Here is a 144,179-nt window from a genome sequence, read left to right on the forward strand (position 1 = left end):
TTGAAGCTCACATATTTGAGAAGGGGCTGCTGCTTGGCTGGTGCTAGGGTCTTGAGCTTAGAGGAGGGCAAGGATGCCACCCCTGAGGCATGGGTGTTGCTGGATAACACAGATGATCCTGAGGGGAGTGTGATGAGGTGAGCTCCTCTAAGGTTGGAACACAGCTGCTGCCCTGAAAAGAAACCAATGTTGCTGAGTGTGGTTGGGTGATGCTCACAGGCATGGGGAACAGAAAAGAAGCCCCCAGGCAGCAAACAGGAGGGAGCAAGGATATCCTTTTTTCCTCTTCCAGCCTTGCAGCCTCCCTTGGTGCCCCCAACTGCAGAGCTGGCAAGATAGAAGTGAATGCAGAGCCTCAGCTGCTGCATCCTAACAGAGCATAGAAAGAGAGTTTAGAGCTGAAAGATAATAGTTTATATAGCATATGCCACTACTTAGAAAATTATTAGAATTCAGTTAGGGAGGGTCTCACGGTTTTTTTATTTTAAGGTAAATCACTTCATAGAAGTTCCCTGTTTTAGAAAGTTTCAGTTACTGGAAAATGAGTTAATTATCTCAAGACCCTACAGGGACTACATGGGAGATATAAATCCAGAATTTAGGTTGCCAAGTCCCGGGTCCTCTGCTGCCTTGTCACTTTAGGTCTTGTTTCCTCAGGGAATAAGTGTCATGTCTCTTTTGGACTGCTCAGTTGTCACTGACCTGTTAACCAAGGCCAGTATATTATTCACCTTGTATTTTGAGTGTCTGTTTGTCCAATAGCAGTGCTTCAGCAAATGTTCATGAATGATTTTCACTTACTACATCCATTCAATACTTTTTTCAAAAAGATTTTACTTATTTATTTATGAGAAACAGAGAGAGAGAGAGGTGGACACAGGCAAAGGGAGAAGCAGGCTCCATGCAGGTAGCCCAATGCGGGACTTGATCCTGGACCCCAGGATCACTCCCTGAGCTGAAGGCAGATGCTCTACCACTGAGCCACCCAGGTGCCCCAACACTTCTCTGATCTTTTGTTTCATTTAAATAGAGCTTTCATTTTGGACAATTTTAGATTTATCAAGAAGTTGCATACACACACACACTCACACACACATACAGTGGACGAGTGCCTACCATTTATATTGACGTGGATGGAACTGGAAGGTAATATGCTAAGTGAAAAAAGTCAATCAGAGAAGGACAATCATCATATGGTTTCACTTATACATGGAATATAAGAAATAGTGCAGAGGACCATAGGGAAGATTGTGGAAACTAAATGGGAAGAAATCAGAGAGGGAGACAAACCATGAGAGACTCTTAACTCTGGGAAACAAACGGAGGGTTGCTGAGGGGAGGTGGGTAGGAAGATGGGGTAACTGGGCACTTGACGTGATGAGCACTGGGTGTTATATGCAACTAATGAACTACCAAAAACCATGTCTGAGACTAATGATGTACTATATCTTGGCTAATTGAATTTAAATAAATTAAAAAAAAAGAAGTTGCAGAGGTATTCCAGGGAATTCCTATATAGCTCTTGCCCAGTTTCAGTTTCTTCTCATCATCTTACTTTTCTGTAGTCTGTTTATGGTACATGGAGAGATCAACACTGGTACATTCTTATTAACTAAATGGTGGCCTGTAATTAGATTTAACCAATTTTTCCATTAATGTCCTTTAATTTGCCAGAGTTCAATGTAGGAAAGCACACAACATTTAGTCATCATGACTCTAAGCATACTCTGGTTTGAGAGTTTCTCAGTCTCACCTTGCTTATAATGGCGGTCATAGCTTTCAGGGATATAATGTAGTTTGTTGAATGTCCCAAATTTGAGTTTGTTTGAATTTCCCCCTCATAATTAGACTAGGATTTTGGGTTTTTGTGAAGAATACTATAGAGAAGAAGTAGCTTTTTAATTAAATAATATCAGGGGTAGTACATAATATATACATGTCATCCCTTGTGATGTTAAACTTGCTCAGTTTATTTATTTGTGATCTAATGAAAGACAATTGACTCATGAGATGTTACTTCTGCAAGATTTTTTTAATAATAAATTTATTTTTTATTGGTGTTCGATTTGTCAACATACAGAATAACACCCAGTGCTCATTCCCTCAAGTACCCCCTCAGTGCCCGTCACCCATTTACCCCCACCCCCTGCCCTCCTCCCCTTCTACCACCCCTAGTCCATTTCACAGAGTTAGGAGTCTTTATGTTCTGTCTCCCTTTCTGATACTTCCCGTACATTTCTTCTCCCTTCCCTTATATTCCCTTTCACTATTATTTATATTCCCCAAACGAATGAGAACATATGTTTGTCCTTCTCCGATTGACTTATTTCACTCAGCATAATACCCTCCAGTTCCATCCACGTCGAAGCAAATGGTGGGTATTTGTCGTTTCTAATAGCTGAGTAATATTCCATTGTATACATAAACCACATCTTCTTTATCCATTCATCTTTCGATGGACACCGAGGCTCCTTCCACAGTTTGGCTATTGGGGACATTGCTGCTAGAAACATTGGGGTGCAGGTGTCCCAGCATTTCATTGCATCTGAATCTTTGGGGTAAATCCCCAACAGTGCAATTGCTGGGTCGTAGGGCGGGTCTATTTTTTAACTCTTTGAGGAACCTCCACAAAGTTTTCCAGAGTGGCTGCACCAGTTCACATTCCCACCAACAGTGTAAGAGGGTTCCCTTTTCTCCACATCCTCTCCAACATTTGTGGTTTCCTGCCTTGTTAATGTTCCCATTCTGACTGGTGTGAGGTGGTATCTCATTGCGGTTTTGATTTGTATTTCCCTGATGGCAAGTGATGCAGAGCATTTTCTCATGTGTGTGTTGGCCACGTCTATGTCTTCCTCTGTGAGATTTCTCTTCATGTCTTTTGCCCATTTCATGATTGGATTGTTTGTTAATTTGGTGTTGAGTTTAATAAGTTCTTTATAGATCTTGGAAACTAGCCCTTTATCTGATACGTCATTTGCAAGTATCTTCTCCCATTCTGTAGGTTGTCTTTGAGTTTTGTTGACTGTATCCTTTGCTGTGCAAAAGCTTCTTATCTTGATGAAGTCCCAATAGTTTATTTTTGCTTTTGTTTCTTTTGCCTTCGTGGATGTATCTTGCAAGAAGTTACTGTGGCTGAGTTCAAAAAGGGTGTTGCCTGTGTTCTCCTCTAGGATTTTGATGGAATCTTGTCTCACATTTAGATCTTTCATCCATTTTGGGTTTAACTTTGTGTATGATGAAAGGGAGTGGTCTACTTTCATTCTTCTGCATGTGGATGTCCAAAAGTCCCAGCACCAATTATTGAAGAGACTGTCTTTCTTCCAATGGATAGTCTTTCCTCCTTTATCGAATATTAGTTGACCATAAAGTTCAGGGTCTACTTCTGGGTTCTCTATTCTGTTCCATGGATCTATGTGTCTGTTTTTGTGCCAGTACCACACTGTCTTGATGACCACAGCTTTGTAGTACAACCTGAAATCTGGCATTGTGGTGCCCCCAGATATGGTTTTCTTTTTTAAAATTCCCCTGGCTATTCGGGGTCTTTCTGATTCCACACAAATCTTAAAATAATTTGTTCTAACTCTCTAAAGAAAGTCCATGGTATTTTGATAGGGATTGCATTAAACGTGTAAATTGCCCTGGATAATATTGACATTTTCACAATATTAATTCTGCCAATCCATGAGCATGGAATATTTCCATCTCTTTGTGTCTTCCTCAACTTCTTTCAGAAGTGTTCTATAGTTTTTAGGGTATAGATCCTTTACCTCTTTGGTGAGGTTTATTCCTAGGTATCTTATGCTTTTGGGTGCAATTGTAAATGGGATTGACTCCTTAATTTCTCTTTCTTCAGTCTCATTGTTAGTGTATAGAAATGCCATTGATTTCTGGGCATTGATTTTGTATCCTGCCACACTGCCAAATTGCTGTATGAGTTCTAGCAATCTTGGGGTGGAGACTTTTGGGTTTTCTATGTAGAGTATCATCTCATTGGCAAAGAGGGAGAGTTTGACTTCTTCTTTGCCAATTTGAATGCCTTTATTGCTTTTTGTTGTCTGATTGCTGAGGCTAGGACTTCCAGTATTATGTTGAATAGCAGTGGTGAGAGTGGACATCCCTGTCATGTTCCTGATCTTAGGGGAAAGGCTCCCAGTGCATCCCCATTGAGAATGATATTTGCTGTGGGCTTTTCGTAGATGGCTTTCAAGATTTTGCGGAATATTCCCTCTATCCCTACACTCTGAAGAGTTTTGATCAGGAATGGATGCTGTATTTTGTCAAATGCTTTCTCTGCGTCTAATGAGAGGATCATATGGTTCTTGGTTTTCCTCTTGCTGATATGAGGAATCACATTGGTTGTTTTACGAGTGTTGAACCAGCCTTGTGTCCCGGGAATAAATCCTACTTGGTCATGGTGAATAATTTTCTTAATGTACTATTAGATCCTATTGGCCAGTATCTTGATGAGAATTTTTGCATCCATGTTCATCAGGGATATTGGTCTGTAATTCTCCTTTTTGGTGGGGTCTTTGTCTGGTTTTGGAATTAAGGTGATGCTAGCCTCATAGAACGAGTTTGGAAGTACTCCATCTCTTTTCTATCTTTCCAAACAGCTTTAGTAGAATAGGTATGGTTTCTTCTTTAAACGTTTGATAGAATTCCCCTGGGAAGCCATCTGGCCCTGGACTTTTGTGTCTTTGGAGGTTTTTGATGACTGCTTCAATTTCCTCCCTGGTTATTGGCTTGCTCAGGTTTTCTATTTCTTCCTGTTCCAGTTTTGTGGCTTTCCAGGAATGCGTCCTTTTCTTCTAGATTGCCTAATTTATTGGCATATAGCTGTTCATAATATGTTTTTAAAATCATTTGTATTTCCTTGGTGTTGGTAGTGATCTCTCCTTTCTCATTCATGATTTTATTAATTTGAGTCTTCTCCCTCTTCTTTTTACTAAGCTTGGCTAATGGTTTATCTATCTTATTAATTCTGTCAAAGAACCAACTCCTGGTTTTGTTGATCTGTTCCAAGTTCTTCTGGTCTCGATTTCGTTGAGTTCTGCTCGAACCTTAATTAACTCTCTTCTTCTGCTGGGTGTAAAATCTGTCTGCTGTTTTTTCTCTAGCTCCTTTATGTGTAAGGTTAGCTTTTGTATTTGAGTTCTTTCCAGTTTCTGAATGGATGCTTGTATTGCGATGTATTTCCCCCTTAGGACTGCTTTTGCTGTGTCCCAAGGATTTTGAATGCTTGTATCTTCATTCTCATTAGTTTCCATGAATCTTTTTTAATTCTTCCTTAATTTCCTGATTGATCCTTTCATCTTTTAGCAGGATGGTCCTTAACCTCCACGTGTTTGAAGTCCTTCCAAACTTCTTGTTGTGATTTAGTTCTAATTTCAAGGCAGTATGGTCTGAGAATATGCAGGGGACGATCCCAATCTTTTGGTATCAGTTCAGACCCGATTTGTGACCAGTATGTGGTCTATTTTGGAGAAAATTCCATGTGCACTTGAGAAGAATGTGTATTCATTTGAGTTTGGATGAAAAGTTCTGTAGATATCTGTGAAATCCATCTGGTCCAGTGTATCATTTAAAGCTCTCGTTTCTTTGGAGATGTTGTGCTTAGAAGACCTATCGAGTATAGAAAGAGCTAGATTGAAGTCACCAAGCATAAGTGTATTATTATCTAAGTATTTCTTCACTTTGGTTATTAATTGGTTTAAATATTTGGCAGCTCCCACATTCGGGGCATATATATTGAGGATTGTTAAGTCCTCTAGTTGAATAGATACTTTAAGTATGATATAGTGTCCCTCTTCATCTCTCACTACAGTCTTTGGGGTAAATTTTAGTTTATCTGATATAAGGATGGCTACCCCTGCTTTCTTTTGAGGACCATTTGAATGGTAAATGGTTCTCCATCCTTTTATTTTCAGGTTGTAGGTGTCCTTCTGTCTAAAATGAGTCTCTTGTAGACAGCAAATAGATGGGTCCTGCTTTTTTATCCAGTCTGAATCCCTGCGCCTTTTGATGGGGTCATTAAGCCCGTTCACGTTCAGAGTTACTATTGACAGATATGAGTTTTGCGTCATCATGATATCTATTCAGTCCTTGTTTTTGTGGATTGTTCCACTGAACTTCTTCTTAAAGGGAATTTTAAGAGTCCCCATTAAAATTTCTTGCAGAGCTGGTTTGGAGGTCACATATTCTTTCAGTTCCTGCCTGTCTTGAAAGCTCTTTACCTGTCCTTCCACTTTGAATGAGAGCCTTGCTGGATAAAGTATTCTTGGTTGCATGTTCTTCTCATTCAGGACCCTGAATATATCCTGCCAGCCCTTTCTGGCCTGCCAGGTCTCTGTGTAGAGGTCTGCTGTTACCCTAATACTCCTCCCCATAAAAGTCAGGGATTTCTTGTCTCTTGCTGCTCTAAGGATCTCTTTATCTTTGGAATTTGGAAGCTTAACTATTAGATGTTGAGGTGTTGAACGGTTTTTATTGATTTTAGGGGGGGATCTCTCTATTTCCTGGATCTGAATGCCTGTTTCCCTTCCCAGATTAGGAAAGTTTTCAGCTATGATTTGTTCAAATACATATTCTGGTCCTCTGGCCCTTTCGGCGCCCTCGGGAACTCCAATTAAACTTAGGTTTTTCTTCCTCAGGCTGTCGTTTATTTCCTTTAATCTAACTTCATGGTCTTTTAATTGTCCGTCTCTTTTTTCCTCCGTTTCCCTCTTTGCCATCAACTTGTCTTCTATGTCACTCACCCGTTCTTCCACCTCGTTAACCCTCATCGTTAGGACTTCTAGTTTGGATTGCATCTCATTCAATTGATTTTTAATTTCTGCCTGATTGGATCTAAATTCTGCAGTCATGAAGTCTCTTGAGTCCTTTATGCTTTTTTCTAGAGCCACCAGTAGCTGTATAATAGTGCTTCTGAATTGGCTTTCTGACATTGAATTGTAATCCAGATTTTGTAACTCTGTGGGAGAGAGGACTGTTTCTGATTCTTTCTTTTGAGGTAAGGTTTTCCTTCTAGTCATTTTTCTCAGTGCAGAATGGCCAAAAACAAGTTGTTTTGGGAAAAGGAGAAAAAGAGAGGAGAGAAAGAAGGAAAGAAAAGAGAAAAAGAAAAAAAGAAAAATGGAAGAAAAAAGAAAAAAGAGAAAGAAAGAGAAAGAAAGAGAAAGAAAGGGAAAAAAGGGTGGGGGAAGCAAACGGAAATCAAAAAGCAAAACAAACAAACAAAACAAAAAAACACGTGGGAGTATCTTCTGTTTCTGTATACTTTAAGTCCCTTGACTTCCCCTGGAACTGGTCCGTGTACCTGGTCTTCTGGGGGAGGGGCCCTTTATGCTGATTTTCAGGTGTTAGCACTTGGGGGAGCTGCTCTGCCCCTGCCTGGTGCAGGGCTCAGTGGGGGGTTGTTTACTCCATGAGGCCCCAGGAGGAACAACCGCAGTGGCCGGGCCAGCTCTGCAGCCCTGGAGTCAGCTCCCGCAGTAACTCCGGAGCTCTCCGTCTGCAGGGCCTGGAGGCTCCGGGCGGGGCCGCTGATCTGCTCAGCTCGGGGCAGGAGCGTCCTTGCTGTCCTGGGCCCTCCCGGCCTCTGCCTGTCCCGGGGGAGGCCAGATCCTGGGCTGTGTCCCGGCGCCCTGTGCTCCGGGGCCTGCGCTGTTGGATTCGCACTCCCGCCCCACAGCCCCCTCCGCGAAGCCGCCGCCCGAGCCCCTCTGAGCTTCTCCCGGAGCCGCGCACCCCCCTCCGTGGAGCCTTTTCCTCCGCCCGAGCCCCTCTGAGCTGCTTCCCCCCCCACAGCCCCCTCCGCGGATCCGCCACCGGAGCCCTCCCGAGCTGCTCCCGCCCCGCAGCCCCCTCCGCAGAGCCGCCTCCGAGCCCCCCGAGCTGCTCCGGGTCCCGCCGTGCGTGCTGCAGCCCTTAGGGAGCTCGGTGCACTCTCCCGGGGCGCAGGTGTCTGTTAGTGTCCCCGGGAGCCCGAGGGCATCCCCTCCCTCCTGGGTCCTGCTCCACCTCCCTGCGAGCCCCTTTCCCCCCCAGGAAGGTTGGTGCAGCTCTTGCTTCTCCAGGTCGGGGCTCTCCTGTCCTGGGGACACTCACCCCGGCCTCAGCCCGGCTCCTCGCAGGGCCCCTCCCCCTTGGATGCCTTTTGTTTTTTTATTTCTTTTTCCCCCGTCTTCCTACTTTGATAGAAGCGGGAACTCTTCTCACTGTAGCATTCCAGCTGGTCTGTGTTTAAATCTCAGGCCGAATTCATAGATTTTCAGGATGAGTTGAAGGTTATCTAGGTAATTTGGTGGGGACAGGTGATTTGGAGACCGTACTCTTCCATGGTCTGCCTCTCCCTCCAAGATTTTTTTTTAAGTAAAAAATTTTTAGCATTTTCCTTCAGTTTCCCAGTTCATATATATACAGAGGAAATTTTTATTTATCAGGCTGGTCCATAAAATGTCTATTAATTTTTCAGAAAGTTAGTATTATCAAATTACTTAAGAATGCTTTTATTATTCATCATAGTATTTAAAGTGGCAAAGAATATAACCGAGATGATCTTTTTAAAGAGTAGTGTCATTCCTCCCTCCTACAACTCATTTAGAACAATTCCCTTTGTTGCTGTGATCACAATGAATATATGTTTAGGAAACAATTTCCTTGACTAATTGACCTTAGTTGTGTAATCCTTGGTCATGATAACATTAGTGGGTCTTATCCTCCAGTTCAGGTAATTTTTTCTATTTTTAGAAACCTTTTATATACTTCTGTGCCTTTGAGATAATGGTCTTTGAATAGCTCCAAGGGAAGGATGGAGTGGAAACTGACAAGAGGAGGAAGATATTAAACTAGATAAACTTCAGTGACAAAGAGAACTCAGAGAATGGTTTGCTATTTGTCTATTTCCATTATGTTTTGGCCCAGAGGCAGGAAAAAACAGGTGGTGGTGGAGAGATGATGAGCAGAGCAGAAGAATAAACACAAGCAGTTGTGAACATAAAGAAGTGAACTAACTTGAAGTAGGTACAAGTGATATGAGAAATTAGGAAAAAAAGAAAAGAAAACCTAATTTTGTAGAAGTGGGATGGAGAAAAGATCATTGAAACCCTGCTTAGAAGAAAAATATCTAGGGATTTAACTCACCCTAATCTAATGTAGTGTAGGTTAAAATTAAGTGTTGGAAGGATGGAGAAAAAAGTAGGAAACTAAATATGTAATGTTTAACAACCAGTAGTCAATCTTCCTGATTTTGTTTATGTTCTTTAAACGTTTGTTAGAATTGTTTGTCACAATTCTAGAGATGTTTGGTGGTGAAATGGGGGTATTTAGGCAGAGTGCCACAGATGAAGGGATAGAAGATGGTCCCATGAGGGAAGGCTAAAGGAATCCAAGTGGTAAAACTGGAGGGCACTGTGGGACCCAGGAAATTTAACAAAAATCCCCTACCTCTGGACAAGCAAAGCAGGACTAACTCCATTTTGTGCTGCACCCCACCTCCTGTATCACCCCCACATGACCTGCTAATTGCTTAAGGCGCTGCCCCACCCTAGTCAAACCGCTGGGCACACCCTTACTGAAAATCGTTTGGTAACAATGTAACCCTGCCTTGTGCCTGCCAAAACTGCACACCAATTCCAACCGAGTGATAGGCCAGTTCAAATGGATACTATAGGGTAAAATGTAATTCAATCGGCCACCTGCGTGTGGACCTACATGACTGTGCAACTTTCTGGGTATGTTACAATCCCATTGGCCACTGGCCCCTATACAGCTGCTTTGCCTCTTAGCCTGGAGGTTCAAGTTCCTGCTCTGCTGTGTCGGGTATACTTGGACCCAAGCTCGAACTTGTAATAAACCCTTGTGTGTTTGCATCGGTGTCGGGTCCTTGGTGGTTTCTCGGATTCATGATCTTGGGCACAACAGGTACCAATGAGTGATCTTTATTTGCCTTTACCAGGTCCAAGGATATCAAACATTTATCTGAGAGAGTTGCTGACAATGTCATTATGTTCACAGAGAAAGAATCAAGTGGACATCAGCTTACTTGAAAGGATGAGAGTTTTTTTTTTTTATGTAAGGATGAACCTTTGGACTATTATGTTAAGAAAAAGCAAGATGCCAAGGAAGAAAATGAATTTTCAAACCATGTAAACTAGAGAGAAATGGACATGTCTTGAATGGAGAAATGGAGAAAGGAACTGTGTCAGAACACATTTTTAGACCTCTTCCAACTGAATGATGTTATTATTTTTTTAATTTTAAAATTTAAAAAAGCACTTTATTTATTTATCCATGAGAGACACCAGAGAGAGGCAGGGACATAGGCAGAGGGAAAAGCAGGTTCGCTGTGAGAAGCCTGATGCAGGACTGATTCTAGGACCCCAGGATCACAACCTGAGCCAAAGGCAGATGCTCAAACACTGAGCCACCCAGGGGTCCCCTGAGTGATTTTATTAATTGGGAATAATGAGTATATTTCTCCTTGTCCCCCCAGAATATTTTAAAATGTAAAATTCCCATGAATATATTCTAAGGATTTCCCCAATTCTAATTCTATATACATCAAGACACTTAAATGATGATTCCATAAGAAGGGCACTTGATGTAATGAGCACTGGGGTGTTATATGCAACTGATGAATCACTAACTTCTACCCTTGAGACTAATAATACACTATATGTTAACTAACTTGAATTTAAAATAGAAAAAGTAGGGATCCCTGGGTGGCGCAGCGGTTTGGCGCCTGCCTTTGGCCCAGGGCGCGGTCCTGGAGACCCGGGATCGAATCCCACATTGGGCTCCCGGTGCATGGAGCCTGCTTCTTCCTCTGCCTGTGTCTCTGTGCCTCTCTCTCTCTCTCTGTGACTATCATAAATAAATAAAAATTTAAAATAAAATAAAATAGAAAAAGTAAAATAAATGATGATTCCATTAAATGCTGCAGAATTTGGATTTTCATTTACCCAGCCTAAATAAATAATGGCTGTGATTCATGTGGTAATTCTTGAGTGTAATAGCTAGACCAGAACTAGAGAGCTCAAAGTGGAATATCTTCTAATGTCAATGACCTTACAGGGGCAACGCTGCTTCCATGGAAAGTCTGCAATGTTTCAAGGTGATTGAGCCTCCAGAACCCAGTGTCTCCTTCCAGAAGCTGTTGAGATTATATCTCAGAAGCACTGGAGGGACACTCAAGAAATTTGAATAGTTGAAGACAGGAGCTGGGTAAGTTTCCAGATCTTCTATTTGTTAGTTGTTTTATTATCATTTTTTGTTCTTTTAGGGATATAAAGTAGGTACATTTTGTCTTTGGCCCATGAATCCTTCTATTCTCAGGCATAGCTCTTATTCTCAGAGTCTGGCTCTCTCTTCCTTCTTGGGTAATGAGTCAGGTTTAAAATGAATCAGTTGTTTCTTCATTGTGAAAATCATCATTTCTTGCACACATAAGATGTGTGAGGAGAGCCATATGGTGACTTGTTTGTCTACAATAGCTTAATGTGGCCCCTTTCCCTTAGCAATGTAAGTAAAACTAGAGGAGGCAGTGTGTTAGTCAAAAACAAAGCAACTCTAACGCTAGCTGCCAGTCCAGTAGGAAGCAATTCTGAGCATGAGGACTTTTGAGACTGCATATCTAAATAAGTTCCCAGTCTGCATTTCTTACTGTTTATCACAATTTTCCATCTAACCAACTATCTTGGATTCCTGCTGCATTCAAAAACCCAATTTCCTATTGTCTTACCTTTTGTCATCTTTCCACCAATTTCCTTTCTGATTTTTAAAATGTATTTAACTTTCTTTCCCCCCCAAATTGTCCTTTTGTCCTCTGGCTAGACTCTGTCTTTATGTAAGCTTTACACAGAATCATAAGTCTGTGTAAATTTTCCCTGAATGACTCAATAAATCCCTTTCTGATTTTGCTAACTCTATTCCTTACAAACTTATTAATGGTCAGGTTTGTCAGTATTTCTTCTACTTCTCACTTGTTTCTTTCTTTCTTTCTTTCTTTCTTTCTTTCTTTCTTTCTTTCTTCTTTTTTTAAGATTTTATTTATTTATTCATGAGAGACAGAGAGAGGCAGAGACACAGGATGAAGGAGAAGCAGGCTCCATGCAGGGAGCCCGACATGGGACTCAATCCTGGGTCTCCAGGATCAGGCCCTGGGCTGAAGGCAGCGCTAAACCACTGAGCCACCTGGGCTGCCCTCACTTGTTCTTTTCTTCTTCTTTTTTTTTTTTAGAGAGAGAGAGAGAGAGCCAGTGAGGGGTTTCCAGAACAGAGGGAAAGGGAGAGAAAGAATTTTAAGCTCTACACTGGGTGTGGAGCCTGATGCAGAGCTCCATCTCAAGACCCTAGGATCCTGACCTGAGCTGAAATCACGAATGGGACAGTTAACCGACTGAGCCACCCAGGTGCCCCACCATCACTTGTTTGTTTGTTTGTTTTTTTGCTCTTCACATTTCAATTTGGACGAAGCACTAGTTAGATTTTTATGTTATAGTATATTCTCATTGTTATTCCTACTTCATGGAAGACTTGGAAGAGTTTTGTCTAACACTTTTTTTCCTTCGTGATTAGAAGGAATGCTTTTGCCTTATTTTTCTGCCCATTCCTGGAAAAATTTTGATTAGTTAGTTCATAGTTCATTACATGGAGGCTTGGTTTTAAGTCATAAAATGGTTTAAACAACTTTACTTAAAATTGTCATGATAGCTGCTACAGAAATATTTGTTGAATGAATGAGTGAATTAGCCATGAAATCCAGTCAGCATCATATCTGAGCTACTTTTCAGCCAGAACAAACAACTATGGTACACAAAACCTGCCCCAAGTGTCTTGTAACATATTTGGGGAGATAAAACCCATGCATATTTATCAGAAAACCATTGAAAAATTACTGTAATAGAAATCATTGATGCAAAAATTCAGATTAAAAAATAAATCAGAATACTGAGAGGAGATTCTGTGAATATGGGAATTGAACTAGAAAGAAGCAGAGTGTTTGTGACTCCTCAGTATTTGATGGACTATAGCATTTCTTCAAGTGTTCTTATCCTTTCTAGAAAAGAGAATCTGTATGCAGCAGACTCAAATTGCATTTTCTGTTACAAATGTGGACTTCAAAAGGCAGGAATTCTTGTCTGTGCTGTATCCTCTGTGCCTGGAATGGTGCTTGGAATTCTGGGCCTTCAAAAATATTAACTGAACTAACAAACAAAAGTCATTTCAAAATCATTCAGAGAAGCACTGATGACTAAATCAAGTTGTCTAAGTACATATTGGTTGGCTGATTATCTTGAGGTCATCCCTTGATAGAGTCTCCATCGTTAGTGGATATTAATTGGTCAGACTTGGTCCTAGATATAGTAGGAGTCAGAAGGGTCTTACATGTAGTTTCAGGAAGAAGATCCAGATGCACTACCTGTTCTTCCTCTTTCAATATCTCTCCCATCTTCCTGACAGGCTCTCTGAAAGTTCCTCCATCCGAATCCTTGGTTAGTGATAAGATTTTCTTTTTTTCCCCCTAAAACATCTGTTCGATTATGATAATAATGGCCCCAAAGTATCCATGTCTTAATCCCTGAGCCTGAGAATAGGTTACTTTACATGGCACAAGGGACTTTGCCAATGTGATTAAGAATTTTGAGATGGGAATATTATCCTGGATTATGAGGACCAGCCTATGTAACCACATGATTCCTACTTTACAAAAGGGTGGGAGGACGGTTAGAGTCAGAAAGGAGATGTGACGAAAGTTGGCAGAGTTTGGACTGATGTACTTTGAAGAGGGATGAAAGGGTCATGAAGCCAAGAATGCAGGCAACCTTGGAAGAGGAAGGTAATGAGTTCTCTCCTAGATCCTGTAGAAGGGATGCAGCTCTGATGAGCTTCATGATTCCAAGATTCTATCTTGGAAGACCCATTTTGGTCTTCGCCTCTTCAGAGCTGCGAATCACACATTTGTGTTTTGGTAAACACTAAATTTACAGTAATTTGTTACTGCAGAAATAGATAATGGAATACATATAGAACTAATATGAAGTTCTATTTAGGACAAAGAACTTTCAGTGGGAGCCAGGGGTTCTTGATTGTCTGTAAACCCTCTCACCAATTACTTCTCTGGTAACAAGCAGGTCACCTTGTATATCTCTTTCTATATAAATTATTTCATTGGTATAAATGAAGACATAGAGTTGTACTAAGTCAGAAACCAGCAATGATCAGTGAACCTCTGATGATTTGTTTCTGGCAAGTTTTATTTATTTATTTTTTATCCTTAAAGAACAATAGTTGCATCCTAGCTGCCCCTGCTGTGGTTGGCTACTGTCCCTTAGTTCTTTTTCTGCCCATTATTCCTGTAACTCAATTGTAACCCTGTCTCAATTGCAGACACAGACACTGTCTGGCTGTTTTCACCCAGTTTTCTTTTTCCTGTTTCTCTTTTATCTATTACAAGTGTATTTTTTAAAAAAGATTTTATTTACTTACTCATGAGAGACAGAGGGAGAGAGAGGGAGAGAGAGAGAGAGAAAGAGAGAGAGAGAGAGAAAGAGAGAGAGAGGCAGAGATGCAGGCAGAAGGAGAAGCAGGCTCCATGCAGGGAACCCAACACAGGACTCAATCCCGGGACTCCAGGATCACACCCTGAGCCAAAGGCAGATGCTCAACCCCTGAGTCACCCAGGCATCCCAATAACAAATGTATTTTGAAAAAAAAAAAAAAAAAGAAGACTACTATGTGGCAGCATTCATATTGTTGGGGATCCAAAAGTATCCTTATCTGTATCTGTCTGTCTGTCTGTCTATTGGAGGAGGAGATTATTTGCCTCAGGTCAACACATGTGTTATGTTAGAAATTGTGCATTTTGGGGAAAGTAAGTATAATGAAAAGATAAAATATTTTTTTCCATTTGAAACATATAAAAGGCTTCCTATTGACTACTTTAAATTAATAGTTGAGACCCTATGTATATTTTTTTGATGACAGAGTTCTCTCATGAAATAATTATGTTGTGTAGTTAAACAATTGCAGGAATGAGGCTTGGGATCCTGTGGTAACTCCTGACTGGTACCACAAAATATATGATTAATGTGAACTTTGGTGGATTATGATAAACCATCTTCATTGCAGGAGACATTCTTCAGTCCCTTTAATTTCTTCCTTCATCTAACCAGTGTGAAGCACTCATTAAATAACTGGTAGTGTTAGTCACCACTGGTGATTGTGATGGAGGTAGGGAACACTCATGAACTAAGATGATACCTGTGCCCAAGAAACTACACATTTACTTTGAGAGATGGAAATTTATACAATCAAGAGAGGCAGACTGAAATCAATGCTAAAAGTACAGAGAGAGTAGAGGGACTGAAGCAGATACAGAGGATTTCACAAGGGACGGAGCATTTGGACTGGGATGTTGAAAATTGGGACATTAGAGAATAGGATGAGAAATTTTGAAAGCTGAAATAAGGAAAACCTTTAAAGTCTAATCAAGCACTAGGAATAACAGAACATACTTTGAAAGCTGTCTGCTGTGAATGAGGAATTACTAGGTAGCTCAGATGAGTGGCTGAAATCCTATCCATTTATAAGAAATCAGAGTCCGAAGTACTTGAGGTTGACCTTGCATGTTACTGAAGTGGAATGCAGGGCAGGAGGAAATAAGAAATAGCCATGTGATAGTAAAAGAAAGCAGAAGGGAAACAGGTCCAGAGATGGGATTCATTTAGTTGTAGCAGTTTAAAATCCATACTGGCATTGGGAACCAGCTGCCTCCTCTAAGTAGAAGTCCAAGGCACTTGTGATGAAGATTATTTGGCTGTGGGAGTTATTTTAATATGATAAGTGTTTTCATGGGCTAGAGGCTTCCTTTTGTGAACATCAGTACCTGCCAGACAATTGGTTTTCATTTTTTTCCTTCCTTCAGGTGACGTGAAAACTGATCCCAGTGTCTGAGGCAATGGATGGAATGAACCAGTTGATAGTATCAGAGTTTGTGTTCCTGGGACTCACTAATTCATGGGAGATCCAGCTTCTCCTTTTTGTTTTCTCCTTTTTGTTCTACTTGGCAAGCATGATGGGAAACCTTGTCATTGTGCTCACTGTAACCTTGGATGCTCATCTGCATTCACCTATGTATTTCCTCCTGGCTAATCTCTCAGTCATTGATATGTTGTTTTGCTCAATCACAGCCCCTAAAATGATCTGTGATATTTTTAAAAAACACAAAGCCATCTCTTTTTGTGGATGTATTATGCAGATCTTCTTTAGCCATGCTTTTGCGGACACTGAGATGGTGCTGCTCATTGCCACGGCCTTTGACAGATATGTGGCCATTTGTAAGCCTCTGCACTACTTGACCATCATGAGTCCAAAGATGTGTCTATACCTTTTAGTTACTTCTTGGGTCATTGGCCTCATCCACTCATTGTTATTTTTTTTTTTTTTGGTCCTTCCACTCATTGGTTTAATTAGTTTTGTGGTGTGCCTTTTTGTGGCCCTAATGTATTGGATAGTTTTTATTGTGACCTTCTCTGGCTCCTCAGACTTGCCTGTACAGACACCCAAGAATTAGAGTTCATGGTCACTATCAATATTGGGCTCATTTCTGTGGGCTCCTTTATCCTCTTGGTCATTTCATATGTCTTAATTCTGTTTACTGTTTGGAAACATTCCTCTGGTGGCTCATCTAAGGCTGTGTCCACTCTGTCTACTCACATCACTGTGGTGGTTTTGTTCTTTGGGCCGCTGATGTTTTTCTACACATGGCCTTCTCCCACATCACACATGGATAAATATCTTGCTATTTTTATTTATTTTTTTTAATTTATTTTTTATTGGTGTTCAATTTACTAACATACAGAATAACCTCCAGTGCCCGTCACCCATTCACTCCCACCCCCCGCCCTCCTCCCCTTCCACCACCCCTAGTTCGTTTCCCAGAGTTAGCAGTCTTTACGTTCTGTCTCCCTTTCTGATATTTCCCACACATTTCTTCTCCCTTCCCTTATATTCCCTTTCACTATTATTTATATTCCCCAAACGAATGAGAACATATAATGTTTGTCCTTCTCCGACTGACTTACTTCACTCAGCATAATACCCTCCAGTTCCATCCACGTTGAAGCAAATGGTGGGTATTTGTCGTTTCTAATGGCTGAGTAATATTCCATTGTATACATAAACCACATCTTCTTTATCCATTCATCTTTCGTTGGACACCGAGGCTCCTTCCACAGTTTGGCTATCGTGGCCATTGCTGCTATAAACATCGGGGTGCAGGTGTCCCGGCTTTTCATTGCATCTGTATCTTTGGGGTAAATCCCCAACAGTGCAATTGCTGGGTCGTAGGGCAGGTCTATTTTTAACTCTTTGAGGAACCTCCACACAGTTTTCCAGAGTGGCTGCACCAGTTCACATTCCCACCAACAGTCAACAAAACTCAAAGACAACCTACAGAATGGGAGAAGATATTTGCAAATGACATATCAGATAAAGGGCTAGTTTCCAAGATCTATAAAGAACTTATTAAACTCAACACCAAAGAAACAAACAATCCAATCATGAAATGGGCAAAAGACATGAATATCTTGCTATTTTTGATGCAGTTATCACTCCTTTTCTGAATCCAGTCATCTACACGTTCAGGAACAAAGAGATGAGAGTGGCAATGAGGAGACTGTGTGGTCGTCTCGTGTGTTACAGGAAGATTTCGTGAACGGATGGCTATGAAGACATGAAATCACAGATTCTGCCTCATGTTGGTTGTAGGAAAGACATTATGCAGTTTCAGAAAAATCCTCATCACTTAGGACATGTTATATGCCTACAAACCTACTATCTATGAAAGTACAGTATCTTTTTCAGTGTTAGTTTAGAAGTGATATTATTCTCCGGTACTCTGTACACCAAAGTGTTAAAAAGTGAATAATATATGCTTTGTAACCTACATGGTTAGGAGAATGCCATCATATAGTTGAGTAAATAATAAGTTTTATGTTTTTCTTGTATTGGACAGATTATTTGATAGACAAATTGTGCATTTATATTATTTTCCATCTGGTTGGATTTATGTTTTGATTTCAATTCTCTTTGTTGCTAGTCTGTTTGCTTTTTTTTTCTCCATTTTCTGCATTCTTTGCATCCTTATCAGTCTCCCCTATCTGGCAGTGTAGGAAATTGTTAATCCTATGTTACAATTATATATTTTAAAGCTAGATTGGATCACCTACATCATTGCCTCTAATTCCTTCTGTTGCACTAGCTATCACCCAGGAAATGAGGGGTGATGCAGTTAGTCCAGGGGTACAACAGATTTATCAGAGAGCCAGGTAGCAGAAACCTTGTCCCTGGTTAATGTTCATTCACCTTCAAATCAGTTTTGCATTTGAATTGCTGAACATATGCTACTCTTTCAGCTTTTTCTTATAGGTCTATCTTACATAAGAGGTTTACATCACTTATGTGTATTCCTTTTTTTTTCCTGGTAAATTGTCATTAGCATTGACTACTTCATTATCATTTCTAAATCTTGTATTAGTTTTTACCATGACCATACACTTCCTTGTTTAAGTCCTACCAAAGCTGAATTTTAATCCATCCCTCCAGATATTCCACAGCTTGTTATTTAACAAAATTACTAAAGAACAGAAAGGAATGCATTAACTGAAGTTTCCTTCATGAGGCAACGAAGTTACGATTGTTTGTCATCATTTGTATTCTAGCAGAGGTAATAAGTGAGGTGACTTATATGGTACTTTTTACAATCTAGGTATTGTTTTCAGGGCTTTACCTTGAATCTTATGGAGTGCATACTCTCACCATCCCCATTTTACAGAGAAGGGCTCTGATGTGTGAAGATGTTAAATATTCTCAAGTTGTATTAAGTAATATGACTGGGCACAGAATCTTGCAGTTTTCTTGCAGGATCTGTAATCTTAACTCCTGCACTCTAATGCATCCCTGGTAAAAAAAAAAATACCGAATAAGTTCTTTACTTGAAATCAATCTCTATTGTGGGCTTCCTTTGGTGATCTCATCACCGCCAAAACCCAGTATATATGAGGTTAGTAAATTTACAAGTGTTTATTATGTATGTAAAACCAACTAGGCATTGTCCAGGGCACTAATACTTAGAAAAAGGAGTTGAAACGCCAGATTTCCCATGATATACTGTAGATGAAGGAGTTTAAAGGCTCAAGAACATCTTTGAATGGATCTATAATGTGTAACTTACTTAGATAACCCCTGTGTCCTTGTGGGAGGGTCTGGGGGTATGGCATCACCAAGACTGCTTTAACAAAAATGCCAGGAGGAAGGGCTGTGCAATAGCTCAGTGAGTATACATGACAATTATTCTCTCAGTACTTTGCCCAAAGGTACTCTTGACCATTTACTTGCATAATCATACACTAGGAATAAAAGCTAGTCACAACATTTTGAGAACTGTTGGACACAGAGTCTGAGTTGAAATGTATACTCAAATCCCTAAAGGGTCATTGTGGCCCTTTATTTGAATGGAGGCAGGAGGGAATTAACTATATACAGAAGCCCAGTCTAGATCTGTTGCATAGTGGGGCCACCAAATGACACCCCTCGCACCCCATGATCATTACACTATTTCCTGAATGTATAATCTGAATGGATATACTTGGTAGCTGGTACAACTCCCACACTGTTTCCTTGCACTGTGGGTTATTCAGTTATGGTAGAGGGGAAGGCATAGAGACTGTCACATCCACACACTCAGTATTTTAGAAAGTACATTATACTCTGTAGGGATAGTGATGGCAATACGATATCCAAAAAATATAGGAATGGTGATCTCCATCTTCTGTTCATTTAATTCACCACTGTGGCTTCTACAAAAGTCAGACATATCTTTGAAAATGACAATGGACTATTGTAAATTCAATCAAGTAGTAGCCTTAATTGCAGTTGCTGGAAAAAGGTGGTATTGTTGCCAGAGCAGATTAACACAGCCTTGGGCATATGATATGTGGTCACTGATCTGGTAAATCTGCTTTTCAATCTGTCAGAAAGTAGAGTTGGAAACAGAATTTATATGGAATGAATATCCATATCTATAGTTCTACCCTTTTATAAGATAGTCTGAAGAGATCTGGATCATGTTTGTATGCATTTGTATGCTAGTTTGTATGTATTTAGGATTGTCTATAATATTCATGACACCATGCCATCAACTCAGATAAGGAAGAAATGCTAAGTACATTCATGCTTAGGTCATACATATGAGTTGTCAAGGGAGTGAATAAATTGCATAAAGAATGAGGAGATTGACATATGAAAATTTTAGGATTTCAAGATATGGATCAAAGACAACTGTAGGAGAAAACATGGGGCAATATATTGGTCCTTGACATTGGTCTTGGGAATGGTTTCTTGGGTAAGACACCAAATGCACAGGCAACAAAAGCTAAAATTAACAATTGAGAAAGTATCAATCTAAAGAGCTTCTACACAAGAGAAAAAGAATCACTAAATTGAAAAGGCAATTTACAGAATGGGAGAAAATGCTTGAAAATCCTATATCTGATAAAGGGTTATTATACAAAACAATAAAAAAGTCATATAAGTCATAGCAAAAACAAATTAATCTAATTAAAAATGGATAAAAGGGATCCCTGGGTGGCACAGCAGTTTAGCGCCTGCCTTTGGCCCAGGGCGCGATCCTGGAGACCCGGGATCGAATCCCATATCGGGCTCCTGGTGCATGGAGCCTGCTTCTCCCTCTGCCTATGTCTCTGCCTCTCTCTCTCTCTCTCTCTCTCTCTGTGTGTGTGACTATCATAAATAAATAAAAATTAAAAAAAATAAAAATGGATAAAAGACCAAATAGACATTTCCCCAAAAAAGACATACAGATGGACAACAGACACATGAAAAGTTGCTTGCCATCACTAGTCATGAGGGAATTGCAAATCAGAACCACAATGTGATATCACCTCACACCTGTCAGGATGGCTATTCTAAGAAACACAAGAAAAAATGGCTAGCATGGATGTGGAGAAAAGGGAACCCTTGTGTACTGTTGGTTGAAATGCAAATTGGTTCATCTGCTAATTAACCATAGACATTATGAAAGTTTACAACAAACAATATGATTCCTCAAAAAAATTGAATACAGAACTACCATATGATCTAGCAATTCTACTTCTGGGTATATATTGAAAGGAAATGAAATCAGGATCTTGAAGAGGTATCTGCACACTCATCTTCACTGCAGCATTATTCATAGTAGCCAAGATACAAAAACAATGTAAATGTGTTTCAATGGCCGAGTGAATAAGAAACTGTGGTATATATATGAAGTGGCATATTCAGCTATAAAAGGCAAATCCTACCATTTGTGATAACATGATGAACTTGGAAGCCATTATACTGACGTAAGTCAGGTAGAGAAAGACAAATAAAGTACAGTATCACTTAGATGTGGAGTAATATAAAAAAAGTTGATTTTATAGATATAGATAATAGAATGGTGGTTGCTAGGGCTTCAGGAGAGGCAGAAATGGGGAGATATAGAGATACAGGTCAAAGAATATAAACTTTCATTTATAGAAAGATAAGTTCAGCAGATCAGTGTGGAAAACTTAGTTAATAATATGGTATTGTGTACCTAAAAATTGCTAGACATAAATATAAAGTGTTTTTTATCACAAACAGACAGACAGACACAGACATAGGGACACACCCCCCCAAGAATTTACCATATGAGGTTATTTTCTTGATCTTGGCAATCATTTTTTTTTAATATTTTTTTAAATTTTTATTTATTTATGATAGTCACAGAGAGAGAGAGAGGCAGAGACACAGGCAGAGGGAGAAGCAGGCTCCATGCACCGGGAGCCTGATGTGGGATTCGATCCCGGGTCTTCAGGATCGCGACCTGGGTCAAAGGCAGGCTCCAAACCGCTGCGCCACCCAGGGATCCCGATCTTGGCAATCATTACACAGTATATGTATATATCAGGTCATGGCATTGTAAACTTTAAATATATACAATTTTGTTTGTCAATTAACCTGAATCAGGTTTATAAAAAAACCCTATAGGAGTTCAATGGTCTGGGGCATGTCAGGATATTCTCTCAAAGTAAAGGAAAATTACTGCACCTTGTATCTTCTATCACTAATAAGGAAGCACAATGTCTAGTAGATTTCCCCTGTTTCTGGAGGAAACCTATTCTATAACAGGAATAGCACTCAAACTCATGTACTAAAAGATGTGAAAGGCTCTCAGCTTCAAGCATGGTCGCAGATCTGGAAAAGATTTTTTGTAGCATTTCCAGATTTGACACAAATAACCTTTGTACTCAGACCATCTTACCTGGCATACCCTGTAGAATTAGAAAAATTGGTAGTGAAAAAAGAAAAGATATAAAGTTTATAGCAAGCATCAATTGAATAATCAGAACACTATTTTTTTTATAGTTCTGGACTATTGTGAACATTTCCCCCAAGGATTATAGTGTAATTGAAATACAGTAACATGGTAATACAAACTATCACATCCACGTTAAAGAAAACATCTCTGGATCCATGTTAAAGAAAAGAAGATGTTGGCACATGAACATTAGATCTATTGGTCCTATCACACTATACCAACCAGAATCTGCTGGTCTAACAGAGAGTGAAAAGGCTAGCTACAAGTGCAGCTGAAGCACCAGCTTGGACTTGTTAGTTTGAGATATATACATGTATGTACATACACAACAGATAATTAATATTTAGGGCTGTGTCCCTGTTAGGCAGCATACATGGGTCCAGGATCTAAAATACAACTAGGAAATTTGAGCTTATCATTCTTGGAACTCTTGGGTCTATGGGTTTACAGGTCCTGGTTTCTATAACAAGAGGAAACATTTCCACCAGAGAGACAACAAAAATGTTCCATTAAATTTTGGTCTGAGGCTATTGCTCAGGAAGTTCAGAGTTTTTGCATGTGAATTTTGCACCTGAAGAAGAGGAATAACCACCCTGGCAGGGGTAATTGATTTTTAGGAAGAAGTAAATCTGCTGTTACACATGATAGTAGGAAGGATACAATTTGGCACCAGTTGATCTACATGGTGACTTTAAAAACTCTCTTAACCAGTTTTGCCAGTAAGTGGGCAAACACAACAGCCACTGTGGCTGTTGGAGTGCCTATGCATCAGGCTAATAAGGTGATCCTCCTGGGCCAGCAGAGTTGCCAACCAAGAGATCTAGACTATGCAGTGGAAGGATATGAGTATAAGCTGTGGTCTCCCTGCTCACTTCAGGAAAAGGTGTTATATTTCATCCCATTAACTTTCCCTTTATAGGATGCCCACAGGATAAGAGGTTCAGTAAAGTCCTGAAGGAGCTACTCCAAGAACTCAAATAAATCAAGGAGATGCAAGTGACCTAGGGGTGGACGTCACATGTATTATGCTCTGCCACCCAGATTCCCTCCTTCAGGACTGAAAGATTTATTCCCCTAACTCTTAGGACAGAAAGATTTATTCAGGACAGAAATATTTGTTCCCCATTGTTGGAGAGTTATTATCTGACATCTCCCATCAATTTGCTCTTTTGGGAATGCCTTTGACTAACTAGAGCTGACATATCCAAGTCCATACTCACTTTCTGTGTTAGTTTCATCCAATGATTGGTTAACAGTCCACTGGAGACAGTTCTGGAATCTCATTCCAGGTGCAGAACTCCTGCAAGTTTGGCTGAGGCCTTGTTAGAACTGTCATCCAACTTCTGCCTCTGCCACCTCCTGCTTAATTCCTTACTTTCAAATGAACTAATTGATATTAATTGATCCTAATAGCACTCTCTAACAAGCTTCTTCTGTGTTGATTTTCATCTCAGAAATCTGTTCTCCTGGGGTTCTAAATTTTGACACAATTTTCCTGATCCTTCTCAGATGAATGTCATAGAAGGTACCTGATGGTTTTGGCATCACATGGAATATTATGTTTGTCCGTTACTCTTAATGACATCATGCTAATCAGATGTTGTGAACTAGGAGTAGTAAGTATTCTAGATGCTTTAATATGACACGTTTGTCATATGATGAGAAAAATGCACCAAAATTTTAGAGATATTCAACATCAATGACATCTCCAATTGGTTTGGAGTATACTGGAATTTCTTTACTAGAATTTCTTTTTTTTTTAGGATTTTATTTATTCATGAGAGACAGAGAGAGAGAGAGAGAGAGAGAGAGAGAGAGAAAGGCAGAGACACAGGCAGAGGGAGAAGCAGGCTCCATGTGGGGAGCCCGATGTGGGACTCGATCCCAGGACTCCAGGATTATGCCCTGAGCCGAAGGCAGATGCTAAATTGCGGAGCCACCCAGGCGTCCCTTTCCTAGAGTTTCTTCACTTTCTCATACCCACCAGAGAAAGAGGTCCAATCCTTGGTGAATTGCCTTGATTTTGGAGGCAATAATAATTTACTGGGTAAGTTATAAGCCTGTCAGATTCTAAGAAAAATATTTATTTATTTATTTGAGAGAGAAAGAGAGAGAGTGTGTAAGTAGGGTGAGAGACAAAGGGAGAGGGAGAGTGACAGGGAAAGGGAGAGAATCCCAAGCAGACTCCCTGCCCAGTGTGGAGGCCATTCAGGGGCTCTATTTCAAGACTCTGAGATCACAGCATGAGATGAAACCAAGAGTTGGACACTCAACTGACTGGGCCACCCAGATGCCCCTAAGGCCGCCAGTTTTGAAGTGGGTCTGGAGCAAGAAAAGGCTCTGTTGGCAATCTGCAAGGCAAAAGTAGTCTATATGAGCAGAAGGCTTAGATCCCAGGATCTCCTACTCTTACACCACATTTTTCTTTGCATATTCTCTATAACCAATTAATGATGGAGGAGAAAACACAACCTGACTTATGAATAGTTATACATATTATGTTGGCATCAGCTGTAAGTAAATGGCCATTGCATTAAACTACTCAGAGATTGCCCTGAAGGATGGTGGTGGAGGAAAATCATTCTACTGCAAAGAACTTTGGGGGATACATTTAATCGTATGCTTCTCTTGGAAGGAAAGAATAGTTGTGGTACCAATCTTACTAATTTGTGGGAGGCCTAATTGGTTTCTTCAGGGACTAAGAAAGAATGAGCTTATACAGTTGTTGGCATGGAGTTCTAGGGAGAGGTAGGTAGCTGGACTTCTCAGAAAAATGCAGAATGACAGTATACATGCCCATATAAGAGCCCAACCAAGGATATTCATTGTACATGAATAAGATGACCTGCCCCTGTGGTTGTCAGTCAGCCTTTTCCCCAGCTGTCCTAGAACTGCTTAATTAGCATTGAAAATTGCCACAGCAGCAGAGTTGATGTCTCTGCATAAAATCAGCTACATGAATTTTCCATCACTAAGGCTGGTTTGCTGACCCTTGTTGCTGGTGCCCAAGCTGCCAATATAAACATAAATGGTCAGCTCCCTGTCTGGTACCATATCTTACTTTACTCTGAGAGGACTGAGATTATTCACGCTTGTGGCACATTGATTTAAGTTAAATCCTTCTTCTATGGAACGAGGAGATGCTTATCTTCATAGGGATATTTACCTCTTTTCTATCTATGTCTTTCTCTAATCTCACTTCATAGGGAAAATATTACTTATATAAATATATCTTACATACTTTATATATAGATATAAATATTAAAATACTTATAAATTATATAAATTTATATAAATATATAAAATATATATTATATAAAATACTTATAAATTATATTTATGTAAACATATAATGTACATTGTAAAGAAATGAAACTATGAATATATTTGTAATATATGTCATAATATATGTTTACATAATATAAATGATCTATCATCTATTTGTTAATTCTGAGTACTTCTTTGCCTTTCTTACCCACGGTGGTGCTGCCAGAAATACCATTTATTGATTCATAGAATATCTTCCTTGCCTTATCTGTGGTTATAGTTTAATATATAATATTGTATTTGAGCATATTTTTATAGGAAGTGAAGTATGACCATGAGTTTATACCCATTGCATTCACTGGACTTACTTGTGCTCCAAACCCCAGAAACAACTGACTTGATAGAGTAGTGTAGTGGCATACAGAAGGCTCAGCTTTTGTATCACCTGAGAGGTGAACATCTTGCAATTTTAGGACACTATCTGATGCAGTTCATATCTTAAACCAGTGGCCAATATATGTATATTGCTATCTATTTTAAAGCTGGAATATATGCATCCAAGGTTGAAAAAGTCAGTCTATCAATAAAACCAAATAACATACTGGGAGAATTTTTGCTTTTTACTCATGTGAACTTTGATTTGATAGGTTCAGAAGTCATAGTGCCCCAGGGAAGAATGTTTCCAAAGAGAATTGGAAGCTAAATTCCTTAGCTTCTCATCTAACAATCTACTGTTCTGAAGTATTTATCAAAAAAAGTTTATTGTCTATTTGTTCAGATATGTAGGTCTATTTACATGCACAGCAACATACTATACATGCTCTTTTGCTACCTACAGCTTCATTCAACAGTGTTGTCTTTATATAAAGTTGTCTTTATATAAAGTTGTCTTTATATAAAGCTTGAACTTGCTTTTCAATGCCTTCAGAGAATTAGATTGTATGGATATATCATAATTTCTTTAATTAATCATCAGTTGATATATGTTTCAATTGTTTTACTTACTTTTAAACTCTATTCACTGGAATGAATAACTGTATAGTTAAATCTTTGTATAAATCTGTAATTACTCAATATAATGATTGCATAAAAATGAAGTTGTGTGTGGGCACCTGGGTGGCTCAGTTAACCTGAGCCTTTGGCTCAGGTTTTGATCTCAGGTCCCAGGGTTGAGCCCCACATTGGCTTCCTACTCAGTGGAGAGTCTGCTTTTCCCTTTCCCTCTGCCTCTTCCCCTTGCTGATGCTCTCTCTCTCTCTCTCAAATAAATAAATAAATAAATAAATAAAATATTTTTAAAAATTCTTAAAAAAATATTGCATGTGCATTTTTCTACTACTTAAATTACACTAAAAAATTAAGCACTGTGGCTTTTTTTGGAGATGGTCAAGATAATCATAGTTAATTTTTTGAGTTAATATTTATCTATTTCCAGAGATTAATTCTAAGAGTAATTGCCTATATTTATAAAATTTTCAACAAAATAGCATAAAGATATTAAAGAAAAATATTCCACTTTTATTTCCTCCTTCCTCTCTAGTATCTTATTACAAGTTTTAAATCATTGGTTGATCTGGTCAAACCAAATAGTTCTCTAGGGGTAAAGTCCCTTGATCTAGGAGCTCCTTCTAAACTATCATGTTTTTGCAGTATCACTTGGTTACTGTCTTCTGAAGCTGTAATTAGCTTCATTTCTTCTAATGGCAGGATTTTATATGGCACTTTGTGTTAGAAAACACAGGAAAATGTCAAACTTCCAGAAGATGCTATTCCTTTTATACAGGTAAAATAGAAGGATGGAAATAAACATAGCAATGCAAAAAGTGGCTTTAATCTTAGATGTGATTTTGTTGTTGGAATTGCTATGAATATGAGTCATATTGCCAAGTGCTTAAGTGTTATCCTAAAACAAAGTAAATAGTGTCCAGGATAAGGAATTGAATAGTATAGAATAATTGTGGGAAAGTTGATTGACATTTTGGAAAAGGTTAACTGACCTTGACTTTTAGCTAGAATCACACTGTACCTTGGGTAATGTGAAAGACCTTAGAAACAGTCAAATGGTTTTGTAATATTTTGTATTCAGCATTGGTTGCAATTAATCAGTCTGTTCCTATGCTGATTATATGAAAATTGATCAACACATGAGAAAGATTGATGACACAGAAAGATACAAAAAACTAGGGTAATTATATTTGTCTCCCCACTTGCTTTTCAAAAGAGATGGGAATAAAATGATCATCTCTGAAAAGGGAAGCAAATTTATTAGGAACGTGTCAAGTTTATAAGATGGAAAAGGATTTCCCAGAATTTCAATAAAAATAGAAGACATGGAGACCCAAAACTTCAAAGCTGAATAAATAATTTCCAATGTAACATCGTCTTAAAATACAATTTGAAGATTTAAAAAATCCTATAAAGCTATTAGGAGATTACACTAATTTTTCTGGTCCCTTAATTAGGTCTCATCCCTTTGGAATGAGAGTGTTTTATATGTTTCTATGTTGTAAGTAGAAAGAAGAGAGGTTTAAATAAGGCTTCTGAATGAGAATTTTGTTTTGAATGGAAAGGAGTGAGAAAAAGATTTTAAGAGGAAATGTGGAATCCAAGAGAATTAGAGCATTTCAAGTTTAACATTGGCACAAGTACAGCCATTGTAGCTTCGGTAGCCATCTCAGGCCACTGCGACCAGGCCACTGTGACCAGGTTCTGAACTCTACCTTACCCTGGCTACAGGAAAAAAAAAAAAAACAAAACACACACACACACACACACACAAAGCACGCCCTTATCGCAATAAGGAAGCAAGAGCTTGTGAGACCTCTTTACTGGAGATTCTCACACCCCCACCCTTACTGAAAACCCCCACCTTACCCCTAGACCAGCCCATAAAAACCAAGCTGTAACCCATCTCGGGATCCAAGTTCCTGCTCCGCTGTGTCGGGTATACTTGGACCCAAGCTCGAGCTTGCTAATAAACCCTCGTGTGCTTGCATCGGTGTCAGCTCCTTGGTGGTTTCTCAGATTCGCAATCTTGGGCACAACAGAAAAATAACAAAATACTGAGTTTGTTGAATCTTACAAACAGAAATCTCAGAGGTGACTTAATTTGTTCCATATGTGTACAGAAGTGGTTATTTGAAAAGTTCTTTTCAACATTTATCTTTCCCAGAGTGATAAAAAGTAAAAGGAGAGGAGGCAGATTTTACTTGAGTATATAGGAGGTTTTGTGACAAATTGAAAGATAAAAATGTAGAAAGTGTCTACTCTCTTTCACCATACACAAAGATAAACTCAAAATGGATGAAAGATCTAAATGTGAGATCTAAATGTGAACTAAATGTGAGACAAGATTCCATCAAAATCCTAGAGAAGAACACAGGCAACACCCTTTTTGAACTCAGCCACAGTAACTTCTTGCAAGATACATCCACGAAGGCAAAAGAAACAAAAGCAAAAATGAACTATTGGGACTTCATCAAGATAAGAAGCTTTTGCACAGCAAAGGATACAGTCAACAAAACTAAAAGACAACCTACAGAATGGGAGAAGATATTTGCAAATGAGGTATGAGATAAAGGGCTAATTTCCAAGATCTATAAAGAACTTATTAAACTCAACACCAAAGAAACAAACAATCCAATCATGAAATGGGCAAAAGACATGAAGAGAAATCTCACAGAGGAAGACATAGACATGGCCAACATGCACATGAGAAAATGCTCTGCATCACTTGCCATCAGGGAAATACAAACCAAAACCACAATGAGATACCACCTCACACCGGTGAGAATGGGGCAAATTAACAAGGCAGGAAACAACAAATGTTGGAGAGGATGCGGAGAAAAGGGAACCCTCTTACACTGTTGGTGGGAATGTGAACTGGTGCAGCTCTGGAAAACTGTGTGGAGGTTCCTCAAAGAGTTAAAAATAGACCTGCCCTACGACCCAGCAATTGCACTGTTGGGGATTTACCCCAAAGATACAGATGCAGTGAAACGCCCGGACACCTGCACCCCGATGTTTATAGCAGCAATGGCCTCGATAGCCAAACTGTGGAAGGAGCCTCGGTGTCCAACGAAAGACGAATGGATAAAGAAGATGTGGTTTATGTATACAATGGAATATTACTCAGCTATTAGAAATGACAAATACCCACCATTTGCTTCAACGTGGATGGAACTGGAGGGTATTATGCTGAGTGAAGTAAGTCAATCAGAGAAGGACAAACATTATATGTTCTCATTCATTTGGGGAATATAAATAATAGTGAAAGGGAATATAAGGGAAGGGAGAAGAAATGTGTGGGAAATATCAGAAAGGGAGACAGAACGTAAAGACTGCTAACTCTGGGAAACGAACTAGGGGTGGTGGAAGGGGAGGAGGGTGGGGGGTGGGAGTGAATGGGTGACAGGCACTGGGGGTTATTCTGTATGTTAGTAAATTGAACACCAATAAAAAATAAATTTAAAAAATGTAGAAAGTGTGTGCTGAGGGATATGTTAAACTCACAATATTTTTATATTCAGAAAATTTAGATTTAGATTAGTACCCTTTTCAAACCTAACAGCTGTCTGTAGATCCCTTTCACCTTGATAACTATCATTTAAAACTTCAGTTTCCAGTATTTCCTTTACATCTATACAGAATTAAATGTCTAGGGATCTGTTTGGAGGATTAATCTTTTCCATTTGGATCAAGAAAAAGGATTAATCACAACAGAAGACAAAGAGTTAGACCTTGTCTTTTTTATTATAGATATTTAATTAGTTACAAAATTATGGGTATAATTAATGTGTTTAAGAAGCATTATTTCAAAGCACAGCCAATATATAAGAGAAGATGAGTTAGAATATCATCATTCAGGAGCTTTTCTCTATGGGTATTTGATGACTTTCAGGTGAATAAACACCTCTTTGTATCTCCATCTCTGACTTTCATTCTGGACTGGGATTTGGATATGACCCTGTCTCAAGTCACTTTAAAATTGTGAGGACCCAAACTTTTCAAGTTTCTGTATTCCCTGGTTTTTGAATGGATGTATTTTTATCCTTTTAGTACATCTCGTTCCACTTTCATATCTTGTTCTGTTTTAAACTCACTTTCCCTAAAATTCTCAGTTCTTCCCTAGTTGATGGAGATTGGAGAGCCAAATGGCAAATAAATCCATGGCTCTATGTGCATGTTGATGAAGACTTTCTGAGACACTTTCCCAATAGCCTTGGCACCTTAAAGACATCTGGAGATATAATACTATATTTGTGATCACAGAATTTGTCAATAGTGGGTCCAGAAAGTAATGCAAATCATAACCTCATAAACTACCTTTTACTTAATTTAAGCAAGCTTTATCCTTCTTTTCCTCATTATTAAACATATATTTTCCTAATTTCTTCATCATTTTTAGATTTCCATTTTATTTTATTTTATTTTTTTTAGATTTCCATTTTAATCTTGTTTATTTTTTTCCTAACTCTTCTACACTTTTACAATCCTTTATTGTCTATCTTCTCTGTTGCTTAAGAATATGCTGCCTTAAAAAGAAAGGATATGCTGCCTCTTTACCCATCTTCTTTAATTATATAAATGGACATATTTTTTTAATCATCCAAATATATCCTCTTTTTAAAAAAATTATTTTTAAATATATCCTCTTTCAGCAAATATTTATTTGCTGAAATACTTATATATCCCTACTCTGTAACTGTTGTGGTTCTAAGTTTTAGGATATACTGGACAACAAGATAGATGTAGTTCTTCCCTCTGTGGTGGTTGCAGTACCACCAGGAAGGAGAACAAACAAACAAAAAAGTCAATGAATTACATTTGTCGTAAGTACTATTAAAAGAAATATGGTGATTTTTAAAAATACTTTATTTATTTATTCATAGAGAGAGGCAGAGACAGGCAGAGGGAGATGCAGGCTCCCTCTGGGGAGCCTGATCTGGGACTCAACCCCAAAACTCCAGGATCACGCCCTGAGCCAAAGGCAGCCATTCAACCATTGAGCCACCCAAAAAATGGTGATTTTTTTTATATGAATTGTTTTTAAGATTTTACCCATTTATTCATGAGAGACAGAGATTGAGAGGGGGAGAGAGAGAGAGAGAGGCAGAGACACAGGCAGAGGGAGAAGCAGGCTCCATGCAAGGAGCTCAATATGGGACTCCATTCCGGGTCTCCAGGATCATGCCCTGGGCTGAAGGCAGGCACTAAACTGCTGAGCCACCCAGGGATCCCCTGAAATTTGGTGATTTTTGAGTGAAATCCCATACATAGGATGGTATTTATTTTGATCACTAAAAGATTATGAATATTATATCTATTACGTGGAAGGAGTTAATCATAATGTATTGTTTAAATATCTTTCAGATATAAAATTCTGATACTGTGTGCTGGCCAGTGCCATTTTATTTTCTTATTCATTCATTTATTTCATGTGTTGAGCACTATTAAGGACAAATGAAATAAAGGGAAGTGAAATCAACATTTGCTAAATATTTACACTTTGAATACATGATGACAAACTTTATCTCTACAACTTACTCAGAATAGTCTTATTAATTGCAATTTCATAGATAAACTGAGGTTCAAGAATTTAAGTATCTTGCCCAATATTAACTTAGTTGCTGAACCAGAGTATAACTCTTGGTTTTGTGGATCCCAAATCTATATTCTTTCCACTATGCTATGTTGCTTCAATAAATGAAACTAAAATTACAAGGTAACATGATAAGTTCTTATATAGAGACTTGGACAAAATATTTTCCACTGCACCCTTCATGGTTAAGGCTTCTCAGATCATGTGTTCAGTATTCTAGGACAGTGCTTCTCAAATGGTGAGAGCATCTCCTCACCCTCCATCCTTCATGGATGGATACTCTAGTAAATACAAAAATCATACATCTGGGTTTTCTGTGTTGTAAAATCACTAGATAAGTTTCTAAGCACTCTCAATTTCTGTGCCTAGAATGATGCAAACTCGTTACAGACAGTTAATGGGCCTGCACCTCTGTATGGACCACTTCATTACTTCAGGGAATCCAAATATGAATATGTCATAATCGCTGCCTTCAAGGAGTTCACAGTCTTTTGTGAGTTAGAACTGTAAATAAATGCTAGTGATATAAAGCAAGACCTCATAGATAGAGTTAAAATTTAATAAGCCTTGAAGATAAATATGTTCCAGAGGTGGGGAGTTAGGAGGAAGTGTCTGTCAGAATAAGGCTTGTAGTCTTGGAAGTGAATGAAATAGTTTAGAAATGGTGGAGGTGTTTTTTTGTTGTTTGTTTTTTTGTTTTGTTTTATTTTGTTTTTTTGTGATTACATCCAGGCTACATTAGTCTTGAACCAAAAATCAAAGAATTTGGCATTGAATTCTTGTTACTCTAGTTGACCAATCTTATATTTCATGAAAAACATCATAGTGTCTACCCTGGGAGGAAGCAGAGCAGTATTAAATGCAGAGAAAAATTGGTGGATATGCTAGTAATAATAAAGCAAGATTTTGCAGACATTGTAAACATTTAAGTAATATTAAAGATGAATACTGGGCAGCCCGGGTGGCTCAGCAATTTAGCCCGCCTTCCGCCCATGGCGTGATCCTGAAGACCCGAGTCCCATGTCAGGCTCCCTGCATGGAGCCTGTTTCTCCCTCTGCCTCTCTCTCTCTCTCCACTCTGTGTTTTTCTTGAATAAATAAATAAAATCTTTAAAAAAAAAAAAGATGAATACATTCCCAGAAGTGGGGACTGGGTTGGAAGAGAAGGGCCTGTCTTCTAGATAAAAGCTTATGGGCTTGGAAGGGATTACAGCAGTGATTATTCTATGTGAGTGGGTCAAATCATATTAGTTTTGAACCCAAATCAAATGGTTTGGCTCATGTTGACCATGTCATAGCTCATGAATAATCATGGCTTCCCCTGGATGGAAGCAGAGGGTATCAAATGCAGAGACAACCTGGGGGTAGAGAGCAGCTCCACATGCCAGCCACCAATTTTTCCGGGTAATCACATTTGAGGGGCCATGAACATATCAGGTCAGTTCTAATAGAGACAGGCTTTCATAATTTTGACCTCTTTCCTAATTTATTAACATAATTAGTCTAATTTATATTTTCTTCTTGAGGTAGCAGTGCCAACCAAACCAATGGATGGAGCAAATCACTCTGTGGTGTCAGAGTTTGTGTTCCTGGGACTCACCAACTCCTGGGAGATCCAGCTTCTCCTCTTTGTGTTTTCCTCCACGTTTTATATGGCAAGCATGATGGGAAACTCCCTCATCATGCTCACTGTGACTTCTGACCCTCACCTGCACTCCCCCATGTACTTTCTGTTGGCCAACCTCTCCTTCATTGACCTGGGAGTTTCTTCAGTCACTTCTCCCAAGATGATTTATGATCTTTCAGAAAAGATACAAATTCCAAGGCCCGTGACTTCTCAGAAAACAGGTCAGAAGACACTGCAATGATGACACAAAGTATAGAAAGAAAGCACCTCTGAGCCTAGGACTTTATGTTCAGGAAAGATAGCTTTAAAGAATGAAGGCAAAAGGTGAATGAATATGAAAACAAGACAAAGTCAGCAGACAAGCTGGTGGTAAACAACTGGAAGAATCAGTCATTGGGCCAATATTTATTTATTTTCATTAAAAAATTTTATTGCAAAAAAAAAGTCATCTCCTTTGGTAGTTGCATTGCTCAAATCTTCTTACGTCATTGGTGGTGTGGAGATGGTGCTGCTTATCGCCATGGCCTTTGACAGATATGTGGCCGTACGTAAGCCTCTGCACTATCTGACCATCATGAGTCCAAGAATGTGCATCTTCTTTTTAGTGGCTGCCTGGATGACTGGCCTTATCCATTCCATGGTTCAACTAGCTTTTGTGGTAAACTTACCCTTCTGTGGTCCTTTTTTTTTTTCTTTAAATTTTTATTTATTTATGATAGTCACAGAGAGAGAGAGAGAGGCAGAGGGAGAAGCAGGCTCCATGCACCGGGAGCCCGATGTGGGATTCGATCCCGGGTCTCCAGGATCGCGCCCTGGGCCAAAGGCAGGCGCCAAACCGCTGCGCCACCCAGGGATCCCCCCTTCTGTGGTCCTAATGTGCTGGACAGCTTTTACTGTGACCTTCCTTGGTTCATCAGACTTGCCTGCACAGAGACTTACCGACTAGAGTTTATGGTCATAGCCAATAGTGGATTGCCTGGATTGTTGGCTCCTTCTTCATACTGATCATTTCCTATATCATCATCATTCTCTCTGTTCAGAAACACTCTTCAGCTGGTTCATCCAAGTCTCTGTCCACACTGTCAGCTCACATCACTGTGGTATTCTTGTTCTTTAGTCCTTTGATATTTGTCTATATGTGGCGATTTCCCTCCATACACCTGGATAAATTTCTGCCCATCTTTGATGCTGTTCTCACTCCCTTTCTTTTTTTTTTTTTTTTTCTTTTTTTTTTTTGATTTATTTTTTATTGGTGTTCAATTTGCTAACATACAGAATAACCCCCAGTGCCCGTCACCCATTCACTCCCACCCCCCGCCCTCCTCCCCTTCTACCACCCCTAGTTCGTTTCCCAGAGTTAGCAGTCTTTACGTTCTGTCTCCCTTTCTGATATTTCCCACACATTTCTTCTCCCTTCCCTTATATTCCCTTTCACTATTATTTATATTCCCCAAATGAATGAGAACATATAATGTTTGTCCTTCTCCGACTGACTTACTTCACTCAGCATAATACCCTCCAGTTCCATCCACGTTGAAGCAAATGGTGGGTATTTGTCATTTCTAATAGCTGAGTAATATTCCATTGTATACATAAACCACATCTTCTTTATCCATTCATCTTTCTTTGGACACCGAGGCTCCTTCCACAGTTTGGCTATCGTGGACATTGCTGCTATAAACATCGGGGTGCAGGTGTCCGGGCGTTTCATTGCATTTGTATCTTTGGGGTAAATCCCCAACGGTGCAATTGCTGGGTCGTAGGGCAGGTATATTTTTAACTGTTTGAGGAACCTCCACACAGTTTTCCAGAGTGGCTGCACCAGTTCACATTCCCACCAACAGTGTAAGAGGGTTCCCTTTTCTCCGCATCCCCTCCAACATTTGTTGTTTCCTGCCTTGTTAATTTGCCCCATTCTCACCGGTGTGAGGTGGTATCTCATTGTGGTTTTGGTTTGTATTTCCCTGATGGCAAGTGATGCAGAGCATTTTCTCATATGCATGTTGGCCATGTCTATGTCTTCCTCTGTGAGATTTCTGTTCATGTCTTTTGCCCATTTCATGATTGGATTGTTTGTTTCTTTGGTGTTGAGTTTAATAAGTTCTTTATAGATCTTGGAAACTAGCCCTTTATCTGATATGTCATTTGCAAATATCTTCTCCCATTCTGTAGGTTGTCTTTGAGTTTTGTTGACTGTATCCTTTGCTGTGCAAAAGCTTCTTATCTTGATGAAGTCCCAATAGTTCATTTTTGCTTTTGTTTCTTTTGCCTTCGTGGATGTATCTTGCAAGAAGTTACTATGGCCGAGTTCAAAAAGGGTGTTGCCTGTGTTCTTCTCTAGGATTTTGATGGAATCTTGTCTCACGTTTAGATCTTTCATCCATTTTGAGTTTATCTTTGTGTATGGTGAAAGAGAGTGGTCTAGTTTCATTCTTCTGCATGTGGATGTCCAATTTTCCCAGCACCATTTATTGAAGAGACTGTCTTTCTTCCAATGGATAGTCTTTCCTCCTTTATCGAATATTAGTTGCCCATAAAGTTCAGGGTCCACTTCTGGATTCTCTATTCTGTTCCATTGATCTATGTGTCTGTTTTTGTGCCAGTACCACACTGTCTTGATGACCACAGCTTTGTAGTACAACCTGAAATCTGGCATAGTGATGCCCCCAGATACGGTTTTCTTTTTTAAAATTCCCCTGGCTATTCGGGGTCTTTTCTGATTCCACACAAATCTTAAAATAATTTGTTCTAACTCTCTGAAGAAAGTCCATGGTATTTTGATAGGGATTGCATTAAACGTGTATATTGCCCTGGGTAACATTGACATTTTCACAATATTAATTCTGCCAATCCATCAGCATGGAATATTTTTCCATCTCTTTGTGTCTTCCTCAATTTCTTTCAGAAGTGTTCTATAGTTTTGAGGGTATAGATCCTTTACATCTTTGGTTAGGTCTATTCCTAGGTATCTTATGCTTTTGGGTGCAATTGTAAATGGGATTGATTCCTTAATTTCTCTTTCTTCAGTCTCATTGTTAGTGTATAGAAATGCCACTGATTTCTGGGCATTGATTTTGTATCCTGCCACGCTACCGAATTGCTGTATGAGTTCTAGCAATCTTGGGGTGGAGACTTTTGGGTTTTCTATGTAGAGTATCATGTCATCGGCGAAGAGGGAGAGTTTGACTTCTTCTTTGCCAATTTGAATGCCTTTAATGTCTTTTTGTTGTCTGATTGCTGAGGCTAGGACTTCCAGTACTATGTTGAATAGCAGTGGTGAGAGTGGACATCCCTTTCTTGTTCCTGATCTTAGGGGAAAGGCTCCCAGTGTTTCCCCATTGAGAATGATATTTGCTGTGGGCTTTTCGTAGATGGCTTTTAAGATGTCGAGGAATGTTCCCTCTATCCCTACACTCTGAAGAGTTTTGATCAGGAATGGATGCTGTATTTTGTCAAATGCTTTCTCTGCATCCAATGAGAGGATCATATGGTTCTTGGTTTTTCTCTTGCTGATATGATGAATCACATTGATTGTTTTACGGGTGTTGAACCAGCCTTGTGTCCCAGGGATAAATCCTACTTGGTCATGGTGAATAATTTTCTTAATGTACTGTTGGATCCTATTGGCCAGTATCTTGTTGAGAATTTTTGCATCCATGTTCATCAGGGATATTGGTCTGTAATTCTCCTTTTTGGTGGGGTCTTTGTCTGGTTTTGGAATTAAGGTGATGCTGGCCTCATAGAATGAATTTGGAAGTACTCCATCTCTTTCTATCTTTCCAAACAGCTTTAGGAGAATAGGTATGGTTTCTTCTTTAAACGTTTGATAAAATTCCCCTGGGAAGCCATCTGGCCCTGGACTCTTGTGTCTTGGGAGGTTTTTGATGACTGCTTCAATTTCCTCCCTGGTTATTGGCCTGTTCAGGTTTTCTATTTCTTCCTGTTCCAGTTTTGGTAGTTTGTGGCTTTCCAGGAATGCGTCCATTTCTTCTAGATTGCCTAATTTATTGGCGTATAGCTGTTCATAATATGTTTTTAAAATCGTTTGTATTTCCTTGGTGTTGGTAGTGATCTCTCCTTTCTCATTCATGATTTTATTAATTTGAGTCTTCTCTCTCTTCTTTTTAATAAGGCTGGCTAATGGTTTATTAATTATGGTCTTATTAATTCTTTCAAAGAACCAACTCCTGGTTCTGTTGATCTGTTCCACAGTTCTTCTGGTCTCGATTTCGTTGAGTTCTGCTCGAATCTTTATTAACTCCCTTCTTCTCTTGGGTGTAGGATCTATTTGCTGTTTTTTCTCTAGCTCCTTTATGTGTAAGGTTAGCTTTTGTATTTGAGTTCTTTCCAGTTTTTGAATGGATGCTTGTATTGCGATGTATTTCCCCCTTAGGACTGCTTTTGCTGCATCCCAAAGATTTTGAACGGTTGTATCTTCATTCTCATTAGTTTCCATGAATCTTTTTAATTCTTCCTTAATTTCCTGGTTGACCCTTTTATCTTTTAGCAGGATGGTCCTTAACCTCCACGTGTTTGAGGTCCTTCCAAACTTCTTGTTGTGATTTAGTTCTAATTTCAAGGCATTATTGTCCGAGAATATGCAGGGGACAATCCCAATCTTTTGGTATCAGTTCAGACCCGATTTGTGACCCAATATGTGGTCTATTCTGGAGAAAGTTCCATGTGCACTTGAGAAGAATGTGTATTCAGTTGAGTTTGGATGTAAAGTTCTGTAGATATCTGTGAAATCCATCTGGTCCAGTGTATCATTTAAAGTTCTCGTTTCTTTGGGGATGTTGTGCTTAGAAGACCTATCGAGTATAGAAAGAGCTAGATTGAAGTCACCAAGTATAAGTGTATTATTATCTAAGTATTTCTTCACTTTGGTTAATAATTGATTTATATATTTGGCAGCTCCCACATTCGGGGCATATATATTGAGGATTGTTAAGTCCTCTTGTTGAATAGATCCTTTAAGTATGATATAGTGTCCCTCTTCATCTCTCACTACAGTCTTTGGGGTAAATTTTAGTTTATCTGATATAAGGATGGCTACCCCTGCTTTCTTTTGAGGACCATTCGAATGGTAAATGGTTCTCCAACCTTTTATTTTCAGGCTGTAGGTATCCTTCTGTCTAAAATGAGTCTCTTGTAGACAGCAAATAGATGGGTCCTGCTTTTTTATCCAGTCTGAAACCCTGTGCCTTTTGATGGGGTCATTAAGCCCGTTCACATTCAGAGTTACTATTGAGAGATATGAGTTTAGTGTCATCATGATATCTATTCAGTCCTTGTTTTTGTGGACTGTTCCACTGAACTTCTTCTTAAAGGGGAATTTTAAGAGTCCCCCTTAAAATTTCTTGCAGAGCTGGTTTGGAGGTCACATATTCTTTTAGTTGCTGCCTGTCCTGAAAGCTCTTTATCTCTCCTTCCATTTTGAATGAGAGCCTTGCTGGATAAAGTATTCTTGGTTGCATGTTCTTCTCATTTAGGACCCTGAATATATCCTGCCAGCCCTTTCTGGCCTGCCAGGTCTCTGTGGAGAGGTCTGCTGTTACCCTAATACTCCTCCCCATAAAAGTCAGGGATTTCTTGTCTCTTGCTGCTTTAAGGATCTTCTCTTTATCTTTGGAATTTGCAAGCTTCACTATTAAATGTCGAGGTGTTGAACGGTTTTTATTGATTTTAGGGGGGGATCTCTCTATTTCCTGGATCTGAATGCCTGTTTCCCTTCCCAGATTAGGAAAGTTTTCAGCTAGAATTTGTTCAAATACATATTCTGGCCCTCTGTCCCTTTCGGCGCCCTCGGGAACCCCAATTAAACGTAGGTTTTTCTTTCTCAGGCTGTCGTTTATTTCCCTTAATCTATCTTCATGGTCTTTTAATTGTTTGTCTCTTTTTTCCTCAGTTTCCCTCTTTGCTATCAACTTGTCTTCTATGTCACTCACTCGTTCTTCCACCTCGTTAACCCTCGTCGTTAGGACTTCTAGTTTGGATTGCATCTCATTCAATTGATTTTTAATTTCTGCCTGATTAGCTCTAAATTCTGCAGTCATGAAGTCTCTTGAGTCCTTTATACTTTTTTCTAGAGCCACCAGTAGCTGTATAATAGTGCTTCTGAATTGGCTTTCTGACATTGAATTGTAATCCAGATTTTGTAACTCTGTGGGAGAGAGGACTGTTTCTGATTCTTTCTTTTGAGGTGAGGTTTTCCTTCTAGTCATTTTGCTCAGTGCAGCGTGGCCAAAAGCAAGTTGTATTGGGAAAAGGTGAAAAAGAGAGGAGAGAAAGAAGGAAAGAAAAGAGAAAGAGAAAAAAAAAGGGAAGAAAAAAAAAAGAAAAAAAAAAGAAAAAGAGAAAGAAAAAGAAAGGAGAAAAAAAAGGGGGTGGGGGAAGGAAACAAATCAAAAAGCAAAACAAAAAAAAAAAAAAAAAAAAAAACAAAACAAAACAAAAAAAAAGAACCACCGGGGAGTATCTTCTGATTCTGTGTACTTTAAGTCCCTTGGCTTCCCCTGGAAGTTGTCAGTCTAGCTGGTGTTCTCGGGGAGGGGCCTGTTGTGCTGATTTTCAGGTGTTAGCAGTTGGGGGAGCTGCTGTGCCCCTGCCTGGTGCAGGGCTCAGTGGGGGTTGTTTACCCCGTGAGGCCCCAGGAGCAACAGCCCCAGTGGCGGGGCAGCTCTGGAAACCTGGATTCAGCTCCGGCAGGAACTCCGTCTGCAGGGCCTGGAGGCTCCGGGGCGGGGCCGCTGATCTGCTCAGCTCGGGGCAGGAGCGTCCTCGCTGTCCTGGGCCCTCCCGGCCTCTGCCTGTCCCGGGGGAGGCCGGATCCTGGGCTGTGTCCCGGCGCCCTGTGCTCCGGAGCCTGTGCTGGTGGATTCGCGCTCCCGGGCCGCGCAACCCCCTCCGCGGAGCTGCCGCCCGAGCCCCTCCGAGCTGCTCCTGGAACCGCGCAGCCCCCTCTGCACGGAGCCTCTTCCTCTGCCCGAGCCCCTCCGAGCTGTTCCCAGGGCCGCGCAGCCCCCTCCGCGGAGCCGCCGCCCGAGCCCCTTCAGCTGCTCCGGGTCCCGCCGAGCACGCTGCAGCCCTTAGGGAGCTCGGCGCACTCTCCTGGGCGCGCAGTTGCTCTGTTACTGTCCCAGGGAGCCTGAGGTCATCCCCGCCCTCCTGGGTCCTGCTCCAACTCCCCGCGAGCCCCTCTCCGCCCGGGAAGGTCGGTGCAGCTCCTGCGTCTCCGGGACGGGGCTCTCCTGTCCTGGGGACACTCGCCCCGGCCTCAGCCCGGCTCCTCGCGGGCCCCTCCCCCTTGGAGGCCTTTGTTTCTTTATCTCTTTTTCCCCGTCTTCCTACCTTGATAGATGCGCGAACTCCTCTCACTGTAGCATTCCAGCTGGTCTCTCTTTAAATCTCAGGCCGAATTGATAGATTTTCAGGATAATTTGAAGGTTTTCTAGGTAATTTGGTGGAGACAGGTGAATTGGAGACCCTGCTCTTCCGCCATCTTGCTCCTCGGGCTCCTCACTCCCTTTCTGAATCCAGTCATCTATACATTCAGGAATCAAGAAATGAAGGTGGCAATGAGGAGAGTATGCAGACAGCTAGTGAATTACAGGAAGATCTCTTAAGTTATGCCTGTATTATGAAGAGCCTGTGTTGATTACTGATGTTCCTTACTGATGGTCAAACTGAGAGAGAAGCTCTTGTCTTACTTTGATTTAATGACACACATTGATACTATTTTGCCTTTCACTCAAGAGGGGGAGATATTCACTTTTGAAAAGAAAGAGTTATACAGGAGATATTTTTAACCAATGATTATAGTAATCTCAAAACTAAATTCCTAAGGAATAATATTTATATGAAGTAACTTTTAGAAATATGAGAGGGCATACTTCTTTGAGACCTTCAGAACATTAAGTATCTCCCAATCCACCTTAATACAGTATGACTTAATTCAGATGACTGTAATCTTCTTAACTACATCTGCAAAGACTGTTTCCAAACATGGTCACATTCATAGGTATTTGGGATTAGGATTTCAATTTATATATTTGGTAGACACAAAACACCCCACAACGGTGGTGTAAGTAGTATAGGCTCTGAGAACAAGAATTGTTGTAGTATAGCTACCTATTAATCAGAGTGATATGTATTTAAAATAAACAATAGAAGGAACTTCAGCTCTTTCATAGGCAATTAACTATATTTTAAAAATAATAGAGCATACTAAGTCAGCATAAGACACAAAAAGTTATTCTTGAGAGCTAAAGAATCTCTGCTAACTTGGATGATTGCACAGAAGGTAAAGAATAACGTTACTGCCTTTGGTTGAGTAGAATAAATATATCGAGATAAATTATCATGTCATTGTAAATGAGAAAAAAACAAATTCGAGTCTTATTTCAGTATAGTATTTGGTCATAAAGCATTTCTGTTTTTAAAAATAAACCAATTAAAACTGAGCTTTGCAAACTGCCAAAATAGTAAAATAGTAACATATATCATTGTTTTTTTCAGTCTCATATATAAAACCAAGGCAAATAGATTTTACTTCCTGAATCTTCTACAGTTTTCTATCTACATTGGAGTTTGTCTTCCTCTTTCAGAGTGTGGAATAACCAGACATTTTATCCTAGAATAAATCTATCCGTTTTCCCACTGGATAAACAAAACTAGATCCTATTACCTTGCAACTATTTCGCATAAAGTCTTAATCATCCATTTTACAATTTCAGCCAAAGTAACTAACTTTTGTTTCACAGATAGTACTCTATTAAAAAACAAAAAAACAAAAAAACAAAAAACAAAAACAACCCAGTCTATGGCAGTAGTTTAAGTGGGAAAAACTTTTTTTTAAATATTTTATTTATTTATTCATGAGAGACAGAGGGAGAGAGGCAGAAAGGGGCAGGGGGAGAAGCAGGCTCCATGGGGCTCAATCCCGGGTCTCCGGGATCACGCCCTGGGCCGAAGGCGGCAATAAACCGCTGAGCCACCCCGGCTGCCCGGAAAAACTGGTTTTCATCAGGAACTAATACAATAGGGAAAAGGACACCTCAGTATAGAACTGGGCTTAATTTCCAATACATTAGAACTAGTAGGGATTTATAACCAAAGAGCAGGTGAGGGGTAGTTGGTAGATAGAAATTACTAAGAGGAGATGGTAAAGGTGGGAAGAATTCGTGCTAAACAGACCTAACCATCTTGCTGAAGGTAGGCCAGAGTGATCAGGTATTGAGAGTGGGTGGTTAGGAGTCAGATATCAGAGGCTAGGGTTTTTTTTTAAATAATAAATTTATTTTTTATTGGTGTTCAATTTGCCAACACCCAGAATAACACCCAGTGCTCATCCCGTCAAGTGCCCCCCTCAGTGCCCGTCACCCCTTCACCCCCACCCCCCCGCCCTCCTCCCCTTCCACCATCCCTAGTTCGTTTCCCAGAGTTAGGAGTCTTTATGTTCTGTCTCTCTTTCTGATATTTCCCACCCATTTCTTCTCCCTTCCCTTATATTCCCTTTCACTATTATTTATATTCCCCAAATGAATGAGACCATATAATGTTTGTCCTTCTCCGATTGACTCATTTCACTCAGCATAATACCCTCCAGTTCCATCCACGCTGAAGCAAATGGTGGATATTTGTCGTTTCTAATAGCTGAGTAATATTCCATTGTATACATAAACCACATCTTCTTTATCCTAGGGTTTTTCACTAAACTGACTTAGTAGGATTCTAGTTACAATTGGCCCATGCAAACCTAGCAAGCATGGGCCTCCGGTTGAAGGTTAGGGAAGAAAAATGCTCAGAGTAGCCTAATTACTTGACCTAAAATTTTGTTCAAGAAGATAGATCTGTTAACTTAAAGGTGGATGATTAAGAATTGACTCTCATACATTATCTTAATAGACTAATAAGGCTCAAGAATGTTCAAAATATAATTCCCTATTGTCACAAACATCCTAATTACACCTTCTTAATGCTATTAAACATTATTGTTATTATTTCTAAAAATTGTATTTAAATTCAATTTAGTTAACATATAGTATATTATTAGTTTCAGGGGTAGAATTTAGTGATCTATCAGTTGCATATAATACCCATGGCTTATTAAGTGCTCTCCTTAATGCCCATCATCCAATTATCCCGTCCCCCACCTACCTCCCCTCCAGCAACCCTCAGTTTGTTTACTACAGCTAAGAGTCTCTTATTCTTGGAGTAGTTAAAATGAACAAATTTACTAACATGATCCAAAGATATACCCTATAAAGGTATAAAGGTATAAATAAAGTGATACACCCCATACCCCCCAACACACACATGACTGATGTTTTAATACACAATCTTATTTAAAAATTATCCAGTGAATATCCATTCCAGGACCTTGAGATCATGATCTGAGTTGAAGATATACACCTCATTGACTGAGCCACCCAGGAGCCCCTGTAATGTGAATTTTAAAATTCATCCTTATTTTAGAAAATAGTAGAAGAATGGGTGGCTATTTCTTTGACTTTCTCAGATCAGAAACTATAGGAGCAGTAGCTTCAAATCAAGATTCAAAGGAGGCCAGACACTTTCTCAAATGTGTGTCTGCATGTTAGTCTTTGTCTCTTTATTTGATCTCTAACCCTAAAGAATCAATGGAGTCTGTCTTTGAGATAAAAGAGTACTTTCATTGAAATTAGTTGCCCTTCAGTACGTTTTAGTTTTTTTACAAGCCTGAACTCCTCAACTTAATTATTTTAATGAATAACTCAGTTTGTGATAACACAATTCAATTATTTGTAAGACCTTTAAAATCTAGTGTACTCAGAATCCATCAAGTAGCCTAGAATGACAAAAGGTATCCAGCCTTTTTGAAAAACCAACAAAACTTCTCACAAATTTATGTAAATCTTCTGTTTGGCTATGTTGTTTTCATACAGTTATCTTTTAAACAAGTTAAGGTGTAAAAAGAGAAAAATATAATCAAAACAGAGCATTTTTAATCTATATCCTTACCACTTTCCATCAATAGCCTTGGCATTTAACCAACTTCCTTTGCCAGAAAGGATTTTTGTTGATTTTCAAAACTAAAATGAGAAAGATTTTATCAGTTAGTTAATGTTGTAAGTCAGTCTTTTCTGGTTAGAGGTCAAATTATGACTTATTTGTAAGTTTTATCTCTTTGTTCTCCCTCATGTTAATTATTACTTTCTATATTTTCTTTCTTTCTTTCTTTCTTTCTTTCTTTCTTTCTTTCTTTCTTTCTTTCTTTCTTTCTTTCTTTCTTTCTTTCTTTCTTTCTTTCTTTCTTTCTTTCTTTCTTTCTTTCTTTCTTTCTTTCTTTTTAAAGATTTTATTTATTTGAGAGAGTGAATGAGAGTGAGTGAGAACGAGTGGCGGAGTTGCAGAGGGAAAGGGAGAAGTTTACTGTGGGATAGCATTTTAAACACTTTTGCAGACTAGTTTCTCTTCAGTGAGGCAGTTAGATTTGGCCAATGGGTAACCACAGGAGAATTTTTACTTTCCTTTGAACTCACTTGATTGTACTGGAGGGAAGACTTTTTTTTCCCCCCTCAAATTAATCAGGTCTTGTTCTGGGAAACAAGGAAATATTTTCTGTTAGTAAAAAAATTGAGAGTGACTTGGAAATGGCAAATTACTGGGTGCTGCTTCTGCGGAATACTGGGCATTGGCTAGGGAATCCTCTGGGATTGTGTGGTTCTACAGGAACATGGGCCTTTGTCTTTGATTAGGCTATTTTACAGTCCTATAGAAATAGAAGTTAATTTGGAGAAAATTGATAGTAATGCATATTTCCCGTTCAGAGCAATGGAAATGGATTCTGTCAATGGCAGTGTCAGTACATGCTGTTTATGGCAAAAGTTTAAAGATTGCTTTCCCAATATGGGACTGAATCAGATCATGGGCTTTCAGCTTCCCATTTCCTTCAAACTACAAGTCTTTAAATTTTTTTTTAGTCTGTTTCTATATTGGATTCTATAAAATATTTCAATTCAACACTTTCTTCTGTTTCTTAATTTTCCTTTTTATTTTGTCACACGGAGAAGACAGAAATTGCAACTAATTAGGCTCTAATTAGAGGCAAAGGCAAGTGCTTTATTCAAGAAGACTATGGTAGTGACTACTTGAACAAATTTCACTTAGGGTTTTTATTGAGACATGGCTTAGCAAATGTTTGTTAACTGGAAGTGGAATGTGGTACACCTTGTTCATTTTCAATACTTGTGTGTGTGTGTGTGTGTGTGTGTGTGTTTTCATGACTGGTCAGTTTATAGTTATGGTGGAGTCATTGCTTGTTATTTGTTTTTTTGCTCCTGAGAATGTATTGCTCCTATTTTCTTAATTTCTAAAACTGCTTTTAGATAGAGTCTTATGAAAGTTCATGAGTGGAAAAGTACAACTTTTACAAGCATCATATGACCTAGGATCCTTACCCAGTAATTTCATGAATTTCCTTTCCCTTATCTCATTAATGCTTCCAGCAAATTTATAGGAAAAAAAAAGAACAAACAAAACAAACTGGTTCTATCCTTAATTAGAGATTAGCTGCAGAGATCAGGAGCTCTCACTGAAAGCCCTTTAGTGATTCTAGCTCTAAGTTTTTGGCGTACCTGTGATTTAGTGCTAAGCTAGCACTATTTTATTACCCTGTGTTGGAAGTTGCTATCTGAAAAAAAAAAGAGCTTCTGGAGTTTGACTTGACTTATAGTTTTTATTTATTATTACCCTGTGTTGGAAGTTGCTATCTGAAAAAAAAAAAGAGCTTCTGGAGTTTGACTTGACTTATAGTTTTTAGGGCTGCAAAGAGAATTGTGGACTTAGGTGCTGAAGTTTTCTGACTTAGCAAGAAAGATCTCTAAACCTTAATAGAGATAGATTTACTTATCACAGAAGTATTGAGTAGTTTTATAGCTTTAGTGAACAAATTTTACTTCTAATAATAAACATATTGTTGAGGAATGACTGCATGGAAGGTTCCAGAAGGAACTGTCCATACAGTAAACTCTGCAAACAGAGATGCCATGTGATGGGGGAACAGAGGACTAGCTGATGACAAACCAGGGTGCACATTGACAAGTCCTTGAAATAGGCAGAGGGACATTCCTCTACAGACTCAACTGCTCAATGTTCATACTTTGCTAAGGGCAGAAGACAATCTTAGCCTTCCGCCAGGAGCCTGTAAGTCTATTTTAACATATAAAATTTCCTTTAGAAATTTCCTTTATCTCTAACCTCCCCAAGATACATGTTGATGATCATCCCCCAAGCACATGGGCCACCGATATCCATCTGAAGGGTCTCATGACTCAGGTTTTATTAGCCGGTGATAAGTCACCCCCTCAAGGTTCTGGAAACCTTGCTTCCAAGATTCCTTAGAGAGCACGTTATCCTCAAACACCTCCCAACTCCCAGGAGTATAATCAGCCACCCCTCACAGGCCCTGGGCAGCAGCTCTTCCTGCCCACGGGTACTGTCCTCGGGCTTTAATAAAACCACCATTTTGCACCAAAGACGTCTCAAGGATTTTTTCTTGGTCATTGGCTCTGGACCTCACCTATAATTCCAAAACTTCATCACATGTATGTGACAGTCTAGATGGAAACTTTATCTTATGCAAGGTCAAGCTGTAAACAATATGGATTCATCCTTTTGTCCTGTGCAAAAGAGCTGCCGACCTCAGTTCATATGTAAACAACCCCTAAAATAGATTGAAAGGAGAAACAGAGGGCGTGCTTTGTCTGCTTTTGTGTAATAACTGAATAAATGCAGCCCGTAAGGGAAGAGCTTGCTTTCAGTTCTTGAGGCTTTGAGATCCCCACTGTGTATTTATTCATTGTCACACTGCACATTTGGGACTGGTCAACAACAACAACAACAACAACAACAACAACATATTGTGTTATAACTTAAGTAGACAACTGGAACTCTCTGGGGGCAAATGTGGTTTCCTGGTTAAATGATTACATTGATAAGTCTAGTTTCTTTTCTTTTCTTTTTTTTTTTTTCTTTAAAGATTTTACTTATTGAGAGAGAGAGTGAGTGAGAGGCAGAGGGAGAGGGAAATGCAAGCTTCCAGCTGAAACAGAGCCTAAAGTGTGGCTTGACCTCAGGACCCTGGGATCAAGACCTCAGCAGAAGACAGATGCTTAACTGACTGAGACACCCAGGTGCCTCTATAAGTCTAGTTTCTTTTCAACAACGATTAGTAAAGACAGAATCTTTTTTTTAAAGATTTATTTATTCATGAGAGACACACAGAGAGAGAGAGAGAGAGAGGCAGAGACAAAGGCAGAAGGAGAAGCAGGCTCCATGCAGGGAGCCCGAAGTGGGCCCGGATTCCGGGTCTCCAGGATCAGGCCCTGGGCTGAAGTTGGCGCTAAACTGCCAAGCCTCCTGGGCTGCCCAGTAAAGACAGAATCTTAAAATTAGAGAAATAGATTATATATGTTAATTTTTCTTTTGATGATCAGCGGAGAAAATTAAAGACAGCAGAGTCAGGTGGTAGGTTCAGAGTGCTTTAATGGGGAGCGCTCCTGGGCAAGGTTCCTTTCTGAGACTCGGAGAGGAGGCCTGAATCAGGGAAGTCACACCCAGGCAAACCACAGTGGGGTTTATAAAGAGTTTTCGGGGGAAGATGGGGGTAGGGCGGCATTCCAGTTAGGGCAAGGGCTACAGATCTTGTAAACTAAGTTAGGGTAGGGCAGCGAGGCATTGGGGGTTGGGGGTAGATGGGCAAGGCGGCCTTATTGGGAGGTTGCTGGCCTCCAGTAAGCTATTTTGAGGTCCCCAGTCTCACCAGCCCAACAATATATTTTCCAGCTATATTAAGGTATTATTGATACATATGTAACTTTGAGGTATACAGAGTGATAATTTGATGGCCATATACAAATCAATAAATATGATATACCACACTAATAGAGTCAAAGATAAAAATCATATGACCATAGCAATAGATACAGAAAAAGAATTCAACAAACTTCAACATACTTTCATGATTAAAAATTCTCACCATTTTGGGTGTAGAGGGAATGTACCTAAACAAAATAAAGGCCACGTACGACAAATCCAGAGGCAACAAACACCATACTCAATGGGGAAAGGTTGAAACTTTTTTTTGTAAGATCAGAAACAAAACAGAAATGCCCAGTCTTGCTGCTTCTATTCGACATAGCACTGAACACCCTAGCCACAGCAGAGATGTAAGAAAAAGAAACAAAAGGCATCCAAATCAGAAATGAAAAAGTAAATTGTCTATGTTTGCTGTTGATATGACTTTCTTTAATACAGAAAATCCCAAAGACTCCTCCATAAAACCTTAAAAACTAATAAATGAATGTAGTGAAGTTGCAAGATACAAAATCGACATACAGAAATCCCTTGCCTTTCTGACATTAACAATGAGCTACCTGAAAAAGAAATAAAGAAAATCTAATTTACAGTAGCATCAAAAGAATAAGATACTTAAAAATAAATTTAACCAGGAAGGTAGAAGATCCAAAGAGATTGATTAAAGACATTGAAGAAGACACAAATAAATGGAAAGATATCTTGTGTTTCTGGATTGGAAGAATGAATAAAATATTTACTCAAAGCTCTTTCAAACTATGAAACACTTTCAAATATTCCATAATTATTAATTTTATATTTTTATAGATTCAATGCAATACCTATCACAATTACAATGGCATTTTTCCCCACCAAAATAGAAAAAGCAATCCTAAAATTGATGTGACCAAAGACCCTAAATAGCCAAGCAATCCTGAGAAAGAACAGCAAAGCCGGGCATATCACACTTCCTAATTTCAAAGTTTATTAAAGAAAGCTATAGTAATTAAAATAGTGTGGTACTGGCATAAAACCAGACATATATATCAATGAAACGAATCAAGAGCCTCTGATAAACCCCTGCATATACAGTCACACCCAGAGAAGTAGGTAGGGCATCTGGGTGGCTCAGTTGGTTAAGCATCCTACTTTTGATTTCAGCTCAGGTCATCATCTCTCCCATGTCAGGCTCTGCATTCTGCCTAGTGTCTTCTTGTCCTTCTCCCTCCCCCTCTGATCCTTCTGCTTGTGTGTGCAGACACAAATAAATAAATAAAATCTTAAAAAAGAAAAGAGATTTCATCATACTCAAAAGCTTCTGCATAACAGAAGAAATGACTTACAGAATGGGAGAAAATACTTGCAAACCATCTATATTATAAAGGGTTAGTATCCAAAATATATAAAGAACTCCTACAACTTAATAGTAAAATAAATAATCCAATCAAAAAATGAGTAAAAGAATGGATAGACATCTCCCCAGACATACAAATGGCCAACAGGTACATGAAAAATTGCTCAACATCATTAATTGTCAGTGAAATGCAAATCAAATAGTATCTTATATCTGTTAGAATGGCTGTTATCAAAAACAAGGGATAAGTGTTGGCAAGGATGTGTGGATAAAATGGAAACTTTATGCACTGTTGGTGGAAATGTTGATTTGTGCAGCCACTATGGAGACAGTTTGAAGGTTCCTCAAACAATTAAAAATAGAACTACCATATGATCCCACACTCTCACTTCTGGGCATATACCTGGGGAAAACGAAATCATTGTGTCAAGGAGATACCCGCACTCCTATGTTCACTGCAGCATTCTTCATAGTAGCCAAGACAAAGAAACAACTTTCATGTCCCTGATGGATATTTGGGTAAAGAAGCTATGATATACACATATACACACACAGCAGAATATTATTCAGCCATAAAAAGAAGGAAATCCTCTTTTTCAACAGTATAGGTGGAACTTGAGAACATTATGCTAGTTGGAATAAGTCAGGCAGAGAAAGAGAAATACTGTACATTCTTTCTTATATGTGGAATTTTGAAAATTCAAAAACAGTGGAACTGTGATTGCCAAGGATGAAGGGGTCAGAAAAATGGGAAGATATTGTCCAAAGGGTACAAATTTCCAGCTTTAGAATGGAAAACTTCTGAGGATTTAATGTACAGCATAGTAACAATGCCTAACAATACTATATTATATACACTATATATATATACACACACGCACATTGTTGAGTGTAAATTTTTTTTGTTGAGTGTAAATTTTAAATATTACCACCATATACATAATAATGGTAATTATTGAATTGGTGGAGATGTTAAATAACTTTATTGTGAAAATCATTTTATAATGTATGTATCAAATCATGCTGTACACTTTATTTTTTAAATTTTTATTTATTTTTTACATGCTGTACACTTTGAACTTACATAATATCATATGCCAATATCTCAGTAAACCTGGAAAAAACTTAGGGCATCCATAGGTATTTTTCCAAAGAAATTCTAGTATGATTGCTGAATTATAGATAGAACACTGGTTAATGTTCAACAGGCCATAAATAGCTGGGATTATCTGTTCTATTGGACAGAAATTATCTATCTATCTATCTATCTATCTATCTATCTATCTATCTATCATCTATCTATCTATATCTGTTGATCTATCTATTTATTGGGCAAAAATCTATGAGGAAAATTGGAACTTCACTAAATCTATATCCTTTAATCAATACTTAAAGATTAATTAAGTATATTCTCCTGGATAATGCTTGGGTGCTTTTTACCCAATGTAATGTTGAAAGGATAAACACCAAGTTTCTTTGCCTACAGGTTTTCTACTTCTATATCTTTATTGGCATTTTAATTTTCTTCCTTTATGAATAGTCAATTCATTCTATTTTTTGTCTTCTATTGGTTCTACTATATTTGATTTACTAGAGTAGAAGAAGGTCTGTAATGATTATACTCTTATTTGAAATGTATTTCATTTTAATGTTTTTCATATTTAATATATGTAAAATCCAAGAAAATTGTATTCTGAGCTTTATTTTGAAGGTAATAATCTTAATGTATTTAATTGTGTGTCTTTGTATAACAGTTTTTGGATGAATTATTTTGTGGTTTTCAAATTTGCTACACTCTGACAATTCCTTTAGTTGGTTTCCTTTTGATTCTCTGGAAAGTAAGGGGTTTGTGCACACATCTCCCCATCTCCATCCCTGTGTCTCTTGTCCTATCTGTTCCTACTCCAAGTGTTCACATCTTCTTCCATTATTCTGAGTCTTTCATTGCTCATACTTGCTGCTCTTAATTGTTGTCTAGAGCTTTGAACACACACAAAGACTTAGTTGACAAAATATGTCAAGATTTCTAAGTTCTACAACTTTTTTTTAATGGAAGTTTTGGAGTTTTTTTCCATTTAAAAATTAGAAAATGCATCTTTTCTTTCAATAGGGATTTTCCTGGGTCATATCATAAAATAAAGGTAAAAAGTATATAAGAAATAAAATGAGGGATCTTTATTTATTACAAGAAAATCCTACACCTCTTTCCTCCCTCCCTTGTAATCCCATAAGACAGTTCCCATGGCCTGATGCTCTCAGTCTGAGAATCCCAGAACTCTAATGCATTATTTGGTCACCACTTTCTGCTATAGCTTAATTAGGTGCCTTTCTCAAAACAGCAGAGTTTTGTTTAGCTCCTTGTCCTGGGGAGGGTGGATAGAAGGACATGGGCAATGCTTATGCACAGGAGAAAATTCAGCCTATGGATCTCCTCTGATTCCCTGACCATGCTGCCACCTGAGATCTTTTGATGGATTATGTAGGTTGTAGTGAAGAGGAGTGGAGGGGTTGGTGAACCATAGTCTACCAGAAGAAGAATCCCCTTCATAGGAGAGGAAGGATATGATAAAATGAGCAGGAGGAGAAATTGTACAAGAAGGAAGAGTGGGAGGCAACTTGTGTACAGAAAGGCATGTGAAGGAAAGTAAAGTTGATTTTTCTCTAGCTTTTCGGAGAAATAATTGACATACATCACTATAAGTTTAATGTGCACAGTATGATGGATTGATCTACATATATTGTAAAAAGATTACAATAGGTTAACACCCATCATCTTATAGATTAAATAAAAGGGAAAGAGAAAATTCTCCTGTGATGAGAACGCTTAGCATTAACTCTCTTTTTAAAAAGACTTTATTTATTTATTCATGAGAGATGCAGAGAGAGAGGCAGACATAGGCAGAGAGAGAAGCAGGCTCCTTGTGGGGAGCCCAATGTGGGACTTGATCCTAGGACCCCAGGATCATGCCCTGAGTTGAAGGCAGATGCTCAACCACTGAGCCCCCAGGCATCCCAGGCATTCACTCTCTTAACAAATTTCTTATATACCATATAGCAGAGTTAACTGTAGTCATAATGTTGTAGTGAAGTTGATTTTTAATGGGGATATAGTTTTGAGAATCAAGATATGGGAGAAAAGAGTAAAAGAGTTATCACAAGCATATAGCTACTGTAATTACTGCTTTTAAGAGCTCTGATCTGTATTCTGTTATTTCCACATGTCCCCTCATCTTTGGCTGCACTTGCTGCATTGCCCAGGATTTAATTTGGTTAAAGAATTTCATTGTGACCTCAGACCTCCAAGGATCTCTTTCTTTCTATATCTTGCTCTTTTTTAAGGGAATGTATCTTATTTAAAAAATTTTTAATTTTAATTCCAGAGTTAACAGTGTTAAGTTAGTTTCAAGTGTACAGTATAGTGATTCAAGAATTCTATATATTGCTCAGTGCTCATCATTATAAGTGTACTCTTCATCCTCTTCACCTATCCCCCCAGCCATCTCCACTTTCATAACCATCAAGGTGAGCATTATTTATTGCAGCATTATTTACAATAGCCAAATTATGGAAGCAGCCCAACTGTCTATTGATATGTGAATGGATAAAGAAGATATATATATATATCTTATCTTATATCATATATATATATATATACACACTATGAATATTATTCATCCATAAAAAGAATGTTTGCAACAACAGGGATTGATCCAGAAAGTATGACACTAAGCAAATAAGTCAGAGAAAGACAAATACCATGCGATTTCACTCGTATGTAGAATCTAAGAAACAAAACAAATAAAGGATCTCTTTTGATACTCCATTCTGCTTTTTGTGCCTCACAGATGTGCTACTCTAAAATTCAGAATATGAAGTTCCTGAACATTTCTGAATGGTGTCACAAAAAGTTTCCATCTAGCTATTGGCTAAGTTCATGATAATGATACTCCTCTTCAACAAGATTCCCATAGTTGCTTGGAAACTATCTTGTAACGATTTGTTGATTTCTGACACTCTACATATTTTCTACACATAGCATGTTGCCTTATTTTCCCACTCCTCCCACCTCAAAACTTTTCCCCTGTATTATTGAAATTGTCATTTCCTGATTTTGCTTTCTACACTTTAACACCATCTGTTACCTCGCTAAAATCTTAATTTTCTCTCTGCTTTAGATTTCATCCCTTTTTAATGGTACCAGTGATATCTCGGCCCTAAATCTATGCCTTTTACTTAGTCTTCTAATTTTGATCACTCTTTAGCCTGTGAAAATGAGCCATTACTCATTTCTTTGACATTCCTTCCCCCCTGCTTTTTGTACACTGAAACAGGACTTTTAAAAGACAGATAATATGTAAAAATAGTAGTAATAGTAATAAAATTAAGGACGACAAATACTATGTACTTTTTTGGCAATGGATGTTTCCTCTATTAGTTTTCTTTTATCTCTTTACATGCTATCCTTTAAGCAAATCTTTCTTTCTCATGACTTCAAATTTTGGATGCATTCTAAATTTTTGTCTCCAGGTAGGATATTCCTCATCTGTTAGTTATTATGGTTTTTTATGAGTAAATGGCCCCTTGTCTTGATTAGCCCCCCCCACTTTTTAAAAAAAGGTTTATTTATTTGAGAGAGAGCCTGCACGCAGGAACAGAGGAAGGAGGAAGGGGAGGGACAGGGGGAGAGAGACAAGCAGGGAGCCTGACAGCAAGGCTTGACCCCAGGACCTTAAGATCATCACCTGAGCCTTAGTCAGACCTTAAGCAACTGAGCCACCCAGGCGCCCCTGGTGTCTTTTACTAACACCAAACCTTTGGTGGTTTTTTCCCCCATTCTGATCATCAGTCACCTTTCTCCCTTCCCCTTAACTTGTAGCAGTAATATGTAGGTTTAAATCTTGGCTCTGCCACCAGTAGCTATAAAATCTTGGGTAAGTTAATTTATGTGGTTATTAAATGTTTATGTTGGTCGGATGGAATATTCTTCTGAATAAAATGGAATCCCCCCCCAGATTTATTGAAATATAATTGACATATAACATTATGTCTGTTTAAGAGGTACATTTTTTGCATTCTTGCCCAAAGTTCATAATGGGATAATTGTTTTAGATCATGAACAGATATACATATTTGTGTGATGTAGTCAAAACAGCACTGGATTTGGAATCAGAAGGTCTGGTTTTTGGTTTCAAACTAAGTAACTATGTTTTTAGGTAAGTTATTAACTTCTCTGAATTTGAGGTTTTTCATCTAAAAATGAAAATAATTCTATCAGATATAATACCTATAGGTAATTATAAGGATCAAACATGTGAAGTGCTTAGTAAATATATACAATAAATATGTACAATAAAAATAATGTATGGTTTTCAAGCTCTAAGATTCCATCATTAAATATTTTAGAAACTTTTAGAATATGGCAGAAAAAAAATCTATATTTTCTTTTTTGACTTTAACAATGACATGGAAGATTACTAATTGCATCATGAGGTCTGGAAAATAGAAACTATAAGCTCTCTGCTATGCTGGCTGCTACTGGAATTCTTGCTCCCCCCAACCCTTTCTTTTTCTTTAATGTGCTTCTTCTTATTTTCTAAAACTCCATGAAGTTAAGCCATGGGCCATTATAAGTCTTGAGCTAAGGCTTCCCTTCTCCCCAGCTGGAAGTTTATAGCAAGAATACCAGGCATTCTCTTGGGAGTGATTGGGAAATGTGTTAATGCTTAGTTTTGAATTTGGAGACTTCCTTTGTGCATACTGGACTTCATAGAAAGAGATGATAGATCAGAAAAACAGCAACTGTGAAAAAGTATGGACCTGAGAAAATGGCTTTACTTCAGAGAAGTGTTATTAACTGTATTTTAGGAAATGTAAGAGTCAGAAGAAATGGTTCTTTCCCTCCTCAAACTTACAATATATTTGAGAAGAGAAAATCTATAAAATTGAACCCATTGAGGAATTATGATTAATAACAACTGATTTGCTCTAAATAAGCGATCAGTTATTATCTCTTTTCAGAATGCTTTCTTTTCCCTTCTCAATTTATTAAACTCTTGCAGTTGGTTTTTTCAAAACTCACAAGTCCTTTCTCCTTTGTAAAGCTGTCTCTGAATTTCCTGGACTCTTGTATGTCCATCCTGGCCAAGAGTAGACATCTGCAATGTTTTCTATGATGCTAGATATGGAGGTTTATTTTTATGTGGATAACTTCTATATTTCAATTAAAATTTAAGTTTCTTAACTTCTAGGAATAACAGAAGAGATTAATCAAAAGTGGAGTTACTAGGAAATTTTTCATGGAGGAAATGGGATTTTGATTTACCTTTAAGTGATGAGTAGTGATTGGAAATATTCTGTATTGCACTATCCTTTCCATAACCACTCTCTAGATGAGGCTGTGGAGCACTTGAAATGTGGCTGGTATGACCAAGGAAATTTTTAGTTTCATTTAATAACCATATGTAACTAGTGGCTACCATTTTGGACTGAGTAGATCTAGGTTTGGCATATCTCTTCTCACCCTATGATTTTTTTCTAGCATGTGGAATCTGAAGCCATATGTGGACTTGAAAACCCAGATTCTCTGTCTATAACTAGTTTTTTCTTCCTCACTGGACTACTGTTTTCTTATTTGTAAATGATTAATTTGGTCTAAGTAATCACTCATGAGATTTGTGGTATAATGTTCTTATGACTGATTTCACTCATGCACAACTAAGGTGTGTGTATATGTGCATATAAATACACATATTAAGACAAAGCTTTGAGATCCATTTTTTTTTCTATTGCAGGGTTTCTCTTGCCCTTTCCTTTCAGTTCCAGATGTGAGGCTTTTTGTGCATTCATGTACCTTTACCTTACCAGCTCTTTTGTTTGACACACAGACCAGAGAATATACCTTCCATGTGGTAACATATTGCCTGCCAAAAAATAAAGGGTAAGAACTAAAGAGATTCATGTAGTCACCCAGAATAGGGTCAGAGAACAGTCAGACTTGGCATTAGATCCCAGACACTTGAGAGGTTTAAAGCACAGAGAGGAGATAAGAGGGATAAAAGAGGTTAAGGTTGATGAAGGAAGTTAAGGAATAAAGAAGCCAATTTGATTTATCTGTCCAGATTCTTCATAATTAATTTTGTGAACCTTGTTTATAGTTACTCCCATGGAATTGTGCTTTGTAAAAGTTGGCCTCCTACAAATAAATTTCCCTTCCTTTTTCTCTAGTGGTGCCATAGCTCATCCTAGCAAGACAGTCAGTTGGCAGTTGTATTCCAAATGGAGTCCTAAGCTTTTGGAATTTGCTGGGGATGAAGAAATGCACACTAATATCATTGTTGCCATATAACCATTGATCCTCTCCTGTCCCTTCATCAATTAAAGTAGTACCAATGAATTTTGGCAAATGCCATTTTTCTTACCTCTTTCTTTTTCCTCATTGTGTTGTACTGTACCACCTTCCTTCTCCCTCCCAATCCTTGCTATGTACATCTACAATGTTTGCTTCATTTTCTTGTTTATAGGTGAATAGTCCTGGAAACCATGGTGTTAGGGATGGAAGTGACTCAACTGCTTTAGGTGACACCAGGTAAAATGCTTATTTCATAATGGCCCTGTGAAAGAACTGAGGGGATATATAGTCTTCACAGTATGAATATCCTTAAATAATTAATCATTATAATATAGAACTTCATTAACATTCTTATTTTAGTTTCTTATTTATTTATTTATTTATTTATTTATTTATTTATTTAATCTGGAAACATTCTAGCTGATAGAATTAATGGGTGGAGCGAATCACTCTGTGGTGTCAGAGTTTGTGTTCCTGGGACTCACCAACTCCTGGGAGATCCAGCTTCTCCTCTTTGTGTTCTCCTCCATGTTTTATGTGGCAAGCATGATGGGAAACTCCCTCATCATGCTCACTGTGACTTTTGACCCTCACCTGCACTCTCCCATGTACTTTCTGTTGGCCAACCTCTCCTTCATTGACCTGGGAGTTTCTTCAGTCATTTCTCCTAAGATGATTTACGACCTTTTCAGAAAACGTAAAGTCATCTCCTTTGGTGGTTGCATCACTCAGATCTTCTTTCTCCATGTCATTGGTGGTGTGGAGATGATGCTGCTCATCGCCATGGCCTTTGACAGACATGTGGCCATATGTAAGCCTCTCCACTATTTGACCATTATGAACCGAAAAATGTGTATTTTGCTTCTGGTTGCTGCTTGGGTAGTTGGCTTGGCCCACTCTATGATTCAACTGGTTTTTGTTATAAAATTGCCATTCTGTGGCCCTAATGTGCTGGACAGCTTTTACTGTGACTTCCCTCGGTTCATCAAACTTGCCTGCACAGAAACTTTCAGTCTAGAGTTCATGGTCACAGCCAACAGTGGTTTTATATCTCTGGGGTCATTCTTCATATTGATTGTCTCCTATAGTTTTATCCTGATCACTGTTAGGAAACACTCCTCAAGAGGCTCATCCAAGGCCCTCTCCACTTTGTCAGCTCATATCATGGTGGTGATTTTGTTCTTTGGTCCTTGCATCTTTGTTTATATCTGGCCTCACCCCACATCATGCTTAGACAAATTTCTTGCTGTTTTTGATGCAGTTCTTACTCCCTTTTTTAATTCAGTCATCTATACATTAAGGAACAAAGAAATGAAAGTGGCAATGAGTAAAATATGCAGTCAATTTATTATTTATAGAAGGATTTCTTAAATTACAAAAATATTATGGAGTTTATTTGAAATAACATTAAATTCCTATACTTGCAATATCAGTTTCCAAGAACCTTACTACTGTTTAGGTGTCTCAGATGAAAATAACATGATTATTTAAGAATCTTAACTGAAAAATTGTGTTGCTGCCTATGGTTAGAGGAAACATGTGGTATGATAAAAAAAAAAAGTATCTCCCAGAGAAGGCCAATTGCTTATCTCTCAGGAGACATTACTTTGATGAATTTACTATGGTCTAGAATTCAAAATTGAGTCTTTTCAGTGTCCAGATGGGTTATATAAGGGAATGCTTGCTGATTTACACTAATTTGCTGTAAAAAATTAGTAAAGTGGTCTGAACTGTCATGAAAGCCCAACTTACTATTTCACTATAGGGACTTTTCTGAGAAGTCAGGTGATGATAAGGATATTAATAAGCAGGGAATCAGAGTAAGAGGAGTTATATAGATTATTAAAATTTTTAATCATATCAGATTTTGGTGATTAATGCCTGTATCTCCACACTAGGATATGCCTTCCATCACGAGTGGAAAAACAGGATCCTTAGACCAGGCCACTTTCTTATCTGGACAGTGCTAGCTGGTCTCAACAAAATTTAACTTTTGTTTGCACTGTTTTAGGCTGTCTAACTCCTATGTTCTTTAAGATTCATTGTTATTTTCATTTGTAACTAGCCAGGTTCTTCCTTTTTCTTCGCTGCTGATATAATACTATTCCCATTGCATTTACATAATTTGAATCATTATAAGCTAAGTTTTAGTTTGAGAGGCTTTTTATATATGACCCAATTCTCTTATAGAAATGAGAGATTTGTGTACATAGATTTAGAAATTTCAGTTCCTATCTATCTCAACAAAGAGGAACAAAGGCTCATTCTCAGAGATGTAATACAAATGACTCTGAACCTTATAAATCCTTACACATACTCCATATATCTTAATGGGTTTATCAGTATTCCTATTATTTTATAAATGGTCCTTATTTACCTCATAGTTTATCTCACTTGATAATTTATTTGCCTTTTTTTTTTATTTCCATTGCTCTTATATCCTTTATTTATTTTTTTAAGCCCTCTGTTGGACATTTGGAAAACCAGTACCTATATTATCAGTTTACTAGCTACCACTTATGTTCAGGCTCCCTAAAATTTGTTTGGGAGTGGCGTTTTTTAAATGGAAGTTCCACTCATTTTTCTCTTTCATTGATTAAATACTGTTCAATAGGTCTAGCAGGGATTCCCAAATTCTTCACTGTTTATGTGTATTGATTTTAAAACGGCCTACCCCTCCCAATCTTTTGTCTTTCTGCTTTTCTCTCAAGTCTATATCTATTACAAGGTAGATTCTCCAACTTCATAGTGCCTAAAGATTTTCTGTATCATCTAATTTTAAAGGTCTTTCCTTTTACTCTGAAGAAATAACTACTTTTAGTGGACATCTAGTCTGTTGTTTGCTCAAATAAGCAACTTCTTTCTCTTGGTAAATGTAGCTTTCTCGTGCAGTAACTGTGTGGTATGATTATGAAGGTGACACGTAAATCCTACATCTAACTCCAACTGTTTGGTCAAAGGTTGGGCTTCTGAACCAAGTCATAATGGACATCTTTTAGCTAGCGTTGAAGAGTACAGGTATCAGTCTGACCAGGATGGGCCAAGTTTGAGCTTTCCTCTAGGATATTGGAATTGAGAATAAAGAGAAAACAAACTCAATCCATTTTAGAGCTATATATGCAGAAACTGCTGGCAATCATATTTCCTGCTGTCAAAAATCAAGTCTGGGATACTGAGAAAAGATATGTGGGAGTAGCTATAAGTTTTAAAGATAGAGGCTTGGCATTAATCAGTTCCATGGTTCCAAATGTCTTGGGCATTCAGCTTCATTCTTACCCCCCTATTAGTTTGGCTACCAGCTGAACTAATAAATGAGCCAATACGTTAACCCTCTTGCTTAAGTTTAAGATGCGGTTCTGTCATCTACAGTCAAAAGGATATTGATAAATACATCTCTGCTTCTAAGAAGATTGTATTTTCCGTTACTTCTGATGTGAAATCCTCCATATTTTATCTGAGAATATTTTTCCTAATAAAAGAAAAAAATTTCTTCTAATAAAGAAAACTTTATTTGTAAATTAGAGATGATAAAATAGCAATCATCCATAAAGTCACCATATGGAGATAATTAGTAGTAATATCTTGGTATACTTATTTCTAGTGTTTTTCTATGCTTAAATAAAAACATATATTTACAAAATGGAGATTTAATGGTATCTACACTTTTATCCTGCCTTTTTGATGAGTATTACATTCTGATAAAAATTTCACCTTATTAAATATTGTAGTGCAAAATAATTTTAAATACATAGTATTCTATATATGACCATGTCATAGTTATATTTGTTATTCCTCTCATTGATCAGATTCTTTTATATTTTTTACTCTGTTTTGAAAATCTTGCATATATATTATTTATATTTCAGATTGCTTCCTTTATAGATTGATATACTTGGAGTTAATAGGGGATGATAAACTTTTAAACTCTATTCATATTATCATTTCTCCCCAAAGATTTGTACCTGCTAAGAAGTATATACACTTTAGCACCCCCCAACACACTGAATATGACCACTTATTAAAAATATTAGCCAATTTAAAAGGCAAAAAGATAAAAACTTATTTTAAATTTCTTCTATTTTTATATGCTTGTAATCTTTTAAATATTGCTATTAACCTGAACTATTTAAATTACATGTATCAGGAATGCAATCAAAACTAGCTTAAAATAACTAGAAAAGTTTTAGTTTCACAAGAGGAAAGAGATCTAGAGATATTTTACAGCAATGTTAATACACTTAACATTACTGAACTGTACAATTAAAACTGCTCAAGGTGGTAAATTTTAAAACTACAATTAAAAATAAAGCATTTTATTTTATTTTTAAAGGTTTTATTTATTTGAGAGAGAGAGAGAGAGCATGAGTGGGGAGCCTGTCCTGGAGCTCAATCCCAGGACCCTGAGATCATGACCTGAGCTGAAAACAGATGCTTACCTGACTGAGCCACCCAGGCACTCCAGGCAAAATAAAAAAAAAATATTTTATAAAAAAGGACTTAACTGACTCAGATTATTGGGATGTCCAATAGTGGGTGGCATCAGCCTCATAGACTCCAGGGATTCACTCATTTTTACACTCTTGGATTTTGCTCCTCTTTTACTCTCTTTCTCTTTTCTTTCTTTCTTTCTTTCTTTCTTTCTTTCTTTCTTTCTTTCTTTCTTTCTTTCTTTCTTTCTTCCTTCCTTCCTTCCTTCCTTCCTTCCTTCCTTCCTTCCTTCCTTCCTTCCTTCCTTCCTTTCTTTCTTTCTTTCTTTCTTTCTTTCTTTCTTTCTTTCTTTCTTTCTTTCTTTCTTTCTTTCTTTCTTTCTTTCTTCTTTTCCCTCTCTTAACTCTGTTTATCCCTGAATCTTGATCTTATTTTCTTGTTTTACACATGGATTTCATTATGTGTGGTGTGAGGAGAGAAGGGACACTGCCAATAACTCTAAGTTTAACTCATTCCAGCAGGGCAGCCTCATAGAAAAGGGAAAGGCTTTCTTTCTCAGCTCCATATTAAAACCTAGAGAAAAGATCCTAACAGGCATTGTTTTAGCTCTGAGATGGGTCTTCCATGGCCCGGTCTGGATCACATGTCCTCTCAGGTGGGCAGAGGTCAATGTAATCTGGCTGAGAGCCTCCAAAGAACTACATGAATTTGAGTAGGGTCATCTCCCAGAAGGAGGGGATGGGGAGCAACCATCAGTGGTGGGGAAAAAGTGATTTAAGGCAGGCAAAAAGTTGTCACATATTCTTTTCTTATTTGAAATAGAACCTTTGCTAAGGTGTTCTTCTTCCCCATCCCCATAGATAGAATATTAATTTTGTCATATTGATTTACCAGCCTCACATATGTGTTGATGGCACTACCTCCTTTATTATCATATCTGTGTTCAAAATATTTCCCCCAATTTGTTGTTTTTAATTTTATATTCATATTCTGCAACATGAAAGTAATGATCTTTTTGACTCCAACTTCATGGAGCTTTAAATTGTGACTTTATTCTTATTGTGACTAAGTTTTATTCTTAGTCCTTTTCCATTCTAATACCTAAAGAATATCAATGAACGTGTATTTCTAAAATATTTATCCACCTGAAAATTATTTTTAGTGAAAATAATAGGAGAGGATCTGAGTTTCTCAAATTTACTTTTTTTAATAAATTAATTTTTTATTGGTGTTCAATTTACCAACATACAGAATAACACCCAGTGCTCATCCCGTCAAGTGTCCCCCTCAGTACCCGTCACCCACTCACCCCCACCCCCCGCCCTCCTCCCTTTCCACCACCCCTAGTTCGTTACTAATTTTCTTGGTACTGTTTAATGAATAATCATTTCCCTTCTGATCTCTAACCATTTTTTTACTACACTATTGTATAAAACACAGTCCTTGACTCTTCTGGCATCTGGACTCATGTGTAATATATCTTCTGGCATCTTGCATATGTCCTTTGACTGAATAAGTGCAAAATGGTACTTATGATCATCACTGAAAACTGTGTCTTCTTCCACAATTATCTATTCAGTCATGAAAACAAGAAACCCAGAAGTGGTTTTCATTCTCTCCCTCTCCTTTTCTCTCCACATCCTCTTTTCACTTTTTCATTTATGAAGCAAATGCCAAATGCCTATCAAGTGCCAGGCATTATTGTAGGTTTTTGGGATATCTCAGTTGAGAATATATATTTATAGATAATATATATTTTATATGTATATAAAATTCCTACCTTTGTGGTGCTATCCAGACAATAAATAATAAGCAAAATAAACAAGAAAGTTCTATACTAAGTTAAAAAGAAATAAGTGAGCTACCAATATAATAGAGAAGGTTAAGGTGATTCTGAAACTCCAGAGTTGTGGGGTAGTGGATTGCTTTTCTGAGTAAGGTAGTCAAACTGTAGGCATCTTTTGGGATGGTGTCCTTGAGCAAAGATTTGATATAGTTGAATGGATTATCAATGTAAATATCCAGAGGAAGGCATCCTATGCGGAGGGTACAGTTAGTAAAGGCCTAAAAGGCTTGGTTGTATTCAAGAAACAGCAAGAAGGCCAGTGTGACTTTGTCAATATAAAAGAAGGAGAATAGAAGGAGACTATTCATGGAGGTAAAGTGAGGCCAAATCATTCAGGATTCTGTAAACCATTGTAACATATTTGGTTTTTACTCTGAGAAAGGGGGATCATTGGAGAATTCTGAGCAGGGAAGTGACATGATATCATTTACATGTAAAATTAACTTTGGGGCACCCAGGTAGTTCAGTCAGTTGAGGATCTCACTCTGGATCTCAGCCTAGGTCTTGGTCTCAGGGTTGTGAATTCAAGCCCTATACAGGGCTCCACACTATGCATGTAGCCTATTTACAAAAAAAAAGGAGAAAAAATTAAATTAGTTTTATGTCTGATTATCTTACAAAGAATAGTCTAGGAAACGTGCAGTGGTTTAAGCAGTGGTAAGTTAGTACTGTGTTGCAGAAATTAAAGGAAGAGGGAAATTGTGGCTTGGGTAGCAAATGATAAGATATAGTGAGCTTTTGAAGGGTCAGCTAACACAATTGCCAGCTGATGGATATTGAATTTTAGAGAAATGACTCCCAAGTTTTTTGAGACAAGCAGTTAGAAAGATGTATCTTTCATCACTTAAGATGAAGGGGTATGTTAAAGCAGGAACTCAATTGTGTGCACATTACATCTAAGATGCTTTGGGATTTAACAGTAGAAATGTAAGGTAGGTATCTGGATAAGCAAGTCTGAAATACAGGGTATAAATATGAGCAAGAGACTGGTACACAGATGTTATTTATTTATTTATTTATTTATTTATTTATTTATTTATTTATTTTATGATTAATTTGGTCACTTTATGTTTAATTATTTTGATTCAGTGGTTTATAGCTTACATGTAACACTCAGTGCTCATTATAACAAGTGCCCTCCTTAATACCCATCACCCATTTAGCCATCTTCCACCCATCTCCCTCCATTAACTCTTCATTTGTCCTTTACTGTTGAGTCTTTTATGATAGGGCACATGAGTGGCTCAATGGTTGAGTGTCTGCCTTTGGCTCGGGTCGTGATCTCGGGGTTCCAGGATTGAGTCCCACATCAGGCTCCCTGCAGGGAGCCTGCTTCTCCCTTTGTCTCTGTCTCTCTGTTTTTTTTTTATTTTTTATTTTTTTAATTTATTTGTTATTGGTGTTCAATTTACTAACATACAGAATAACCCCCAGTGCCCGTCACCCATTCACTCCTCTCTGAATTTCTCATGAATAAACAAATAAAATATTAAAAGAAGAGTCTCTTATGGTTTGTTTCCCTCTCTCTTTTATTTAAATTTTCCTTTCTGTGTGTTCCTCTTTTTATTTCTTAAATTCCATGTATGAATGAAATTACATGGTATTTGTTTTTCTCAGACTGATTTCATTTAGCATAATACACTCCATCCACATTGTTGCAAATAGCAAGATTTCATTGTTTTTGATGACTGAGTAATATTCCATTGTGTGTGTGTGTGTGTGTGTGTGTGTGTGTATCACTTCCTATTTTTAAAAGATTTTATTTGAGAGAGAGAGAGTGCACATGTGAGAGTGAGAGCAAGCATGAGGGGAGTACAGAGGGAGAAGCAGATTCCCCACTAAGCAGAGAGCCAGATGTGGGGCTTGGTCTGAGGACCCTGGGACCATGACCTGAGCTGAGGCTAGAAGCTTAACCAACTGAGCCACCCAGGTGCCCCCATATCACTTCTTTATCCATTAACCAATGAACATTAGATCTCTCTCCATAGTTTGGTTATTGTTGATAATGTTGCTGTAGCAAGCTGCATGTACTCCTTTGAATGATTATTTTTTACCCTCTGGGTAAATACCTGGTAGTTCAATGGCTGGGCCATAGGGTAGTTGTATTTTTAACTACTTGAGGAACCTCCATATAGGTTTCGACAGTGGCTGCATCAGTTTGTATTCCCAAAACATTCCCCTCTCTCTGCATCCTTGCACCCGTTGTTTCTTGTGTTGTTAATTTTACCATTCTCACAGGTATGATGTGGTATCTCATCATGATTTTTATTTTTTAAATTTTTAATTTTTTTGTGTATTTTTTAAATTGGAGTTCAATTTGCCAACATATAGCATACACCCAGTGCTCATCCTGTCAAGTGCCCTCTCAGTGCCCTTCACCCAGTCACCCTGTCTCCCCAACCCATCTCTCCTTCCACTATCCATTGTTTGTTTCCAAGAGTCATGTGTCTCTCATGTTCTGTCGCCCTCTCTGATATTTCCCACTCATTTTCTCTCCTTTTCCTTATAATCCCTTTCACTATTTTTTATATTCCCTGAATCAATGAGACCATATTATGTTTGTCCTTCTCCAATTGACTTACTTCACTCAGCATAATACCCTCCAGTTCCATCCATGTCGAAGCAAATGGTGGGTATTTGTCATTTCTAAAGGCTGAGTAATATTCCATTGTATACATATACCACATCTTCTTTATCCATTCATCTTTCAATGGACACTGAGGCTCCTTCCACAGTTTGCTATTGAGGACATTGCTGCTATAAACATTGGGGTGCAGGTGTCCCGGCATTTCACTGCATCTGTATCTTTGGGGTAAATCCCCAGTAGTGCAATTGCTGGGTTGTAGGGTAGTTTTATTTTTAACTCTTTGAGGAACCTCCACACAGTTTTCCAGAGTGGCTGCACCAGTTCACATTCCCACCAACAGTGTAAGAGGGTTCCCTTTTCTCCGCATCCTCTCCAACATTTGTTGTTTCCTGCCTTGTTAATTTTCCCCATTCTCACTGGTGTGAGGTGGGATCTCATTGTGGTTTTGATTTGTATTTCCCTGATGGCAAGTGATGCAGAGCATTTTCTCATATGCATGTTGGCCATGTCTATGTCTTCCTCTGTGAGATTTCTCTTCATGTCTTTTGCCCATTTCATGATTGGATTGTTTGTTTCTTTGGTGTTGAGTTTAATAAGTTCTTTATAGATCTTGGAAACTAGCCCTTTATCTCATACGTCATTTGCAAATATCTTCTCCCATTCTGTAGGTTGTCTTTTAGTTTTGTTGACTGTATCCTTTGCTGTGCAAAAGCTTCTTATCTTGATGAAGTCCCAATAGTTCATTTTTGCTTTTGTTTCTTTTGCCTTGGTGGATGTATCTTGCAAGAAGTTACTATGGCCGAGTTCAAAAAGGGTGTTGCCTGTGTTCTTCTCTAGGATTTTGATGGAATCTTGTCTCACATTTAGATCTTTCATCCATTTTGAGTTTATCTTTGTGTATGGTGAAAGAGAGTGGTCTAGTTTCATTCTTCTGCATGTGGATGTCCAATTTTCCCAGCACCATTTATTGAAGAAACTGTCTTTCTTCCAATGGATAGTCTTTCCTCCTTTATCGAATATTAGTTGCCCATAAAGTTCAGGGTCCATTTCTGGATTCTCTATTCTGTTCCACTGATCTATGTGTCTGTTTTTGTGCCAGTACCACACTGTCTTGATGACCACAGCTTTGTAGTACAACCTGAAATCTAGCATTGTGATGCCCCCAGATATGGTTTTCTTTTCACATTCAGCATATAATCTTGTCTACTGTTCATATGGCATATATTGTATACTGTGTTATAGCAATTATGTGTGCAATTTATGTCTTTCCACTGGGTTTATTGAGTTTGTGACTTATAGAAGTTGGAAAAAAACCCAAACTCTGACTCATTATGGACTGGAACTATCAAGGAGAACTTTATAAAATAATTAAGAACTTTTACTTGACTTTTGAGGACAGCAAACTATGGAGAGGCAGAAATGATGGATGGTGTGATAAAGATTTTCTTTCAGATATTGCACCACTGTTTTGGTCTTCCAAATGAGCACCAAAATGAGAAGAGTGAGCACTCAAAGTGTGGCAGCAATAAATGACGTCATTTCTTTTTGCTTGTTTGTTTCAAGTTTTCATTTAAATTCGAGTTAGTTAACATATAGTGTTAGGTGTAGAATTTAGCTTTAGGTGTAGAATTCAGTGATTCTTCACTTACATACAACACCAACACCCCAGTGTTCATCCCAACGTGTGCCCTCCTTAGTGCCCACCACCCATTTAGCCCATCCCGCTGCCTGTCTCCCTCCATCAGCCCTCAGTTTGTTCTCTATAGTTAAGAGTCTCTTATGGTTTGCCTCCCTCTCTCTCTTTTTCCCCCTTTCCCCCTATGTTCATCTGTTGTGTTTCTTAAATTCCACATATGAGTGACATCATATGGTATTTGTCTTTTGAAAGATCTCATTTCTGTATACCATTTACTTCTAACATTCCATTGGTCATTTTGTTGTATGTATGTAGTTATTATTGTCATACAAAATAATTTAATACAAATAATAGGTGGTTTGTATAAATGCTGGTGTTTGGTGTTAGTTTTAACTCTGAAAGTCACATTTTAAGTTTTGATTTTTTACTCTTCTTTCTTAGGTTATATTCTACAGGATCTATAGTTTCTGGATCAAGAATCCAGAGACCTGGATTCTAGTCCCTAGTTCCGGCACTTGTGTGACTATAAGCAATTCAGTTTACATTTTTGAATCTCAGATTTCTCATCTGAAAAATGGTCAATCTGGAACAGGCTGTTTCTTAGATAAAAATATTGGTAGGATTTCACAGGATACATATGCTTTCCACACAGAAGTCTCCATGTTTCATCCTCAGTTGCTGAGTATTTCTAGCCATCTGTCTCTGCATATTTACCAACCAGTCCTCGTCCTTTCCTCTGTCCCTCACACAATGGCTGCATAGGTGGTTCCTTCTTCTCCAGCCCAGGCTCAGAGACTTCTGACCCAAGAGCTTGGGCTATAAAAAGTGTGTATCTTGAGACTATGGACTGTAGCCTCAGGAGGTGACAGCAAAATCATTTGATTCAGTTGTATATATAGACTCAGCTTAGCATTGATGAGCTAAACTTGGGGTCGGATCACAGTGAGTGTGTTTTTCAGTTTGGGAGCAGAGAGATGTTTTAGGATAGGTATCAACTGAATTTTTTTTTTGAGAAGATTCTTCAAATACCTGGAGATGTGTCTGCAAAAGAAGATCAGTAAGCCTGTATTGCATCCCAACACCTTCTAAAAGGAATAAAACTTCAGCAGCTGTTTTCAGGGCTTACCCTCTATTGGGAGTTCATTATGGTGGGTATTTGGACACAGAGCAGTGGAATCTTCACCACTTTCATCCCTTCTCCTCCCAAAGAAAAACATAGTCAAAACTTAAAAGTCACCAGCCCCCCTTTTATTTAAGTAAATAGAACTCTTATTTTTCTTTAAAGATCCCATCTGTTTATTTGACAGAGAGAGAGAGAGAGAGGGACAGAGAGAGAATGTGTGTGTGTGTGTGTGTGTACAAGCAGGGGGAGCAGCAGAGGGAGAGAGAGAAGCAGGCTCCTTGCTAAGCAGGGAGCTTGACTTGACCTGGGGCTTCATCCCAGGACCCTGGGATCATGACCTGAGCCAAAGGCAGATGCTCAACCAACCCAGCCCCCAACTTTTTTTTTAAAGGACTTTATTTTTAAGTAATAACTATACCCACTGTGGGACTTGAACTTCCAACCCTGAAATCAAGAGATCTATGCTCTACCAACTGAGCCAGGCAAGTGCCCCAACTACCAACCCTTTAGTATGTGCTCTAAGTGCATGTGATTAAGCCAAGGCAATGTGCCCTCCTATACTGTTACTGAAGTTTGACATTCTTTTCATTTCAAAATGTGCTAATGCTTAAAAGTGCAAATGACCTTGGAGACACCACATACCTGCATGGATTTCAGACATATTGAGACTGATGATGTCAAATATCAGAGCAGGTGACAATAAAGTCCCGAATAATTTAAAAGAATGGATATACTACTGAGCAAAAAAAGGGATGAATGGCTGAATTGCTGATGAAGAAAAATGTAATATTTCAGTGTTTGTAAGTGCTGGCCATAAGACTTTTATATGTGTGGACAAATAGAAGTTGTTTCCAGGTATATTTCACATTCCTTGTGGTGATACAGGTCCATTCTTTAGCAGGAACTAGGGTGAAATCCCAAGTATTTGTACATATCTTAGGTCTGGATAAAAATCCTGCAGGGCCAGGTGTAGGTCCAGAGGGAACTTCATTGAGTAGAGTGGCCAGTAGAGATCTCTGTATCATTTTGAAAGAACTTTTAAAAAATGGAAAGATGTAGTCAATGAACCTGAGGATATTATGCTAAGTGAAATAAGACAGTAAAAAATAAAGAAATACTGTGTGATTCCAGTTCTATGAGGTACCTAAAGTAGTGAAATTCATAAAAACAAAGTAGATGGTGGCTGAGGGGAGAGGAGACAGGAACCTGTTGTTCAATGGGTGTGGAGTGTCAGATTTACAAGATGAAGAAATTCTAGGCATATTTTCCAGATGGATATACTTAATAATACTTAACTGTACACTTGTGCAGGGTTTATATGGTAAAGTTTAATGCTATATGGTTTCTACCACAATAAAAAATGGGAAGATTCAGAAAAGCAGTGAACCTGATCTGACATGATGACAAAGAATGAAATTCTATCTTTGCTGAAGCCCATTTCTCTTTGACTACGCTTGCATGATTTGGGTGTTTTCTTATTCCCCAGTTGCATTGTCCCTTATCTCAATCGGTGTCCTCTTCTACAGTGTGTTTCTCCTTAATTCATTCCCGTCTCATGTTTCAGAAAACTTTCACTCCTAAATGGTGATCCACTGATTAATCAGCTTCTCCACAGTCCTACTCTCTGAATGTAAATTGTATGGAGAGAAGAAATTGAAAATGATCATAAGTGGGAGATGAAATGTGTTGTTATGGGAAAGTAGGGTCAGATGTAATTTGTATAACTGTGTTATTTCTCTTTGTGGGTAATTAAATGAATTTATTTTCACCGACTTCTCTTTTTCTTTTGTGAACAAATATACCTTCTTGCTTGTATATTCTGTTTCTTGTTACAGGGCCCTGCGAAGCTTTTCTTCTTGCCAAATTCTCCTATTAATTTTAGGCAATGAGAGCTTTTCCTAGTAGTTCCAATTATAATATGATCTTCTGAGTTGTGCTTACATCATCATCATCATCATTGTCGTCATTACTGTCATTACTTAAGAAGTGTGAAGAACTGGATTATCAGCTAGTTCTCATTTGCAATGCAGCATAAATATTCAATACCACTATCATTCCTGATAATCACAGTTTCTTTCTCACATTCTTAGTTCCCATCATTTCAGTGGCAGCCCAGTTGGCCGGATCCATGGATGGAGGGAATCACTCGGCTGTGTCTGAGTTTGTGTTCCTGGGACTCACTCACTCATGGGAGATCCAGCTTCTCCTTCTGGTGTTCTCCTCTGTGCTCTACGTGGCAAGCATGACTGGAAACATCCTCATTGTGTTTTCTGTGACCATTGATCCTCACTTACACTCCCCCATGTACTTTCTCCTGGCCAGTCTCTCTTTCACTGACTTGGGAGCCTGCTCTGCTACCTCACCCAAGATGATTTATGACCTTTTCAGAAAGCACAAAGTCATCCCCTTTGGCGGCTGCATCGCCCAGATCTTCTTCATCCATGTCATTGGTGGCGTGGAGATGGTGCTGCTCATTGCCATGGCCTTTGACAGATATGTGGCCACATGTAAGCCCCTCCACTATCTGACCATCATGAGCCCACAGAGGTGCATCTTATTTCTGGCTGCTGCTTGGGCCCTTGGTGTCAGTCACTCACTGTTCCAACTGGCATTTGTTGTTAATCTACCCTTCTGTGGTCCTAATGTGCTGGACAGCTTTTACTATGACCTTCCTCGTCTCCTCAGACTGGCCTGTACAGACACCTACAGGTTGCAGTTCATGGTCACTGTCAACAGTGGGTTTATCTGTGTTGGTTCCTTCTTCATACTCCTCATCTCCTACGTCTTCATCCTGTTTACTGTTTGGAAACATTCCTCAGGTGGCTCATCCAAGGCCCTCTCCACTTTGTCAGCTCACATCACTGTGGTATTTTTTTCTTTGGTCCAACCATGTTTGTCTATACATGGCTACACCCCAATTCCCAGATGGACAGATTTCTTGCTCTCTCTGATGCAGTTCTCACTCCTTTTTTAAATCCTGTTATCTACACATTCAGGAATAAAGTGATGAAGGCAGCAATGAAAAGAGCTTTCAGACCATTAATGATTTTTAGAAAGATTTCATAAAAAATGTTGTAAGATTTTTATCCTGATCATCATATAGTTTGTATTTGTAATTTTAGAATTGGCTTATTTAGTGCATCTGCAGTTGATTTGAATATTACCACACCCTTTAAGAATGCACCTCTTTCCTTAGAAATAATGAAGATGTAGACAAAACCTTAACTGAAAACATATGTTGATTCATATGGTGCTGCATATATATGTGCTACTTATAATTTCCTTGCTTCACTTTTTCTGTTGAAGTGTTCAGTTTATTATTGTTTCTTCAGTTTATCTACATACTTTCTTATAATATATCTCTTGATGTCCCACATGCTAATTATTCACTTACGATTGATAATCTCCACCTTTACCAATAATAGCTCTTTTTCTTATTCCTTTTGTGAGTTGGGAAATATTCATATCTATATTCATATCCCAGGTTCTTCATATCTTTATTTTTGATTCTTCACATCTATAACAAGCCATCAGCTTATAGTTGTCTTGTTCAACAGGAAAATTTTGTGCTCAGATTGTTCTTCAAATAAAAATAATTTGATTTCAGCCTAGAGGAGTACTGATCTCTCCTGCTTCATTGTATTCTGCCTTCATATCCTTTTTCTTGCTAATCTGTCCTTTAGATAATTGCCTAATGGTCACAATATTTTTTCTGTTGGTGATGTAACACTTTCTGGGAAGAATTTTGAAAAGCATAAACCAATAACACCCTTTGATTTCTTTTTGATTACATACATATGCACATTCATGAACCAGTAATTTATTGTTTTATTCATCTGTTCTCTAAACTTATTTTTTGGCTTACTACACATATGGAGTTGTGCTTACTCTATATCTGGAATTGTTTCTGAGAATTCATGGAAGCATCCTAAAATATATGGCCTGGAAGATTATGTATTTATTTTATTTTGATTAAAACATTTTAAAATTTTGAGTGTAGTTGACCTGTAATGTTACATTAGCTTCAGGTGTACAATATAGCAATTCAACTTCTGTATATGTCATTCTGTGTACACCATAACTGTAGCTACCATCACCATTCAGTGTTATTACAATACTACTGAGTATATCACCAGTGTTGTGCCTCTTATTCCCATGACTTATTTTCTCTATAACTAGAACCTGTATCTTCCACTCATATTCACTCATTTTGCTCACCCTCTCCTCTCCTCTGGAAATCATCCATTTGTTCTCTGTATTTGCATATCTGATTATGCTTTTTGTTTATTTATTTGTTTTATTAAAAAATTAATTTAAATTCCAGTTACTTAACCTACACTGTAATATTAGTCTTAGGTATACAATTCAGCACTCCCATATGACACCCAGTGCTCATCACATGTTCCATTTAATCCCCTCACCTGTTTCACCCATTATCCACCCCCCCATTCTGGTAACCATCAGTTTGTTTTATATAGTTAAGAGTCTGGTTTGCCTCTCTCTCTCTCTTTTCACCTTTTGCTCATTTGTTTTGCCTCTTAAATTATACATATGAATGATATCATATGGTATTTGTCTTTCTCTGACTTATTTCACTTAGCATAATACTCTTTAGCTCATTCATGTCATTGTAAATGGCAATATTTCATTCTTTGTTATGGCTGAGTAATATTTCATTATATCTATATCCTACTTCTTCTTCATCCATTGATCAGTCCAGGGACACTTAGGATGCTCCCATGGTTTGGCTATTGTAGATAATGCTGCTATAAACATTGGGGTACATGTATCCCTTTCAATCAGTGTTTCTGTATCCTTTGGGTAAATACCCAGTAGTGCAATTGCTGGGCCATAGGGTAGATCTACTTTCAACTTCTTGAAGAACCTCCACACTGTTTCCCAGAGTGGCTGCACCAGTTTGCATTCCCACCAACAGTGTACGAGGCTCCTCTTTTCTTCACATCCTCCTCAAGTTGTTTCTTGTGTTGTTGATTTTAGCCATTCTGACAGGTGTGAGGTGGTATCTCATTGTATTTTTTATTTGCATTTCCTTTGATTAACAGTGATGTTGAGCATCTTTTCTGCATCTGTTGGCCATCTGTATGTCTTTTTGGAAAAATGTCTATTTATGTTTTCTGGCCATTTTTAAACTGGATTATTTGTTTTCTTGGGTGTTGAGTTGGTAAGTTCTTTATAGATTTTGGATACTAACCCTTTACTGAATATATCAGTTGTGAATATCTTCTCCCATTCCATAGGTTGTCTATTTTTTTTCTTTTTTTATTTTTATTTATTTATGATAGTCACACAAAGAGAGAGAGAGAGAGAGAGAGAGAGAGAGAGAGAGGGGCAGAGACACAGGCAGAGGGAGAAGCAGGCTCCATGCACCAGGAGCCCGACGTGGGATTCGATCCTGGGTCTCCAGGATCACGCCCTGGGCCAAAGGCAGGCACTAAACCGCTGTGCCACCCAGGGATCCCTATTTTTTTTTTCTTTTGCTGTGCGGAAGTTTTTATTTTGATGACATCCCAATAGTTTATTTTCTGTTTTGTTTCCCTTGCCTCAGGAGATATATCTAGAGAAAAGTTGCTATGGTCAATGCCACAGAGGTTGTTGCCTGTGTTCTCCTCTAGGACTTTTATGGTTTCCTGTTTCATGTTTAGGTCTTTAATCTATTTTGAATTTATTTTGTGTATGGTGTAAGAAAATGGTCCAGTTTCATTCATTAGCAGATAGCTGTCAAGTTTTCCCAAACCCACTTGTTGAAGAGACTTTCCTAAAGGATACTCTTTCTTGCTTTGCTGATGATTAATTAACCATATGGTTGTGGATTCATTTCTGCACTTTCTGTTCAATTCTATTGGTCTGTGTGTCTATTTTTGCGTGACTACCACGCTGTTTTGATGGCTACAGTTTTGTAATATAACTTGAAGTTCAGAATTGTGATGCTTCCAGCTTTATTTTTCTTTTTCTAAGAGTGTTTTGGCTATTCAGAGTCTTTGTTGTAGTTTCATACAAATTTTATGATTGTTTGTTCCAGCTGTGTGAAAAATGCTGGTGGTATTTTGAATGGGATTGTATTAAATATGTAGACTGATTTGGGTAGTATAGACATTTTAACAATATTTGTTTTCCCAATCCATGAGCATGGAATGTCTTTCCATTTCTTTGTGTTCTCTTAAATTTCTCTACCAGTGTTTTATAGTTTGCAGAGTATGGGTCTTTAACCTCTTTGGTTAGGTTTGTTTCTAGGTATCTTATTATTTTTGATCCAATTGGGATTGAGTCCTTAATTTCTTTTTCTGCTGCTTCATTATTGGAGTATGGAAATGCAACAGATTTCTGTATGTTGATTTTGTGTCCTGTGACAGTGAATTTATTCTTTAGTTGTAGCAGGTTTTTTTGTGGAATCTTTCAGGTTTTCTATATGTTGTATCCCATCATTTACAAATAGCAAAAGCTTTACTTCTTCCTTACCACTTAGGATACTTTTCTTTATTTTTGTTATCTCATTGCTATGGCTATGACTTCTAGTACTGTGTTAAATAATAATGGTGAGGATGGACACCTCTGTTTGTTCCTGACTGTAGAAGAAAAGCTCTCAATTTTTCCCCCTTTAGGATGATACTAGCTGTGGGTTTTTCATATATGGCTTTTATTATTTTGCAGTTTTTGCCTTCTAATTCTACTTGTGGAGGGTTTTTTTTTATCATGAATGGATATTTTATTTTTCAAATGATTTTCCACATATATTGAAATGATCATATGGTTCTTGTCCTTTCTTTTATTAATATGGTATGTCACATTGATTGATTGAAGAGTATTGAACCATACTTACTGCTCTAGAATAAATCTCACTAGATTGTGGTGAATGATTTTTTAAAAAGTCTATTTCTTTTTTTTCGTTAAAAATTTTATTTATTTGTTCATGACAGAAAGAGAGACCATAACTGTAGCTACCATCACCATTCAGTGTTATTACCATTGTTTACTCTTACTCTTGTTATTACTCTTGTTTGTTTATGTATCAAACATCTTCACAGTATGATCATATGACCCTGTTACAAACAGATCTGTGTTCAGTTTGCTACCACATCCACACCTCACATAATCAGAATGTTCTTTGAATGTCACAATTTCCTTGGAGTTTGGAATATCCCACAATTTAACTGTATAATCATCAGCCCCAGAGACCACATGATATTTGTCAGCTATAAAATCAACCATGTGAACTGCTTTAGTATAACCTTCAAACTGCCTGAGGGGGGAGCTTTCCCACTTATATCAAAAAGCTGAACTCAACCATTTTTACTGCCAGCCACAAGCAGTCTACCATCCTTACGAAAAGAAGCACAGTATGTTGTGTCTTTACATTGGGAAAACGTTTCTATAGGTTCTTGAGAGTACCAGCCATAAATGTGAATCCTTGAGGAAACTGTGACAGCGTAATTATATGGAGGTTGTGGAGAAAAATCTACTTTTGACACTGCACCAAACTCCTTGATTTGAACAGGGGTCTTATAATTGTTCCAATACGGTGTATCCTCGGTGATTTTTTCACCAAGTACAGGATATGTCTGAATAGCTGCAGGCTTGTACCCAGACATAATTTCATTCAGTTAGACTTTTATCCAAAAGCCTGATTGAGTCCCACATCAGGCTCTTTGCATGGAGCCTGCTTCTCCCTCTGCCTGTGTCTCTGCCTATCTCTCTCTCTCTCTGTCATGAATAAATGAATAAAATCTTAAAAAAAACATCCTTAATCTAATAAAGGAGATTTATTCCAAAAAGAAAAGCCAACAACAACAACAACAACAACAACAAAAAAATAAACCCAAAAAACTATTCACAGAAGCAGTTTGATGGAAGAGACTGGAATATCTATAATTGATAAATAAGTACCTGTTGTAAGACATGGTTTTCCATGTAATCATTTCATGGCATCTTCGGCTAGAAGATCTGAGTTGTCTTGGTCATAGTGTATTGTCTACCTTGGACAAAGGGATATTAATTTTAATACAGCAAAGTTCTGTATCAACATTTGGGTAGGCCTTCAGAACCCTAGAATGGGTTTCAACTGAGAATCCTGCTAAAGGGGCAGGGCTTTATTTTTTACTTTTCTCCTGGACAAACAACAACAGAAATGGCAACCGAAATAAATTCTCTCTTCACTCTAATCAGTGTGGGATTTCCAGGCGCTGCTGATTTTGCCTCCCTTGCCTTGATGTCATCTTTTATCCTAGGTCCCATGTTCTGCTTCTGCTAGTGATGGGATTGCATCTGCTCCACAAGCGACACATCAGTGGCTAGCTTTGAACAATTTAACTCTGAATTAGTTAGAACATGTATTCATAGTGTGATGAGGCAGATTTGATACCTAAAAATTGTGCTACCCATTACAGATTCTTTCCATTCCTTTAATCTTGACTGTTCTTACCAAAACAAGGTCTACAGATAGACCTTTTCAGACCACAATTTTCTCCTTGATATGCAACGTTTTTCTACCCAGTTTTCAACTTGCTTCAGGTCAGAGGAGTGACAAAATTTGCCATTTCTCTTGTAATAAAATAGCCTTTCAATCTTTTGTACATATGTTTGGAGCTTATCTTATAGCTCTCTACCCTTCTGAAAACGATTTTCTGTAATCAGTCTTTAGAATTTGTTTCTCTAATCTCCACAATCATCTTGTGTTTTAGAGCTCAAAGCTACAGTAGCTTGCTTTGGAAAATTGTTTTTGTTTTTTAAAGGTCAATGTAAGCCACATTTTAATAAAGATATTATTATTTTTTTCTTGGTTTTCTGAGATATGTGAATTCATGATGGATAGTCACTGGCTACTGTTTTAGGACACTGATTTCACACTTGCTATTTCTCCCTTTTCCCAGTTCCTATTCCACCTCAAATAATTATTTTTAAGGAAACATGCCTTGTGTTAAAAAACAAACAAACAAACAAACAACAACACCTTTAAGGAAGATTATGTAATGGGAATCTCCTCTTAAAATTTAGTTTTGTGAATTCAGGTTTCTTTTTTTAAGGCAGAAAAAAATATTTCTGTGGTCTGGAAAGGGCATATGCTAAAAAGTAGGCTCTAGTTTCCCTTTCTTGAATTGGTGAATGCACAGTGGCCTATAAAGGAACCAGGAGTTTGTTTCCTTGAGTAATTATGAGATTAGACAAGGTCAGAAACTGTGTCTTCATGTTAAAAGGGTTAATTTATTTAAGTAAATTTTGTATTTAAAGGCTTTTAAGAGTATTTAACTTTAAGTATGCTGTATACTAGTAAAAATTAAAAGTTGAAAATTCTAAAACTAGTTGCCATCAAGTGTGTAACACGTGACAAGAATTTTCCCATACATTATTTTATTCAAGTCTCATCACAACCATCCAGTGTTAATGTTCCGACTTAATGCTGAATGAGCTACAGTGGTCTGCCCACTTTTGAATTCCCCAGGCCTGAGTCCCTCATCATCCTGGCACTGTCAACCTACCTGGCCCCTGGGACCAAACCTACTGAGCCCTTTAAGAGGACTTCAGAGTGCTGCATTTCTTGGATGAAATCTAGAATGATGACTAATTTTCAAAGAGGTTTTGCAATTCCCAAAGCCATCGATACTGTATGGTAATTTCAGGAATAGTTTTTATATTCATTGGGACAAACTAGTATTTGTTATTTAAAGTATTTAAACCCAACTGACATATCAGGCATATTATGGTATGTCGTATTGGTCTTTGGATTCTAATATAAAATGAATAACAGATAGTAAGTCTTCTGAATTTTAGTTGAAAAGTACTTTAAAATGTTACTAAGTCTGCAAAAATCTTGACATGTTCCAGAGAATTTAGGAACTCATTGTACATTTAATTTATTATAAGAATTAAGCACTGGGAAGGTCTGCTTGTTGGATCAAGTATTTGAAGTGCTGTTTAAGAGAAAAACAATTTAAATGTATAAATGCTATTGTTAAAAGGAATTTGGGTTGTAAATGGATTTGTTTAAAGAAATTTAAAATTTAGTGTATTCAACTTAAATATTCTCTTATCAATCATGAATTAAAGGCTGCCTTGAAAGTGATTATTAAAATGAACTAGTTTTATGGATGGAATATTTATGTTAAACCTAAAACCTTAAGGAAAGTTTTCAAATGCTTAACTTTAACAAGTAACTGTAAATTGTCTCTCCAAAGCATGAAATGTTCCCTCAGCCATGAAAAGGCACTTACTGGTGACTAGACTACATGCCTCTTTCCCCTGCTAGTGACCTAGACTAGGGGTCATATATCTGGCTCAAGCCCCAGGCTAAGCCGGAAATTGTAACTAGGAATTATAATTAAATTCTTTTTTTAAAAAAAAAAGATTTTATGGGATCCCTGGGTGGCGCAGCGGTTTGGTGTCTGCCTTTGACCCGGGGCACGATCCTGGAGACCCGGGATCGAATCCCACGTCGGGCTCCCGGTGCATGGAGCCTGCTTCTCCCTCTGCCTGTGTCTCTGCCTCTGTGTGTGTGTGTGTGTGACTATCATGAATAAATAAATAAAATCTTAAAAAAAAGATTTTATTTATTTATTAGAGTTAGGAGGGGTAGAGAGGGGAGGGAGAAAGAATTTGAAGCAGACTCTGTACTGAGCATGGTGTTCGATCCCACCTTACCAGATCAAGACCTGAGCTGAAAGCAAGTTGGACGCTTCAAAGACTGTGCCACCAAGGGACCCCAGTCAAATTGTTGATCTTGGCAAATGTGGGGTTCTGGAAATGCTTTTTGGATTATCCAAAGAAAGCTGCAGAGAAAAAGAAGGAAACGTAAGTTTGGAGAAAATATGCAAGATAAAGCTATCCTGCCTCTGCAGGTCAGGCTAGAAAAGAGAGAACATGGTTCGCTGTTCTGTTTCCCTTCTGGCTGTACCTTAGGGCTTCCCTCGGGTCCACGAGAGTGTTTGGAATCCTATTAAATTCTTTTTGCTTAAAAAAATATATATTTGATAGAATTTGCCTGTGAAAGCATTTGATCCTGGACTTTTGTTTGTTGGGGGTTTTCTGATTACTGATTCAATTTCTTTGCTCATTATTGATCTCTTCAAGTTCTCTCCTTCCTGTTTCAGTTTTGGTAGGTTATATGTTTCTAGGAATTTATCCATTTCTTCCAGGTGTCCAATTTCCTGGTGTACAGTTTTTCATAATATTCTTTTATAATTGTTTGTATTTCTGTGGTGTTGATTGCTATTTTTCCTCTCTTTATCTTTTCTTTTTGATAAGTCAGGCTAGAGGTTTATCAATTTTATTACTTTTATTCAAAGAACTAGGCCTGGTTTCATTGACTCATTCTACTGTTTTTGTTTTGTTTTGTTTTAGTTCCTATATCATTTATTTCTGCTCTAATGTTTATTATTTCTTTCCTTCTGCTGGCTTTAGGCTTCATTTATTGTTCTTTTTCTAGCTCCTTTAGATGTAAGTTTCATTTGTTTATTTGAGATTTTTCTTGCTTCTTGAGGTAGGTCTGTATTGCTATTTACGTCTCAGGACTGCTCTTGCTGCACCCCAAAGGTTTTGGACCATTATGTTTTCATTTTCACTTGTTTCCATATAGTTTTTTTAATTCTTTTATTTCCTGGTTGACTCATTCGTTGTTTAGTGGCATGTCGTTAAACTTGCAGGTATTCATGGTCTTTCCAGGTTTTTTGTTGTGGTTAACTTCGAGTTTTATAATGTCATTAGAAAAGGTGTATAGTATGATTTAAATATTTTTGTATTTGTTGAAGCCTGTGTTGTGACCTAATATGTGATCTATTCTGGAGATTTTTCCATGTGTACTTGAAAAGAATGTGTATTCTGCTGCATTAGGATACAAAGTTCTGAATTTATCTGTTAAGGCCATCTGGTTCAGGATGCCATTCAAAGCCATGGTTTCTTTGTTGATTTGCTGTTTAGATAATCTGTCCATTGATTCAAGTGGGGTATTAAAGTATCCTCCTATTATTATTTTTAATTAGTTCCTTTAGGTGTGTTATTGTTTTGTATACCTGGGTGTTGTCGTGTTCGGTGTGTGAATGTTTACAATTGTTATATCTTCTTGTTGTATTGTTCCCTTTTTGATATATGATGCCCTTCTTTGTCTCTTGTTGTAGTCTTTATTTTTTTATTTTATTTTTTAATTTTTAAAAATTCAGCTAATGGATTGTGTATTATTAGTTTCAGAGGTAGGGTTCAGTAATTCATCACTTGCATATAACACCCAGTGCTCATTACATCATGTGTCTTCCTTAATACCCACCACCCAGTTACCCTATCGCCCCATCCTCCTTCCCTCCAGCAACCCTCAATTTATTTCTTATAGTTAAGAGTCTGTTATGGTTTGTCCCCCTTTCTGATTTCATATTATTTTATTTTTCCTTCTTTTCACTCATGATCCTCTGTTTTGTTTCTTAAATTCCACATGACTGATATTGTATGATAATTCTTTCTCTGATTGACTTATTTCAGTTAGTATAATACCCTCTAGTTCCATCCACATCATTGCAAATGTTAAGATTTCATTTTTTGATGGCTGAATAATATTTCATTGTGTATATATTCTTTATCCACTCCTCTGTTGATGGACATCTGGGTTCTTTCCTTAGTTTGGCTATTGTGGACACTACCACTATAAACATTGGGGGAGGTGCTCCTCTGGCTTACTATGTTTGTATCTTTTGGGTAAATACCTAGTAGTGCAATTGCTGGGTCATAGGATAGCTCTACTTTTAATTTTTTGAAGAATCTCCATACTGTTTTTCCAGAGTGGCTGCACTAGCTTGCATTCCCACCAGCAATGTAAGAAAGTTGCCCTTTGTCCACATCTGCACCAGCATTTATTGTTTCCTGACTTGTTGATTTTAGTGATTCTGACGGGTGTAAGGTGGTATTTCATTGTGGTTTTCATTTTTATTTCCCTGATGCTGAGTCATATCGAGCATTTCTTCATGTGTCTGTTGGCCATTTGTATATCATCTTTGGAAAAATGTCTGTTCATGTCTTCTGCCCATTTCTTGACTGGATTCTTTGTTTTTGTGTGTGTGTGTGTTGAATTTGATAAGTTCTTTATAGACCTTGTATACTAATCCTTTATTTGATAAGACATTTGCAAATATCCTCTCCTATTCTGTAGTTTGTCTTTTGGTTTTGTTGACTGTTTCCTTTGCTGTGCAAAAGCTTTTTATCTTGAAGAAGTCCCAATAGTTCTTTTTTGCTTTTGTGTCCCTTGCCTTTGGAGACACGTCTAGTAAGAAGGTGCTGTGGTCTAGATCACAGAGGTTGCTGCTTGTGTTCTCTAAGATTTTTATGATTTCCTTGTCTCACATTTAGGTCTTTCATTCATTATGAGTCTATTTTTGTGTATGGTGTGAGAAAATCATCCAGTTTCATTCTTCTTCATGTGGCTGTTCAGTTTTCCCAACATCATTTGTTGAAGAGACTGTCTTTTTTCCATTGCATATTCTTTCCTGCTTTATCAAAGATTAGCTGGCCATTTGTTGTGGGTCCACTTCTGAATTCTCTGTTCTGTTCCATTGATCTATCTGTCTGTTTTTTTGTGCCAGTACCATGCTGTCTTTTTTTTTAAAATAAAGATTTGTATTTATTCATGAGAGACACAGAGAGAGCGGCAGAGACATAGGTAGAGGGAGAAGCAGGCTCTCCTGGGGAGCCTGGTATGGGATTTGATTCCAGGACCCCGGGATCATGACCTGAGTCAAAGGCAGACACTCAACTGCTGAGCCACCCAGGCACTCCCAGTATGATGCTGTCTTGATGATTAACAATCTTTTTTTTAAGTCTATTTTTTTCTGGTGTAAGTATTGCTACTCTGGCTTTCTTTTGACATCCACTTGCATGATACATATTTCTCAATCTCCTACCCCTTTTCATTTTGCAGGTGTCTTTAGGTCTATCCTTCAGGCAAGTTGTCTCAGAGGCTCTCCTTGCTTGCTGTGTAGAGGGTGTAAGCAAATTAGGCATCCAGTGTCAGCACTCTTTTGGTGCCAGCAGGTGACTCTGTGTTTATGCTGAAGGGTGGGGAGAGAAATGGCACTGGCCAGCTCCTTTGTTCCAGAGAGGTGTCTTTGTAAATGCTGCCTCTCAGGGATGTGCTCCAATAAGAATGAATAATCTCCCCGCTGTGTGCCCCAAGTTCTCATTAGATCATGTTTCCATACTGTCTCCCTGTAGATTGTTTGCCTGATTTCTCTGCAGGAGCAGTACAATATCCTCCTGCCTGTATCCCAGCTAAGACTTCTGACCTTTAAAATTCCAGGCTTTAAGGTCTGCTGGTGCAGGAACTGACAAAATTCAGCCCCTTTCTTTTTCCAAGCCGATGGCTTTGGGGAAATGTTCTCCTTGTGCATTCCCTTGTGTGTTCCTCATTCTCTTGCCTTTTCCATGGCCTCTGCTCCCTTCCCTCTGTAGCAACCGTGATCTGTTTCTCACCTAAATCACATCTCTGCACTTCATCCTTTGATGTGCCTTCCTCTCTCCCTTTAGTTGTGGAGTTTGTTCTATCAGCCTTCAGGTTGATTTCTGGGGTATTAGGATGAACTGATAGTGACTTAGTTGTACATGGGATGAAGTGAGCTGACAGTCCTCCCCGCTCTGCTGCCATCTTCCTCTCCTCATTCATCTCTTTTGTTTTTTAAAATTCCACGTGTAAGTGAAATCATATTATACTTGTCTTTCTCTGTTTGACTTATTTCACTTAGCATGATACCCTCTAAGTCCATCCATGTTGTTGCAAATGGCAAGATTTCCTTTTTATAGCTGCATAAGATTCCATTGTGTATGTGTGTGTGTGTATACCATCATGTATATGTATATTCCTCATCCATCCATCTAGATGAGTTATAATTGGAGAGCGTTATGAGTCAAATACAAACACGTAAAGTTTTGGTAGTGCTTTGTAACAACCCATTGTGAGATTTTCAGTGCTGTCCAAATGTCATAAGCCCAGTACAGCCTATTTTTCCCATGAATTATATCCAAACAATCTCAAAAGAAATGCAAAAAACTCCCACCTGCAACAAGAAAAAAGAAGGTAAAGAAAAGTTGGTATTTTATAGAGGGAATTTGGCCTTGAAGAAGCAACCCCAGGTGATTTTTTCTGGATATTTTCTCTCATGGCTTGTTATTGAGAACAAATCCCAAATGCAGACCTGTGGTTGCTATGATACAGGCAGAAAAAAAATGCTAAGTGAAAATCAAGACTTCTGGCCAGGGAATGGGGAAAACTGGTCCTTGCAAACTGGTGAGTATAAAGGAAAGGTTTTTTTCTTCCCTATTTTCTCTTTCTTCCCTATTCTTTTTTTTTTTCTTCCCTATTCTAAGGCAGCTCTTGTTGCAGAGTAATGGCAATGTAGCAGATAGCTAAGACTCTGAGAGATTCCCCATTCTTTTGGAAAAAGAGTTGAGAGAGGGACTTCTGTGGTCTAAAGTGTATGAAATAAATTTTTCATATTTTTTCTTGCCTCTTTTATCATGCCATATTACCTGAGGAAAGGACCTAGTTATGGAGCTGCAGCTCAGCAGAATTCAAGCAGCTGAAAGCCTAAAGGAAACCCCATATTTCTGGTCAGATGATGAAAATAGGCCCTACAAGTCAAAGATTATATGAAGATTCTTGGATGGATGAACAACTTGGAGAAAGAGATCCCCTAATTCAGTGTATTCAGCAGCACATATCCTGATCTGTGCACATTTGATGCAGAATTAAAGTGGGATAATAAGACTTTTGAGAATTTCTCTATGGTATAAACCAGTACCAGAATCCCAGGCAAACCAATGGGTATCTCATGAGTGGGACTGACTCAAAGTAGCATAGCAAATGCTTTGAAAACAGAACTGATGTTGGAACTACTACCAACATATGGTGCAACAGAATGTAAGATCTGAATCTAATTTGTTGCCTACTAGGAGAAGCAAAGAGCAACACAAAGTTTTCCAGAGGATTCCACATTACCCAGAGTTTCACAACATGAAATCAAAATGTCTGAGATAAAATCTAAAATTACTTGATATATAAGAATGAGGAAAATGTGATCAGTTCCCAAGGGAATAGATAATCAGCAGATGCCCCAAGACTACCAAGATACTAGAACTGACAAATAATTCATAGCAACTATCATTATAATGATTTATGAGGAAAGATAAAAAGATGCCTTAAATAGAAAGTTTCTTAACAGAGGTATAGAAGCTATAAACAGAAATTATATGAAAACGTTAGAATTTTAAGATATAATATTTGAAATGAAAATTTGCAGGATAGGATCAATGACAGATGAAGATGATAAAAGAAAGTGACAGTGAATTTCAAGATAAATCAGTAGAAATGATCCACTCTGAAGAACACAGATTAAAAAGATTTAGAAAGAAATGAACAGATTCTCAGAGACCTGAGAACAATATGAAAAGGGCTACCATTCTTTTCATGGTGTCCCAGAGGAAGAGGAGACAGAGATTAGTATAGAGAAAATGTTTGAAGAAATAATGATTGAAAGTTTCCCAAATATATTGAAGGGCATAAACTTACAGACTTAAAAAGGTCAGTAAAATGAAGCAGGATATGCTCAAAGAAAAACATGCCCAGAATCATTACAGTGAAACTTCACAAAACTACAGACAAAAGAAAAACAAATCCTGAAAGAAGCCTGAGAAAAGAAGATACATTATATAGAAGGGATATAAATGTTAATGGATTACTCAGAAAAAAGTCCATAAAAGACAGAAGAGAGTGGAATTTCAGGAAGAACAGGAATGGTAAAGCTCTAGCAAATATAGATTATTATATTCCTCTTAATTTCACTAAAAGATGTATGAATGTTAGAGGTAAAAATTATAACATTGAATCATGGGATTTTCACAAGTGGGATATTCAGATCAAGGGATTTGTATATTTGTAGATATAATACATATGACAACCATAACATAAAATGGGGAGTATATGGAGAACTGTTATGGTAGGTCTTTTACATTTTGCTTCAACTGGTAAAATATTAAATCTAAGTGGACTGGGAAATATTAGGTATATGTATTATAATCTCCAGAGTACAACTAAACAGCAGCAGCAACAGTAACATAGATATAGTAAAAAAAAAAAAAAACTCAGTATAAAAATTTAAGTCAAATTATAAAACATATTCAAATAACCCAAAAAGGAGGCAGGAAAAGATAAAGAGCAAAAATGGGAGGAGCAAACCAAAAACAAATGATAAGATGGTAGACCTAAATGAGCATGTTAATAACTTCATTAAATATAGAAGGTTACATACCAATTAAAGACAACTACTGGGGTGCTTGGGTGGCTCAGCAGTGGGGCATCTGCCTTTGGCTCAGGGCATGATCCTGGAGTCCCGGGATCGAGTCCCACATCAGGCTTCCTGCATGGAGCCTGCTTCTCCCTCTGCTTATGTCTCTCTATGCCTCTCTCTCTGTGTTTCTCATGAATAAATAAATAAAATCTTTAAAAAAAGACAACTATTGTCAGATTGAAAAAAGAAATATATGCTATCTACAATAAACCCACTTTAAATATAAAGACATAATTATGTTAAAAGTAAAAAGATGGACAATATGTCATTCAAAAGCTAGTAAAAAGAAAATGGGAGTTATATTAATAAATAACAGTAGAATTTAAAACAAAGAAAGTTACTAGGAATGAAGATGGACATAACAAAATTATAGAAATGGTCAGTTTACCAGGAAGACATAAAAATCATAAATGCGCATGCCCTAAATGATAGAGCTATAAAATACATGAGATAAAAACTGATAGAATTGAAAAGAAAAATAGACAAATCCACACTTATACTGGGAGACTTATAACTCTCAGTAATTTGATAGAAAACATATGCAGAGAAATAACTGATGATACAGAAGACCTATGTAACACTCTTACCAACTGGATCCAATAATCATTTCTAGAAAAATCTATTTAACAACAGCAGAATATACATCCCCCCCCAAGTGTATATGCATTATTCACAAAGACATTATATTCTAAACCATAAAGCAGATGTTACCAGAATTTTAAAAAATGAAATCATACCAAATCATTCTCTGGCAACAACAGAATTAAATTAAAAATAAATAAAACTATATCTAGGAAAATCCCCTATATTTGGAAAATAAGCAACACACTTTAAATAATACATAAGTAGGAAAGGAAATCATAAGGGAAATTTGAAAATATTTGAGTCAAGGAAAATAAAAATACAACATCAAAATTTCTGGTTACAGTTAGAGCAATGCTTAGGGAGAGGTTTTTAAAAATACTAATATTAGAAAATAAGGAACTTGTTAAATCAGTACTCTAATGTTTCACCATGAGAAAATAGAACAAGATTAAATTAAATAGAGGGCAACCCTGGCGGCGCAGCGGTTTAGCGCCACCTGCAGCCCAGGGAGTGATCCTGGAGACCCTGTATCAAGTCCCACGTCGGGCTCCCTGCATGGAGCCTGCTTCTCCCTCTGCCTGTGTCTCTGCCTCTCTCTCTCTAACTGTGTCTCTATGAATAAATAAAATCTTTAAAAAAAAATTAAATACAGATAAGCAGAAGAATAGAAACAATAATGATTAAAGAAAAAGTTTTGAAAATAGAAAGATCTGAAACTAATAATATACTATATGTTAATCAATTGAATTTAAAGAAAAATAATCAAGTAATAACATTGAAACCAAAAGGCTTTGGAAAATAGCAATAAAATTGAAAACTCTGTAATCAGATTAATCAAGAAAAAGAATACTGAATTATTATTAGGAGATGTGAAAGATGTGGCCTCACTGTATATTCTAGACATCAAAAAGATAATAGTGAGATACTAAGGTAATTTATACCCATAATTTTAACAACTTAAATGTTTTGATTCTTGAAAGGAAATATTCAAGTTGAATTGAGAAGAAATAAATAATTTGAATAGTCTTATATTAGTTAAGGAAATGGAATTCCTAGTTTAAAACCTTCCAATAAAGAAAAGTCTAGGTTCAGATGATTTCAATGGCAAATTCTATCAGATACTTAGGAAATATATTTTATTTTACACAATATTTTTTTCAGAAAATACTAAAGGAGGGAACACTTAGCAACTCAGTATATGGGATCAACATTACTCTGATATCAAAACTGTACAAATACATTACAAGAAAGGAAACTGTAGACCAATATCTACCATGAGCATAGACACAAAAATGCTCAAAAATGATTAGGAAATTAAAATTGGACATGTATAAAAAGAATAAGTACATTATACTAAGAAGGGGTTATCCAAGTTGTGGAAGCCTGGCTCAACACTTATCAATTGACAGACTAAAAAAAGTAAGACTACATGATCATCTTAATAGATGCAGAGAAAACATTTGACAAAATTAGATAGCCATTCATGACAAAAACTCTCAGGAAACAAAAGTAGAAGGGAATTTCCTTAATCTGATTAAAGGCATCATCAACGTAGAGGTAATATCATACTCACTGGTAAAGGGCTGAATACTTTTATCCTATTATTGGGAACAAGGTAAAGATGTACCTTCTCATGACTATGATCATCAGATCATAATGAAAAGCCAGTGAAAAGCCAGCTGGTGAGAAAAGCAAGAGAAAGAAAAGATGTGTAATTTTGAAAGGAAGAAATATAAAACTTCCTCCATGTGCCAAACACATGACTATTTTCTATATCGTAAATTCTAAAGATTCTGTAAGACAAGCTCCAAAAACTGATAAGCGAAGGCCACAGACTTCAAGTCAATATATAAAATTCAATTGTATTTCTATGTACTAGAAATATACAGTTGTAAATAAAAATATTTAAAGATGCTGTTTGTGATAGCATTTATAAACATGAAACACCTAAATATGAATATAACAGAATATATATACACTTTGATAATTATAAAACATTAATGAAATAAATCAGAGTATAAATAAATCATAAATTGAACATTCAATATAGTTAATATGTCACATTTTTCCCAATATGATCTTCAGATTCAACAAAACCCCAGTGAAAATACCATCAAATTTTTGAAGATATCAATAGACTGATTCTAAAATTTGTATGGAAATGCAAAGGAACAAGAACAGCCAAAAGCAGTTTAAAAAAGAACAAGTTAAAATTTTATGAAATACACGTAGATCAGTATAACATAAAAAAGACCTCAAGGAATAGACCCACACATGCACAAATACAATTCAATGGAGAACAGGTAGTCTTTTCAACAAATTGTCCTAAAACAAACATTTATATGCAAACATTGAAACTCAATCTATACCTTACATCTTACACAAAATTAACTCACAATGAATTGTAGATCTAAATGTTAAAATCTAAAACTATGAAACTTCTAGGAGAAAAATATTGAAAAAGACTTTGTGACCTTAGTGTAGTAAATATTTCTAAGATATGACACCAAAAACATAAAACAAAAAAGCTGACATATTGTGCTTCATCAAAATTAAAAATTTCTACTTTGTTAATGAAGTGACAAGCCACATAGTGGGGAAAAGTATTATAAATCTGAGGAAAGATATAAACTTTAACCCTTACCCCACTTCCCTCTCTCCTTTCACTAATTTTATTTGGTTCTAGTATTTTTAGTTCTTCCAATCATTATCTTTATACTTTAATATCATGCTTAATTACCCATAAAATATCTGTTGATTCTCTACCACTGTGAAGGTGAGAAAACCAGAGTTTTTCAGTAGAATTAAAAAAAAACTTTTTAAGCATAATTATTCTTTAATACTATCATGTATAAATAACATGTTCTTTAATCATAATCCCCAGAATTGTTTAATATTAGGCCTCATAATTCAGTATGTCATCCCCTCACTTTTGATTAGTGGAGTTTAATTCTTTTAATATTTCGTTTTCGATAATAAGACCTCATGGGAACTCTATTTCCTAAGAGTTTTGCTTATTTGTTTATTTTTGTTATTTTGTAGAATGTTTATTTTGTACACGTGGAGTCTGATACACTTCAGCTGGATTGGCCTTGATGTGACCCATACAGTAACATTTTTTCTCTGGGTCATAACAGTCTCTTTAGACTGTTGGTTCAATACTTCTTTCATTTGGGAAAGTTTTCTTTTGAACGTTTTTCTTTACCAAATATAGTGAACTTATAAAGAACACTAATTTTTCATTTCTTAGATCTTATTTTAATCTTTATTTTTTCTCTAATTCTTTTAAGCTCTTTGGCTTTTATATTTCATTTTTCTCAGGATATTTAAGTCCACACTTTTTTTTCTTCTTATAACGACTTATGTTTCTGTTATGACTTTTTATTTACAGGCGTACCTCAGAGATTTTGTAGGTTGCTTTAGATTTACTTCAATAAAGCAAATATTGCAATAAAGTGGGTCAAATGAATTTTTTGGTTTCCCGGTGCATATAAAAGTTATGTTTACACTATATTTAGCCTATTAAGTGTATAATACATTACATCTAGAAAGCCATTTAAAAACCCATCTAAAAAACCTTACTTTAATTTAAAAATATGTTTTTGCTAAATAATACGAACCATTATCTGAACTTTCAATGAATCATAATCTTTTTGCCAGTAGAGGGTCTTATCTTGATATTGATGGCTGCTGACTGACTTTGGTGGTGGTCAATGAAGGTTGGGGTTTCTGTGGCGATTTCTTACAATAAGATGATGTTTATTACAATTGACTCTTCCTTTCATGAATGATTTCTCTGCAGCATGTGCTGCTGTTTGATAGCATTTCACTTACAATACTTCTTTCAAAATTAGAGTTAAACCTCTCAAACTCTGCCACTGCTTTATCAACTAAGTTTGTGAAATATTCTAAATATTTTGTTGTCATTTTAACAATCTTCACAGTATCTTCACCAGGATTCGATTTGATTCTCAAGAAACCATTTTCTTTGGTCATCTCTAAGAATCAGGTGCTCATCCATTAATGTTATATCACAAGATTGCAGCAATTCACTCATACCTTCAGACTCCTTTTATTCTAGTTCTGTTGCTCTTTCCACACATCTGCAGTTACTTTCTCCATGGAAGCCCCCTCAAAGTCATCCATGAGAACTGGAGTCAACTTCTTTCAAAGTCTTGTTCATGTTGTTGTTTTTGACCCCTTCTCATGAATCATGAATATTCTTAATGGCACCTAGAATGGTGGATCCTTTTCAGAAGGTTTTCAATTGACTTTACACAGATCCATCAGGAAATTCACTATTTATGGCAGCTATAGCCCTATGAAATGTATTTCTTAAATAATATGACTTGAAAGTCAAAATTGCTCCTTGATCCATTGGCTGCAGAATGAATATTGTGTCAGCAGGTATGAAAACATTTCATTGTATATCTCCATCCAAGTTTTTGGGTGAACAGGTGCATTGTCAATGAGCGATTCTATTTTGAAGGAATCTTTTTCCTTGAGCAGTAGTTATTCAACCACAGGGTCAAAATATTTAGTAAAGCATGTTGTAAACAGATATGCCATCATCCAGGATTTGTTGATGCATTTATAGAGCACAGGAAGAGTAGTTCTAGCATAATTCTTGAGGGCCTTAGGATTTTTAGAATGGTAAATGAACATTGGCTTCAGCTTCAGTCACCAGCTGCATTAGGCCATAATGAGAGAGTCAGTTTCTCCTTTGAAGCATTGAAGCCAAGTATAGACTTCTCTTCTCTAGCTATGAAAATCCTAGATGGTATCTTCTTCTGAAAGAAGACATATTTTTTGTATATATTTTTTATTGGAGTTTGATATGCCAACATATAGCATAAGACCCAGTGCTCATCCCGTCAAGTGCCCCCCTCAGTGCCCATCACCCAGTCACTTCAACCACCTGCCCACCTCCCTTTACACCACACATTGTTCATTTCCCAGAGTTAGGGGTCTCTCATGTTCTGTCACTCTCACTGATATTTCCCACTCATTTTCTCTCCTTTCCCTTTTTTCCCTTTCACTATTTTTTATATTCCCAAAATAAATGAGACCATATACTGTTTGTCCTTCTTTGATTGACTTACTTTACTGAGCGTAATACCCTCCAGTTCCATCCACATTGAAGCAAATGGTGGGTATTTGTATTTTATAATGGCTGAGTAATATTCCATTGTATACATATACCCCATCTTCTTTATCCATTCATCTGTTGACGGACACTGAGGCTCCTTCCACAGTTTGCTATTGAGGACATTGCTGCTATAAACATTGGGGTGCAGGTGTTCTGGCATTTCACTGCCTCTGTATCTTTGGGGTAAATCCCCAGCAGTGCAATTGCTGGGTTGTAGGGTAGTTCTATTTTTAACTCTTTGAGGAACCTCCACACAGTTTTCCAGAGTGGCTGCACCAGTTCACATTCCCACCAACAGTGCAAGAGGGTTCCCCTTTCTGACATCCTCTCCAACATTTGTTGTTTCCTGTCTTGTAAATTTTCACCATTCTCACTGGTGTGAGGCGGTGCGTTTTCTCATGTGCTTGTAGGCCATGTGTATGTTTTCTTTGGCAAAATTTCTGTTCATGTCTTTTGCCATTTTATGATTGGATTGTTTGTTTCTTTGCTGTTGAGTTTACTAAGTTCTTTATAGATCTTGGATACTAGCCCTTTATCTGATATGTCATTTGCAAATCTCTTTTCCCATTCTGTAGGTTGTCTTTTAGTTTTGTTGACTGGTTCTCTTGCTGTGCAGAAGCTTTTTATCTTGATGAAGTCCCAATAGTTCATTTCTGCTTGTGTTCCCCTTGCCTTCATACATGTATCTTATAAGAAGTTGCTGTGACCCCATCCTGTGTTCTCCTCTAGGACTTTGATGGATTCTTGTCTCACATTTAGATCTTTCATCCCTTTTGAGTTTATCTTTGTGTCTGGTGTAAGAGTATGGTCTAGTTTCATTCTTCTGCATGTGGATATCCAATTATCCCAGCACCATTTATTGAAGAGACTGTCTTTTTTCCAGTGGATAGTCTTTCCTGGTTTGTCAAATATTAGTTGACCATATTGTTGAGGGCCCATTTCTGGGTTCTCTATTCTGTTCCATTGGTCTATGTGTCTATTTTTGTGCCAGTACCACACTGGCTTGATCATCACAGCTGTGTAGCACACTTTGAAATCTGGCCTTGTGAAACCCCCAGCTCTGGTTTTCTTTTTTAATATTCCCCTGGCTATTCGGGATCCTTTCTGATTCCACAGAAATCTTAAGATGATTGTCCCAACTCTCTGAAGAAAGTCCATGTTATTTTGATAGGGATTGAATTAAAAGTGTAAATTGCCCTGGGTAGCATAGACATTTTCACAATATTAATTCTTCCAATCCATGAGCATGGAATATTTTTCCATCTCTTTGTGTCATCCTCAATTTCTTTCAGAAGTATTCTGTAGTTTTTAGGGTATAGATCCTTTACCTCTTTGGTTAGGTTTATTCCTAGGTATCTTATGCTTTTGGGTGCAATTGTAAATGGGATTGACTCCTTAATTTCTCTTTCTTCAGTCTCATTTTTCGTGTATAGAAATGCCACTGATTTCTAGGCATTGATTTTGTATTCTGCCACACTGCCGAATTGCTGTAGGAGTTCTAGCAATCTTGGGGTGGAGTCTTTTGGGTTTTCTAAGTACAGTATCATGTCATCTGCAAAGAGGGAGAGTTTGACTTCTTCTTTGCCAATTTGAATGCCTTTTCTTTCTTTTTGTTGCCTGATTGCCGAGGCTAGGACTTCTCGTACTATGTTGAATAGCAGTGTGAGAGTGGGCATCCCTGTCGTGTTCCTGTTCTTAGGGGAAAGGCTCCCAGGGTTTCCCCATTGAGAATGATATTTGTTGTGGGCTTTTCGTAGATGGCTTTTAAGATGCTGAGGAATGTTCCCTCTATCCCTGCACTCTGAAGAGTTTTGATGAGGAATGGATACTGTATTTTGTCAAATGCTTTCTCTGCATCTCTTAAGAGGATCGTATGGTTCTTGTATTTTCTCTTGTTGATGTGATCTATCATGTTGATTGCTTCACGAGTGTTGAACCAGCTTTGCATCCCGGGGATAAATCCCACTTGGTCATAGTGAATAATCTTCTTAATGTACTGTTGGATCCTATTGACTAGTATCTTGATGAGAATTTTTGTATCCATGTTCATCAGGGATATTGCTCTATAATTCTCCTTTTGATGGGGTCTTTTAGTTTTGGAATGAAGGTGATACTGGCCTCATAGAAGGACTTTGGAAGTACTCCATCTCTTTCTATCTTTCCAAACAGCTTTAGTAGAATAGGGATGGTTTCTTCAAGCATTTGATAGAATTCCCCTGGGAAGCCATCTGGCCCTGGACTTTTGTGTCTTAGGAGGTGTTTGATGACTGCTTCAATTTCCTCCCTGGTTATTGGCCTGTTCAGGTTTTCCTTTTCTTCCTGGTCCGGTTTTGGTAGTTTGTGGTTTTCCAGAAATGCATCCATTTCTTCTAGATTGCCTAATTTATTGATTCATAGCTACTCATAATATGTTTTTAAAATTGTTTGTATTTCCTTGGTATTGGTTGTGATCTCTCCTTTTCATTCGTGATTTTATTAGAGTCTTTTCTCTTTTGTTTTTAATAAGGCTGGCTAATGGTTTATCTATTTTATTAACTCTTTCAAAGAACCAACTCCTGGTTTTTTTTGATCTGTTGTACAGTTCTTCAGGTCTCTATTTCATTGAGTTCTGCTCGAATCTTTATCAACTGTCTTCTGCTGGGTGTAGGTTTTATTTGCTGTTCTTTCTCCAGTTCCTTTAGGTGCAAGGTTAGCTTGTATATTTGAGTTTTTTCTGATATTTTGAGGGATGCTTGTATTGCAATGTATTTCCCTCTTCGGACTGCTTTTGCTGAATCCCTAAGATTTTGAACAGTTGTATCTTCAAACTCATTAGTTTCCATGAATCTTTTTAATTCTTCTCTAATTTCCTGGTTGACCCTTTCATCTTTTAGCAGGATGATCTTTAACTTCCACATATTTGAATTCCTTCCAAATTTCTTCTTATGATTGAGTTCAAATTTCAAAGCATTATGGTCTGAAAATATGCAGGGGACAATCCCAATCTTTTGGTATTGGTTAAGACCCGATTTGTGACCCAGTACGTGGTCTACTCTGGAGAAAGTTCCATGTGCACTTGAGAAGAATGTGTTTTCAGTTATGTTTGGATGTAAAGTTCTGTAAATATCTGTGAAATCCATCTGGTCCAGCGTATCATTTAAAGGTCTGGTTTCTTTGGAGATGTTTTGCTTATAATATCTGTCATTTGCAGAAAGCATCGTGTCGAAGTCTCCTAGTATAATGTATTATTATCTATGTGTTTACTTTGGTTATTAATTGATTGATATACTTGGCAGCTCCCACATTTGGGGCATAAATATTCATGATTGTTAGGTCCTCTTGTTGGATAGATTCTTTAAGTATGATATAGTGTTCCTCTTCATCTCTTACTACAGTCTCTGGGATAAACTTTATCTGATTGAGGATTGCTACCCCTGTTTTCTTTTGAGGACCATTTGAAAGGTTCTCCAACCTTTCATTTTCAGGCTGCAGGAGTCCTTAGGTCTAAAATGAGTCTCTTGTACGCAGCAAAATGATGGGTCTTCCTTTTTTATCCAGTCTGAAACCCTGCACGTTTTGATGGGATCATTGATCCCATTCACATTCAGAGTTACTATTGAAAGATACGAATTTAGTGTCATCATGATACCTATTCAGTCTCTGTTTTAGTGGATTATTTCTTTGGGCTTCCTCTTTCTTTTGCAGAGTCCCCCTTAATATTTCTTGCAGAGCTGATTTGGTGGTCACATATTCTTTCAATTTCTGCCTCTCTTGGAAGCTCTTTATCTCTCCTTCTATTCTGAATGAGAGCCTTGCTGGATAAAGTATTCTTGGCTGCATATTCTTCTCATTTAGGACCCTGAAAATATCCTGCCATCCCTTTCTGGCCTTCCAGGTCTCTGTGGAGAGGTATGCTGTTAATCTAATATTTCTCCCCATTGTAAGTTAGGGATGTCTTGTCTCTTGCTGCTTTAAGGATTTTCTCTTTAATTTTGGAATTTGCAAGTTTCACTATTAAATGTCGAGGTGTTGAACTGGTTTTATTGATTTTAAGGGGGTATCTCTCTGTATCCTGGATCTGAATGCCAGTTTCCCTCCCCAATTTAGGTTAGTTCTCAGCTATGATTTGTTCAAATACACTTTCTGGTCCTCTGTCCCTTTTGGCACCTTCTGGAACTCCAATTAAACATAGATTTTTCCTTCTGAGGCTCTCATTTTTTCCCCTTAACCTTTCCTCATGATCTTTTAATTGTTTTTCTCTTTATTCCTTGGCTGCTTTCCTTGCTAGCTTCAAAATTTCTTATCTAGCTTCCTCATCTCTCTCACTCTTCATAGAATAAAGAGAGCTAGGGCCTTCCTCTGGATTAGGCATTTAATTAAGGGAATGTTTTGGCTGGCTTGTTCTATCCAGACCACTAGAACTTTCTCCATATTAGCAATAAGACTATTTTGCTTTCTTATCATTTGTATGTTCACTGGAGTAGTGCATTTCATTTCCTTCAAGAACTTTTCCTTTGCATTCACAACTTAGCTGTTTGGTGTAAGAGGCCAAAGTTTTAGCTTGTCTTAGCTTTTGACATGCCTTCCTCACTAAGCTTAAGCATTTCTACTTTTTGATTTAAAGTGAGAGACATGTGACTCTTGCTTTTATTTGAACATTTAGAGGCTATTGTAAGGTCATTAATTGGCCTAATTCAATAGCGTGTCTAGGGAATAGGGAGGCCCAAAGAAAGGAATAGAGATGGGGAATAGCCAGTTGGTAGAGAAGTCAGAACATACACATTTATTGATTAAATTTGCTGTCTTATATGGATGTGGCTTGTGGTGCCCCAAAACAATTACAGTAGTAACAGCAAAGGTAAGTGATCACAGAGCTCCCTGACAAATGCAATAACAATGAAAAAGTTTCAAATATTGTGATCATACCTAAATGTGACATAGAGACATGGAGTAAGCAAATATTGTCAGAAAAATGGCATTAATAGACTTGCTCAAAATAGGGTTGCCACAGAACTTCAATTTGTAAAAAAAAGCACTATCTGCACAGTGCAATAAAGCAAAGCACAATACAATGAGGTATGCCTGTATTTCTTGAATTTCTCCAATTTATTTTTCATCACTTCATATTTTCTGTCATTTATTTCTTTGCATAACTCATATATATTTTGTCATTTTGAAAGAAGTTATATCTTTAAAAATTCATAGAGAATTTTGCTTATAACTTTAACTACCTCATGGTATATAAGTTTATATTATGTGTATGATATATACCTTGTGTCATTTACCTTTTCTTTCTTCTTTTTTTAAAAGATTTTATTTATTTATTCATGATAGACACAGAGAGAGAGAGAGGCAGAGACACAGGCATAAGGAGAAGTAGGCTCCCTGCAGGGAGCGCGATGCAGGACTTGATCCCAGGACCCCAGGGTCACGCCCTGAGCTAAATGCAGACGCTCAACCCCTGAGCCATCCAGCAGTCCCCCTTTTCTTTCTTCTTGAAGTATTTTCCTATATGTCATCACCTGCTTTATTTTATAATGAAATTATAATATGTTATTATTGTTATTATTTTAATATACCAGAAATGTGAAAGGATACTATGGGAGGAGGAACTAAGAGTTTTATTGAGGTATGGTCCAAGGCAGCTGAGTTTGGAATGTCTCCAAATCACCTTTTACCTTTTGGAATGACTCTCTCCTGGATTCCAGGGTTAACTACTGGCTCAGAGCGGCTATATTTGTTAATTTTGGTCATATGTCCTATGACTTATCATTTTATTTTTAATTTTTAAAAATCTTATTTATTTATTCATGAGAGGCACAGTGAGAGAGGCAGACACAGGCAGAGGGTGAAGCAGGATTCCTGTGAGGAGCCTGATATGAGACTCGGGACTGGATCCCAGGACCCCTGGATCATGACCTGAGGCAAAGGCAGACACTCAACCATTGAGCCACCCAGATGCTCCTGATTTATCTTTTTCATCTCTTTACATATTGGAAATAGTTAATGTTTCACTGCTTCTCATCTCCCCTTGCCTTGATTTTTCTTTCATTCCATCACACATGGCCTACTTATTTGGAGTTGCTATACCTGTGTCTTTCCCTTAAAGTTCCTTTCCTTGGTCACTCTCTGGAGTGACTGTTCACACACTGCTATATTTCTGTTCAAAGCAAATATCGCTGGTTTTGTTTTAAGTGTATCCACCTCTTTTTGAGACTGCTGAGCTTAGTGACTAGCTCAAGATCTTAGGAGGCATGATTTTTATTTTGGTGTTCACTCTTGTCCTGTTTCAATTTTTATTGTACAATTTTTCTTTTCATGTATTGTGGTTTGGAATTGTAGATAGATTTCCTACCCTTTCTAGGGATGGGGTTTACATTTATGTTTCTTCCGCTGTAAAGGAAGAGGAAAGAAGCATCTCTTAAGTTTGGACTCTTAGTCTGGAAATCTGAATTTATTTACATAATTGAGGATAACATAATATATTTTTGCTGTTGTACTTGCCTGAAATTTGGATTCAAGATTATATGTGCTTCATGAATGTGTTGTGTAACATTGACTTTTCAATAATTTAAGGAAGTTAGCTATAGGAGAAAGAGAAGAAAATTTGGAGACTGTCCTAAATTCATATATAGACCTAGTTTTTAATATCTGTGTAATTTTAGATGAGAAATAATTTGAGGTTAGGTGGCAACATGTGCTTCACAGTGTGGTTGCGAGGATTCAGTAGAATATGTAAAAAAGTGTTATATTTGAAGTCAATTTAAATCTTATTTCCTTATATATTCTACTTTTTTCATGCAATATAATATGGTTTTATCTCCGTGTATTATTCTTCATACTTTTTATTTTTTTATTTTTTATTTTTTTATAATAAATTTATTTTTTATTGGTGTTCAATTTGCCAACATACAGAATAACACCCAGTGCTCATCCCATCAAGTGCCCCCGTCAGTGCCCGTCACTCATTCACCCCCACCCCCTGCCCTCCTCCCCTTCCACCACCCCTAGTTCGTTTCCCAGAGTTAGGAGTCTTCATGTTCTGTCTCCCTTTCTGATATTTCCCACACATTTCTTCTCCCTTCCCTTCTATTCCCTTTCACTATTATTTATATTCCCCAAATGAATGAGACCATATAATGTTTGTCCTTCTCCAATTGACTTTCTTCACTCAGCATAATACCCCCCAGTTCCATCCACGTTGAAGCAAATGGTGGGTATTTGTCATTTCTAATGGCTGAGTAACATTCCATTGTATACATAGACCACAGCTTCTTTATCCATTCATCTTTCGATGGACACCGAGGCTCCTTCCACAGTTTGGCTATTGTGGACATTGCTGCTAGAAACATCGGGGTGCATGGGATCCCTGGGTGGCGCAGCGGTTTGGCGCTTGCTTTTGGCCCAGGGCGCGATCCTGGAGACCTGGGATCGAATCCCACGTCGGGCTCCCGGTGCATGGAGCCTGCTTCTCCCTCTGCCTGTCTCTCTCTCTCTCTCTCTCTCTCTGTCTCTCTCTGTGACTATCATAAAAAATAAAAATTAAAAAAATTAAAAAAAATAAACATCGGGGTGCAGGTGTCCCGGCATTTCATTGCATCTGAATCTTTGGAGTAAATCCCCAACAGTGCAATTGCTGGGTCATAGGGCAGGTCTATTTTTAACTCTTTGAGGAACCTCCACACAGTTTTCCAGAGTGGCTGCACCAGTTCACATTCCCACCAACAGTGTAAGGGGGTTCCCTTTTCTCCGCATCCTCTCCAACATTTGTGGTTTCCTGCCTTGTTAATTTTCCCCATTCTCACTGGTGAGGTGGTATCTCATTGTGGTTTGGATTTGTATTTCCCTGATGACTAGTGATGCAGAGCATTTTCTCATGTGCATGTTAGCCTCTTCATACTTTTTAATCTATTCTGTGTTTAGATTGAATATTATTGAGGTAATTGACAGAAATGATAAAAAAGATTAAAGATTTCTAAGGAAAATTTTTTAATGTTGCTCTGGAATCCATCATAAAATAAAGATTTAAAGCTGCTCTAAAAGATGGTAAAGTCACCTTTGTTGTTAGAAAACTAAAGGCCTCTCATTTTTTCTTATTAACAGCTTCTGTGCTTGACTACCCTGGGAAAACCAAAACAACTATAGGCAATAATTCCCCAGGCCAAGTGATCTCAGTTAGGCAATCCCAGATCTCTGCAGCATCACTTGGTCACTACCTTCTGGGGATATAATTAACTGCTGCTCTGACTATTAACAGCTCTTTGTGAATGTCTGTAATGATTCTGTATAGGATCCCTTTGATTTGGGGAGAACTACAATCTATCTGAATCTTTAATTTGCTATTAATTTTATTGGCAAAACAGGTAAGTGGGAGGGACAGACATAAAATCAGGAAGCCAAGGTTTCTATGTTCCAGAAATTAAGTTTTTCTCAACTCACCATGATGTCAACCAGATATAGCATGTTGCTGCTGGTATCCTAGAAAAGGAGGATGGAACAGGAATCAGGCCTGTGAAGGAGAGTCACTATGTATGGGCAGCTGAGGGTATGGGTAGGGTAAAGTGTACATTTGACCTCAAAGAATAATAATAAAGCTGTAGAAGAATATCATAGAATATTCAGAGTTTATCATATGACTATCTTCCTTTCCAAGTTTCTCAACAGTTTGACCTTGTGTGTTTTTTTAAAGATGCTTGATTGATCGGTTTTATTAGAGGAGGATGGAGGGGCAGAGGGAGAGAGGAAAAGAGAATCTTCAAGCAGACTCCCCCAGTGAGTGCAGAGCCCTGATATGTGGCTCGATTTCATGACCTTGAGATCATGACCTGAGCCAAAACCGGGAGTTGGATGCTTAATTGGCTGAGCTACTCATGTGCCCCTGACCTTGTATTTGTTTTGTTTTGCTTTTAGTTATTTTTTTAGTCTCTGGGTTCCTTTTTGGCTTATGATTTATGGTCAGCTTGGCCACCTGACCCATCTATTCAGTGCCCAGAAACTTCATTCCATCATAAACTTCTGCTTTACCTGCCATTCCACTGCTCTGCCCTCATCCTAGTGGTTACAGTTCTTTGACTGATTTCAAGCTGCTGAATATTGAGGGTCTGTATCATAACAGAGTGGCACATAGGTTCTCTGAAAACTTTGTCATCCAGTTCCTAATAGGGGAGTTATTTCATTCATCCATTCTTTGACAATTCTCTCATTCATTATATTATTTATTCGTTAATGAACCCATTTGATATTTACAATGTGTGCCTCTGATACACCAGGCCAAATTTCCCATTTACAAAGCAGAAAAATATATGTAAATTGGTATCTCAATTTATATATATATATATATATATATATATATATATATATATCATCACATTTTCTCCACTGTTCTAAAATTTCTCTACTCTCTCCCTTTCTTCTCTTTTTTTCACCCTTCATTTTGACTTGCTGTTCAATTTTGGCTTCTCTGGCTCACCGCTGATTGTTCTCCTATCTCTGTGATTGTTTTGCCTAATTTGTTGGCTCTGTCTGTTATCACATTATTACTATGACTTTCTATATGTTGGATTTTGCTTTTTTTCCCTATATATTCTTTCCCTTAGGGAATTTTTCACCCATGTACATTCAGTTATTACTCATATGGATTACTATACAATTATATTTTGAACCTGTATTTCTTTCCACATATCCTGACTCATATTTCCACCTGTACATCTCATTAGTATCTGAAACTCCAATTGTTTAATATAAATACGATCATCTATTTTCCCCATTCTCACAAATTCTATGTCCAATTTCTTTCTTTTAAAAAAATGAATCCACCATTGTCCTATCTATCCATGCTCAAATCTTGGTGTCATCTTTGACATTGCTCTTCATGTTCATTCCAACTTTAATCAGCCACCAATTTTTGGTGTGTATTTCTTAATGTTTTCATTTTCTAAATTGAGAGTCTTAAAGCTAAAACTTTATAGTTTTAGTGTATCTGTATACGCCCCCCAGATCTGCTTTATTTCTGCTTTATTCTCTGTAGAGGACTTTCTACCTCCATTATTTCTTTCCTCCAAATGACCCATTACACTTACAGATGGAGCATTTTCGCTAATTACCGGTCTTATTATCAATTTCTTGCACCCTCTTTATTGACTCCCTATACTTATCTCATAATTCTTAAATATCTATATTAGTTCCTAATGTTAGGCAAAAATTAACTTTTACCATCTTTCTCTTATTTTTTCTACTCTCCAAAAACAGTATCTATTCTGTAGATAATCTGCATGGTTCACCATTAACAAATAAAAATGTTTCTGTTTTTCATATTTTATCATCTGCTTGAAATGTCTTTTCTTTTGACTCTGTGTATTGTAATATCTACCAACTCTTGAAGCTATATACAACTGCCACCTCTGCTATGCTGCCTTTTCTCATCACTATAGTGATATTTTTCCACTCTGCTCATATATTAGAGGGTCAATTACACTTTCATGACATGTATCATGCAATGCCTGAAGTATATTTAGTAAGTAAATCCACTTTAACAAAATGAATAAATGAGAAGAATGGGGACTAGAACATAATCAATACTTTGGTTTTGAATAACCATCTGAGTATAATATGCCTAAACTATCTCTGCGTTCTCCACTTGTACAATTAAAGTGGAAGTAAAAACTAAAGAATTTTATATGCCTTATGAAAAAGGCAGTTTTAAAGAAAAGTCTATTTTCCTGGCAGACCAACACAAATTTGAGGCTGGATAGGCACAGCCTTCAGAAATTCCTTGGAGCACCTGCCTTGGCTCCTTCTCTGTTCTCTCTTTCCTCTTACCACTAACAACAAGAGAAATATCCAGTGTTATGTGTGGTGGTTAGAAAAACTTACTTTTTTAAATTGAAATTTATGGATTTGGATTGTGGGGACAGCAGAGGTCCCCTGGTTAGAGCACAAAGCTCCTTCCTGCATCCCTTAGGCAGTCTCATTAGTCTTTGATTTCCATTAAGGAGAAAAATTGTTATTTGGGAAATATGCTTAAGTGATTGAATGCAAGTGTGGATATGAAAGCTTCACCTAAAACCAGGTTTAGTAGAGCAATGGAAGTTTCAGAATTTGAGGAACAATTTTCTGTACTTGAAAGTTATTCATGTAGTCACTTCCGTATATAGTAATTTATTGTGCTACCCTGTATGGTAGGTAGGTACTGGGCCAGGCAGGTTTACATATATCATTTATTTCTCACAACACCCTGCAAGGAGGTATTATCTCCACATTAGTAATGAGAATACTGAAGCTCAGAGAGATTAGGTAACTTTGATATGCTCATGTAACAAGGGAGTGGTGATGCCATTAAAGCCCAAGCTGCTAATCATTCTACTATCATGTGTGTAAGGCAGTCTGTGAGTTTTTTGTATTTTTAGGATTGAAGAATATAGAGATGAAAATTTGGAAATGATCTCTGGGTGTTTGAATGTGAGCCTATAGCCATGTGATAAGTCTGCCATGTAGAAGAACACCACCTTTGGAAATAACTGTACTGTGACCTTCAGTAGCAGATGATGGACAGAGAAGATAGAGTGGGATAGAACACACAGAGAACACACAGTGGGCGGAATCTCACTTGCCTGATGTTTGTTCTGTATGCTTCCTTGTCCTGCTTAGTACATGCTTTGATTCCTCAAATCATAAAACCAGTAAAAATTTTACTTGTCTATATCATTGTACAGTATAAAAGACAATCAATCTTTCCATTCACTATCATGTGTGATTTCCACAGAAACTCTGTAAGCCTCACCGGGCAGGTAACAGAAGCATCTTGCCTTCCTTAAATGCAACCCAATGTCAAATTCAGGAGCAGCCCTGAATCAGTGAATTTAAGGTGAGAGATTGACTTTCTCTTTAATTTACCTGGGTTCTCAGAAACCTTGGCTACCATATTTAATACTCTCTGAACCTTGTTCAGCTCTTTTTTTTTTCTTTCTTCTGGTGGTTTCTTTCTTTTTGTTCTTTATCATATATGTCTTTCCTAATTTCCCCTTTTCCCCATATTTAAAATCTTCATTCATTTTTCTTTCTCTCTGCTTTATTTTTTTCTCCATCTCAGATTATTCCATCGATTTCAGGAAAATAAATTGAGTGCTGCCTATAGGCTTGAAGATTAGATGTGATTTAATCCTCACCAAGAAATACACTGTAAAGCCTTAGGTGCCTTCTCACTAGGAGACTATTGGTTATGGTTACTATAAGCTTTTAAGTGAGAAATTTCCCCTTATGTCTGTTAAAATGATTGGAGAAGATGACCAAGAAAGGAGAGAATAAAAAATAGTAAAGATCATTGACCTGAAGGCATGGCCTTACTACAGCTTGGAGTTATTAATCTAACTTCTTAATCAAAAACTATCTACTGGGATCCCTGGGTGGTGCAGCGGTTTGGCGCCTGCCTTTGGCCCAGGGCGCGATCCTGGAGATCCGGGATCGAGTCCTGCGTTGGGCTCCCTGCATGGAGCCTGCTTCTCGCTCTGCCTGTGTCTCTGCCTCTCTCTCTCTCTCTCTCTGTGACTATCATGAATAAATAAATAAAATCTTAAAAAAAACCATCAAAAACTATCTACTGACTTTCTGTATATACCTGGTTACATAATATGGGTTATACACACATGCATAATGATAATAGTTAGTATTAAAAGTTACTAAAAATATTAAAAGTTACTTTCATATTACGTAATTCAAGGTATTTTCCATTTTCCATACTGTATATTTCTTTTTATTCAGTTTAATTCTTTTTTGTGTGTATGTGTATGTTTAACCCAGTTTTATTATAGATTTATGTTGTGAGATTGACAAGTTATTTATTCAATTTATAAACAGTATAAATCTCCAGTGTTTCAAATACAGTGACTTAAAAAATACAATGACTTTTCTCTCTTTCTGAAAAGGTGTACATTTTATTTGAGATGACTGTTAACTACCTTCAAAGACTTATTTTTTTATTTAAATTCAATTATATATATGTTGTGTAATTGTAATCTAAGTATATGTGTTCTTGGGGTAGCCATCTGCTGCCCATCTGGTCTTGATACGGGTTGTCTTCTCCCTTTGAATGTTTTTAGCCCACTTCCCTTTCCCTGCTCCACATGACCACATATTTGTCTTAGTATTCACTTGGATGTATTGTATATCACATTAGACTATATTTATTATGTGTATATTTTATGTTTTTTTCAGCTATTTTCTTAATTCTTAAATCATAAATCAAAAGTATAAAATACAAATTTCCTTGAAAATAAAGTTTCTGAATGGATTTCAATCAAAGTAAGCAGGATAATACCACATATCACAACAGGTTACCCTGCGGGTGGTACTGAGCACTTTCAAGGGTTGGGGGATGTCAGGCACATAAAAGTTGATACCAAAGAGAGGCCGAGACACTAATGAATTAAAAATTACTCCAACAATTCCAAGTGCTGATCTTTAAAACCTTTATATGTGTGGACAGAGAAAAGCTGTTTGCAAAGATATGTTAAACACTCAGTGGCCACTTTAGGCATGCATCTTAACTGAAATTGGTGAAATCTTTTAAATATGCATTCATTAGGTTTGGAGAAAGCCTTGCATCCCTAGGGGCATACACTCCTTATGAAATTCTTACTGAATGTTGAGGTCAGTTTAGGGTTTTGTAGCTATGGAAAATTGCATGGAACCTAGAGGCACCCAGGATAATGACATAATAAAATGTGATGGGGAAATAGTTGTTATATTTTGTAGTAGAGTGCATGTGACAAGTGTCTACTACCCTTGTGAGCTGCCCAGTTTCACGTACCCTAGTCTCATTATTCAATCTCAATCTGCAGCTTGTCTTAATTCAGTCTTAAATTTTACATCAAGCACTTCTAATTTCAGGTGACATTCCACTTGTTAATCATGCTTTCTTCTCATTCTATCTTTTTTTTTTTTTTAATTTATCCATCCCCCCACCCCAAACAGAGAGTGAGAGCAGACAGCAGGGATGGGCAGGGAGAGAAGGGGAGAGAAAATCTTAAACACACTTTTTGTCCAGCATGGAGTCCTACCTAGAGATCGATCTCATGACCCCGAGATCATGACCTGACCTAAAATCAAGAGTTGGACGCTTAACCAACTGAACCACCGCAGCACCCCTTCTCATTCCTGCTTTTTATCAGCAAACTGTGGGAGCAAACTGGGGAGTGGATTATGAGAATATACATAAAAGCAATTTGAGATATGTTGGAATGAGGAATAGTCAATATCAGAAGACAGCTACTGAATGTCATGGATGTTCATATAACCATGTTCATGTTTAATCTGTTAATTTGAGAACAGAACGTTGCAGTCAGAGTTTTGGTGAATGGTTTAACACGTCATCACTCACATGTGTGATGATAGTGTGTTGATTTTTCTTTTTATATATGTGAGGAAGTAGATAACTAAATACTTTTCATTCATGATAAGGATATTGAAACATTAGTAATTCTATTACGATTATCATCTCCATAATCACAGTTTCTTTCTCACATTCTTAGTTCCCATCATTTCAGTGGCAGCCCAGTTGGCCGGATCCATGGATGGAGGGAATCACTCGGCTGTATCTGAGTTTGTGTTCCTGGGACTCACTCACTCATGGGAGATCCAGCTTCTCCTTCTGGTGTTCTCCTCTGTGCTCTACGTGGCAAGCATGACTGGAAACATCCTCATTGTGTTTTCTGTGACCATTGATCCTCACTTACACTCCCCCATGTACTTTCTCCTGGCCAGTCTCTCTTTCATTGACTTGGGAGCCTGCTCTGCTACCTCACCCAAGATGATTTATGACCTTTTCAGAAAGCACAAAGTCATCTCCTTTGGCGGCTGCATCGCCCAGATCTTCTTCATCCATGTCATTGGTGGCGTGGAGATGGTGCTGCTCATTGCCATGGCCTTTGACAGATATGTGGCCATATGCAAGCCCCTCCATTATCTGACCATCATGAGCCCACGGAGGTGCATCTTATTTCTGGCTGCTGCTTGGGCCCTTGGTGTCAGTCACTCACTGTTCCAACTGGCATTTGTTGTTAATCTACCCTTCTGTGGTCCTAATGTGCTGGACAGCTTTTACTGTGACCTTCCTCGTCTCCTCAGACTGGCCTGTACAGACACCTACAGGTTGCAGTTCATGGTCACTGTCAACAGTGGGTTTATCTGTGTTGGTTCCTTCTTCATACTCCTCATCTCCTACGTCTTCATCCTGTTTACTGTTTGGAAACATTCCTCAGGTGGCTCATCCAAGGCCCTCTCCACTTTGTCAGCTCACATCATGGTGGTCCTTTTGTTCTTTGGTCCAACCATGTTTGTCTATACATGGCCACACCCCAAATCCCAGATGGACAAATTTCTTGCTATTTTTGATGCAGTTCTCACTCCTTTTTTAAATCCTGTTATCTACACATTCAGGAATAAAGACATGAAGTCAGCAATGAAAAGAGTATGCAGACAGCTAGTGATTTACAGGAAGATCTCATAGGTAATATAAGGCTTTCTCACTAATCATGGTGTAGCCTTTTGTTTCTATCTTTGATACTTTGGATTCAGAAAACTTGAGACATCAAGTATTGATTTGAGTGTTATCACAATTGTAATATAATTTTTACTTGATAATGTAGTCCTTATGAAGAGTGAGCCATGAGAACAGTATATCTCGCTATCCATTTAATTTCTTTCAGCAATGTTACATAGTTTCTGGTGAGCAGGTCTCGCATATCTTTCTTGAGATTTATTCCTAATTATTTTAATTTTGGTACTATTTAATTTAATTAATTAATGTATTTAAAATACTTATTTATTCATGAGAGACATGATAGAGAGGCAGAGACACAGGTAGAGGGAGAAGCAGGCTCCACGCTGGGAGCCCGATGTGGGACTAGATCCTGGGATCCTGGGATCATGACCTGAGCCAAAGGCAGATGCTCAAATCACTGAGCCACCCAAGCATCCCTTCTGGTACTATTTTAAATGGCATTTTTGTTTCATTTATATTTTTATTGCTAATATATAGAAATATAATAGATATTTTGTTTATTGGCATTGTATTTTGAAAACTTGCAAAATCTTTTACTTCTACTTGTTTTCTTATAGAGTAAGTAGGATTTTCTTCATAGATGATCATGTTTTCAGTGCATAAAGACATTTTACTTCTTTTATTCTAGTATTGGTCATTTTATTCATTTTCGCTGCCTGACTTGCTAGATTGAACAGTGTAGTGCAGAATACAAGTGGTTAGGGCAGACATACTTGACTTGTTTTTATTCTTATGAGAAAAACATTCAGTTTTTCACCGTTAAGTAAGATGCTAGCTATGGATTTTTAGTAGAAGCTTTTTATCAGGCTGAGGAAATTCCTTTCTGTTTAGTTTGCTGAAAGTTTTTAAAATCAGGGATGGATGCTGATTTTGAAACAATGCTTTTTCTGGTTTAGGATCAGGATAATGCTGGCCTTATAGGATGTATTTTCTTGTATTAAATTTATTGCAGGAGTTCTGTGGAACTGATACAGTTTCTTTCTTAAATGTTTGATAAAATTCCCCAGACAAGTCATTTTGGCTTGCACTTTTCTCTATGGTAAGGTTTTCAGCTATAAATTAAATTTTTGGTAGTGTGTCTTCAAAGAAATTTGTATATTAATCTTTCAAATTTATTGGAAGAAGTGTTCTAATATTCTCTTTTATGAAATATCTATAAGACTTGTGATATTTTCCTCTCTATCATTGTCTATTGGTAGTTTATGTCTTTTAAAATATTTTAGCATTTCAAGGATTTTTCACCTTTTTTATTGAGGTAAGACTAGTATATAACATTATATATGTTTCAGGTGTACAAATTTATAATTTGACATCTGAATACACAACAAAGTGTTTACCACCAAAAGTCTAGTTAATTTTCATTATTACACAACTGACTCTTTACCCATTTCATCCATCCCCTATCATCCTTCCCCTTTGGTGACCACCAAACTGTTTTCAGTATCTATGAATTTTATTTTTTACTGCTTTGTTTTAGTTTTTTTTTTTATATTCCACATATCAGTAAAACCATGCAGTATTTGTCTCTGGCTTATTTCACTTAACATAATAGCCTTGAAATCCATTTATGTTGTTACAAATGAAAATATTTCATTTTTCTTTGTGGCTGAGCAATTTCCTATTGTTTATATATACTACATCCTCTTTATCTTTTCACCCATTGGTGAATACTTAGGTTGCATACATGTATTGTCTTTTATAAACAGTGATTCAATAAACATAGTGGTACATACATCTTTTCAAATTGGTGTTTTCATATTCTTTGAATAAATACCCAAAAGTGCTATAGCTGGATCATTTGGTAGATCTATTCTTAATTTTCTGAGGAATCTCTACTCTTTTCCATAGTGGCTGCACCAATTTACATTCCCACTAACAGGGCATTCCTTTTTCTCTACACTCTCTCTAACATTTGCTTCTTGTCCTTTTGATAATAGCCATTCTGACAAGTGTGAGGTGATAGCTCACTGTAGTTTTGATTTGCACTTCCCTAATATTTAGTGATAATAAACATCTTTTCTTGTGTCTGTTGGCCATCTGTATGTCTTCTTTGGGAATATATCTATTCATGTCTTCTGCCCATCTCATAATTGGATTATTTGTTTTATGTGTGCTGAGTTGGTAAGTTCTTTATAGATTTTGGACACTAACCCTTTACCTGATATGTCATTTGCAAATATATTATCCCATTCCATGGGTTGCCTTTTAGTTTTGTTGACTGTTTCCATTGCTGTGCAGAAGCTTTTTATTTTGTTGAAGTTCCAATAGTTTATTTTTGATTTTGTTTTTATTGTCTCAGGAGACATATCTAGAAAGAAGTTGCTATGACTGATGTCAAAGAAGTTACTGCCTGTGTTCTTTTCTAGGATTTTTATGGTTTCAGGTCTAACATTTAGGTCTTTCATCCATTTTGAATTTATTTTTGTGTGTGATGTAAGAAAGTAGTCCAGTTTACTATCTTTTGCATGTAGTTGTCCAGTTTTCCCAGCACCATTTGTCCATTTTTTTCCAGCACCACTGTCTTCTTCCCATTGGATATTCTTTCCTGCTTTATCTAAGATTAATTGGCATAGAGTTGTGAGTTCATTTCTGGGTTTTACATCCTGTTCTATTGATCTATATGTCTATTTTTGGTGCATACTGTTTGTTTTTTTTTTTGGTACCTGGTACCATACGGTTTTTTTTTATTTTAAGTCACTACAGCTTTATAATGTAATTTGAAGTCCAAATTATGATGACCCCAGCTTTCCTTTTCTTTTTCAAGATTGCTTTGGCTACTTGGAGTCTTTGTGGTTCATACAAATTTTAGGATTGTTTGTTCCAGCTGTGTGAAAAATGCTGGTGATATTTTGATTAAGGCTACACTAAATGTGTAATGTAGACATTTTTAAACAATATTCTAATCTATGAGCATGGAATGTCTTTCCATTTCTTTGTGTTGCCTTAAACTTCTTAATCAGTATTTTATATTTTTCAGAGTACAGGTCTGTCACCTCTTTGGTTAGGTTTATTTCTGGGTATCTGTCACCTCTTTGGTTTCTGTCACCTCTTTGGTTAGGTTTATTTCTGGGTATTATTTTTGTTCAATGGGATTGTTTTCTTTTTTTTTTAAGATTTTTAAGATTTCATTTATTCATGAGACATAGGCAGAGAGAAAGAGAGGCAGAGACACAGGCAGAGGGAGGAGCAGGCTCCATGCAGGGAGCCCAATGTGGGACTCAATCCCGGGACTCCAAGATCACGTCCTAGGCCAAAGGCAGGCACCAAACCACTGAGCCACCCAGGGATCCCCTGGGATTGTTTTCTTAATTTCTCTTTCTGCTGGTGTATGGAAATATATATTGGTATATGGAAATGCAACAGATTTCTGTATGTTAATTTTCTAGCGAATTCATTTACTAGTTCTAGTAGTTTTTTTGGTAATCTTTCAGGTTTTCTATATGTAGTATCATGTCATCTCCAAATAATGAAAATTTTACTCCTTCCTTACTAATTTGATGACTTTTATTTATTTTCGTTGTCTTATTGCTGTGACTGGGACTTGCAGTACTTTGTTGAATAAAAGTGGTGAGAGTGGACATTCTTGTCTTGTTCCTGACTTTAGGGGAAAAGCTCTGTTTTTCCCATTAAGGATGATGCTACCCATAGGTTTTTCATGTATGGCCTTATTATGTTGAAGTATATTCCCTCTCTACTTTGTTGAGGGTTTTTTTTTTTTTTTAATCATGAATGGATGGTGTACTTTGTCAAATACTTTTTCTGCATCCATTGAAATGATCTTATGGCTCTTGTCCTTAAGGGTAAGCTAGCCTCATAGAATGAATTTGGACATTTTCCTTCCTTTCTAGTTTTTGGAAAAGTTTGAGAAGAAATAGGTATTAACTTTTCTTTAAATGTTTGCTAAAATTTTCCTGTGAAGCCACCTGGTCCTAGACTTCTGTTGAGATTGTTTTTGTTTACTGATTCCATTTCTTTGCTGGTTAATAGTGTGTTAAAACCTTCTATGTCTTCCTGTTTCAGTTTTGGGAGATTATATGTTTCTAGGAATTCATCCATTTTTTTCTAGGCTGTCCAATTTGTTGGCATATAGTTTTTTATAATTTTCTCTTAGAATTGTTTGTATTTATGTGGTGTTGATTATTATTTCTCTTCTCTTGTTTATGATTTTGAGTCTTTTTTCTTTTTGGTAAGTCTGGCTAGAGGTTTACCAATTTTTTTTTTAAACATCAAAATGTTTTTTGAGGAACTATCGTGATTTCACTGATTTGTTGTATTGTTGATTGTTGTTTGTTTCAATGTCATTTAATTCTGCTCTAATCTTTTTTTTTTAATTTTTATTTATTTATGATAGTCACAGAGAGAGAGAGAGAGAGAGAGGCAGAGACACAGGCAGAGGGAGAAGCAGGCTCCATGCACCGGGAGCCCGACATGGGAATCGATCCCAGGTCTCCAGGATCGCACCCTGGGCCAAAGGCAGGCGCCAAACCGCTGCGCCACCCAGGGATCCCGAATTCTGCTCTAATCTTTATTATTTCTTTCCTTCTGCTGATTTTAGGTTTTGTTGTTCTGTTACTAGTTCCCATTGGTGCAAAATTAGATCATTTATTTGAGATTTTTCTTACTTCTTGAGATAGGGGTGTATTGTTAGAAACTTCCCTCTCAGAACTACTTTTGCTGCACCCCAGAGGTTTTGAATTGTTGTGTTGTAATTTTCATTTGTTTCCACATTCTTTTTAAATTTATTTTTTGATTTCCATTGTTTAATAGCATGTTATTTAACCTCCATGTATTTGTGGTCTTTCCACATTTTTTTTTTGTTGTTGTTGTGGTTGACTTCTAGTTTCATAGCATTGTGGTCAGAAAAGATGCACGGTATAACTTTGATCTTCTTGAATTTGTTGAGGCTTGTTTTGTGAACTAATATATGGTCTATTTTGGAGAATGTGCCATGTACATTTGAAAAGATTGTGTATTCTGCTGTTTTAGGATGGAATGTTATATGTATATTTATTAAGTCTATCTGGTCCAGTCTGTGATTAAAAGCCATAGTTTCTTTGTTGGTTACCTGTTTATTTTTATTTATTTTTTAAACATTTTATTTATTCGAGGTAGAAAGAGAGAGAATGCAAGAGAGAACAAGTAGGATGGTGGCAGAAGGAGCGGGAGAAGATGTGGGGCCCAATTCCAGGACCCTGGGATCATGACCTGAGCCGAAGAGAGATGCTCAATTAACTGAGCCACCCAAGTACCCAATTGCCTGTTTAGATCATCTATCCTTTGATGTAAGTAGTGTGTTAAGGTCATTACTGTTAGTGTATAATTATTGATTAGTTCTTTTATGTTTGCTATTGCATTATATATTTGGGTGCTCCTATGTTGGATGTGTAAATATTTACAATTGTTGTATCTTCCCATTGGAATGTCCCCTTTATGACTAAATGGTGTCCTTCTTTGTCTCTTGTTGTAAAGTCTGTTTTATTTTGGTTCTCTGCTCCTATCCATTCACCAGACAGCCATATCTTCTGGTGCAGTGCCAACCATGTCACCAAGATTTGTTGGTGACAAACAGATTTGGTCAAACAGATTTGGCCATATTCGGTACTTGGTCACCACAGCTGCTTTTAACTCTGGCAAAGTGGATATTATCACCATCAATGATCTCTTCATTGACCTCAACTACATGGTCTATATGTTCCAGTATGATTCCATCCATGGCAAATTCTGTGGCACAGTCAAGGCTCAAAATGGGAAACTTGTTATCAATGGAAAGCCCATCTCCAACCTCCAGAAGTCAGATCTCACCATCAAATATAGTGATGCTGGCACTCAGTATGTTGTGGAATCCACTGGGATTTTCACCTCCACAAAGCCTGGGGCACACTTGAAGGACAGGGCCAAGAGAATTATCATCTTTGCCCCTTCTGCTTATGTCCCCATATTTTGTGATGAGCAGTGCCTCCTGCACCACCAACTACTTGGCCCCTAATGAAAATTTTGGTATTGTGGAGGGAGTCATGATCACAGTCCATGCTATCACTGTCACCCAGAAGACCGTGGACAGCCCTCTGAGAAGCTGTGGCATGATGCCCAAGGGGCTGCCCAGAATACCATTTCTGCTTTACAGTGTCACCAAGGCTATAGGCAAGATCATCCTTGAGCTGAATGGTAAGCTCACTGGCATGGCTCTCCATGTCCCCACCCCTGATGTGTCAGTTATGGATCTGACCTGCCTCCTGGAGAAAGCTGCCAAATACAATGACATCAAGAAGGTGGTAAAACAGGTATTGGATGGCCTCTTTAAGGGTATCCTGGTCTATGCTGAGGACCAGATTATCTCCTGTGACTTTAACAATGACACCCACTCTTCCACTTTTGATGCAGGGGCTGGCAATACTCTCAATGACCACTTTGTCAAGCTCATTTCCTGGTATAACAATGAATTGGCTATAGCAACCACATGGTGAATGATATGGTTCACATGGCCTCCAAGAAGTAAAATCCTTCTGGACCACCAGCCCCAGTAAGAGCAAGAGGAAGAGAGAGGTCCTTAGCTTCTGGGAAGTACTTGCCCTAACTCATCCCCTAACACAGGGAGAATCTCCTAAACTCCATAGTTTCCATTTCATACCCCTTGGAGAAGGGGAGGGGCTCAGGGAGCCTTACATTGTTATGTACGCCAATAAAGTATACTGTACCCAGCCAAAATAAAAATAAAATAAAATAAAGACTATTTTATTTTGTCTGAAATAATTATTGCTACTCTGGCTTTCTTGTTTCTTTTTTTTTAAGATTTTATTTATTTATTTGAGAGAGAGCAAAAAAGAGCATGAGCAGGAGGGGGAAAGAGGGAGAGGGACAAGCATACTCCCTGCTAGGGACCCCAGGATCATGACCTGAGCTAAAGTCAGATGCTTAACTGACTGAACCACCCAGACACCCCTACTCTGACTTTCTTTTGATATCCATTTGCATGATAGACATTTCTTCATCTTCTCACTTTCAATCTGTGGTGTCTTTAGGTCTAAAATGAGTCTGTTGTAGGCAGCATATAGATGTATCTTGTTTATTCTGTCAACCTTTGTCTTCTGATTGGGGTTTTAGTCCATTCACATTAAAAATAATTGTTGATAGATACATATTTATGGCTTTTTTTGTTACCTGTTTTGTGGTTCAGAAGATTGTCTCTGATCCGTTCATATCTTTCTTTCTTGTTTTGCTGATTCTTTTTAGTGATATATTTGGATTCCTTTGTCTTTATTTTTGCATGTTTATTAGTGGTTTTTGATATATGGTTAATCTTCTGCATATAGCAGTCTGTATTAAGTTGATGTCATTTAAGTTTGAACTCATTCTTTTCTTCTCTCCTTCCCACGTTTTAGGTATATGTTGTTATATTTAATATGTTTTTCTTGTGAGTTCCCTGACTGATTTTTTATAGAAATATTCATTTCACTGCTTTTATGTATTCTACCTTTATATTGTTCCTTTTGTTCTGTCCTTTCTATTCAAAGTCCCCTTTAATATTTCTTGCAGGTCTGGTTTAGTGGTCACAAACTCTTTTAGTTTTGTTTTTCTGGGAAACTATGTCTCCTTCTATTCTGAATTGATAGACTTACTAGAAAGAGTATTTTGGGTTGCAGATTTTTCCCATTCAGCACTTTGAATATATCATGCTACTCCCTCTAGCTTGGAAGATTTCTGTTGAAAATCTCCTGCTAGTCTTATGGATTTTCCCCTGTAAATTAATGACTTCTCTTGTCTTGTGGCTTTTAAGATTTTTTTTATGACTGTATTTTGTAATTTGAATTATAATTGTCTGGGTATAGGACTGATTTTGTTGATTTTGATGAGAGTTCTCTGTGTCTCTTGATTCTGGATAGCTGTTTCATTCTTTACACTGGGGAAGTTTTCAGCTATTATTTCTTGAAATAAATTTTCTGTCCCCTTTTCTATCTCTTCTTCTGGGACTCCTATAATAGGAATGTTACTATGTTTGACGGAGTCAAGGAGTTCTCTAAGTCAATTCTTGTTTTACACAATTCTTTTTTCTCTTTTGTTCAGCTTTGATTACTTTCCATTATCCTATCAGGTCACTAATTCATTCCTCTGCTTTTCCAGCCAGCTGTTCCATACCATCATTTCTCATTTCATTTTTAAAACCCTTTATCTCCTCTATGTTATTCCTTATCTCCATGTTAAAGGTCTCCTATTTGTCTTCCACTCGTCTCAAGTCCAGTGAGTATCCTTATAATCATTACTTTAAATTATCTCTCAGGCATGTTACTTGTATCTGTTTTACTTAGATCTCTGACCATGGCTTTGTTCTGTTCTTTCACTTGGAATAAATTTATCTATTTTCTCATTTTGTCTAAGTCTTTGTGCCTGTCTGTGATCAAGAAGGTCAGCTATGTCTCCTGCTCTTGAGAATGATGGTGTTATGAAGAAGAGGTCGTGTGGTGCCCTGTTGTGTAGTGTACCCTGTTCCCCTGTGCCTGGTGCTTCTGGGAACATCTCCAATGTGTAAACTGTTTACTCTGCTATTTTTTCCTGGTTGCTTTATCTTTTCAGTCAGTTGTTTACAGAAGTTCTCTTTACTTGAGGGCAGTGTGTGGTCCCTGGGCTGACTGTGCCATGTTTTAACTAGATGGACTCTGGTCTGCTTATGAAATGAGATCTGTCACCAATATCACTAGAGCTGAGCTCTGCAAAACTCATTTGGGAGATGCAGTGTGAGTACAGGTTTGGGCTGGTCTTCTGAAGGAGAGGGCCCACTTGGGCTAAGCCTGAAGCAAGTATGACTGGGAGGGATGGTTCCACTGGAGTGTGCTGGTGGGGGAATGGGGTGGGGTGAAGGGTTTTGTGGGGCAGGACTTGATGTAAGCAAGTTAGGTAACAAGTTTCAGCACTGTGCTCATTCCTGCAGGTGGCCCTATGCTTATGCTGAAGGGCAGGGGAGGGAAATGGCACCTGAGGGTTTCTTTTTTCCCAGAGGGGTCTTTCAGTGAATGCTGCCTTCTTGGGATGTGTTCTTAGATGAGTTAATAACCTCACTGTATGCCTCAGGCACTCTTCAGATCACTGTTTCCATGTTGTAGGCCAGGAGTTTCTTTGCCTGCCTCCTCACCTAGAGCAGTACCCTCTGGACTCTGTCCTAGTCACACCCACTGACCTTTAAAACTCAAATCTTAAAGCCCTGATGATTGTAAGAACCTATGAAATTCAGGCTTTCTGGCTTTCCAAGCCAATTGCTTTGGCCATATATTTAACCCCTGTGATCTCATGTCTGTCTCTTCCCCTTTTCTGTGACTGTGGCTCCCTCCCTACTGCAGCAGCAATAATCTGTTTATATCTCAACTTCATCTCTGCACTTCCTACCTTATTTGATCTGGCCTCTTCTCTATCTTTAGTTGTGGAGTTTGTTCTTCCAGTCTTTAGGTCAATTTCTGGACTATCTAGGATGATTTGATAGTTATCTAGTTGTATTCATGGTTTGAGGTGAACCAATGGTCTTTCTACTCTGCCAACATCTTCCCTGATCTTTTATTACTTTACTTAGTAGGAACCATAGTTATTAATCTGATACCTTTCTTATTTTCTAATACAAGTATTTAATCCCATTAATTTCCCTTTAATAATTGCTTTAACTACACCATATAAATTTCCATATGTCTTTTCATTCAGTTCAAAATACTTTCTAACTTTGCTTTTAATTACTTTAACAATTTTACTTTTAATTTCTTTAACACATGGGTTATAATTCCCATAAAAAGTTTCTGGATATCATTCTATTACTGATTCTAGTTGATTTTTGTTGTAATCAATAATTTACTTTTTATGATTTGAATACTTTTAAATTTATGGAGACTTGTCTTATGATCCATAAAACAGCCAGTTGCTATCTCACCTTATATTGAATAGTTAATAACTTGCAGAGCCTGGTCCTCGGGACAACTCGGAACATAGAAACTGAGAGGCCATCCAATTACAGCTGATGCTGCTCTTTGAGATTTTAAATAAGCACAGAACTGAGGTTTTTCTTCTAGGAACAAAGGAAGGAAGCGATGGGGGCCTAATCTCCAGAAATTCAGAGTGCCCTTTGTAGAGCCTATTTCTTTTCTTTCCTTTCCTTTCCTTTCCTTTCCTTTCCTTTCCTTTCCTTCTTTCCTTTCCTTTCCTTTCCTTCTTTTCTTTTTTTTTCTTTGTGTGTGTGTGTGAAACATGATTTTTTCCTTCCAAGATTTTATTTAAATTCACATTAGTTAATATATATTGTAGTATTAGTTTCAGGAGTAGAACTAGTGATACATAACTTACATATAACACTCAGAGCTCATCACAAGTGGCTTACTTAGTGTCTATCACTTGTTTACTCGATCCTCCCACCCAGCTCCCCTACAGCAACCCTTAGTTTGTTCTCTTAACTATGGTCTCTTATGGTTTGCCTCCCTCTCTGTCTTTAATCTTATTTTATTTTTCCTTCCCTTCCCCTATGTTCTTCAGTTTCCTAAATTCCACATATGAGTGAAATCATGGTATTTATCTTTCTCTGACTTGTTTCACTTACTATAATATACTCTAGTTCCATTCATGTTGTTGCAAAAGACAAGATTTCATTCTTTTTGATCACTGAGTAATATTTCATTGCATAGATATACATACACCACATCTTCTTAGTATATAGTATATGTGCTGCTGCTGTTCCACATCTTCTTTATCCATTAATTGGTTGATAGACATTTGGTCTCTTTCCATAATTTGGCTATTATTGATAATGCTGCTATAAACATTTGAATGCAAGTACCTCTTTGAATCAGTATTTTTGTCTCCTTTTGATAAATACCCAGTAGTGCAATTGCTGATTATAGGGTAGTTCTATTTTTAACTTTTTGAGATAAGTTCATCTTTCTCAAGAAAAGTTAATCTTTCATACTGTTTTCCTGAGTGGCTGTAGTAGTTTGCATTTCCGCTAAAAGTGTGAGAGGGTTCCCCTTTTGAAGAGCCAATTTGTTTCTCACTTATACCAAATGCTTAAAAATGTAAAAGCTTAATTTTCAGGCTTGAACAGTAAAAAAGGAAAGGGGTAGGTGTCCTCTTATAGCTGGAATTGTTCTGTGGGATTAGGAAAAAAGCACAGAACTGAGGCTTTGGCGCATGCCGTAATGGATTGGTCTCTTGCTTCACAATGAGTACTGGTGACTGGCGAAAATCTCTCCTCCTCAAAAGCAATCCATATAGACTGCAAGAGGAAGCTGCTTCTTTAAGCAAAGACAACAAAGCAAATCCACAAGGAACATGAAGAATCATGAAACATCACATAGTCCAATTAGAAAAACAAATCTCCAGTAACCAATCCAAAAGAAATGGAAATCTGTAAATTGCCTGACAAATTCAAAGTAAAGATCTTAAGGAAATTCATTAAATTATAAGAGAATAAGGTAGACAACCAAAATCAGGAAAGTAATACACAATAAAATGCAAATATTAGAATGATATGATATAAAAATAAGCCAAACATAAATATTAGGGCTGAAGTATATAATAACGGAAGTGAAAAATTCACTGATGGGGTTGAAAAACAGACTAAATCAAACAGAAGAAAGAATCAGTGACCTACAGACAAGTCATTTGGACTTATTACGTCAGAGGAGCAAAAAGAAAAAAGTTGAAAATGAGTGAAGAAAGCCTAAGTGACTATGGGATTTCATCAAGTGAACTAATATATATACTATGGGAAATAAAGAAGAAGGAGAAGGAGGAAGAAGATAAGGAGAAATAGGAAGAAGATGAGGGGAAAAGAGAAAGAGAGAAGAGACAGAAAGCGTATTTAAAGAAATAATGGCTGAAAACTTTGTAAATCTGGGGAAGGAAATAGATATCCACAATCATGAGACTCAAAGGACTCCAAATAGGTTGAAATTAAGAATATTTACAAAGAGGGGATCCCTGGGTGGCGCAGTGGTTTAGCGCCTGCCTTTGGCCCAGGGCGCGATCCTGGAGACCCGGGATCGAGTCCCATGTCGGGCTCCCGGTGTGGAGCCTGCTTCTCCCTCTGCCTGTGTCTCTGCCTCTCTATCTCTCTCTGTGTGACTATCATAAATAAAAAAATTTAAAAGAATATTTACAAAGAGATACACTAAAATCACATTGTCAAAAGACAAAGACAGAGAGAATTTTGTTTCTGTTTTTGTTTTTTTAATAAATTTATTTTTTATTGGTATTCAATTTACCAACATACAGAATAACACCCAGTGCTCATCCCGTCAAGTGTCCCCCTCAGTGCCCGTCACCCACTCACCTCCACCCCCGCCCTCCTCCCCTTCCACCACCCCTAGTTCGTTTCCCAGAGTTAGGAGTCTTTATGTTCTGTCTCCCTTTCTGATATTTCCCACACATTTCTTCTCCCTTCCGTTCTATTCCCTTTCACTATTATTTATATTCCCCAAATGAATGAGAACATACAATGTTTGTCCTTCTCCGACTGACTTACTTCACTCAGCATAATACCGTCCAGTTCCATCCATGTTGAAGCAAATGGTAGGCATTTGTCGTTTCTAATGGCTGAGTAACATTCCATTGTATACATAAACCACATCTTCTTTATCCATTCATCTTTCGATGGACACCGAGGTTCCTTCCACAGTTTGGCTATTGTGGACGTTGCTGCTAGAAACATCAGGGTGCAGGTGTCCCGGCGTTTCATTGCATCTGAATCTTTGGGGTAAATCCCCAACAGTGCAATTGCTGGGTCGTAGGGCAGGTCTATTTTTAACTGTTTGAGGAACCTCCACACAGTTTTCCAGAGTGGCTGCACCAGTTCACATTCCCACCAACAGTGTAAGAGGGTTCCCTTTTCTCTGCATCCTCTCCAAAATTTGTGGTTTCCTGCCTTGTTAATTTTCCCCATTCTCACTGGTGTGAGGTGGTATCTCATTGTGGTTTTGATTTGTATTTCCCTGATGGCAAGTGAAGCAGAGCATTTTCTAATGTGTGTGTTGGCCATGTCTATGTCTTCCTCTGTGAGATTTCTCTTCATATCTTTTGCCCATTTCATGATTGTATTATTTGTTTTTTTGGTGTTGAGTTTAATAAGTTCTTTAGAGATCTTGGAAACTAGCCCTTTATCTGATACGTCATTTGCAAATATCTTCTCCCATTCTGCAGGTTGTCTTTGAGTTTTGTTGACTGTATCCTTTGCTGTGCAAAAGCTTCTTATCTTGATGAAGTCCCAATAGTTCATTTTTGCTTTTGTTTCTTTTGCCTTTGTGCATGTATCTTGCAAGAAGTTACTGTGGCCAAGTTCAAAAAGGGTGTTGCCTGTGTTCTCCTCTAGGATTTTGATGGAATCTTGTCTCACATTTAGATCTTTCATCCATTTTGAGTTTATCTTTGTGTATGGTGAAAGAGAGTGGTCTAGTTTCATCCTTCTGCATGTGGATGTCCAATTTTCCCAGCACCATTTATTGAAGAGACTGTCTTTCTTCCAGTGGATAGGCTTTCCTCCTTTATCGAATATTAGTTGACCATAATGTTCAGGGTCCACTTCTGGGTTCTCTATTCTGTTCCATTGATCTATGTGTCTGTTTTTGTGCCAGTACCACACTGTCTTGATGACCACAGCTTTGTAGTACAACCTGAAATCTGGCATTGTGATGCCCCCAGATATGGTTTTCTTTTGTAAAATTCCGCTGGCTATTCGGGGTCTTTTCTGATTCCACACAAATCTTAAAATAATTTGTTCTAACTCTCTGAAGAAAGTCCATGGTATTTTGATAGGGATTGCATTAAACGTGTCAATTGCCCTGGGTAACATTGACATTTTCACAATATTAATTCTGCCAATCCATGAGCATGGAATATTTTTCCATCTCTTTGTGTCTTCCTCAATTCCTTTCAGAAGTGTTCTATAGTTTTTAGGGTATAGATCCTTTACCTCTTTGTTTAGGTTTATTCCTAGGTATCTTATGCTTTTGGGTGCAATTGTAAATGGGATTGACTCCTTAATTTCTCCTTCTTCAGTCTCATTGTTAGGGTATAGAAATGCCATTGATTTCTGGGCATTGATTTTGTATCCTGCCATGCTACCAAATTGCTGTATGAGTTCTAGCAATCTTGGGGTGGAGGCTTTTGGGTTTTCTATGTAGAGTATCAGGTCATCGGCGAAGAGGGAGAGTTTGACTTCTTCTTTGCCAACTTGAACGCCTTTAATGTCTTTTTGTTGTCTGATTGCTGAGGCTAGGACTTCCAGTATTCTGTCGAATAGCAGTGGTGAGAGTGGGCATCCCTGTCATGTTCCTAATCTTAGAGGAAAGGCTCCCAGTGCTTCCCATTGAGAATGATATTAGCTGTGGGCTTTTCGTACATGGCTTTTAAGATGTTGAGGAATATTCCCTCTATCCCTACATTCTGAAGAGTTTTGATGAGGAATGGATACTGTATTTTGTCAAATGCTTTCTCTGCATCTAATGAGAGGATCGTATGGTTCTTGGTTTTTCTCCTGCTGATATGAGGAATCACATTTATTGTTTTACGAGTGTTGAACCAGCCTTGTGTTCCGGGAATAAATCCTACTTGCTCATGGTGAATAATTTTCTTAATGTATTGTTAGATCCTATTGGCTAGTATCTTGTTGAGAATTTTTGCACCCATGTTCATCAGGGATATTGGTCTATAATTAGATTGCCTAATTTAATGGCATATACCTGTTCATAATATGTTTTTAAAATCGTTTGTATTTCCTTGGTGTTGGTAGTGATCTCTCCTTTCTCATTCATGATTTTATTAATTTGAGTCTTCTCTCTCTTCTTTTTAATAAGGCTGGCTAATGGTTTATCTATCTTATTAATTCTTTCAAACAACCAACTCCTGGTTTTGTTGATCTGTTCCACAGTTCTTCTGGTCTCGATTTCATTGAGTTCTGCTCGAATCTTAATTAACTCTCTTCTTCTTCTGGGTGTAGGATCCATTAGCTGTTTTTTCTCTAGCTCCTTTATTTGTTAGGTTAGCTTTTGTATTTGAGGTCTTTCCAGTTTTTGAATGGATGCTTGTATTGCAATGTATTTCCCCCTTAGGACTGCTTTTGCTGCATCCCAAAGATTTTGAACGGTTGTATCTTCATTCACATTAGTTTCCATGAATCTTTTTAATTCTTCCTTAATTTCCTGGTTGACCCTTTCATCTTTTAGCTGGATGGTCCTTAACCTCCACGTGTTTGAGGTCCTTCCAAACGTCTTGTTGTGATTTAGTTCTCATTTCAAGGCATTATGGTCTGAGAATACCCAGGGGAGGATCCCAATCTTTTGGTATCGGTACAGACCCGATTTGTGACCCAGTATGTGGTCTTTTCTGGAGAAAGTTCCATGTCCACTTGAGAAGAATGTGTATTCAGTTGAGTTTGGATGTAAAGTTCTGTAGATATCTGTGAAATCCATCTGGTCCAGTGTATCATTTAAAGCTCTCGTTTCTTTGGAGATGTTGTGCTTAGAAGACCTATTGAGGGTAGAAAGAGCTAGATTGAAGTCACCAAGTATAAGTGTATTATTATCCAAGTATTTCTTCACTTTGGTTATTAAATGATTTAAATATTTGGCAGCTCCCACATTCGGGGCATATATATTGAGGATTGTTAGGTCCTTTTGTTGGATGGATCCTTTAAGTATGATATAGTGTCCCTCTTCATCTCTCACTACAGTCTTCGGGGTAAATTTTAGTTTATCTGATATAAGGATGGCTACCCCTGCTTTCTTTTGAGGACCATTTGAATGGTAAATGGTTCTCCAACTTTTTATTTTCAGGTTGTAGGTGTCCTTCTGTCTAAAACGAGTCTTGCAGACAGCAAATAGATGGGTCCTGCTTTTTTATCCAGTCTGACACCCTGAGCCTTTGATGGGGTCATTAAGCCCGTTCACGTTCAGAGTTACTATTGAAAGATATGAGTTTAGTGTCATTATGATATCTATTCAGTCCTTGTTTTTGTGGATTGTTCCACTGACTTTCTTCTTACAGGGGGATTTTAAGAGTCCCCCTTAAAATTCTTGCAGAGCTGGCTTGGAGGTCACATATTCTTTCAGTTCCTGCCTGTCTTGGAAGCTCTTTATCTCTCTTTCCATTTTGAATGAGAGCCCTGCTGGATAAAATATTCTTGGTTGCATGTTCTTCTCCTTTAGGACCCTGAATATATCCTGCCAACTCTTTCTGGCCAGCCCAGTCTCTGTGGAGAGCTCTGCTGTTAGCCTAATACTCCTCCCCATAAGTGTCAGGGATTTCTGGTCTCTTGCTGCTTTAAGGATCTTCTCTTTATCTTTGGAATTTGCAAGCTTAACTATTAAATGTCGAGGTGTTGAACGGTTTTTATTGATTTTAGGGGGGATCTCTCTATTTCCTGGATCTGAATGCCTGTTTCCCTTCCCAGATTAGGAAAGTTTTCAGCCTTGATTTGTTCAAATACCTATTCTGGCCCTCTTTCGCTTTCGGCGCCCTCGAAAACCACAATTAAACATAGGTTTTTCTTCCTCAGGCTGTCGTTTATTTCCCTTAATCTATCTTTATGGTCTTTTGTTTGTCTCTTTTTTCCTCAGTTTCCATCTTTGCCATCAACTTGTCTTCTATGTCACTCACCCGTTCTTCCACCTCGTTAACCCTCATCGTTAGGACTTCTAGTTTGGATTGCTCTCATTCAATTGATTTTTAATTTCTTCCCGATTGGATCTAAATTCTGCAATCATGAAGTCTCTCGAGCCCTTTATGCTTTTTTCTAGAGCCACGAGTTGGTGTATAATACTGCTTCTGAATTGGCTTTGTGACATTGAATTGTAATCCAGATTTTGTAACTCTGTGGGAGAGAGGACTGTTTCTGATTCTTTCTTTTAAGGTGAGGTTTTCCTTCTAGTCATTTTGCTCACTGCAGAGTGGCCAAAAACAAGGTGTATTGGGAAAAGGAGAAAAAGAGAGGAGAGAAGGAAGGAAAGAAAAGAGAAAAAGAAAAAAGAAGAAAAAAAGAAAAAAAAGAAGAAAAAGAGAAAGAAAAAGAAAGAAAGGAAAAAAGGATGGTGGAAGCAAACAGAAATCAAAAAGAAAAAAAGAACCATGGGGGAGTATCTTCTGATTCTGTATACTTTAAGTCCCTTGACTTCCCCTGGAACTGGTCCGTCTAGATGGTCTTCTGGAGGAGGGGCCTGTTGTGCTGAGTCTCAGGTGTTAGCACTTGGGGGAGCTGCTCAGCCCCCTGCCTGGTGCAGGGCTCAGTGGGGGTTGTTCACCCAGTGAGGCCCCAGGAGGAACAACCGCAGTGGCGGGGCCAGCTCTGCAGCCCTGGAGTCAGCTCCCGCAGTAACCATGGAGCTCTAGGTCTGCAGGGCCTGGAGGCTCCGGGCGGGGCCGCTGATCTGTTCAGCTCGGGGCAGGAGCGTCCTTGCGATCCTGGGCCCTCCCAACCTCTGCGTGTCCCGGGGGAGGCCAGATCCTGGGCTGTGTCCCGGCGCCCAGTGCTCCGGAGCCTGCGCTGGTGGATTCGCGCTCCCTCCCCGCAGCCCCCTCCGCAGAGCCGCCCCCGAGCCCCCCGAGCTGCTCCCGCCCCGCAGCCCCCTCCGCGGAGCCGCCCCCGAGCCCCCCGAGCTGCTCCCGCCCCGCAGCCCCCTCCGCCGAGCCGCCCCTGAGTCCCCCGAGCTGCTCCGGGTCCCGCCGTGCGCGCTGCAGCCCTTAGGGAGCTCGGCGCATCTCCGGGGTGCAGGTGTCTGTTAGTGTCCCCGGGAGCCCGAGGGCATCCCCGCCCTCCTGGGTCCTGCTCCACCTCCCCGCGAGCCCCTTTCCGCCCGGGAAGGTCGGTGCAGCTCCTGCGTCTCCGAGACGGGGCTCTCCTGTCCTGGGGACACTCGCCCCGGCCTCAGCCCGGCTCCTCGCGGGCCCCTCCCCCTTGGAGGTCTTTTGTTTCTTTATTTCTTTTTCCCCGTCTTCCTCCCTTGATAGAAGCGCAAACTCCTCTCACTGTAGCGTTCCAGCTGGTCTCTCTTTAAATCTCAGGCCGAATTCGTAGATTTTCAGGATGATTTGAAGGTTATCTAGGTAATTTGGTGGAGACAGGTGACTTGGGGACCCTACTCTTCCGCCGTCTTGCCCCTCCTCCACAAAGAGAATTTTGAAAGCAGCAAGCTGGACAGCGCCGGTGGCTTAGCACTTTAGCGCTGCCTTCAGCCCAGGGTGTGATCCTGGAGACCCGGGATCAAGTCCCACATCAGGCTCCCTGCATGGATCAAGTCCCACATCAGGCTCCCTGCAGGTTTCCCTGCAGAGTTGGGAAACAGGACTTCTATATCTGCCTGGCAGTAATAAAGTGGTGTTCCTCTGTCTCCACCTGTCAGAAAAATGTAAAAGTTAGCCAACTAAAACAGAAAGTTTAAAAGAAGTTCAGAGTCTTAAAATATAATACACATAATGTTGAGATTTCAATAAAAAATCATTAATCATACAAAGTAGAAAATTTCAACTTGAATGATAAAAGAAAATCAATTGATGCCAACATTAAGGTGATATGGTGTTAAAATTATCCAGATTTTAAAGACACTATCCTAAAAATGATTCAATGAGCAATAATGAAACGGTTTAAAAGAAATGTTAAAAAACTGGACATCTGGGATCCCTGGGTGGCGCAGCGGTTTAGCGCCTGACTTTGGCCCAGGGCGCGATCCTGGAGACCCGGGATCGAATCCCACGTTGGGCTCCCGGTACATGGAGCCTGCTTCTCCCTCTGCCTGTGTCTGTGCCTCTCTCTCTCGCTCTCTCTGTGTGTCTCTCATGAATAAATAAATAAAATCTTAAAAAGAAAGCAGCAAGAAAAAAGTGACTGATTTTATACAATAGAGCCTTAGGGCTGTCAGTGAATTTTTCAGCCAAAGTTTTTAGGCAAGAGGAGGGGTGGGATATATTCAAAATGCTGAAAGAGAAAAAAGTGCCAAACAAGAATGCTATGGCTGGCAAAGATAACGTTCAGAAATGAAGGAGAAAGATTTTCCCAAAGTTGGAATTCATCATCACTAGATCTGCCTTATAAAAATGCTTTAAAAACGGGATGCCTAGGTGGCTCAGTGGTTGAGCGCCTGCCTCGGGTTCAGGGTGTTATCCCAGGGTCCTGGGATCGAGTCCCACATCAGGCTCCCTGCAACGAGCTTGCTTCTCCCTCTGCCTGTGTCTCTGCTCTCTCTCTGTGTCTCTCATGAATGAATAAATAAAATCTTTAAAATAAAATGCTACTAAAGTAATTCTTCAAACTGAAACAATAGGATGCCAATTCATGGGATAAAAAAGTATAGAACTCACTGGTAGGGGCGCCTGGGTGGCTGAGTTGGTTGAGCATCTGCCTTTGGCTCATTCATGATCCCAGGATCCTGGGATGGAGCCCTGTGTTGGTCTCCCTACTCAGCGGGGAGTCTGCTTCTCACTCCCCTCTGCTCCCCTTCCCACTCTCTCTTCCTTTGTTTCTCTCTCAAATGAACAAATAAAATCTTAAAAAAAAAGAGAACTCACTGGTATAGGTAGATATATAGTGAAATACAGAACATGCTAATACTATGATGGTGGTACACAAATCACTTTCAAGCCTTTCAAAAAAGTTGAAAGACAAAAAAAAATAAGTATAATAATCTAATGGATACACAAAATAAAAAGATGTGAATTGTCAAATCAATAATGTTTATATTAAAGAGGGAAACTGAGGAAAAAAGAGACAAACAATTAAAAGACCATGAGGATAGATTAAGGGAAATAAACTACAGCCTGAGGAAGAAAAACCTACGTTTAATTGGGGTTCCTGAGGATGCCGAAAGGAACAGAGGTCCAGAATATGTACTTGAACAAATCATAGCTGAAAACTTTCCTAATCTGGGAAGGGAAACAGGCATTCAGATCCAGGAAATAGAGAACTCCCCTAAAATTAAAAAAAAAAAAAAAAAAAGTTCAACACCTCGACATTAATAGTTAAGCTTGCAAATTCCAAAGATAAAGAGAAGATCCTTAAAGCAGCAAGAGACAAGAAATCCCTCATTTTACTGGGAGGAGTATTAGGGTAACAGCAGACCGCTCCACAGAGACAGGTCTGAAGGCCAGAAAGGGCTGGCAGGATATATTCAGGGTCCTAAAGGAGAAAAAAATGTAACCAAGAATACTTTATCTAGCAAGGCTCTCATTCAAAATGGAAAGAGAGATAAAGAGCTTCCAAGACAGGCAGGAACTGAAAGAATATGTGACCTCCAAACCAGCTCTGCAAGAAATTTTAAGGGGGACTCTTAAAATTCCCCTGTAAGAAGAAGGTCAGTGGAACAATCCACAAAAACAAGGACTGAATAGATATCATAATGACACTAAACTCATATCTTTCAATAGTAACTCTGAACGTGAACGGGCTTAATGACCCCATCAAAGGCTCAGGGTGTCAGACTGGATAAAAAAGCAGGACCCATCTATTTGCTGTCTACAAGAGACTCATTTTAGACAGAAGGACACCTACAACCTGAAAATAAAAGGTTGGAGAACCATTTACCATTCAAATGGTCCTCAAAAGAAAGCAGGGGTAGCCATCCTTATATCAGATAAACTAAATTTACCCCGAAGACTGTAGTGAGAGATGAAGAGGGACACTATATCATACTTAAAGTATCTATTCAAGTAGAGGACTTAACAATCCTCAATATATATGCCCCGAATGTGGGAGCTGCCAAATATTTAAATCATTTAATAACCAAAGTGAAGAAATACTTGGATAATAATACACTTATACTTGGTGACTTCAATCTAGCTCTTTCTACCCTCAATAGGTCTTCTAAGCACAACATCTCCAAAGAAACGAGAGCTTTAAATGATACACTGGACCAGATGGATTTCACAGATATCTACAGAACTTTATATCCAAACTCAACTGAATACACATTCTTCTCAAGTGGACATGGAACTTTCTCCAGAAAAGACCACATACTGGGTCACAAATCGGGTCTGTACCGATACCAAAAGATTGGGATCCTCCCCTGGGTATTCTCAGACCATAATGCCTTGAAATGAGAACTAAATCACAACAAGACGTTTGGAAGGACCTCAAACACGTGGAGGTTAAGGACCATCCAGCTAAAAGATGAAAGGGTCAACCAGGAAATTAAGGAAGAATTAAAAAGATTCATGGAAACTAATGAGAATGAAGATACAACCGTTCAAAATCTTTGGGATGCAGCAAAAGCAGTCCTAAGGGGGAAATACATTCCAACACAAGCATCCATTCAAAAACTGGAAAGACCTCAAATACAAAAGCTAACCTTAAACATAAAGGAGCTAGAGAAAAAACAGCTAATGGATCCTAAACCCAGCAGAAGAAGAGAGTTAATAAAGATTCGAGCAGAACTCAACGAAATCGAGAACAGAAGAACTGTGGAACAGATCAACAAAACCAGGAGTTGGTTGTTTGAAGGAATTAATAAGATAGATAAACCATTAGCCAGCCTTATTAAAAAGAAGAGAGAGAAGACTCAAATTAATAAAATCATGAATGAGAAAGGAGAGATCACTACCAACACCAAGGAAATACAAACGATTTTAAAAACATATTATGAACAGCTATACGCCAATAAATTAGGCAATCTAGAAGAAATGGATATATTTCTGAAAAGCCACACACTACCAAAACTGGAACAGGAAGAATGAGAAAAGCTGGACAGGCCAATAACCAGGGAGGAAATTGAAGCAGTCATCAAAAACCTCCCAAGACACAAAAGTCCAGGGCCAGATGTCTTCCCAGGGGAATTCTATCAAACGTTTAAAGAAGAAACCATACCTATTCTACTAAAGCTGTTTGGAAAGATAGAAAGAGATGGAGTACTTCCAAATTCATTCTATGAGGCCAGCATCACCTTAATTCCAAAACCAGACAAAGACCCCACCAAAAAGGAGAATTATAGACCAATATCCCTGATGAACATGGATGCAAAAATTCTCAACAAGATACTAGCCAATAGAATCCAATAGTACATTAAGAAAAATTTTCACCATGACCAAGTAGGATTTATTCCCGGGACACAAGGCTGGTTCAACACTCGTAAAACAACCAATGTGATTCCTCATATCAGAAAGAGGAAAACCAAGAACCATATGATCCTCTCATTAGACGCAGAGAAAGCATTTGACAAAATACAGCATCCATTCCTGATCAAAACTCTTCAGAGCGTAGGGATAGAGGGAACATTCCTCCACATCTTAAAAGCCATCTACGAAAAGCCCACAGCAAATATCATTCTCAATGGGGATGCACTGGGAGCCTTCTCCTAAGATCAGGAACAAGACAGGGATGTTCACTCTCACCACTGCTATTCAACATAGTACTGGAAGTCCTAGCCTCAGCAATCAGACAACAAAAAGACATTAAAGTCAAATTCCCATAGAAGAAGACAAACTCTCCCTTTTCGTCAATGACATGATAATCTACATAGAAAACCCAAAAGCCTCCACCCCAGGATTGCTAGAACTCATACAGCAATTTGGCAGCGTGGCAGGATACAAAATCAATGCCCAGAAATCAATGGCATTTCTCTACACTAACAATGAGACTGAAGAAATAGAAGTTAAGGAGTCAATCCCATTTACAATTGCACCCAAAAGCATAAGATACATAGGAATAAACCTCACCAAAGAGGTAAAGGATCTATACCCTAAAAACTACAGAAGGCTTCTGAAAGAAATTGAGGAAGACACAAACAGATGGAAAAATATTCCATGTTCGTGGATTGGCAGAATTAATATTGTGAAAATGTCAATGTTACCCAGGGCAATTGACACATTTAATGCAATCCCTATCAAAATACCATGGACTTTCTTCAGAGAGTTAGAACAAATTATTTTAAGATTTGTGTGGAATCAGAAAAGACCCCGAATAGCCAGCGGAATTTTACAAAAGAAAACCATATCTGGGGGCATCACAATGCCAGATTTCAGGTTGTACTACAAAGCTGTGGTCATCAAGACAGTGTGGTACTGGCACAAAAACAGACACATAGATCAATGGAACAGATTAGAGAACCCAGAAGTGGACCCTGAACTTTATGGTCAACTAATATTCGATAAAGGAGGAAAGACTATCCACTGGAAGAAAGACAGTCTCTTCAATAAATGGTGCTGGGAAAATTGGACATCCACATGCAGAAGAATGAAACTAGACCACTCTCTTGCACCATACACAAAGATAAACTCAAAATGGATGAACGATCTAAATATGAGGCAAGATTCCATCAAAATCCTAGAGGAGAACACAAGCAACACCCTTTTTGAACTCGGTCACAGTAACTTCTTGCAAGATACATCCACGAAGGCAAGGAAAACAAAAGCAAAAATGAACTATTGGGACTTCATCAAGATAAGAAGCTTTTGCACAGCAAAGGATACAGTCAACAAAACTAAAAGACAACCTACAGAATGGGAGAAGATATTTGCAAATGACGTATCAGATAAAGGGCTAGACCTGCCCTTCATCTGAAAACTGTGTGGAGGTTCCTCAGAGAGTAAAAATAGACCTGCCCTATGACCCATCAATTGCACTGTTGGGGATTTACCCCAAAGATTCAGATGCAGTGAAACGCCGGGACACCTGCACCCTGATGTTTATAGCAGCAAAGTCCACAATAGCCAAAGTGTGGAAGGAGCCTCAGTATTCTTTACATCCAATACGTATGGCTTTGGCATTATTGTATCAGATTTTCTCTCTATTGTTAAACACCTCTAAAACTCCACCAGGGGGCATCCTAAAGTACTCAAAATTTCTAGTCATAATTATTTAGACTTCAGGGTAACTCTTCAAAATAAATATTCCTGGAGACACACAGCTAAATTTTGGACCATAAAAATTTGAAAACTACATCAGAAACATCTTATTCTTGGTTATCTATAGAATAAGAACCTAGTTGAGGTTATGCTTGAACTGCTTCTTGTATCCATTCAAACTTCTAAGAATACTTATCATAAACGGAATCAGTGTTTACCAACTGAGTTGCTTGTGTTTTTTTAATTAACAGACTTTTTATAACGATTTTAGATTCACAATAAAATGGGCAGAAAGTACACAGTTTTTACATAACCCTCTAACATATGCACACACCAAATTCCCCCACCTTCAACATCACATGCTATCACGTATGAAATAAGGATCTAATTTCATTCCTCTGCATGTAATATCCATTTACTGAAGAGAGAATCCTTTCCCTACTGTGTATTCTTGGCATCTTTGTCAAAGATTGTTTGTCCATATATTTTTGGTTGTATTTTTGGTTTTATGTCTAGTCAGTTGGTCTATTTGTTTTTACGCCAATACCATACTGTTTGGTTACTACAGTTCTGTAATGTGGTTTGAGATCAGATACTGTGACGCCTCTAGTTTTGTTCTTGTTCATGACTGCTTTAGCTATTCAGGATCTTTTGTGGTTCCACACAAATTTTAGGACTTTTTTTCCATTTATGTAAAAAATGCCATTTGAATTTTGATAGGATTGCATTGAATCTACAGATCACTTTGGGGAGTGTGGATATTTTAACAATATTAAATTTTCTAACCTATGAACATGAGATAGCTTTCCATTTATTAGTGTCTTTTTTTATTCCTTTCATCACTGACTTTAAGTTTTTAGTAACAGATCTTTAACCTATTTGGTTAAATTTATTCTTAAGTATTTCATATTGTTTGGTGGCATTATAAATATTTTACTTAATTTCTTTTTTAAATAGTTCTTTGTGGGGAGCCTGGGTGACTCAGTTAGTGAAGTGTCCTACTCTTGATTTTGGCTCAAGTCATGATTGCAAGGTTGTGAAATCAAGCTCCACATCAGGCTCTGCACTCAGAGAGGAGTCTGCTTGAGACTCTCTCTTCTTCTCCCTCTGCCCCTCCCCAACTCACACACTCACTCTCTAAAACAAATAAAATCTTTAAATAAACAGTTCTTTGGTAGTATATAGAAATATAAGTGAGTTTTGTATGTCAATGTTGTATTTTGCAACTTTTTTTTTTTTAGTGGAATTTTTTAAAAGATTTTATTTATTTATTTATTTTTTTTATAATTTTATTGGTGTTCAATTTACTAACATACAGAATAACACCCAGTGCCCGTCACCCATTCACTCCCACCCCCCGCCCTCCTCCCCTTCTACCACCCCTAGTTCGTTTCCCAGAGTTAGCAGTCTTTACGTTCTGTCTCCCTTTCTGATATTTCCCACACATTTCTTCTCCCTTCCCTTATTTTCCCTTTCACTATTATTTATATTCCCCAAATGAATGAGAACATATAATGTTTGTCCTTCTCCGACTGACTTACTTCACTCAGCATAATACCCTCCAGTTCCATCCACGTTGAAGCAAATGGTGGGTATTTGTCATTTCTAATAGCTGAGTAATATTCCATTGTATACATAAACCACATCTTCTTTATCCATTCATCTTTCGTTGGACACCGAGGCTCCTTCCACAGTTTGGCTATCGTGGCCATTCATCCTTAAAGCAGCAAGAGACAAGAAATCCCTGACTTTTATGGGGAGGAGTATTAGGGTAACAGCAGACCTCTCCACAGAGACCTGGCAGGCCAGAAAGGGCTGGCAGGATATATTCAGGGTCCTAAATGAGAAGAACATGCAACCAAGATACTTTATCCAGCAAGGCTCTCATTCAAAATGGAAGGAGAGATAAAGAGCTTCCAAGACAGGCAGCAACTAAAAGAATATGTGACCTCCAAACCAGCTCTGCAAGAAATTTTAAGGGGGACTCTTAAAATTCCCCTTTAAGAAGAAGTTCAGTGGAACAGTCCACAAAAACAAAGACTGAATAGATATCATGATGACACTAAACTCATATCTCTCAATAGTAACTCTGAATGTGAACGGGCTTAATGACCCCATCAAAAGGCGCAGGGTTTCAGACTGGATAAAAAAGCAGGACCCATCTATTTGCTGTCTACAAGAGACTCATTTTAGACAGAAGGACACCTACAGCCTGAAAATAAAAGGTTGGAGAACCATTTACCATTCGAATGGTCCTCAAAAGAAAGCAGGGGTAGCCATCCTTATATCAGATAAACTAAAATTTACCCCAAAGACTGTAGTGAGAGATGAAGAGGGACACTATATCATACTTAAAGGATCTATTCAACAAGAGGACTTAACAATCCTCAATATATATGCTCCGAATGTATTTTGCAACTTTATTTCATTTATCCTAACAGTTTTTGGTAGAGTCTTTAGGCTTTTCTCATATAACATCACATCATCTGAAAATAGAGATAGTTTTATTTCTTCCTTTCTTAATTGGATTACTTTATTCCATTTTTTAAATTGCTTTAATTGCTCTGGCTTAACTATGTCAAATAAAAGTGACAGCATCCTTGTCTTATTCCTGATCTTAGAAGAAAAGCTTTCAGCTTTTCACTATTGAGTATAGTATTACTTGTGGGCTTGTCAAATATGGCCTTTATGATAATAAGTCATATTTCTTCTATGCCTAATTTGTTTATTGTCTTTATCATGAAAGGATAGTATATTTAGTCAAATGCTTTTTCCGTATCTATTGAGATGACATGATTTTTATCCTTCATTCTGATAACATAGGTCACATTTATTGATTTGCATATGTTTAACCATCCTTGAATCTCAGAAAAAAATCCTACTTGATTATGGCACATAATTTTTTATTGTGCAGTTGAATTTTAAAGTGCTAGTATTTTGTTGAAGATTTTTGCATCTATATTCATAAGGAATATTGCCTCTAGTTTTCTTCTAATGTCATGGTCTAGCTTTGGTATCAGAGTAATTCTGTTCTAGTAGAATGAGTTTGAGAGTATTCACTCCTCTTCAGTTTTTTCGAAGAGTTTGAAGACGACTGCTATTAATTTTTCTTTAAATGTTTGGCAGAATTAACCAGTGAAGCCATCTCATCCTGAGATTTGTATTGTTAGGTTTTCAGTTACTGATTTAATCTTTCTCATTACTGGTCTACTCAAATTCTGTATTTCTTTATGATCCAGTCTTGGTAGGTCATATGTTTCTAGAAATTTCTCTATTTCTTCTTGGTTATCCAGTTTGTTGCAATATCATTTTTCATGTAATCCTTGTCATCTTTTGTATTTCTGTGATATTATTTACTGTGTTCTCTTTCATTGTAATTTTATTTATTTGTGTCTTCTTTTTCTTATTGGTCTAGAAAAAGTTTTGTCCATTTTATTGATCTTCTCAAAAGAATAGCCATTTTTTTCTTTCAAGATTTTATTTAAATTCAGGTTAGTTAATATAAACATTATTTTTTTAATAATAAATTTATTTTTATTGGTGTTCAATTTGCCAACATACAGAATAACACCCAGTGCTCATCCTGTCAAGTGCCCCCATCATTGCCCGTCACCCATTCACCCCCACCCCCCGCCCTCCTCCCCTTCCACCACCCCTAGTTCGTTTCCCAGAGTTAGCAGTCTTTATGTTCTGTCTCCCTTTCTGATATTTCCCACACATTTCTTCTCCCTTCCCTTATATTCCCTTTCACTATTATTTATATTCCCCAAATGAATGAGACCATATAATGTTTGTCCTTCTCCAATTGACTTACTTCACTCAGCATAATACCCTCCAGTTCCATCCACGTTGAAGCAAATGGTGGGTATTTGTCATTTCTAATAGCTGAGTAATATTCCATTGTATACATAAACCACAGCTTCTTTATCCATTCATTTGTCGATGGACACCGAGGCTCCTTCCACAGTTTGGCTATTGTGGACATTGCTGCTAGAAATATCGGGATGCAGGTGTCCTGGTGTTTCATTGCATCTGAATCTTTGGGGTAAATCCCCAACAGTGCAATTGCTGGGTCGTAGGACAGGTCTATTTTTAACTCTTTGAGGAACCTCCACACAGTTTTCCAGAGTGGCTGCACAGTTCACATTCCCACCAAAAGTACAAGAGGGTTCCCTTTTCTCCGCATCCTCTCCAACATTTGTGGTTTCCTGCCTTGTTAATTTTCCCCATTCTCACTGGTGTGAGGTGGTATCTCATTGTGGTTTTGATTTGTATTTCCCTGATGGCAAGTGATGCAGAGCATTTTCTCACGTGCATGTTGGCCATGTCTGTATCTTCCTCTGTGAGATTTCTGTTCATGTCTTTTGCCCATTTCATGATTGGATTGTTTGTTTCTTTGGTGTTGAGTTTAATAAGTTCTTTATAGATCTTGGAAACTAGTCCATCGAAAGATGAATGGAGAGAAAGATGAATGGGAGAGGTGCACTGCACTGGCTTATAGACCTGCCCTAAATATGATGCCCCTGGGGTACCTGCGTGGATAAATTGGTTGAGCATCCCACTCGTGATTTTGGCTCAGGTCATGATCTTAGAACACAGTAAATAGGGATTGAGGGATTGAGCCTCGAGTCAGGCTCTTCACTCAGCATGGAGTCTGCTTGTCCCTGTCCCTCTGCTTCTCCCCTTATTATTTTTCTACCTTTACTCTCTCTCTCTCTGTCTCACTAGCTCAATCCCTAAAATAAATAAAATTTTTTAAAAAAATAAAAAGTGCCCCTGATGGGTGGGGTTTGCTGTAAGCTACTCCAGCCTTCCCTGGAGGCACTGTGTTTCTCTCTGAAGTCCTACATGCTGGTTGGAGGGAGGCAGGTGCAGTGGAAGATTGAGTCACCCTGCCCTTTCTCCCATGGGTGGGGAATCCTGGCTACCACTACTCAGGAGACCCTCACAGAAAAGGGAGCAATGTCCTTGCTGTGTCCCAGGCTTTTGTCAGACCTCTGCCCTCAATCTGTCTGCCTGGCCATCAGCATGCCTGGTGCCATGGTTCTCCTGTGTTTTATCTCTGGCCCATGGCTGGGATTCAAAAACGACAAATATTAAGTACTCAGCAGGGTGTGGGCCTGCTTCCTTTCCCTGGAGGAGAGCCTTGCAGCACTGTACCTGGCACCTTTCTGTCCCCCAAACTAGTACCATGCCTATGTGAGTGCCTGGAATCTATGTTGAGGGACAGTGAAAAGTTAGGACCAGGTTATCTACCCTCTGCTTGCATCTCTGTCCCCTGCTGTTGAACAGCCTTTCAGTGTTGCCTGGTGGGTCTTTTGTCCTTGGAGAGGCAATATATCCTTTTCCAAATGTACTCCAGGAAGAGTAACATTCTCTCCCCATGTGACCCAGGGGATCCCCACATAAACAGTGCTTTGTGTGAACCCTACAGCTGCTCTCTCCCACTCTCTCCTTCTCTCCCTGACTTCTCTCTGCGGAAAGGGCTCCCACCTCTCTGAGGCACCCTGGCTTTTCTCTCTCCCAATTCACATTTCAGAGCCTTGTGTCTATCACATTGGCTCCCTCCAATTGTGCAGATTGTTTTCTTTTCTTTTCTTTTTTTTTTTTTGCAGATTGTTTTCTTAATCCTCAGACTGGTTTCCTAGTTGTTAAAAATGATTTGATGTAGATCAAGCACAGCTGCCTCCCTAGCTGTGTTCAAGGGACAAGGCAAGAACCAGGGTCCCCCTACCACTCTGCCATTGTAACTCCTCCCCCACTGATCAGATTAGACTTAAAAGTATTAATTATTGTCAGCAATAAAGGGGATATTGATAGCCCTTACCATGAAGTAGCAGAACAGTTACATCAATTATCACCTGTAGACACTTGCAACAAAGTGTTCATAGAGGCAAGGCTTTGGATGATCAAGAAATTGTTGTCATAGAATAATTTAGGAAAAATAGGGAGTATAATGAGTTTGATTGATTGTTTATAGGTGCCTGGAGAACTTGGGGAAAGAAATGGGTGAATTCAAGGCTTTAAATTCTTATCTTAAGTCCATGTAAGGGACCAGAAAGCATCTATGATTGCCCTTAAAGAAACTTTTATCTATTGCAGCTATGAGGTCATGGCTTTTAGGAGGGAAAAATCCTAATATATGAATTGCTGAGTTAGAAAGGTAAATTGAATTTACAATCTCATACTGTCTCTCAATGTTATAGGATTGGATAGGAAGGGGTAAGACTTTGAAAATCAGGATGGGAAATATTGGTAGATTCCAATAAAACTGGGAAACTTGAATTCCTAAGTTTTTTTCAATTATCCTTCCTGGTGGAAGCACCTTTTCTTCCTCTATTGGAAGAGATTTGTGTATATTTATCTGAAAATTATAATGACCTTTCCTGAGTTGGTTGCCCTAGAGGGGCCTGCTGGTAATCCTCAGTGCCTGCTCCCACCTCTTCACATTACTCCCAGTCCTATAAGCAGGCTCAAGTTCCAGAGAGCTCCAGTGAGTCAGGGACAAAGTGGAATTCATGACAAAATGCAATACATATCAAAAGAACTAAGATTTTACATATTTATATCAACAGAAATCTGAACATATATGTTTGAAGTAGATCCTTAAGGGTGTTGGGTTAGAATGGAGGGAGTATAATGTTGGATTAGGCCACACTTAGTATTATTACACTAAACAATGATTCTGTGTTCAGTATATTAGCTCAGATGGCTTGAAGTGACCATAGCTGTTTGCTTTATCTGTTTGCTAATCAAACTTAGATCCAAAGCTAGAATACATAAAATGAGACTCATCTGCCAGAACCTTCTTACTCTATACTTTCTTTTTTTTTTATTTTTTATTTTTTTATTTTTTTTTAATTTATTTTTTATTGGTGTTCAATTTACTAACATACAGAATAACACCCAGTGCCCGTCACCCATTCACTCCCACCCCCCGCCCTCCTCCCCTTCTACCACCCCTAGTTCGTTTCCCAGAGTTAGCAGTCTTTACGTTCTGTCTCCCTTTCTGATATTTCCCACACATTTCTTCTCCCTTCCCTTATATTCCCTTTCACTATTATTTATATTCCCCAAATGAATGAGAACATACAATGTTTGTCCTTCTCCGACTGACTTACTTCACTCAGCATAATACCCTCCAGTTCCATCCACGTTGAAGCAAATGGTGGGTATTTGTCATTTCTAATAGCTGAGTAATATTCCATTGTATACATAAACCACATCTTCTTTATCCATTCATCTTTCGTTGGACACCGAGGCTCCTTCCACAGTTTGGCTATCGTGGCCATTGCTGCTATAAACATCGGGGTGCAGGTGTCCCGGCGTTTCACTGCATCTGTATCTTTGGGGTAAATCCCCAACAGTGCAATTGCTGGGTCGTAGGGCAGGTCTATTTTTAACTGTTTGAGGAACCTCCACACAGTTTTCCAGAGTGGCTGCACCAGTTCACATTCCCACCAACAGTGTAAGAGGGTTCCCTTTTCTCCGCATCCTCTCCAACATTTGTTGTTTCCTGCCTTGTTAATTTTCCCCATTCTCACTGGTGTGAGGTGGTATCTCATTGTAGTTTTGATTTGTATTTCCCTGATGGCAAGTGACTCTATACTTTCAAAAGTTATTCAAAGGCTGAAGAATGTTGCAAAGCTGCAATTGTTGATACTGTTATTTTTATTCCTGTTATTTTGTTATTTGTTTTCCTTGTTTTTCAAGAGTGCTTTTTTTACTTCATGGCCAAATTTCTTTTTTTTTTTTTAAGCAGGAGAAGGAAATGGTAATTTACAGAAAGAAGAGATGTGACCACCCCCCCTCAGGTGACTCATTAACCACCACCACCACCCCCCTGTAGTTGCTCTGAAAAAAAAAACACATTTCTAGGAGACAATTCCCATAACAGACTGATTCCTGGCTGGCAGTGCCAAGTCTCTGAGTTGAACTTGGTCACTACCCAAGCACAATTAGTGTTGTTAATTAGCTGCTTTTATGATGGCAGTATTTTGTGTAACTTTTTGCACAGGGGAGAATCATGCAGCAGATAGAAACTTTCTGAGTTGTTCTGACTCCCTGAAGGTACAGTTGCTTTATGCCCTCAGGCAGAGGGGCACAATTCTCCTGCTCATTGTGTTTCAGTATTTAAAAAATCCATATAGACTGATGTGAGTAGCCTCTATGAATGGTAATTGAATGTAGTTCTGTAAGCAAGAGTGGTCATAGGTTGGAGGGGTTTTTTTTTTAAGTTTTTATTTAATTTTTTAATAATAAATTTATTTTGTATTGGTGTTCAATTTACCAACATACAGAACAACACCCAGTGCTCATCCCGTCAAGTGCCCCCCTCAGTGCCCATCACCCATTCACCCCCACCCCTCGCCCTCCTCCCCTTCCACCACCCCTAGTTCGTTTCCCAGAGTTAGGAGTCTTTATGTTCTGTCTCCCTTTCTGATATTTCCCACGCATTTCCTCTTCCTTCCCTTATATTCCCCTTCACTATTATTTATATTCCCCAAATGAATGAGAACATACAATGTTTGTCTTTCTCCAATTGACTTACTCCACTCAGCATAATACCCTCCAGTACCATCCACGTTGAAGCAAGTGGTGGGTATTTGTCGTTTCTAATGGCTGAGTAATATTCCATTGTATACATAAACCACATCTTCTTTATCCATTCATCTTTCGATGGACACTGAGGCTTCTTCCACAGTTTGGCTATTGTGGACATTGCTGCTATAGAACTTATTAAACTCAACAGCAAAGAAACAAACAATCCAATCATGAAATGGGCAAAAGACATGAAGAGAAATCTCACAGAGGAAGACATAGACATGGCCAACACACACATGAGAAAATGCTCTGCGTCACTTGCCCTCAGGGAAATACAAATCAAAACTACAATGAGATACCACCTCACACCAGTGAGAATGGGGAAAATTAACAAGGCAGGAAACAACAAATGTTGGAGAGGATGCGGAGAAAAGGGAACCCTCTTACACTGTTGGTGGGAATGTGAACTGGTGCAGCCACTCTGGAAAACTGTGTGGAGGTTCCTCAAAGAGTTAAAAATAGACCTGCCCTGCGACCCAGCAATTGCACTGTTGGGGATTTACCCCAAAGATTCAGATGCAATGAAACGCCGGGACACCTGCACTCCGATGTTTATAGGTTGGAGGTTTTGTGCTGCCACTGTCACCATGCTTTGACTGATTTTAATTGCAAAATAAAACATGATACAGAAAATGATATAAAACAAATTAATAGCTCAATCAAATTTTATAAAGTAATTATTACCCAAGACAAGGTATAAAATTGTCAAGTATCCCATTCCAGAAATATCTGTGACTCATTCAAACTACAACCATTTTCCCCCTCAAAAGGTATCATGGCTGCTATAGTGAAGAGTTCTTTGCATTTTTTTTATAGCTTTGTCTTCCAGATATGTATCCCAAGACACTCTAATTTGTGGTGTTCCCCCTCTTTTTTTTGTCACTTGACATGTCTTTCAAATCTCTTCAATATAGATTTTCCTCCAACCTTTTTCTTTTCTTTATAATTCATTTGTTGAAAAACTTGAGCCTTTGACGCTTGATTTCCCACACTCTGAATTTTGCTGATTGCAGGCACTCATTGCAGTTCAGCATTTCCATTGACCTTTGTACCATCCAAATGGCAGCTGAATCCAGAGATCTGACATAACACATGTTTGGAAAACTAAGAAAAACAGGACAAAAAAATAAAAACAAAAAGGATTTGCTGGTTGGCTGTCTACTGGGGCACTCTGAAACTCTTAGGCTATATCAAAATCTGCATTAATGAGGGTGCCTGGGTGGCTCAATCAGTTAATCATTTGCCTTCAGCTAGGGTCATGATCCCAGGGTCCTGGGAGCCCTGAAAAGGGCTCCCTGCTCTCTGGGGAGCTTGCTTATCCCCCTGACCCTTTCCTCACCACCTCCCCTGCTTGTACACATGCTCTGTCTCTTTGTCTCACTCAAATAAGTAAATAAAATCTTAAAAAACAACAACAACAACAACTGCATTAACGTGCTTGCACCATCCTGGAAATCAGAGAGGGGTGAAAATTTCAGGTCTTTTCAGGCATTTTTGTGAGTATGTGTCCTCTCCTGTGCATGCACATGGGTTTTTCAATTCCCAGTATAAATGGGTAGTTTTGAATACCTTCACTTTCCAAAGGAAATCTCCCCTTATCTTTTCTCTCGGGTTTTCAGAAATGTATAGTTTGCCTCAGTTGTAATCTTTTATCCCATTTATTTCTCTTAAAATGTTTTTTTAATGTTTTTTAAAAATTGAAGTATAGTTGACACAAAATTAGTTTCAGGTGTACAATTTAGCAGTTTGACCCCACTGTACATTATGCTATGTTCACTGCAAGTGTAGCTACTATGAGTCATGATGCAAAGCTATTATCATATCATTGACTATATTCTCTATGCTATACCTTTTATTCCTGTGAATTAATCATTTGCAAACCCGAATCTCTTGTTCCTTTTTATCGATTTTACCCATTCCTCTCTCCACAAGCATCAGTTTGTTATGTTTATTTGTAGTTTGTTTCTGCTATTTTGGTTTTATTTTATTTTGTTTTAGATTTTACATGTAAGTGAAATCATAAGTTATTTGTCTTTCTCTGACTTATTTCACTTCACATAATATTCTCTAGGTCTATCCTTGATGTTGCAAATGGCAAGATCTCATTCATTTATATGGATCAGTAATAATGCATATATTATATTTCACATTTTCTTCATTCATTTATGGATGGACACAGGCTGCTCTTGTATCTTGGCTACTACAAATAATTCTGCGGTAAACATAGAAGTACATATATCTTTTTTAAATTACTGGGATTTTTTTCTCCTTTGTTTAAATAGTAGTGGAATTACTGGATCATGTGATATTTGTTTTTATTTTTTTGAGAAATGTCCATAGTCCATACTGATCTCCATGGTGGCCGCACTAATTTACATTCCTACCAAAAGTGCATGAGGGTTCCTTGTTCTCCACATTCTCCATGTTCCATGTTCCTTGCCACACTTATTTCTTGTCTTTTTGATTCCAGCCATCCTGACAGATGTGAAGTGATATCTCATTTTAGTTTTGATTTGCATTTCCCTGATGATGGGTGATGTTGAGCATCTCTCCATGTGTTTTTTGGCCATCTGGATATCTTCTTTGGGAAAATGTCCAGATATTCTGCCCATTTTTAAATCAGATTACTTGTTTATCTGTCTGTTTGTTTGTTTTGGTGTTGAGTTGTAGAAATTCTTCATATATTTTGCATATTAACCCCTCATCTGATATATCATTTGGAAATATATTCTCCTGTTTAGTATGTTGCCATTTTGTTTTGTCGATGGTTTCCTTCACTGTGCAAAAGCTTTTATTATAGTGTGGTCCCCATAGTTTTTTTGCATTTGTTTCCCTTGCCTGAGGAGACATATCTAGACACATGTTGCTATGGCTGATGCAAAATGAATTACTGCCTATATTTTCTTTGAGGAGTTATATGGGGTCTTACATTTGGGTTTTTAATACATTTTGAATTTATTTCATGTATGGCATAAGAAAGTGGTCCAGTTTCGTTCTTTTGCATGTAGCTGTCCAGTTTTCTCAGATTGTCTTTTCACCATTATATCTTCTTGCCTTCTTTGTCATAGATTAATTGACCACAGAAGTGTGGGTTTATATATGGGATCTCTATTCTATTCTACTGATCTATGTGTCTGATTTTTATTACTACAGTTTTGTTGTATATCTTAAGATGTAGAATGGTTATACCTCCAGGTTTTTAAAAAAGATTTTATTTATTTATTTGAGATATATAGAGAGGAGGCATCAGCATGAGTGGGGGGGTGGGAGCAAAGGGAGAAGAGAAGCAGACTCCCCACTGAGCAGGAAACCTGACTGGGGACTCAATCCCAGGACCCTGAGATCATGACTTGAGCTGAAGGCAGACACTTAATCAATTGAGCCACAGAGATGTCCCTCTAGCTTTGTTTTTCTTTCTTAAGATTGCTTTGGCTATTCAGGGTCTTTTGTAGTTCCATATAAATTTCAGGGTAATTTGTTCCAGTTCTGTGAAAAATGTTGTTGGTATTTTGATACTTATTGCACTGAATCTGTAGATTGCTTTGTGTAGTATGGACATTTTTAACAATAATAATTCTTCCTATCCCTGAAGATGGAATATTTTTTCATTTGTTTGTATTGTCTTCTATTTCTCTCATCAGTGTTTTATAGTTTTCATTATATATGTCCTTGGCTGTTTATTTCTAGGCATTGTTTTTGGTAAGATCATAAATAAAATTGTTAATTTCTTTTCCTGTTGTTTTGTTGTTAGTTATAGAAATGCAACTGACATATATATTAATTTTGTTTCCTGTAACTTTACTGAATTAATTTATCAGTTCTAGAACATTTTTGGTGGAGTATATGGTGGCTGCTTTATGTATACTATAATTTCATCTGCAAATACTGACAGTTTAACTTCTTCCTTACCAATTTGGATGCCTTTTATTTCTTTTTCTTGACTAATTGTGTGTGGGTAGGACTTATACTATGTTGAATAAAAGCAGTGAGAGTGGATATCATTGTCTTTTTCCTGATTTTGGAGGGAAGCTTTCAGTTTTTCACTATTGACTATGATGTTAGCTGTGAGTTTTTCATATAGGGCCTTATGTTGTTTTCTCTAAAGCCATATCATTGAAAGTTTTTTATTATGAACAAATGTTGT

At 38.0% G+C, this 144,179-nt stretch overlaps 3 protein-coding genes, 1 long non-coding RNA gene and 3 pseudogenes across 5 annotated transcripts; all 7 read left to right on the forward strand.

Annotated features, from left to right (window-relative positions):
• The first annotated feature begins 15,958 nt into the window (after positions 1-15,958).
• On the forward strand, positions 15,959-17,911 carry LOC140622705 (olfactory receptor 4F15-like). The gene is given in 3 exon segments (XM_072808374.1): positions 15,959-16,450; positions 16,453-16,789; positions 17,580-17,911. Coding segments are annotated over 3 exon segments (966 nt in total). The 3' UTR covers positions 17,717-17,911.
• Positions 17,912-33,817: 15,906 nt separating this feature from the next.
• LOC140622665 (olfactory receptor 4F3/4F16/4F29-like) lies at positions 33,818-41,522 on the forward strand (annotated as a pseudogene).
• A 10,899-nt stretch (positions 41,523-52,421) lies between these two features.
• Positions 52,422-103,959, forward strand: LOC140622546 (uncharacterized). 2 transcript variants are annotated; one of them, XR_012022284.1, is made up of 3 exons: positions 52,422-52,565; positions 57,607-57,671; positions 103,856-103,959. It is a non-coding gene; the product is annotated as an uncharacterized lncRNA (long non-coding RNA). The 2 variants fall into 2 exon arrangements; XR_012022285.1 differs by lacking the exon at positions 52,422-52,565 and adding an exon at positions 56,882-57,023.
• LOC140622679 (olfactory receptor 4F3/4F16/4F29-like) lies at positions 57,867-58,805 on the forward strand. Its single transcript, XM_072808337.1, has one exon. The coding sequence runs from the start codon at positions 57,867-57,869 to the stop codon at positions 58,803-58,805; it is 939 nt and encodes a 312-aa protein (XP_072664438.1).
• LOC140622756 (olfactory receptor 4F3/4F16/4F29-like) lies at positions 71,183-72,120 on the forward strand (annotated as a pseudogene).
• A 2,671-nt stretch (positions 103,960-106,630) lies between the features above and the next one.
• Positions 106,631-108,960, forward strand: LOC140622715 (olfactory receptor 4F3/4F16/4F29-like). Its single transcript, XM_072808383.1, has 2 exons — positions 106,631-107,572; positions 108,940-108,960. The coding sequence occupies exons 1-2, from the start codon at positions 106,658-106,660 to the stop codon at positions 108,958-108,960; spliced, it is 936 nt and encodes a 311-aa protein (XP_072664484.1). The 5' UTR covers positions 106,631-106,657.
• Positions 108,961-113,189: 4,229 nt separating this feature from the next.
• On the forward strand, positions 113,190-114,146 carry LOC140622567 (glyceraldehyde-3-phosphate dehydrogenase-like; annotated as a pseudogene).
• The last annotated feature ends 30,033 nt before the right edge of the window (positions 114,147-144,179 follow it).

This window comes from Canis lupus, chromosome 32 (genome assembly GCF_048164855.1).
Source record: "Canis lupus baileyi chromosome 32, mCanLup2.hap1, whole genome shotgun sequence".
Classification (NCBI taxonomy): domain Eukaryota; kingdom Metazoa; phylum Chordata; class Mammalia; order Carnivora; family Canidae; genus Canis; species Canis lupus.

What these genes read in the sequence shown, in the direction of transcription:
- LOC140622679 (XM_072808337.1), top strand. Translation starts at nt 57,867, where the DNA reads ATGGGTGGAGCGAATCACTCTGTGGTGTCAGAGTTTGTGTTCCTGGGA.
- LOC140622715 (XM_072808383.1), top strand. Translation starts at nt 106,658, where the DNA reads ATGGATGGAGGGAATCACTCGGCTGTATCTGAGTTTGTGTTCCTGGGA. An exon ending in AAAGAGTATGCAGACAGCTA is followed by an intron (nt 107,573 to 108,939) that starts GTGATTTACAGG and finishes TATATGTTTCAG; the next exon opens with GTGTACAAATTTATAATTTG.